The sequence below is a fragment of the Phaenicophaeus curvirostris genome, chromosome 1 (assembly GCF_032191515.1).
Source record: "Phaenicophaeus curvirostris isolate KB17595 chromosome 1, BPBGC_Pcur_1.0, whole genome shotgun sequence".
NCBI lineage: Eukaryota > Metazoa > Chordata > Aves > Cuculiformes > Cuculidae > Phaenicophaeus > Phaenicophaeus curvirostris.
This window is the reverse complement of record NC_091392.1, coordinates 47,947,205-48,068,131: the sequence shown is the minus strand read 5'-3', so window position 1 is coordinate 48,068,131 and position 120,927 is coordinate 47,947,205. Positions and strand designations below refer to the sequence as shown.

The 120,927-nt window shown below is 38.7% G+C and overlaps 1 protein-coding gene across 2 annotated transcripts; it reads right to left on the bottom strand.

Annotated features, from left to right (window-relative positions):
• Nucleotides 1-17,078: 17,078 nt before the first annotated feature.
• On the bottom strand, nucleotides 17,079-109,026 carry LGR5 (leucine rich repeat containing G protein-coupled receptor 5). Of its 2 annotated transcripts, XM_069857455.1 has the most exons (18): nucleotides 108,685-109,026; nucleotides 69,192-69,263; nucleotides 54,719-54,790; nucleotides 53,056-53,127; nucleotides 42,105-42,320; nucleotides 39,117-39,188; nucleotides 36,502-36,570; nucleotides 33,449-33,520; nucleotides 32,555-32,626; nucleotides 32,391-32,459; nucleotides 32,174-32,245; nucleotides 29,507-29,572; nucleotides 29,238-29,309; nucleotides 28,323-28,394; nucleotides 26,289-26,414; nucleotides 21,438-21,583; nucleotides 20,390-20,473; nucleotides 17,079-18,583 (listed from the first exon to the last, which is right to left on the bottom strand). In XM_069857455.1, the coding sequence occupies exons 1-18, from the start codon at nucleotides 108,879-108,881 to the stop codon at nucleotides 17,493-17,495; spliced, it is 2,712 nt and encodes a 903-aa protein (XP_069713556.1). In that variant the 5' UTR covers nucleotides 108,882-109,026; the 3' UTR covers nucleotides 17,079-17,492. The 2 variants fall into 2 exon arrangements, with proteins under 2 accessions (XP_069713556.1, XP_069713564.1); XM_069857463.1 differs by lacking the exon at nucleotides 32,174-32,245.
• Nucleotides 109,027-120,927: the final 11,901 nt, after the last annotated feature.

Here is a 120,927-nt window from a genome sequence, read left to right as displayed (position 1 = left end):
CAGAGTGCTAATTGCTTAAGGGGCAAGATATATTTAGCAGGCAAGGACAGTAATTTTTAACAAACCTTTGCTACTGCTTATTCTGTGCTCAGAATGGCTCCTTTCTGAATAGTAATCTGATTATTTGGCTTTTAGTTTTGAGTCCTGGAAACAAAGTCTAGGTATTTAACAGTACTGTACTGAACTACTACTACAGTTTTTTTCATTTCGTGGCCTTTGCAAAGATAGCAGCATGAACAAAACGTTCTCCTGCATTTATTAGGAAGAAAATTAAGTGGAATTATTGTTTGTTTTGTTTAGTACATTCAGTGAAGACATACATAAAGATAATCTGTTTCGTTATTAGTCATTTTAGTGCTCATTAAGACAATGATCAACTTTTGGGGTGGCAGGCTGTTTACTTTTCACAAAAGTTAAAGTTTAACCCAGCTTTGTGATATGTATGCTTTCCACAAATGCAAAGTGAAGGTATGCTGGGAAGTAAGTGCAGAGGGAAGCGATATGGGGATGCAAGCAGAGAGGTGGTTTTGGAATACGAAGTATTTTTCTGCAAGACACATCCTTTTTTTTCGCTAGGTTTAACAATGAATCTAGTCATTCATCTAGACTCACTGGTTAATTGCATTTTATAGCATTATTTGTTGGGGATTAGCAACTTTTAAAAGCAGATGTGGATTCTGTTTCATGTTTCGTAAGCCCTGTTTCAGGTAAAAGATATGAAGACTTGTACTGTGTGTTTTGTTTTCATACATAAATCTTAAAAGCAGTCCAGGAATGTTAGTGTCAAAGGAACATTACCTAAAATGAGTGAGTGAGCAGATTCACCTCATCTTGATAGTGGCAGGGGGTATGAACCTTGTAAGAGAGGTGTGAAGAGGTTGGACTAAAAAGATGCAGTGCAGGTATACAGAAAGCTGAGAACACAAACCCACAAAATAGGGAAGGGGAGTAGGGAAGAATTCCAAACTTGTCTGATAAGGTAAGTTTTTGGAAGGGACAACAGAAAGCCTAACTCTAGTACTGAGAGAAAAGCTGCAGCTGGCGCCTGTCCTGTTAAGATTGGGGAAGAGTTCAATCAGACAACAGCAGCAGGTAAATCTGAGCTGTACTGTAATAACAGTTTGCAGTCAGCATGCTATTAGATGTCTGCTGGGCACCTCTTGTTCTCCAGCAGAGCTTTTGGAAGCTCTTCGGAAAAGCAGTGTAGTCTTCCAAGAAGCTTCATGCACTGTCCAGCTTGTTACTGGCTTTAGTGCTTGCCAGCTGCCCTGCTACCTCCTGTGATCCTTTGTCCTCTCCTGATCAAGATTAACAGTTGGTGCTCTTAGGCTCTTATGGTTAGAGGTCACTGCCTGGGGGCCTGTTTGACCATCTCTAAATGAGGCAAAATAGAGTTCCAACACTGTGACTTAAAACTGTTCTTTCTGTGCTTCTAGAAATAATTTGTTTTCATTGGATTATATGAATTTCACTTTTATCATGCTTCTTGTGTTTGAAGGCCCTTGTGCCTACTGTTTTTCAAAGTGTAAAAGTGAGAAAAGCCTTGAACTGTTCTTCCTGCCTGAGACTGCGAGGCAGAGCCCTTCTATGTTCATTTGCCTTTCCTTATGTGATTCTCCAATTCATCTGCAAGTTTCTTAGTTTTTTTGTGAGGGAAAAGGAAGAAGGGAGCAGTGAGTAAGTCAAATTAAAAAAAGAGGAAAGGAAGAAAGATCCCACTATGAGTCATCTTCTTGTAAAGAATATAGAGAGCGTCTACTCCTTAACTATATCTAACATATAAGATACAAAACTTTTATCTCTAATCTGTAATGACAGTGTAATTGTAGATGTGGGGATGCTCCTAACTAGCTTGGATAGGGTACAGACAAAGAGGTAGAAGCATTGACTTGCATCTTTCAAGTCCTTTAGAAATTCCTAGCAGGCTACTGACGTTGTTACAGTGCACAGAAATAGATGGAGCTGTCTGTTACCCCAGGTATCTAGACTAAAACCAGCAGATGTCCTTACACGTCCTGCCGTTTCACCTGAGGCTGAGGGTCATCCTACCATCGGTTTTAGGGAGTGGTCAGGAATGAGATGAGGGTGGAAAAGAGCTGTTTCCCAGTGTATGCCAGTATTTTATGCCAGGGGGTATCTGTTATTCTGAAGAACAGATCAGGGGTGTTAGCTTATCCTTATCTATAAGGTGACTTAATGTTTGCAAGGAACACAAGATCAATATTCAGCTTAAAAGAGGATATAGATGCTAACTGCTACTTTTATTTTTTATAGCATACTACTATTTGTTGTTGTCCTATCTGAGTAGCAGATCATAAAGCAGAGTATGGCTTGTAACTGAAACTTAGCCTTGTAAAATTGTTGGCAATGAATTATCTACGTGTCTGTTTGCTCTCTGTTAATGGGAGCATAAAATCCAGCCATAAAGTTTGCGGTGCTGCACCTGTGGTACTGGCTGAAGTGACCGTATCACGGCTCAGTAAAACTGATAAAGAGTAAATGAGAGGAAGCCTTTTAGTGTGGAGAGCAGGGCCTGAGCTAGCAGAAAATAGCATAGAAAATAGTGATGCTGTCATGTAAGTGATTTGCTTCAAAGAGTCTGAGCTTAGGAACACTCTGTCTTTGAAAAGAGAATGATTTTTAATTAATTTCTGACTGCTATCACAGCATGTGATGGCCACAGGTGATCTGCAAGGAGCATTTGCTCTTTGAGATGAAAATCGTCATTGATTTCTATACCTGCTTTTTATTTTTGTGACGACTGTCGGTCTGGCTCTTGTTTGGGACCCTTTTAGTTCGGTCAGTCCCCTTCCTGCTCAGTTTAAGAAAACTGTGAGTCTTGGATGCTGTGGTTGGGAACTCCTCAGTACGGATCTTTCTATTGTATTGACTGGAGCTAATGCATCACAAGAAGGGAGGCAGGACTGCTCCTACAAGCTTGCATGAGGAAATTTTAGTCATGATGATGTGATGCAGGAATAGCCCATATTTTTCAGTCCCTGTCCCCATCATCTGCCTTTCCCATTATCTTTAACCTTTCTCTCCTGAAAGAGGGAAACCAACTTTGAGTAAAGCAGATTTGACTCAGTAAGTACGAAGTCCTGCTTCCCTGTGTTTTCAGGTTGCAAAGCCCCAGCATCATCTGAAGGATTGCCTGGAGAATAGTGCGGAAAGCAAAAGATATCGCACCATACATAATGTAAGTGGATCTATAATTGCATGATGAGAGGTAGAAAAATGACCAGTGGGGTTCATCTGTGAGGCAAAAAGTCAATGTTTTTGCCTGAAATTAGCACGTAAGTGGGTCAGTGTCTCTGAAGTGCCAATGAACACAAAGCCCGTGCTTTTATCACTTGTTCGGTGTAATCCTTCCAGAGTGCTACGTTAAATTGTTTTTGAAGGCCCTGTGCCAGGGCTTTATCAGATCAACCTAGATCAAAGGTTGTGCTTGATTACTATATTTGTATATCTTTCTGCCTTTCTTTTTCTGTCCACTTCTACTAGGCAGTCCAGAGGCTTGAAGTTATGAAAAGCCTTTGTTCCAATGGAGCTATGAAAACAGTTTCAGCCTTCTCTCACCCAACATGTGCATGGGTGGATGGAGGTACAATGCTGCGACCGGAGCTCACTCCCTGTACTGCACACATTCTGACTACTGATGTACCAGAAGTCCTTAACTGTAGCTGGGACAAATGGCTGCATAAAGAACCATCCATAGAAACTTGGAATCAAGAAGCCTTGATCCGGCCACAAAGCACTTGCTGATGGGCTACTGGACCTTATGCAAAATTGGGGTTTGTGTTTGCTAAATCACAGGCAATTGGACAATGGAGTGGGCTGAAAAGTCTCTAAGTCAAGTGAGAAATTGACCCCACTGCCTGTGATATAGTGCTTCCAGGTGTACTGAACACACTGATAGGATGCTAAGCCCAGACTTTGGACCCTATCCCTCTGAACCCTCTCATTTGTGCCAGAAACTCCAGAAACATTGGTTGTATTAGTGTGATTGGGCAAGATGGGGGTCAAGCACAGTCTAACAGTTCAATATGCTGTTAGCAGGCATGGTTTTGGCCTGTGCAGCATCTGTCACAGGTATTGTTTGGTGAATTAAAGTGGACAAGACACTGTTCCCAGTATGGTTTATGGATAAGATTATTCTATTTTGAGGGGAAAAGGGTTTGGAGGGGGTTTAAGTGTGTAGGTCTGGATTATGCTCTGAGGGTAGAGAATAGCCCTGGACTGTTTAGTTCACAGTACAGACATAGCCACTGCGTCTAGAGGCATGAGTCAGGTTGTGTGCTGGTGCTCTAGAGTCAAAGGAGCTCACAGAGCCAATCACACCAGCTGGAGCCTCCTGGCCTTTTCCTGGATGCAGTTGGGATCCTAGAAGTCCTGAGTGCCCAAACTTCCAAAACCAGGATCCTGACATCTTTTCCTGGAGACAGCAAGAGGTAGCCTGAGTGCCCTTCCACCTGAGGGCTTCCAGGATATCTCACATCTCTTTTCCTTCCTGCAGGGTCCCTGAGCCAGCAGGAAATGTCAAACTTCTCAAGGCTGTAATGATTAAAGAACTATGTAAATGGTTATGCAGGGTGAAAGAGAGGATACATTCCTAATAAAGTGATTATTTTCCCGCATGGCTTATCAAAACTGTGGTGGTGATGGCAATGAAGATCCTAGTCTGAGCAGTGAAATGTGCGTGGACTGTTCGCTTTTGAGGAGTGTAAGTCTCTCGTCATACATCCCTGCTGTAATTTGCCCATCTGTACACTAGCTGGCTGTGGTATTCAGGTTGTGCACATGGGCTGGGAGACTCCTGTTGAAGTGGGCTGCAGTATTGACCCTTTTCTTGACTTCTCCAGCACATTTTCCAATGTCCCACCTGCCTTAAGATTTTGGAATTGGGATCTGTAATGCTTCAATAGGTTCAGGACATCCCTGTACCATCTCCAGCCTCCTAAATTCTATGTGTTGAAAGCATATCCTTAGATAGCTGAAGCAAACAGGAACACGTTCTTTTTACAGAATAAGAAATGCATAGATATGAAGACAATTAAGTCCCATACACTTAGTTTCCTTGATTTCCTGAGCACTCTTCTGTACAGACATGAGAGTCCTCTGTGCATGATTTCCTAGTCCCTGTTTTCCCACAACTGCTTTTTTAGGGTCTCTTTTCTCTGCGTTTGGCTTTCCTGCTGTCACTTTCCTCAGCACGACTGATTTTCTTTTATAATGTAGGAGCAGTTTGTTCAGTTTTATCAGTTGATCTCTTAATCGATTATTTACTTTCTGCAGTTCAGAGTGTTTTGTCATGACAGGCAACCATCTTCCTGATCGAGGATGCCCTGTTTCAAATGGAAGCATAAGGGCTTTCATTGCTAGCTTTGTGCCCATTTCACCCCCCGTCAAAGTGGAGGAGCCTGCGAGCATCCCTTCTGCCAGAATTCCCAAAATCTGCACAGGGAGTTTTCTCAAATCATCCTTATGAGCTTTCCAGAAGAGGGATGGCTCACTGAACCAGAAACAGAAAAGGGAAATAAATATACCAGCCAGGCACATGTGGGCACGTGGTGGCACTAGGAAAGAAGACTGACTTTCTCCAGCTGCCTTAATTGCCTGCAACCTAAAATCTACATCTCTGATGGAAGAGACAAAAGCCTGAGTGTTGCATGGCAAGATAAAGTAAGAAATGTAGGTTTCCAATAGGATGTCTGGGAATACTCTCTTAAGAAGCATCTTCCTCCATCTGTCATCTGTTGTACAAATTCTGCTTTTAGTCATATTACACCCACAAATCCCTTGGGGTAAGCTTTTCCTGTAACACTTTCTCATGCCTTCCTTGCAAATAAAACCAGGGCACATTCCTGCTACCTTATTACAAGATCTATGATATAGTTATCTAAAATCATGCTCGCATTAAATAAAAAAAATATTAGTTTTTGAAAAGGTGATGGCTTAATTTCCAGTCTGGGTCCTTCAGAATCTTTTAATGGCTGGTTAACATCACATTGGCAGCTTAAACTTCTGAGCCGTAGATGTGAAACTTAAATTTTTTCCTTATGACAGAGGTATTTGGGGTAGAAAATCTAAATGACACGAAAAGAGAAATTTGTCAGGGAGCTCTAAGAGGTGAAGTAGAGCTGAACAATCTTTTTCTAATTATCCTAATAGAGTGCCATTATCAAGAATGCTCTGTGCTCCATTGGGAAAGAAAGTTATGTTAATAGGAAACAAAGATATTTGATCCTTTGTAGATCAAAGCACTTTTATGATGCTGCTGTCATTATGAAAGGTGCTTGGTGTAAGAATGGCACTTAGTGGACAATGGCTGTATTGTGTGTAATTTATTTACCTTCTAAAAAAAAGTCAGTCCAAGTGTTTCATTTATGAGGTCCCAGATTTGCTTCATTCTACCATAATGCAACAGTTTTTAGGACTATGCAATAGTTCGCTGCCTACAAATGTGAGAAGTTCCACTGTCCAAACAGGAATATTTGGTATGGAAATAAAAAATTGCTGATATCTCACTGAAGTGCAGAAGATCCTTGCAAAGGCTCTGAATTCAACACTGGAAAAGCCCATGAGCTTTACCCTGTTTCCCCCTTTCTCTTTGTAATTACTCACATTCAAAGTTTAGCTCTGAGAGCTTCCAAGCAGCCTTTTTCCCTTTGTATTTAGGCAGCACTTAGAGTGGTAGGATGCTGGTCCATAACCAAAGCTCCAAAGTGCTCTCCTAACACAGATAATATTAAGCATAGAGAGACACTGATACTGGGAACAGTTCACCTGTGGCTCACAAAATGGATTACTTACTGCTGTAAAAACCTCTGAGGAGGGAAGAAGTGCTTAAAGTTCTGGAAAGGCTTATGCACACCAGCAGTATTGTGTAAAGAATAGCGTCAAGAGTATGAGAAAAGGAGAGAGAATGTTTTTCAAGAGAAAGGCTATCAGTTCTTGTAGGCACAAAAGTAGTGTCTAGGGATAGAGCTAAATAATTAATGCTGGTAATTTACTTTGACCTGTATGTATGTTCCACACAAGCTAGTGTCACCGGTTCCTATTGAAGTAGAGTGAATAGAAGAAGTATTGGAAATCTGAATACTTGTCATGCTTGATGGACCCAATAAAACACAATGATTTACTGTTTCGTTTTTTTTTTTTCTACTAGCCTTGGTATAAAGGTGTTTTTTAAATGGTATTTTTTTTCCCATGGCAATGCTTTTTTTCTGCATGAGTATCTTCATCATCTTTCTGTGACTGATGCTCCACAAATATTCTCATACTGTGGATGCACATACATCACTTTATTTAAGACTGAAGATCTTTCTTCTTCCTTTTCCAATATCAATATCCCTTGTACCCAGAATATGAGTGCAAAATCAGTTTGCTCACTGCCATTTCAGTTTCTCTTTGCTGCCTTTGGCATGAGACACTTGGTGACTATGAGATTTTTCAGATGCTTTTGCTCCACCTTCTCAAAGTTTATCTTTTCTTATGTTCCTTCCAAATTCCACCTCTGAACCTCTATACAACATCGCTGCCGTCTTTAAGATGGGCAGATTTCTGTTAAGCACTCTGCTTGCAGTACTTTTAAGCCAAGAGCAAGAATAGTTCAGGACTTCCAGTTGCAAAGCTACTTGTTCAGGAAGCCACAGAGGCTGCATCTCGTTCCAGAGGTGGCATTTTCTGGGACAGACATTTTTGGCACCGCTCACTGCTCAGATAAAAGCCTCCAGCATGAGGGCATGGGCTGGAGACCTGCAACACGTTCTCGAAGAAGTGTACCAAGAAAAACTAAATCCCTGACCTCTAGTCTTCATTTTACCAAGGTAATTGCTCAACCTTTCTGATCCATAGCGACCGTACAGAGTTTCTAGTCTGTCCTGACTTTACCTCCTTGCTAACTACTAGTGAATGGTATTTTTTTCTCATATTGACTCTTTCTTTTTGTGATACTGAACACATGGCAGGCTCTGCTGTAGGCACTCCTAGCCATGCTTCTCTCCTTTGTGCTTTATTGCCTTCTTTCAGCTCAGCAAGGAGGTCATTGTCCCATAGAGACATATTCTCTCCCAATGTCTCAGGGTTTGGTGTCTTTAGCTCGACACATCCTCTGGAATAGGATACATCCCTCTGGATGGAGAGGCCCACTTGTGTGACCAGATGAGCAGGGCTGGGTCTCTAGGGAGCAGAAGCTTTGTTTCCATGTTAGACTTTCAGACTGTTCAAAATATAAGGCTGATAAATCTCACAGTGAATGCTTATGTGTCCAGGTGATGATGAACAGTGATGTACCACTCACTACATCAAAAAATGGCATACTAGGAGGGCCTTTATTTTCTTTTGGAAGAGAGTAGTTAGGAAGGGCAGGTACCTAGAGACTAGGGCGGTGTATGCCACTTTTCAGGTAAATAAAACGTGTATTTCTGTATCATACCTGAGATCAGATACTCACACATGGCCCTTCGGCAAGTAGGATCAACTTAATGCAGACCTCTTTGCTTTCCTCCTCAACAGGAAGACACGTTTCATTTTTTGACACAGGCATCATTGCCTCCAGCCACACATGCTTCCCTCGTACCACATCGGCACAACCTGATGGTTGTAGTTCCCTCAATGCCTTTGTTGAAAAATGCTCTGGTTAAACTAAGCAAGAGAAGATCCTGGTCATTGTCCACAGCTGAGGAAGTTTTGGTGTTAGATTTCTGTTCCTTGATAAGGTCTTCAAAATTGCTGTTATTTCCACACAAGTTATCTCACTCCCTCTGCTTTTTAAGTGCTTGGTTTCACAATGTAGGCTGGATGGCTCTCTTTCCTCATGTACTTCTCCATTAAGAGAGGAATAACTCCTCACAAAGGATAGAAATGCTGTATTAGTTGTAGTTACGCTATTATGAGCTTTAGCCCCTGGTCCTGAAAACCTATCACCCTTTCAAAGCAACCAGTTTTGCACACTGGAGTTATTTCCCAAATTAAACTTTATCCAGCCAGTTAAGATCAGTTTATCACTCAGTTTCATGATCACTCTGTAGATTAATTGTTTACTTTCTCCAGTCATGCAGTTTGCAGACTGTTTCAAGATGGGGAGTGTTAAACTCATGCAGGGGAATCCATGTTTTTACGAGGTTTGACCCTGTGCTGTGCGTCTGTGTGGATCCCTACTTGCTCACTTCATTTTCCTATTCAGATGGCTTACTTAAATATAATGGTCTTTGCTAGAAGAGTGAGAAGATTAAAGACATTATGACTGATCTTTACAGTTTGTTCTTCAAAACCAAGGTGGCCGAGAGATGCAGTTGTCACACTGCAGAGAGGCAAAATTAAAAATTCTTAAAATGAATACCGATTGAGAAAGGTCTTCATTTTCTTGGAGTAGACAGATCCCAGAAATGGCTTCAGATTGGCTTTGCAGTCTAAATATTTCTCAAGAGAAAGCCTATCAATTCTTGTAAGTAGAAAAGCCATAAAGCAATGCAAACTTGCCCACAAAAGCAGGTGAAAAAAATTCAGTTGACTGGACTGTGGCTGCAGTTCTTGTGTATGAGTGCAATGTATCATTGGGTTATTCCTGTCACTACATCTGCAGCTGCCTATTCAGATTTGATGGTACCACTTCCATGTGTGCAGGACATCAAGACTTACAGCCTATACCATCAACAGCTCTAGTAATTAATCTCATTATTCCGTAGTCGGGGAAGAAAATTACATGAAACTAGGAGGTGATGTAGAGTCCTCTCACTGGAATAAATGCAAGCAAAAGCACAGGTCCCAAAACTGCAAAGTTTTCTGGAATCTAAACTGATGAGCCAGAGGCACCCCTTGGGTATTACTTAACTAGAAACATGAAAGAAGTAGGACAGAGAAGCAGGTAGAGGTGGCAGTGAGGAGTCACCAGTGTCACCCAGAGACGCAGATTTTGTACAAGCAGGAAGTTGTTTGTGTGAACTGGGTCAGAATATAAACTGCTAGATTAATGACTGTTCCTGAAGTTGTGAACAGAGGTGCTTTCTTGCAGGGTAGGTCTTGCAAACTTTGACTTGCTATATTGTCTTGTATTTTGGGATAGGACCCAGAATGATGGACTTTAGAACTTCAAGTATGAATACAAGTGGCAACAATTCTGGCAGCTGGAGCATCTCAGGCCTACTTTCCACAGACTGTAGATAGATGTGGGCTGGTGTGAAATTTGTTTGCAAAATGGAGACAAGTCTGATGGAAATTTGATGTTTTATTGTTTTCTTCAAGCTTCCTAACCATTTTCAGGCAGCTGTAAGTGAAGCTTGAGGTAAGTGTATAAGCTCCATTTTTAAGGAAATGTCTTTCTGTCTCATTCAGTTCTACAACTGGCCTTCCACCTCATTCATCTATCACCCTGAATTTAACAAGTCTCGAATATACCATGTCATCACCAAACAACGGAGTAAATGTGTAGAACTATGGCTACCCTAGTAGCAAGCAATGGCCAGTTTCCTTGAATAGTCAGGTCAGAGATATCTGTGTATCAAAGTTATATGCAATTACACTTTAGTATTGAGGAATATGCTGAAATCTCACAAACTTCAAAATACCGCCTGTTGCCCAACTCTGTGAGAAAAAAACCCACAAACTCATGGGAAAATCTAATAAAATAAAAGAATGTCTGTATACCAGGACAAGTATATATCAAATAAAGCAAAACTCTTCATTCTTTGCATTCACAGTAGGGTCTTTCAGTTAAGCCAAGGAACTATTCTCCTACTTAATGAATCAGCATGCTGATGGGTGGCTCTTCCCCTTGGCTAGTTTGCCATGGTTTAAACATGTTCTCAACAATCAATTGTTCTATGAGCTTCCCTGGAATATTGGATCCTCTTTTGTTTGCTGATTGACAACGATGTTCAGGGAGAGAGGTGCTGAGGTGTTTGTTTACATTGCAGACTTATGACTGATTTCATATCCTCGAAGTCATTCCCTGGCCACATAAAACACTCTGGAGTTTTTTTTTCATAGTTAACCAGAAAAGAGGCATCGTAGCATTTCACAGAAGGCTGTGGTACTTTCTACAGGAGATGAAACCTCTGTTTCTAGTAGAACATTCTCCCCAATTACATTTTTTTCTTAGAAGGCCAGAAGAGGTCCTTCCTCCAGGAAAAGGTCAGTTCATAAACTGGAAATGCTGATAATATCTGCAGTGACATCTATAGTCCTGAGAAGCTCTTGTTATGCATGGAACCAAATTAATAACTGCAGACACCTGTTAAAACAGTGATTACATATAAAGAATGACACTAGATGAAAAAGGAGATGTTTGAAACTTCCTTCAAGCATCAGTTTTGGAGTCCTGAGACTTTCAAGGCCAGTTGGAGAAGACTTTTAGTACGTGCATGCATAATACTTAGTGGAAGTCCTTAGATTCACAGATGGACAGTTTTTTCCCTTGTTAATGAAGCATATTTTTTGCTTGACAAATGGAAACTGTTGCCACCTGTGAAAAGATTAAATAGGGATTTTGAGCTGACTCTCTGTCTGTGACTGAGCTTTTCAGAAATCCTGGCTGTGGGCCAGCTCTCAAGAGGAATATTCTTAATATTTGTTTTTTCCTATGACTGAGATAGGATCCTTAGAAAATTTTGACAATGCCACAACAAATTGTTTTACGGAGGGAACATACTTGTATTTCCTATGTCTCCAGAGTCACTGAAGCACAAGTCTGTGGTTCTCTTTATGTGAACAAGATGTTCTCAATGTTGGAACTTCCATTTTCTTTCCAGTACACTTTGCAATTGTTGGGTGTACACATAAAATTCCTTCTACTTTATTTATAGCATGAGTAAATTTATGTTTATCTTTAAAATTACTATTCTCACATAGCTGGGACCCTATTCAAGCAAAGACTGACAAAGAGTTCAATCAATTTCCTAGGCTTATTTTAGAAAATATATACCCACATTGTTCTTTACAATAACGTTATTGGAGAATGACGGATTTGTTCCTTGACTGACACATGTTCCTGAAAGAGAACACGAGGTGCTTATTGTATTTGGTGGAGATGCTGGCCCATCTTTTGCGGGGGAAGGAGTGCAGCTCTGCTGGAGTTTGAGAATCATGCTCTTCTGCAGCACCTGAGCATCTGCACAATCACTGTGCCTCATGGATCTGGAAAGGATTTTCTAACACTGTTGTAATTGCTGCTGGGATCCTAGTTCTGGTCTTTTATCGTTAGCCTTCCCACATTCATGTTTTTACTCTTCCATCTTCACTTCCTTGTCTTCCAGTGCTTTCCTGAAGGAAGAACATCAATTTTGCTGCAAAAATTTTTAGTTTTCTTAAGTGATTAAATAAGGAAGTTTCCAGCAAGACCTTAACTTTCATACAGCAATCTAAACTGATGACAGAGAAATGCCTGATTATGAAATTATTGTTCTAGTGTTTCATAAAACAGAGGAAATAAGTGGTGTAAAGCTGAAATTACTATCATAAATTATATGGATAGGAGATAGTTTAATACTTTGTCTGTCATCGGCTTTCTTGCTGTCTAGTATATGTAGACCACTAAGGCAGAAAGCAAACATCAAGCAGTGGCAATGGCAAGGACGGTGCCAAGTGGTTGGTCTCAATTTGAAATAAGTATGACTATTAGATTACCCAGGGATGTTCTCCCCCATTTTGGAACGAGGTCTGAAGCTGCATGCCCAGCTGATGCAGTTTCTCTTGCAGTGTCATTCTCTGTGCTTCTCTGTTAGTGCCTGGAAAGGCTTGGCCTTTATGTCCATCTATTTTTCTTACAGGTGATCCCATCTTCTTTATGGTTTTCACTTGTACCTCTGACTAGCTCTTTCTCCTTGGCCATTCCCATATGTGCAACTTCCCTGAGGACCAAGTGCTCAGATACAGCTCAGTAATGTTTCTACTATGCCAGAGTAGTGAGCTGGTGGTGTGCTTTGTCTGCTCTACCTAATTAACCTACTGCGTGAACCTGCAGTAAAATCTCCTTTGGCTTTTACCGCAGATAACACTTCACATCTGTGGCCTGAGTGCTTCAAGAAAGAAGTCACCTGTATTTACATGTGATAGTATATTGCGCAGAACACCAAAGTTGTAACCAGAGGCAGTCCTGCTCACTATTTGGTACATAAATGAATAAAAATCTTTCTTCCTTGTACCAAGATGTATAACCTTGGCTTTCACTAACCAGGCCATTCTTCCTTTGTAGCTATTCTCTTTCCTTTCTATGTTCAAGCCATAGCATTTCCCTCCTTAAATAACACTACTTAATTCTTCTCCCTTACGGCCCCCAGGTCTAACATTGCTTGTGCTGTCTAGTGCAAATAGGTGCACAAGAAAGCATCTTCACTGCCTGTCTTTTTTACCTTTTCAATCTCCTCAACCGTCACATTGCTTCCATCCTTTTGTACCCCCTCTGAGCTATTCATGTTTCACCAAATTCCACACCCTTCCTAACATCCCCTAAAACCCTACCTGTTTGGATGCTGTCAGCTGGAGCCCTCTCTCCCTTCTGGCTTGTGCACTCCCCTATGCTTGATGCCTTTTTCATCTCCACTCACTGCTGGTTCTGTCCCACCTCAGTAAGACCATTCTGAAACTCACCCACAAAATTACTTCCTCACTACTGGCCTTTCTGGCTGAGATGACCCCATCCACTCTAGCTTCCCAGTCTGCACTGAAAACTCCACACTCCCTGCTAGAATCAAGTTGCACCTAGGATAATTTTACTCTCTTCCCCGCCCCATCTTTGTAATTTGTTATTTACCATATGGAGTGAATTCTTGACTAAATAATTCCTTCTTCAGAGTTTTTACTTCATTGGTATTCTACCTCTTTCTTTCAGGTACTTCACCTACGCATCTCAATCTGAAAAACTACTCATACCAAACCCGATCAAACTGTTCTGTGCTGCAGTCCGTCCTAACAGGAAAGCATTCACTGTGTTGACTTTCCTTGATTCAACTGAGCTGCGGCTTCTAGGGCAAAAAGAGCAACCTGACTCTTGCAGAGTCCCATGTTTTGGGCCCCACCTTTCATTTGCCCTTAGCATCTGCATCCTATGCATTTCACATGTGACGGTGCTACTGCCTCTCTGCTGTGTATCAGATGTATTTTGTCAGCTGTTTGGTAATCCCCTGACCTGCTTCATCTGCCACATAAGGGATTGGAGAGACAATAAGGAAATATGTGGGAGAATTTGCTGTCTCACCAGATGCAGAAAATTAGTGCAGCAAAATCTCATCTCTTATGTGGTCCAATATGGTCTGAAGCACCTTCATCACCTGACTTGATGCATGCCCTTGTCACAAGGTCGGAGGTGCCAGTATCGCATGTGGTGATGACGAGAGGTTGTCACTGAGATACAGATTGTGTAGGAGTAGGATTTGTTCGTAAGCGTCTGGGAGTGAAGTTTTGGTAAAGGACTTTGTCTGTGTTGAAATGAAACACTATGATTCTTTTTTTTTTTTTTCTCTTTGGGCACCTAATGAAAGCATGCAACCCGTCATTCATACTTTGTCAGGAATTTTAGACATCTGGGGAGGTTAATGTAAGTCTTGCATTAACTTTGGAAGGATTAATTGAGGATGCATGTGATTTTGTGAGGTGTTATGTTCTGATTAAATGCTCTTTACTGTTTAGTCACATTTTATTACAACTTACATAGGTTTGGAACACTGATAGAAAAGAAAGCATGTCAGCTATTTACAATCGCTACACATTTACATTATATTATTTACAGATAATGAATTTAGTAATATATATGAGCAGAAAATATAGCAAATATCAATATGAAACTGTACAGGGCTTAATCTCACATCCTTTACTGTGGTTGCATTTCACTGTAATAATAAATACAGTTCTATATTTACACATTTTACTTTAAAAATCTATTAAATGAATTTTAACAATTTCAAGTTTAAAATATCTGATCAAAATATTTCAAACATGCTTATAAAAATAAGACACAGCCTTTAGGACTTCCTGCAAGCTAAAAAAGTTCTGATAAAAGAAGCTTTCTTTAACTAGTCTTTAGAATTATAGCATTATTTTGCTTCTCAAATCAATTTACAAACCTCTTAAATATAGTGAGCTGAAAGGAATTTCACTGACATTAAGCAGTGCAGCACAGATGGACTTCAGTTAAATTAAAGCTAAGTAAACATGGTAATAGGTATTGTGCAATGGCTGACTGATCCTCTGTTTAATCCAAAGTGGTTTCAGGCATCATTCTCCAGCTGTACGCTGCACTGCTTCAAAAGCCACAAGAGATAAAGGATTAAGATAAGTACTCAGCTGACTTTATCGTACATAATTTCGGCATTGGTTCATTTTCTTTTCCGAAGGATGAACATGTCAGCCCAAGTCAACTGATGCCATCTGTAACTACAAAACTAAAAATATGCCAGTGTGAATGGACAAGAAAATCAAGTCATATCCATTGTTGGCAACAAACTCTTCATTGTGAAAATCTGTCCTTTGAGTCCCAAGAAGTTTTACGTACAGTAATGGACGAACAACAGAGATCATCTGTAACTTATTACCTTAATTACTGGGCTAACCTAACCTTGGTAACATTAACAAATTAGTCTCACTCACCTGGAGATTGAGTGGCCATTAACTGAGCAGTGAGTACTGGGCTATTAAATGTTACTCCTCAGGGAGCTATTTTTAACAAACAACAAAAAGTAAATTTGTGCACTTCCGTGTCTTAAATAATCAGCTCACTTGAACAAAAGGTGCCAGCTCTGAGAAAAGAACCCCAGAATATCCCCTGGTGGCTTATCAAAGACTGATATTCCAGGGAAGTGAACGTGGCTCTGCCGTCTTATGAGATGTTTTGACAGTAAACTTGGCAAAGACATGAAATTTTTTCTCTCTGAGTTGCTTCTACTATGTAAACAGACATGCCTTGATTCATCAAAATATGAACATATTTTAAAACCAAAGAGGAACTCTTTGTTTATCAAATTAACCTTTTCCTAACCTAAAGCTGCCAGAATTCCAGTCTCTGGATTCCAGTAGTTGCTCCAATACCTTTTCTGGTAATATAATCAATTTGAATTTCGACTTTTTTAGTAACAGGCAATTCCACTAGCTAATGACCATCACTGTCAATAATTTGCACCTTTATTTTTATGCTGCATATCACTAATGTCAACTTCCAGTCAATATTACCAGATCCTTCTCTTGACTGAGTGGTCTCCTGCTCTCAAACTTCTGTTTCCCTTAAGTAACTACTCATGAACTGGGATCAAATAATTCCTTTCTTAAGCTGCTTTAAGTTTATCATATTCATACATTTTTCAATTTCATAATGTTCTTTATGGCGTGTGAATGCATGAACTGTTTGAAATATCCCACTAGTGCTTGAGCACCAGTGCTAAGAACACAGACTGTACAATCTCTTTGCTTCTACTTGGTATTGCCTTGGCTGGCTAGGGATATAGGCTGTCTTCAACCAAGAAGACAGTGGCCTCTATATCTACAGCTGACTAGTGACCATTAAGTAGAGGATTTATAGAATCACTGTTTCACAGGACAGAGACCATGCCATAAAAAGGACTACAGTTTTTGCTCCTAGACAACTGACCTTAAATGAATGTTTCTATGTGAGTGTCTTTGGTGTCCTTTAATTGACCTCAGCACACCAATATTTTTTTTGTATTGATGACGTAGTATTTTCCACTCTGAAATTCTATGAGTTATCTGTCATTTTCATCAGCAGTAATTCTAGGGGTAATTCTACTGGCATGGTAGCAATTCAGGACAAAACCATGCAGAACCTCACTAGAAAAATATCCACGTGACAATAGCTGCCATTTACAATTACATTTTAAATGCTTAACAGGTTCTTGATTAACTTCTTTCACACCTTGTTCATTCTGTAGGTTTAGAATTAAAAATTCTTTATCAAGTCAAGTGACTTCTAAAACCCAAACTCAATGCCAGCTAAAATATTAAATCAGTTTTATCAAACATGGAACTTCATCAAAGTCTATTCTGCAGAACTTTTAAAAAATTCAAGAGGACTACAATTCCACTTGGATACCTTGCTGAATGAGGGCCCTGCATAGATGCTTATAAAAAAAAGTCACAGCACTGAAAAACTTATTGTCACCAAATAACAGTAAATGGGAAAAAAAGAAACTCAATCCCTGAAAACAAACTGTACCAGGTGATGCTTTGGAAAAAAAAGCCTACTAATTTAACATGATACTTTTGCTCTTGACCAACTAATGCCTTTTATGAGTAGTGCTACTTTAAAAGAGAGCAGCTGATACAGATGTATAAACTGCAGCAGCTTTCAGTTTCTCTCTTCATCCCAGCATTTGGAAACAAGATGAGAAATTGTTTTTTTTCAGTCTGCTGCAAGTTTTGTCATTGTTTATTTTCTGATGTGTGTAAGGAATTCAGAGGCACTCCACCTCATATACACACACCCCTACTTACTTTCGGGATTAAGACATCTGTAAACATAGATTTTTTTCCCTATACTGCCACTGAAACTAGCGACATGGAACAAATGCTACTGATGAAAGATTGCAGCTTTCTGTCATTTGATAAGATGATGGCACTAGTGAATTGCTGGTAGGCATGTCATATGATATGCTGGCACTTGTGAAGGTCACCAATGCTTGTGTTGAGTCACATGATTGTTTTTCTATGTCTTCTGAATTCACGGAGATCAGACTAGCATGTTTTGACCTCCTCCATAACAAAGTTTGCTTTCGCAGGCTTCCCAAGTCCTCCTTAAAGTGTGGATTGAAAAGTATATAAAGGAGCGGGTTTAGACATGCAGGCAGTGGGACAATCACTAGTAGTATTGACTTAATAACTTCTGGACTGATAAAAGTGAGGTTTAGCAAGGAGGAAAATGATAAGAAGGCTACAGGGCAATAAAGAATGCAATTAGTAAAAAGTAGCAAGGCTATATGTTTGACCATAGAGCAATCCCAAATGTTGTCTAGTTCTCCCTTTTCTAAACTACAGTAGAGTTTTGTATAAGCAATCGTCATCACCAGAAAACAAAGGGAGTTCAGCAATACCAGTGCTACCATGTAGCCCATAGCAGTAGGTTCCCCAAATGGTAGTGGTAAACAAAGTGGAGAAACCCCATACTCACTCGCACTGAGGAGTGGTATCACTGCAATGAGCAGTGCCAACACAAAGCAAAAGAAAACGGCAATTTTTACACTAGCAATGGAAGATTTTGTTTCAAACTTTGTAGTGTGCTTTACAGAGAACACACGTTCAAGTGCAGCCAGGGTAAGGAGGAAAATGGAAGCCTCTGAAGCAAAAATGGAGAGAAGGCCAGTTGTTTGGCAACCAATTCCACTTTCCCACCTTGCTCCATACTGAGCAAAGCTACCAAAAGTTGATGCATCCACACTAGCCAGTACTCCACTGGCCAGGCCCATCAAGGCATTTACAATAGCTATCAAACCAATCAAAAGTTTTATGGAGGACATGTACAATGGAGATCTGAAAACTGTAGCAGACACCAGTGCATTGCAAATAAAGGTCAAACCCACTATGGTCCACACTCCAATTCTTATCACCCAGCTACCAAACAGATGGTCACATGGTTTGAAGGGACCTGAAATGACAAAACAAAAAGGGTAAGGGAAACTCACGTAAACTAAAAACTAATTTTGTGCTTTATAAGATATGAAATGTTATGCTTCTTGCGGGTTCTCAGCACAGCCAAACACTGAATTTCAGTCCAAAAGGAGAGCTGGAAATATGCTCCTCCTTTGGAGTGTTCCGAGACCTTGGTAACATGCTGCTCATTTGCATGTTGTGTTACTGGTGCACATGAATTTTTGTTCCTCGACCCAAAGAGTCTACAGATTTTTTTCCCAAGTACAAGTGGAATGTTCATGTCCAGTCTGTAGTTTCAAGAAATGCCGTGATGTTTGCCAGTGTGTGAGAAAGGCTGAAAAAGATACTTCTCTCTAAACTAGGACAGGTTGCTAATGAATCCTGGTGAAGTGTGACGTAAAGGATATAGACAGATTCACTTTGGCTGTCTGTAATGTGTCATTACACAGCCCAAGAAAACTGAACTGTTTTTGCATTTGGAACTGCTCCCTTTTTGGAGGGGCTTCTGATCACCTCTGGCTGAAATAAGTCTGCTGTATATTTTCATAGAACTGAGGTACATATGTTGTATGGTTGAAGCCGAATGCTCTGCCACTGGAGAAATGTTATTTATCTTGGTCTGAACTAGCGACAGTCTCTTGAAGCAAGTCTTTCACAGTGGTCTGTGCTTCTCCATGAAGACACAAACCCCACAGCTGAGACATGCTCCACGCGACCACAGCTGTCGCCATCAAGTAGGCATAAGCATCTATTATGTCAGCTTGCAAGTTACTCTAAGACACCATTTGAAAGATCAGCATGGAAGCTAAATTTTTTTCTTGGGTCTGGTCTTAACTTACCTTGAACACAGCAACATTTCTGTGAACTCGACAGTTATATTTAGGTCATAGGAGAGTATGTGATGGTCAAATGGTTCTAAATGCTTTGGCTTCCTGCCTTTTCTATTCCTCATTACATAACTTCAAAAAATGTATCGTTATTTGCTGTTATTAACAAGAATCTTGGCTTGGAATGAATGCAGAAGTACTAGTTGTCACTTGGGGTTTTTTTGTTCATGTTTCACAATGAAAGAATGGCTAGGGAAAATGTTTGCTGAATCAAGCAAAGCAAAAGTTACGACCACGGCTGCTAAAGTTAGAAGTGAGCTTCCAAGGACAACTTTCTTTCATTGCCTTTCAGGACACTTTCAGCGGAATTGGTGGCCTGTAGCTTTGCAGTGCAATCAATGTATTTATTTTTCCTTTCTGCCACAATGCAAAGCTGGGGATACACTAGTAAATATAGAAAATGACAGTGCTCAGTGTCCTTTATAATGGACTGTGTACATCAGCACTGCAGTGTTTGGTATTTCCTAGATATTGAACTAAACTGTGTGTTGTTCAAGAACCTCAAGTGTACAATAACTTTGTGAAGCTCAGAAGAATGTCTTTAACTTTGCAAAAGACTGAGCAATCGAAGATTCAGCTCCCTTTTATAATTTGTGCTTTGTTAGAACACAGTCTTTGCTCTCTCTCATTGCCTTGATAAGGGGAACAATTCCTGTGAAAAGGGGTCTGGCGTGAGGATCTGCCTGAGAACCAGGGAAAACATTTGTCACACTCATAGATGAATTTAGCAGCTGAATAGTCTTCTGGACTTCCATGCAAAATTTTATATTATTGTGCAATGTATCCATGTTAATGTCTTCAAACTATTGCAAAGAATCATGTTTATGTCCTAGTATCAGATTCAGAGTTTGTTCTGCATCTAGCGTATCTGCTAATACTGTGGCTGGATTCCTCTCTCTCTGGCAGTTTCATACCTGGGGAAGGTGAGCATTGCACTGAATGATGAGCTTTCAAATCCTCTTCAAAGTCAAGGAAAAAATCTTCAAAGTCACGCTCATCTGTGGGGGAGAAAATACCCAGCTTTGATACTGCAGTTTTCAGGAAAACTTCTTTTAGTAAAAATTACAAAAATGTCTTTGTTATTTTAGGCCTACTTTTGTCCCTTTGCCTGCCAAACCATGAGCAGAAGCAGACATATGCCTACTTGGTTTTGAATTACTTTACTCAGGATTACTTAAGAAGTTGGCACCACCACTCATCCAAAGATAATAGCTTACAGGTACATTCTCCATTACCTAATTTGCAGTGTGACAACTGCCCAGAGGGGTTTAAAATATGAATTCTACTGTTGTACTAGGGTAGTAAGAATTAACCCAAGTTTTTCTGTGTTTCTTAAGTCATCACTCTACCATGTAGCCTTGGCTCTGTTCTTGCTAGGGGTAGCCCTGAACTCTGACACTTACTGGTCTGCAGGAATGGAGATAGAACAGAGAGCAACAGGTTGGTGTATGTGTGTGCATGTACATAACAGGTCAAGTAACAGACCTCGTGCTGAAGGGGAAGAAGTTGCTGTGGTCTTCTGCCCCGGAGAGCCGATGAGCTTTCTGGTACCAAGGAACAGTCAGAAAAAATATCAGCCACTAAGCCTCATGACTCATCCTGAAGCATGAGAGCAGGAGTGGACAGCAGGAGAGCCAAGGATGCATTGCTGCTTCCAAGGCTGGCAAGCCACTGGATCTTTTCTGGCCTGCTCTTCTTCTATATCTCTCAAATAAAAGGAAGATTTCACTTCCCACATTATTTTAGTTATTATTTGGACAGAAACATGAGTGAGTGAGACTTTTGAAAAGCAGACCTGAAAAAAAATGAGTCTGCTAAGCATAACAATGCTTGGATAACATAATATTGGGCAAGACAGAGGGAGAGGCTGCCTCTGTGACTATAGAAGAGTACTGGATTTGTTGAACACTAGAGGCTGCTTACAGCCTTCAGGTAGGCTGAAAAGCCAAACACAAACATTACCTTGAATTTGTAACAACCCAGCATCCTTCCTGTGAAAATCGTCTATGCTGTTATTTTCATCTCTGTTCCACTGGCTGGAGATTTTGTAGTGACTCTCTGAAGCTCCAAAGGCACAGCACTGATAAGCATAAGGCATTTCTATGACCCTGTAGAAAATTATGGAAATATGCAATAATACTTGTTTAGCTCCAGAGTTACTGGACTGTATTGCTCCTCTGACAGTACAAAGGAACTTGTTGAAATAACCATGACTGAAAGTAAAAGTACCTATGGATAAAAATCAGTTATGATAATACAAAACAAAGACTCACAAATAAAATTCTACATCAGAAATGCAGATGATTTCTAGGCTAATTTTAGAAAAGACACAACAATGGAGATATTAAAGTGGAAGGTAAATGACTTGCAGCTGATTGAATGTTACTCTTAGAGATGTATTTCTGTTTTATGATTTTGAATGATGTTAGTGTAACTCAGCAGCTTCTTCATGTTTTTCTTAGCGGTTTCCTTTAAAAAGCAGATCCAAAGATCACAACTGCATCTACCCATCCAACAGGCAAAACCAAAACATCACTTCCCAAAGGAATTTCCCTAGTTTTGGGAGAATGAGACTTTTTGGAATTCAGACTTTATCCACCTCTTTCCATTTCAAACACTTTTCACAGTGAGATGGCAAAAAGAAGATTGTCTTTGGTACACAGATCAAGAGAGCAGTGTTCTAAACCAAAAAGGTGAGTGAATCAGAAAGTCAGTGTGTGAAAACAGATGTCACTGAGGAAAAGGTTTTACTTTATCAGTTGTCTTAGAAATGAGCACAGTCACTGCAGGACACTGGATGCTCATTCTTAAATCAAAATTTTAGGATCATTGATATTAGTAACATAACTTTCAAGTATTTCAGTTTCAATTATTCTGAGGGTTTCTTTTGGCAGAAAATTGATCATTTCTGGAGTGTTTTGAATTTAATTCTTTTCAGGATGTGCAGATTCTGGGGAAGCGTGGAAGAACTACATATATTCAAGTTCTATAGACTATTTCTTCTATTCCTTAGATACATTTTATGCCTTGGAAGCAGAGACATTTAATTTGCATGGTTCAACAATAGTAAATAGTAAATCCGAAAAACTCACCTTAATTCCAAAAACTCAATAAAACAAAAGTTTCAAAGATAAAGAGGCGATCAGAAGTTATTCTGACTTAACTTATAAGGAATAAAGTAGAATTATATCCTCCTATCAGATTACTTTCAACAAGTTAATCATGTAAATTAACATATTGAGCATTCCAAGTAACCTCTAACCTCATGGGAAATCTGCAAAGAAATCAGTCTGAACCAGGCCCAGTGCCAAAAGAACTTAAACCCGTGTGCCAGCCAAAAGCTTGGTACAAAGGGGAACAAACGGAACCCTGAACTCTAAAGTGATTTTTACATTATTGCATTTAGGGGAATTTAGATTCTATTTGCTTACATTTCTGTTCAGAATTAGCAATAATAATCTGTACCCTCATACACGATGCAAATAGCTACATAAGATATTTTTAAGGTACTCCAACAAAAATTGAAGGTATCCAATATTTAACTACCAAGGAATCTCATACTAGCAGGTTTAAATATTTAATTTCTAACTCATTTCTGTGCATCTCATCTTTTAAAATAAGGAGATTATCTCGATAAACATTTTTAACACATTTCTCAGAAGCCCTTCTTAAATAAACTCCTATTAAATCCACAGATTACTGGACTAACCCATACCTAGTCACCTGGGCTACAACCAATCCCAATCCGCAACTAGAAATGCCCCTTTTCTGACAGGAGTCCCCACAAATGACAGAAAAAAACCTTATCAAAATAAGCACTGGCAATTCTGCAAGATGATTGCTGCGACTTGTGGCTGCAGACCCTTTGGAAGACGTTGATACAGCTAAGGAAAGGAACAGCTAATAGATATTTTAGACTCAAGGAACTAATGGAAATGTATTCTCTGGTTATTCAAAGAGCTCTTTGTGCTTCATAATGACAGATTTCCAGATGCTGTTGTTCTTCTACCTATAGCCTGCTGGCCTGTCATACACGGGAAATGTGGACCTCTCACATTGTACTGGACCACTTTAATGTTATCTTTAAAGAGCAAGACCCTCATTTCTTATCCTCTCTGAACATCTTTCTAGCATCCTTTCTTTAACCTGAATGTTTTTTTTTTTCCCCTGGGTTACCAAGAATACATAAAGGCTTCATATGGGTGGATGCTTCTGACTCCGTGTACAAAGCATAATTGCACAGAATGCCTGGGACACAGAACACAGAGAACAAAGCATACTTTGTAATGCAGAGAAATTAGTATCAAGTCTTCTTGGTGATGGAGGAATTTACTTCTTGTCAAAGGTATATTTGAAAAAAAAAAAAAGTAGCAACTCTCAGTCGTACAGTTCTGCAATCAGTCCTTTTTATGGCTAGTGCTTATTTGATGTGGGTGATTAGATCTGGACTTTGTCAAATTAGCCTCTTTTAGAAACACCGGCTGAATTTATTTTTATACTGCTTATCTTAATGATGATATCTGTATCTTTGATATTTTTTCCTCCTGTATCTAGGAATGACTCTTTTTTCTGTTTTTAGATTAAGCAGCAGAGAACACAAGGTCATTTTCCACCTCACAAAAGTGTGGGATTGATGGTGGATGGGAAAGCAGAGTTATGATGGGCTGAGCAAACCACTAAGTTCTTTACAGAGCTGAATCAAAGCATCAGATAAAGAAGGAAGGAGTGGCTGTCTGTCTGAATTGACTTCCTCATAGCTTGCCATAGCAGGTTGGGCTTGGCTCTGTAGAGTGTTCTCGTGCCATTGCTGAAAGTGGGGCAGAGAGGATGCTCAGCTCTTTGATGTGTCTGTGTGTTAAACAGCAATGACCCATTTAGATGAGCAGGAAGCTTTTATACAGGAATTTGTCTTTAATGTTGTAACCAATGTCTAGTTCCAACAATTACAAAGGCTGAAATTTCATTTTGTTTCAGATCTCTGTTCAAGTTTGGTGCTTTATGCATTGTCTGTGCACGGATCCTGTGTGAAGTCCTGGCCTCGTTTTTATTCATAGTAAGAGGCCTGCAGACTCCAGGTCAAGTTTTTACCCCATTCTCTCCTGAGTGGATATTTGTTCTTATAGATGTTTACCAACTTTAGATGTATTAATTACACTTTTCATACCTTGTTTTAAGACATAATCTATTACCTGACACATCCTTGTTCACTAGTTACCCTAACCAAATACACTGTAGTTGCATAATTGTACTGATGTAAAAAACCATATGAAGTATAATTTTGACAAAAGAATTAAAAAATCTTAGTTGTACATAATTGAGTTGATTAGTGGATTATTCTACTAGAGCAGTAATCCATTTTCTTGCGTTTACATTCATTTAAAGAACCTTCAGATATTTTAGAATTGTTACCTGCCTGAACATATGGGCAGTCAGAGAAAGAAGAAATACTGTGGCAGAAGCTCAGCCTCAACCATTCACTATTTCTTATGGTACTTGCTTCTTGACCTCCAAGACCCTTGAAGGTCTCTAGTGCAAGAGAGGAGTAAGGCCTCTAGTACTTTGAATGTTTATGTTGTGTAGTTTCATACACTGAAGTCTCTGCCCAGTCTCCTCTGTGACAAACTACAACTACTGAGTCTTTTAAGGATTTTTTTTTCCTAACTTTGAACAGTTTTTGCATCTTTCTCTGTTTATAATAACATGCCATCATAGATGTGTTCTAGTATGGATCCTTTCACTCCTGTATGCAGAGGTTTAATCATCTCCACACTTCTACTCATGGTTCCCTTATTGAAAACTCCAAATATTCCAGTACTTTTCATTAGTAGTAACATCTCCTTGAGTTGTCTGCCTCCTATGACTCATGAGACTTTTCTCAGTGTAAAAGGCAAACATAGTGAAGACATTAAGGATGTAATCTCCATCCCTGGAGATATTCAAAAGCCATCTGGACATGGTCCTGTGCAATCGGCTCTAGGTGACCCTGCTTGAGCAGGAGGTGTCAGACAAGATGACCTCCAGAGGTCCCTTCCAATCTCAACCATTCTGTAATGCTGTAATTAAGTGCACACCATTTAATTGTTTCAAATTTTATGATATTGAACTTCTACAGTAAAAAATGGAAAAAATGCATGTTGCACTTGGCATTCTCTAATTAAAATATTAAAAAACCAAGGGAGAGTTAGGGGATACTTTCAAATACCCAGAAGTCAGAGGCAAAACTCTTTACGGTGATTTCTCTATGGTCACCCAGTGACTGTCAGGGCTACAAATGACCTCTAGAGAACATTTCCTTCCTGTATCAAAAAGCATCCAGCATAAAATTAGTAACATCACAATTTTTTAGCAATAATGGCAAAGCATTATCTGAATCTTAATCAAAAAAATTACAGAAAAAACACATCCAAATAAACAAGGCCAAATATTTTGGATCTTCAGGAATATATTCTTCTCTTGATACTTGCAATGTTCTCATTACATATAATGGAAGTTCTGTAAGCACAGTCCAGTAGAAGAAGCACATATCACTGACCTGCTAGCAATATTGTTTTAACAGCTTTTGAAACATATTGCCAGGAAGCAGATGTGGCTTGTATTAAGCAAGTACTGGAGTTAAGATTTCAAAACCCTTCATGGTTTCTTCAGTTAAAAGTGAACACAATAAAATAAGTCTATCATTTTTATCATATTTGATTTAGTTTTAATAGTACAGATCAAAGACTGACAATACGAAGTAACATGCATTACCCACTGACACACCTTCCATTGCACATGAACACAAATGTGGCTTATTAGTTTTAACAATATACTCACTTGAGATCTGGAAAATTTTCAGATGATATCAAACTTTGTAGAGCATGATTTCCTGTTAATTTTAAGTGAGTTAAACCATGTAGACCCGTCACAGGAAAAGAGGACAAAAGGTTGGATGACACATCCCTGCATAACAGCAAATAAAAATCAGCTTACAGGGTTTTTTTTTTTTTAATTCAGCACTGTAAGAATTACATTGGAGAAACTGTTTAGATTTTAATAACTCAATCAAAAATGACTGCATTAAACAGAGGCCCCAGTCAGCAGAGCAAAGCTACAGCACCACGCAGGAGTACACACCTACATGCCTAGCAGAAAACTAATAGTACTATCTAGCAGCTAGCTAAGTCTCTGTTGCCAAATTTAAACTTCAAACATACATAGTGCCAGTTTTAAGACTAGCATATTAATTTGAGATCATTATATTGTTTGAATCAAAGGCAGTAAGTATCAGAATGATTTCGCACAGTTCAAAAGATTCAGTGGGATGCTAGAGGGCACAGATGCCCTGCAAGCTCCACAGGGAGCATGTTAGGTGTATGGGGAAGATGTGTGTTTTAGGGGTAGGACAGGTCTGAGCTGAAGCAGATGAAGATGATAGCTCTAAGCTGAGGTTTGTCTGAGAAGCTGAGGGAAGACAGTGCAGGTGATCACGTACACATAACTTGGGGGAAGTAAAACAGTTGACTGAAGAGCAACAGTAATCAAGGAGCTATGGTGAAGTAATCAAAGACTGGGAAGTCCAGAAGTATTCTGTTCTCTATTTCTACTTCTTTCTTCCATTTATTCAATGAGCCTTTCCAGTTCTCTTCACAATTACCTGCACCGCAATGTATCGGATGGTCAACAGTCAAGAAAGTGGTAGAAGCGGGGTCTAATGCTGCTGAAATGCTTTTATGCCCACGGCTGAACAGCAAAATTCCTGGTTTTCGGACTATCTACCGAAATCTAATAAAATAAGGTATGTTGACAGACTGGTCTTCTACCTATCTGGTTTAGTGCACAACCTCTTGCTCACAACATGGTCAAATACCAAAGGTGAAATTCCGGTCCTACTGCAAATGACCACTGACTTCAGTCAGAGCAGGGTTAGAGACCAGCATTTCAGGAAACACTGGTACTCTGTGTCAGCGTGTGCATGTTGAAGAGGTTTTATTCTTTAACCTGCTCTGACTGTTCTATCCTATTGACCAAAGCTACAATTTATTGCTTACTTCACTAAGTAGTAAAGCTCTGCAAAGGGCCCCAAAAGGGATGTCATGGACAATATTGTCTTTAGGGTTTTTTTCCCAGCGCACATTCAGAAGGGAGGCTTTGCACATTGACAGAAATGAACACCCCTTTCCAAATAAAGGTTTCGCAGCAGCTACTGGATTCTTGGAGAGTAAATGCCCCACAGTGTATCTTTGTGACAATAATGCAGCAGAGTGAGTCCACAGGAATTTTTTTCATGTCTTCCCCATACACCCAGTGCCTCAGGGATTCACCTTCAAGAGTCATTATAATGACAGTGAGAAGTAGGAACAAGTTAGTAAGGACTGAGAAGCACTTATGAACAAGGCCTGCAAAATTGGCTGCTGATGTTTTGACCTCTAACTATGGCTGAATTTACTAAAGAAGAAAAACTATTCTGTCAAATGAGGAACAATGAAATAAAGATGTGTACTGGCAAATGTTTCTTATTTAATTTTTAATCCAGTTCCTTAAACCCAAAACAGAACTAACAGGAAATACTTTCTTCTGCCACAAGGCACTAAACTGATAAGAAATTGAATGAGGAAAGGTAAGATACACTGATATTCTTCATGGACCCCAAATCACTGTCTTTACACAGTGTCATAAGCACCTTTGCCATAATACCTATGGGAATTAGTGAAGTACAAGAAAGTAGGTTTTCAGATATGGATTCAACAGATAAGAAGATAAGAATAGAGACAGCCTCAAATCCTCCTGGGGCACCAAGTTATTGAATTTTTGTATGCTCTTGCAAGAAAAACATGAATATTCCAATGTAAAAAATATACAAATACTTACAGTTTGATCAGAGATGGTAAAGAGGAGAAGGCATTGGGATGAATAATTTTAATTTTATTCCAAGCTAAATCCCTACAAGAAAAGTGAGTAGAAAATTACATACCCACTGAGTGAATATGGAAGTTTTCATATACTTGATTAGGAGGCCTAAATATAAAAAATGTATTAATTGCATGCAAGTATCTTCAGTAAGCATCTGCATGTCTCCTAGTGCAAAATTTTTTTTACATTTTTCATTCAGATTGGTTAATGGTGTTAAGCTGAAAACTTTCTTAAAACATCTTAACGCCTTCCACAGTCTAAGGCAGTTATTTTCAGTCTGGTTCCTCAGGCTGCAGAGAGAAGGGTAGGGTATGTGGACTACTTCTACAGGTCCTCAAGACGTAACTAAGAACAGCAAATTCATTGTCAATAGGCTTAACTTGCTACTCTCAATCTCCACTGAGCCTGAAAAATCAAAAAGACTGAAAGTAACTCTTAAAAATTGTATTGGTTTGTTACTGCAAGAACTTAAATAAATGAGCAATTTCTGGACAAAATTACTCTGCTAGCACATGCATCTTTGTGAAAACTAGAAACCTGCACATGAATGGACTCTATTTCATGATGCCTAGGGCTGATTATTACATGAAACTGCCAACAGATATGATCTCTGGCTCAGTATCTCTCTCTAACTCCATCAGAAACATTCAGAAGTAACAGCTTTTATAGTTGTAAGTTTACATGTTTGAATTCATTGCTGCAGATGCTAAACTTCACAATGTTTGTTCTCCTTTCACAGTTATGACTTAATTGGTGAAAGATCAAAGTGAGGAAAAACAGAAACAAGGGTGTTTGGGGGCATATAGTGAGCAAACAGTATATACCCCATGTTTTTTGAGAACCTGGGTGAATGGCTGTTAGGGCTGTACTCACAGAGATCGAAGAGTAACCAGCTGTCGAAATGTGTCTGCTTTGATTTCACCAATTTCATTGTGATGCAAGTCACTGAAATAGCAATAAAAATCTCCTCAATTTCAAAGTCACTTGGAGGACATTTTGGGGTGTTTCAGATTGTGTTTATGATGCACTTCGACATATTTTAAGAGTATGTATTTGAGATGTGTCAAACTGGTGAGCAATAACCATACACATTTATATACTGATGCTTCTTTTTAGGCTTTTTATGGTAGTTCGATGCTTACATTTTTTGGAGTTTTTTACATGCAGTAAAACAGGGTAAATCTTCCAGCAGGTTATAAGACAGATCTCTGTAATACACAAGAAAAGAAAAGATTAACATCAAAGTAAGTTTAAAAGAAAAAGATCTTTCATTGTCTACCTTCACACTCAATTTAAAATAACCTGCTTTTATCCACACCCACAGAACAGAAATGTGCAAACTCACTTATCATTTCTCATCTGTTAGATTTTGATTTCTAACTAAGAGGAGAGAGGAAGGGAAAGGTAAAAGGTAGTAACTCAACATCCTACGTTTGCAAATTCCTTGCATTGTCTGAAGATTTCCTGCCTGAAGAGCAGGCTTCTGCTGAGTGTTCTACAGCAACAATACCAGCCATCTGCTCATAGGGACTATTGGATTTACATCATAGGCTTCATATTAGTCAGGTTTAAATTCTGACAAATATTTAAACCATTTAAAAGAATTTACTAAATATATATACTCGTATTTTTTTTTCTAAGAAGATCCTGTATTTTTCTGCTAAAACCACAATACACTGTAGTCAGCTTTTCATTCTACACTTCAACTTAGCACTACTGCCTCTGATTCTTAGACTATTATAACTGAGGGAAATGGTTAAAAATGTACTGGAACTAACTTTGAAATCAATCACTACATGGGGGGAAAAAAAACTTAAAAAGACTTGAGACAAAACTCAACAAATTACAGAATAACTGAAACATCTGGACTGATTTATAGTATAATATAGCTAATCAAAACCAAACCCAGGCAATTTGCAGAAATTGGAGGGGAACAAAAAGGAACCAAATATCCACCTCCACCACCCAGCAGTCTCATCCTATATATATACATGTTGCTTAGGGAAAACTGAATGGGAAATCTGCTAGTGAAAAGTATACAGCAAAAACTCTTATGTCTACATATAGCAAAAATGTCCTTTTCCACAATTATAGATATTATCACATAAACGAGTAATCTATCTTCACTCCTGTTTCAAATTCTTTAAAACTGCTTCATCTCTACCTATTTACTTTCTTAGTAAAATTTAATTTCTACTGTTACTATTCCAACAGGGGCATTTAGACTTTTCTATACTTGATTTGTGCAAGTGGTGGAAGTAATGACTGTGTGTGTTTTTAAGGTGTTTTGTTCTGCTTTTACCACGCACAAAGGCTACCATCAATATATGTATATTTTTTGATACAGCAGGGGAGATTATGGTTTCCATTTTTGTATTTTTCACAGATAGTCTGTGGCCCAAACAGACATGGCAGAGGGAAATTCAAGTGAGCTGGAGGCTTTTAGGCCAAGGTAGATGATGGATGGTGGCTATTCAGTCATGCACAGATTTGTGATTTAGGTCTTCTTAACATACATTACCGGCTTGAATTTAGTACATATTGACACTCCTTCACACACAGAAAAAAATAACCCAAACCTGGAAATCTTTTCCCCTCAATTTTTGTTAGAGCTTTGGGAAATATTTTACTTGTTTGTTATTAAGGACTTCTCCCCACTTTGTTAATACTTTGTTATACTTCACGGCACAGGCAAAACTAACATTGAAACCTAAAGATGCAGTTGCAGGATCATTCTGATTTGATGGGAATGGGGGAAGAGTAACTCTGAGTACATGAAATTGCTGTCACATTAGTTCCCCACCCTTCTAAATATCAGCTCTAATAATACATCTTGATGCTCAAAAGTAAAAACCATGGATTTCCAATTGAAAGTCCTATTCTACAATGAACTGTACAAGTTATTAATTGCCATAGTATTTATTTGCCTTCTGTTATGAAATTACTTATTGTTTTAAATAGCACAGGACATATTTAAACTTAAGTTTGTGTGCAGACTTTCTTCTGGCAACAGACTCTGTTTCAGTCTGTTATCATTGTGGAAACAATTATATTAAGTCCATCAACTAAAACTTTTTTTTCTGGAAATGTTCATGATATCCATGCTGGTATTCAAATAATGTGTTCTAATTAGTGCTATTTCATTGTTGGCCAGAGAACTAATACCAAATACATTCCCAGTGATGTAAGACATAGGAAAAAGTGCTGTTGGCTCATTCTCAAAGAAATGTACGCAATCATTACTTTCGCTAGTGATTAAGCAAACTCCAAGGAAATTTTCAAGCTAAAATAATATTGGATATTTAGTATAAAAATCCTGTGTGTCCACTATGCCAAAAAATAGTCTATTATAATTTCAGTCAGCTACTTACGTCTGGTTGGAAAAGGAATTAGAGCAGGAGCAGAACAATGACTCAAAACTACACTTTTTACTCAGTTATATTTTCCATGCACTTCACTGAATTATCTGCCTCAGTGAGGAAAAAAACCCCACATACTAATGCAGGAGAGACAGAATGAATGAAAATAAGGTAGCTCTGCTGTTTTTTAAACAAAATCAAGAACTGTTTTACGCTTTCCTGACAATATGCAAAGTAATTATCTTTTTAGCACTGTTTGGGAAATCCTGACTGATAACTGGGTTGTGAACTTTGGGAGTAACACGGGGGCCAGCTCCCTGAGCTGAATTCTTAAGAAGCAATGTGATATACAGAAATAGCAGTAATTGGGTAATTTTGAAATCATAATTATCTCATTTGTCCATCAATCTCGCGCATTTATGTAATGTTAATAATCTTACTGAAACGTACAGCACTTGGAGATTGGGTAACTGGTCACAAGCTGATTTGGGGAGAGAGGTGATCTGTGCTCCTGTGAGTGTCCTGTTGAAATTATTTATAAAACAAAAGGAAAAAAAATTGCTTTTTAAAGATTGTGTAAAAAATATACATATTTTAATAAATTCTTTAGAATATGTCATTATATAGAAAAATAAAACAAAGCAAAAAATTCTTCCCTAGCACTTACAGACTCTCCAGACTTGTAGTCCCTGTCAGATCAGGAAACTCTGTTATCTGTGAAGCTCCATTTAAAGTCCTAGAATTTAAAAGCATCATTACAATACAGTTGTGATGAGGGAATTGTGGGTCAACTCTAATATAGACAATTAAAATAAAAAAGTAAACACATACAGAGTTCTGAGTTCTGGTAAATGTTGAAAAGCAGATTTTCCAACAAGCTGGATAGGGTTATCATAAAAATGTCTGCAACAAGAAGATAAAAGAGACATTTTAATGAATAATATTTTAGAAGATTTAAATATATTACATGACTATACTATAAGCAAATGAGTAAACTCTATGACTCACAGACCATGCATCTCTGGTTGTAACAGATGTGCACCTCTGGGCTTTTCTTGCCCACTAATCTATCTCTATCAACCACATTTCACATTTTGAATATTCAAGGAATCATTGTTTTCTTGGTTTTAAAGCAAGAAGCCGGTCAACAAACTATTCTCTCTTCCTCTTGCATTTTCAAAGATGGAAATCCAAATATGAATAACTTTGTTAGGTCCTCAGACAAGTTTAAAGTTAGCAGGGGAAGAAGCCAGAACTTCACATACTCAGAAAAGGTTCCCTGGCACTTTTGAAGCCATGCTGCTTTTGCTTATAAAATAACATTGCTCAAGATAAGTCACTATTTTTCTTACATTTATTTCCCACTTTCTTATTTTGAGGTCTGTACGTTAAATGCATTCTCATGTAAGATAATGGGAATCAGACTGGAATCTGTCAAGATTTATTTTTCCTAAGTTCTACACTGCCAGTAATGCTAACAGACTTAGATGAAATAGTTAAAATAAAAGGTCAAAGGCCAGCGACCATTACTTGCTTCCCTTAAACAAGGCATGCAAACTGCCATTTTTTTCACGAAGTTGGGAAGACATGAGCTTCTTTGCTTCTATAATGATGTGCTACACAATATGCTTATAAAAAGACTCATTTGACAATTAGCCGCAAATACAGCACTCATTCCCACATTCTCAAACAAGAAGAGTAATTGATAAAACCATTATCACTTACATTGTAATAAGTGATGGGTTACCCACAAATGCACGCTCAGGTATTGACTTGATATTATTGCTATGAAATCCCCTACAAAAGGAAAATGGTTTACACAGTAAGAAAAGAAACCTGTGAAGGCACAATCTGTATTCACAATGCATGACAATTTTTTTTTTGTTCGTAATAAGAAAAGTATCTGTATACAAAGGTGTGAACTTGTTTTCTGTAATAAGACAGAACTGAAAAAAAGCAACAAAATAGCTGGAATTCTGCAGTTTTATAAATGAACAAGACCATTCAGTTGAAGTAAACTGAAAAACATAATTTTAAAATTCAGCTGGCCTCAGCAGGAAACTTCTATGACTGCATGTCATGTATTTACAACATTATGTGTGTATCTATATAGATCTAATGTAAATATGCACATACATATAAACCATTAACATTAATAGTTAGATAATAATAATAAAAATAAAACAAATAACAATAAGATTAAATATATATTTCTTGTTAAATTACAACTATTTCTTTTCCTTCAACAATAATGGATTGCAAAAATGTATCGAGTAAATTATTTTATACATTATATTGTAATATACTGAGCCTCCCACAATCACCTTTTTTAAAAAATATTTTAAATGTGGACATGAACCAAATGACCAGTGTAGCCGTGCCTGCTGGATAGTGGGCCAACTCTTTGTCTCATCATTAATTACTGGATTTTATTCATATGAGTAATTCTCCATTGTGAAAAACAAAAGAAACAACTAAGATTTCAAAAGAACAATGATGATTTGTGTGGGAAACTCCCATTAGTTCAGTCGGGTATAAAAAAGGCTTCCCAGCTTAAATTTATGCATTTAGAAAGCCTCAGATTGTTCACTGATGCAAGCACACTTGGCCTTTACTAGAGTGGGTCCCATGTTGTTGGTTTTACTTGTTTAGGCATTGTGCTACTGCTGATGAGCTACAGAGCAAGGCTCTGAATCCCTAGTTCTTTTGCATGAAATAAAAACTGCATCCATGTGGATGCAGACTAAGCAATATGAGGATCTCCTTTCATCTTGAACCAGTAAACAGACTGGTTTTGTGGCTGCACTGAGTGGGATTTTTTGCATGGAAGAAAAGCTGAGAAAATGGCATGGCTACTTCTACGGCAGGATCTGGTCCCTCATCACTATTCTGACTTGAGTTAGCATAAGGGAGCAGCTCCATCATCAGCATTTCTGTACAGAAGAGCTTGAAGCCAGCTGGAAGACAGCGTGCTCATGCCTTCAGCCTGTGTCCTGGAGCCCTTGCTCACGTGATTCACCCTGTCTGAAATGAAGGCACTTTACAGCCTGCCAGTTCACATACTGAGAAAAAGAACAGTAAAATCTATCTGCACCCCTGGGTGAAAAAACTATATGAAAGCTACAAGCGGAAAAATGTTTCTATGGGTATCTTCAAAACCCAGTCTGGAAAACACTACATATGCATCAACTTTGGATAACAGCTATACCCACTTATTTTTGAGTGTAATTACTCCTGCAAGTGACTTAGAAGTGCAGAGCATCTGGGACAATAGTCCCTGTAGCATCAAACAGATAAGACCCTGACATGCTGGCCACCTGGCAGCAGATCTCCAGCTCTGACCGGTTGCCTTGGATGCCGCCAACCTGTAAACAAAAATCTATAGTCTGTGTTTTCAGCCCATGCACAAATTCTGAGAGAAATGAGGTCCCACCCATAAACACCCTTACTAAGATTAACCTGCAATGAGGTGAGCGTCTGTAGACCTGGGCTCCCACTTGGGTGAGAATGGCAGGGTATGCATAGGCTCAATCCTCATGCTCATAGGATCAGCTTCCAGGGCCCAAATAATGCACTGGAGTACATGGTGCCATGGTACGCGCTGGATTTGGGATGTCAGGTTGCAATTTCACATGCCAAAGATTTCCTGCACCCTAGGAGCTTACCTGAAACTACAAGTTTGATATTTACAGGTGAAGTTCTACGGGGCCACTAAGTAACCTCAAGCACCTCAGGCAGTTTTTTGGACTGTGCGAGGTGCATTTACTGCAAACCTTGAGTCATCCCCGTCTGGCTACTGACTCCAGAGGTCAGCAAAAAAGGCAATACTTCGAGGCTACTGGATTTCATACCAATTATTTTAGCTGACAGATGATGTAACAGCAGCTGAGAATAGTTGTACTGAGAAACTCATCTTCCCCCTCCCTTCTCCAGAACAGCACTCTTTGCCAGCACTGAAGGTGCTGAGCTATAATCAACTTCCCTGCTTTGGAAAAAATCCCAGGTAGCTACTTAAAGTGGCTTTAATCTCAGTTTGCGATGTGGCAGGGGTACAACCATGTCCAACTACTACGTGATTACCTAGTTTTTTCAAAAATCTGTGCTGATGATACCAGTAACATGTCAAATAATTAAAACGAATGAATTCTGAACATATGCATCAATGTCTACATTGTGTGTAAAATGCTTGAATATAATTTCATTCTTATTTTTATAGTTTAGGGGGTTCTCATAATAAATTTGGCTGATTTTTTTTGTTGATTTTTTTAAATTGATTTTTTTTAATTCTTGATTTTTTTTGAAATGCAAACTATGCCTGTGCATTTGCAGCATTAAACAGGACTCCTTATATTGAAAAGAAACTGCTTTAATTTAATAGGGGGAAGGCAGGGCAGAAGATAAAGACATTTAAACCTGAGGGACTTATAAGGGTGCCACATTCTCTTAGACTATAACACTGCGATGCATAAGATTGCTTGCAAAATCCAACTGTTGTGTTTAGGACTCAAAGTGAATTAATTGTGTTTATCATTTACAGTGTTCCAAGTATGAAGTTGCTGGAAAAACCCACTGCATAATGCAGTATAAAAATAAAAGTTATCAGCACTTGACTGGTCTAAACTGAATACTGATAATGAGATTTGATGCATGTTGACATGTTTATTAGTTTTTTCCTAGGATATCAGTTTTTAAGGTTTACTGATAAAATCACCAGCATTAAAAAAATAAACACACACTAGACAAAACATCCTCCTTCCTAATACGGGCTCCATACTTACAGTTCCTTTAGGTTTGTTAGCGTCCTGATAGCAGTAGGGAACTCGTCCAGACTGTTGTAATTTAAATCTCTGTGTGAAAATAGATTTTATTATTTAGGTTATGCACTGCAAAAAGTATAACATCGAATTGTTGGCATTTGAAATGAAATATCATCTCTCATGCATGGAATAAAAACATACAGCCAAAAGCCAGGAAATCCTCAAAAGTGTATGTGTGTTTTCCAACAAGCTCTACTTAGGGCACATTATCATTTCTATTTTTTATTGGCATCCTAGTTTTAGTTATATCTTAGCTATTCTGCAGTAAAGAAAACATAAGTGGATTCAGATACTACTATGGGATTTGCTGTTTTGTAAATTGCCCATCTTTTTTTTGGTTTTAAAGTATTAATAGGAAAAAAATATACTTTCACACAGAATATTCAACAGTTTTGCATGATATCTTACATAGCTAACTAAAAAGGTTTCATTTGCCTCTGACTCACTGACTAGTTGTATTAGTTGGTTTTTTTATCAATGAAAAACTCTCCAAAGAGATTTTTCTAATTTTTAAGTGGTAAAAATAAGACCTACTGGAGTTTGGAGGGTAAAAATTACTTGGGGAAATCTTCTGGCTAAAACAAGTGGGATAACACACAGTAAGTTCAGTGTTACTATTATTTGTGTCGTTAAGTTTAAGATTTATCAATATTCATATGGAAAATGTTTCTAACCACACAAATTGTAAAAACAGTAGGCTAGCTGTGGTAGCGACCTCTGCTTTAAGAACTGCTGTGGTAAATAGACTTTATTCTGGTAGGCTGAATAGACTGTAAGCCTACTTCTTCCCTCAGCAAGACATACACATCCTTTGACATTCAGGACACACCTGAAACTAAAATGCTAGTTTACTGTGATGCTCTCTGGCGCTGCTTTGTGAAGAATACAGTCTGAAAAAACTTGAGCCTTTTCGAACAGGCAAACCATAGATTACAGTTTAGAATATATTGAAATAGAAATAGTATCAGGCTGAAGTAATGCAGGCAGGAAGCTGCTGTCTGAACTCAACAAGGCTTTCCTTCCTGCTTGTAAATCTCTCCCTCCTGCTTATTGACAAAAAGAGATTACAGGCATGTTTGGTTTGGTTTTGCCCTCCAGTGATATGTGATTTCCAGATCTATGCATCGATGCAAACAAATGACCTTAAAGCTGGTGTCCACTCTTTAGATTATCTGAAACTACCTGGAAACTAGTCTACAGAGTATGCAGTTACTGTGCTTGAGGCAAGTGCTACAATCTCCTATTGTGAATGAAGTGGCTGCACCTACACTTATTCCCAGGTTCATGACTGTCCTCTCTATATTCACCTCTCTCATGCCACGTGGCTGGGACTGGGTATGCAATTACTTATTCCATTGTTCTGTTTTTCCCCATTTTTGACCAAGTGCCATGTGAATCTCACTTAAAAAAACAAAACACATGATTACATTTTCCTTCTCCCTTTCCCGTCCCCCTTTCCGGTGCTACACTAAGGGACTTCCTTGCAACTCACAGCCGGCTAAATGTCAAAATTACAAAACTGCATTTCAGTGCCAGGGGATAAATGTAATCAAAACTAGTGATAGAAAAAAAAAAAAAGCCCCAAACTTCTTTGTTTGTGAGCTTAATGAAACATGAAAGTGGGCAGTACATAGTTCTGTGGCTGAGAAAGCAAATACTCACCTTTAGACTAACATTATTCATATTTGAACCTTTGTCCATTTGTTTCTCATAAAAGGCCTCTTAGCCTCTGTCCTGGTTGAGTGAAATATCTAAAATCTCTGAAAATGATGAAGCTGATTCTGGCAGGTGCCAAGGGGAAGGATATGCAAGAGTCTACTGTCCCTGTAGCATTTTTGGGGTCTGCGGTCTACTCTTGCAGACAACATCTTTATTTGATTAACTCTGTAGTGGAATACTTTGTGCTAACCATCAGCACTGTGTTCCTGTTTGCTTTTCCTCAGAGAACTATTTTTTGTTAGAATACTCAAGAAAATCGATTTGGTCTTAACAGAACTACTGTGAAAGTTTGAGGAAATTCCAATCTTTACCAGTGCTATTCTTTATCAGAGTGCTTTAAAGATAAAAACTTCGATATTACTGAAACATTCCTCTTCCCCCTTGTAAAACACATGCATAATCTGGCTACCTTGCACTTTTGCTTTTTCCAGAGATAATAAAATAAAACCATCTAATTTTATAAACCTCCTCTATGGCAAGACAGTTTCTTAATATTAAAGGTTCTCATTGCAACAATTTCCCAATCTAGCTGTTAGCTTTATTGATTAAACAAGACAAATAAATAGTACTAAGCTAGGCAAACGTAACTGCTTGTAAATAGCCACTTCTTTTTCAAAGCTTAGTACAGTTTCCAACTGTCCTTCAAACAATTTATCAATTGACAATGCTTATTAAAAAGGCAAACTAATTTTATAGTCAAAAATAGGATTTGCTACATGGAGTCATTGTAAACTGTCACTTAGATCCTGTAGCGATTAGGCAAGCCAAACCCCACATTTGGCTTTTAGGCTATTTTTATTCTTTCAGAATATTAATGAAAACACTGAAAAAAGGAAACAAATAAGAGGTCAACTCACAAAGTCTCTAGGCTGTGGAGCCCATCAAAGCATTTCTTTCCCAGGGAGTAGATTCTATTGTTATGGAGATGTCTGCAGGGGGACATTAAGCACACAGTCAGGAAAGCACACTGCACCCAGCAGACTTAAGCAAAACATTTTGATGGTTAAATCCAAAGAAACTTATTTTCAGGCATACACTAATTATATGCAAGTCATGCTTTTGCCAGAGCATCTATAGGAGGCGCCTTCATCACCCTCCTCCCTTTTTCCCCAATATCTCCCCACTCACACAGTCTTCCATTTGGTTTCAGAGAAGAGATTTGCTTTAAAATCACCTAGATTGTTAACAAAGGGTATATCCTGGAGTTCCCGGTTGGGATTTGCGTTATTGAATACTGGGAAATTGTAGACATATTCTCAGTGGTGATTAATTATCAAATTGCCTTAAAAAAACTGTGTGTGGGGTGTGAGGTGCACATTTGGAAGATGTAGACTCAGAGGGTGTTAGAGGGTATGGCACAGAACAGGAGCAGGTGAGGAGATGGATAATACGGCAGACAGGCAAGGGACATTGGGCTGGTAGAATGAAAGAGCACACAAAGTCATAGGACTAAAAAGTGATAGCTTCCCTGAGATGAGTAAATAAACCAATCTTAAAAGTGCTGAGATTTACCTTTCCTTGAAACTATAAAAAACAACAACTACTTTCTCAAATGTTTATCGATTGAAAGTAACCATTTAATATATTTCAACCAACTGCTCTGCATGAAGGCTGAGTCCTTTCCATTTCTAAGTCTTTTAGACTGATAAGGAAAAAAACTCTCTCTGTGTGAAGCTCATTAATGTGAGTAGATAACCACTTCAAGTTGTTTTTTTAAAAAAGATACCTTTCCCCCAAATTTCTCCTTTACCTTTTTATCCTTGACACTCTACCTTTACAGTGGAGGGAAACTACAGAAGTAGCATTTTAAAAGATAAGGAGGGCTGTGCATGAGGGGCTGCCAGGCACTTCCTCTTCAATGCTTTGTTCTGCTCTGAAAACAATGTTAAAGACCAGAGGCCCTCTGAATTTTCTGCAGAACCTACAGAAATTGAGTCAATCTGTCCATAAAAAGCAGGGATTCTGATGGCAAAATGCAAATGTTCTGAAGGAACGAATCTAATCAACTTTCTTTTAATGACTACACTGACCTTTAATGCTTTAGTTAGCATGGTGAGTCCATTCAAATTTTAATTATGTTTAATCTTTAAAGATAGATCTTCAAACCTGCTCCAGCTGATGATCTAATTTTGCACTAAGTTGAAGATTTCCCAGACTGAATAGAGTAGCAAAGAGAAGAAAACCAAAACACACACAAAGATTTTGATGAGCCAAAATTATCAGATGTTGTCGATCATGATGAATGACTCAATTATTAATCAATATGAAGCCCAGCTGATGATCTAATTTTGCACTAAGTTGAAGATTTCCCAGACTGAATAGAGTAGCAAAGAGAAGAAAACCAAAACACACACAAAGATTTTGATGAGCCAAAATTATCAGATGTTGTCGATCATGATGAATGACTCAATTATTAATCAATATGAAGCCCAGAAGACTAGAAATAAGCAAGGTGGATGTAAAATAAGGAAACCTAACTAAGTATGAGCAATCAGGCCATGAAAAGAAATAATTTTCTCTTTTATTTCTTAACTGCCCTGCTATATTTCTGCTGGGGATCTAGAGAATGACATTCAAGTCAGTCTTCTGTCTTTAGCGTTACAGAGATAAGCTTAAAAGCTCAGTCAAATAACAAGTACATCCACTCTTAAACTTGAATGGGACTGATACTTAATGTAAACAGAAGGCAAAGATTCAGAGGCATAAAGCAGCTGTTACCCTCCATTTTTGGTGCCCTATATGCTTATATGAATATATTAAGCGCTAGACAGAGATGGTGATTATAGATGTCAACGGAGAACCCTGGCGTGTGCCAATTTTGGTGCTTACACTGGGCCTAGAGTATGCTAGAATATCCAAAGTGTAGATTCAGACTGCTTAGAAAGCTTGAATATATTACTTTTTCTTTAATAATGCTAACATTTTCTGAAGTATCCTGAAATAAATTTTCCATCTCAGTTCTCCTCCCTAGTTTCTCCATCCAGTCTAGAATTTTTTCCACTTGGTACATTACCAGAACATAAAGAGCTGAAACTATTCTCCACTGTATTTCTTTGAGATTTTGGTGTGAGCTATGCGTATTTTGTTTAGTTGAACTGGTATGAAAAAATAGCGAAACACAAAACTACACACACTTTCTATGAAAGGAAATGCATTCTTTTTCTACTGGACAGCATTCTTTTGAAGACACCCAGAAAGCTTTCAGTTAATTTCCTTTTTAAAAAGCTTTCAGTTCATTTTCTTTTTTTAATCTTCCTTCATTCAGTACACACTGACTTACAGATTTTTAGGGCACACAATTCATCTCTTCCTGTTTGTTTTGCTGAACAGATAGGGTGATTTTTAAAACTTCCTTACATAGTTCATTACTGGAGATGGAAACTTTTAAGGTTACCTCAAAACAAGCGATTTAGCAAATGTAGTTTGACTGTAGGAAGATGTAAAAAACTTGTTTATCCAAGATAATTTTTAATTTATTTTTTTTGTAGTGCATGTGCAATCCAGAACATTAAGTTTTGAAAAAGAAAATTTTCTGCAACAAATGGAATTGGCGTCTTGGTAAAGGAATATTGCTAAGCCTAGTGCAAATTTAGAAGGGAAACCACAGATTTGTGGTTAATATCAATTTAATACTAAGAACGTAATACAAACCAGGAATTTAATTATCCGATGTATATATCTACCTCTCATTTACCAACTGAAGAGGCAATAGGGGAATATTTAATTATTAAAGGTTATCTCAGGCAACATCTAAATTCAACGTTGTATCTTCAAGTAATTTAACACAAAACGGTCAAAGTCCTGCAAACAGAGATTGTGGCTAAACAATAATCAATAAAACTTACAGAACTACCAGACTAGAGAGGTTTCCAAAAGCATAGTCTGGTATGTAGTGAATTTTATTCAGTGCCAATGTCATTGCCTGAAGTGCTGGTAAACTTCTAAAAGCTTGGACAGGAATTTCTGTCAAAGAATTATCATCTAGCCACAGGTGTCTGAGGGAGACCAAGCCATTGAAACAGTTGGGGGGCACATAGTTGATGTGGTTGGCATCCAGACGCCTAGGAGAAAAAGAAAAGAAAAGAAAATTGACTCTGAGAAAAGAACAGCGAATTTACACAATGGATATCGGAAATCATCATAAAAAAGACAACCTCAAAGGATGGACACGGGTTGCCACATCCATTTTTCATTTCCAGGAGAGACTACATTTCCAACTTGTTTGCAGCCACACCTCTGTGACCTCAGATTGCGCTAGCAAGTCTCCTTGTCAGCTAGCTCTCCATAGACAGCTTTCCTTTTGGAGCCATCAGCTCACTGAGAGCACACACTGATCAGTTTTGAGCAGTGCCACTCTACAGACCAGGTATGAACGTGTTTCCTTTCCCTATTATTTGAAAGCATGGAATAAAAGATTGTAAGAAACTCAGCCACAGATTCTCTTTCGGAGCCAATAAATCACCAAGCTGCAAGCTGCTTGGGGTTTCCAGACTCTAGACACCCACTCTAAGAGCCAAAAATAAAACTCACTTCTGAGTCTCTGTTCCTGTTTAATCTTCTTACATATTGTTTATTCCAATGATTCCAGTGAGCACTGAAGTTCACATTTTTTAGTAGTGGCGCAAAATGTTTTTTAGCTAGAGATTAGCGTGGCTAATGCATTGTATTTATTTTGAAAGAGAAGTTATTAAATACACTTCAGTTGCTGCAGTGCCAACAGAGGGAGCTCAGCTGCACATGGTACCTCTTCAGAGCCTGCAGGTGATATCTCACTCTCACACTTGTGTAAATAAGGATTAAATCTACCAAACCTTTTGCAAATGTGGCGCTAGAAATATTATGTCATATATTCATTGGTTTTTATTTTTGCTCTGTTTCTCTTTCTCATTGTGATGCTTTCAGGGAAATATTTAAAAAGGTGCTGCAGATTTCTGAAATGTTGTGAAACATCCAGACAGTGATCTGTACTCTGATATACTTTTTCTGCTTTTAATGTGTTTTAGTGACTTGTATGTCATTTGGAGCATGAAAGCCATCCTCTAAAACTTTTCCTGAAGATGGCTGTACAGAGGAGTAATTGAGTCAATGGTGAAATAGAAATAAATTTAAATATATGTTTGAAAACATTACAAAAACCTGACACATTCAGGGTGCAAATAAGTAATCCAGTGCAACCTAAATTTGGTCTATTTGAGAAAAATGCAATACTCCTTATGACAGGCATATTAATCTTTTTATTTAAAGCTGCTTCTTCATTTACAGTCATGTAAAATGTCAGGTCTGTTCTATCTCCTGCTCCATGCTGCTCCTACCTACTCCATGAGAACACATAATGATTGCTAAGGCTCCGTGCCAGGCTGGCAAATAACTGAGACAAGGTCAGTTGGAACAAATTTATAAAGTTCAGTGTCAAAGCCCTTGTACAATTAGATTTTCAATATAATAACTGACATGGCAGGCAGCAGAAACAGAGCTTCCAAAATAACTCAAGGGTCTGTCAACAAATGGCTGAGGCTGGAAATGTTTAGAAATACCCAGGCTGTATCGCCCCCATTCTCCGGGCAACAACCATGTTATGCCTGTGTTTTCAAATAAGGTATAATTTGAATGAGTAGATGAGATTTCTTTGCATTCAGTCAGAAGCAAATTTCTTCCCTGGGTGATGCTGGTATGTAAACTAAGAAATTACAGCTGCCTTAGCTTGACAGTTACACTGATTAAAGAATGGAGGCTTTATTCATACTAAATGTTCTACTGTGTTACAGTTAACATGTTGTTCAATAGGAAGCCTGCCTGTGCACCTCCGATGTCCCCGTTGACTCCATAGGAGTTACTCACAGGATGCCCAGCTGTGTGGCAAACCCAACAGTCAGTTGTTTGTATGTGATCCTGTGGCTGAAATGGAAATACTGCTTCAGTCGTCATTGAGACCAGGATTTTTATCTTACCACTATTTGTTAGCAAGAAATGGAATTGATACTTTTTGTAGCTGAAGTTTCCAAATATAAACCCACCACTGGCTATGTTAACAAAATACACAATGTAGAAAGAAAAATACGACTGTTATCATATATGTGAAATTCTAGGTGGTTGAATTGTTGTTTAAATAAAGCGTATCCTGCAAGCGCTCCTAAGAAGTCTGCCTCAAGTGCTCTTTTGTTATCTAATCTTTTTGAAATTTCCATGTACCATTTTTCCTCTCTCGGATACTAAAAGGTTTCAGCAGTGGCTATGTTTCCTGTCATGTTGTAGTAATGCACATTGATGTATAAAGCATTGATCAAAATTGCTGTTTTCAGCCAATTGTTTTACATGTGTTGATCAAAGTTTTGGCACTTCCAGAACTAAACCCATTAACTCACAAATGTGACCCTATAACTGAAAATATATAGATAACATGTGGTGAGTTTGAAAGCTGCTATTATATTCCAGAGGGAGCTAATTTAGCGAAACAGAAATGCTTGATCTCTTCTGATAGGCAGCGTGTAAATAAAGCAGCCAGTATAAAATTCACCATGAGCTCACTTGAAATGTCCAAACCTTTCCAAGCAAATGCTTGAGCTATGTGGACTGTACCCCACTGGTGTCTCCTGTGACAAACCATGAATGCTACGTCCACGTGTATAAACTATGAAAAGATATCATTTATATAGAATTGCAAATGACACTCATTTATTGGTACTCTAAAATGAGTCAAAGCAGATATTTGAAAAATATTTGATTCACATTTTTTGATTAATTCAATATGGCTGAATATGTAGTTTTACACCACTGGTAGGTTTTTAAGGGAATATGCATTTTTTTCCTTTTCCTGAGTTTTCTCCCAAGAGCAAGCCCAGCTAGGACCTGCATGTACCTTGTGATCAAGAAATTCCTTGATATCTGGTTGGACAGTCTTGATCATTCATTCAGGATTAAACCAAATGCTGGATGGGGCATCATAAGGAGATTTCTCTCAGGTCATTCTCTCCTCTGAATTAAACAGCTATTACATGGATTGCCTCTTCTTGCAATGGATGAGGGCCTGAATACAATGAATGGACTGGAGAAGAGGAGAGCCACAAAGACAGATAAAGTAGTCAAGGTCAAAAAAATTTCTCTGATATTTAAGTTTAAAGTAGGAGAGGAAAAACCCAAATGAAAAGGGACTATATGTAAAAGATGGGGGAGGTAGAGAAGTGAGAACACATGAGGACTGATTTTGGGTATCATGGATTAAAGAAGGGGCATGCTCCTCCCTCTCTTACCACCTTCCTTTTCTCCTGATAAGGCTCTTTAATGCAAGGAGCTGCAGCCAAGTCTTATCACCAGATATGGGGGCAATGATGGACAGGGGTTGGGGACAGGGTCTGTATGGGGAAGTTATAATGGGCAGGAGGGGGGTCACCTGCAACCCTATCCCTTTGCTAGCACGTAGTGACATACCCCCCTCAAGGAGCCAAGAGTTTGAATAAGGCCTCATTTAAGTAACGGCAAGCGACATCAAAACTCGTTCTGAAAAGTGGAGGTAAGGAAAACACAGCTGGCTACCACGAGCCATGTTTTTCAAACATGGCCCTTCATGCTGGATAGCCCTTTCAATCCACAGGGGAAAATGCCAGGACTATTGTAAAAGCTTAATTACAACACACCAGCACAGCAGCACCCACAGCTCACTTTCAGCTTTGACCTTGTGTGGGCTTCTACAGGACTGAGACAGAGAAACCTGTGTGGTGACAGCAAGACCAAAAAGTAGAAGTCACAAGCCACAGTTTAGGAACATTTGTTTCTGTCCCTCTGCTCTGATTGATCTGCAGCTCTGAGAGTTTCAATACTTAGTGTTCCTCTTAACAGCCAAACACACTGCTGAGGTGTTTTGGTAAACCTGCATTCAAGTTGGTGGGGCAGGATGCTAGCCCTTTGCATAAAGCACAAACAGCCAGTTGCAATGCAGTTTTTATACAAAGACTGGCTCTGATACCACGTACCCTCAATTCTCACAGGTGGGAAAAAGTGAGGGCCATCAGGAGCTGTTGGGTTATCCCAGGAATCTGGCTGCAGACTCAGATCTGGTGTGTTTGGTGTGGCTGGGATTGGTCTCAGGTCCTGCAGCCAACTGGCTTGGAGTGGCCTGTGCTATGCTAGTGACCTCTCCTGGCCTTCCAAACAAAGTGGCTGTATCCAGAGGGCTTACTGGGGAAGGTCCCAGTGCTGTGCAAACTGCCAGATGGCCCCGGCGACCAGTTCAGGCAAATGTTAATTGGCGCAGGTCAAAAGTGTGCCAAGGACCCTGTCAACAGTGCAATAGGACAGTCCATGGCCAGTGCCTGGGAGCATTCTGAAGCACTGTTTGCTTTGCTAGGCTGGCTGTAGCAACAGTGTGGCTGTATGGTGCCCAAGAAGACCTCCTCAGATATCTAGCGTGAGCCTCCACACTACTAACCATTCCAACAGTGGCTTCTTGTCTTCCTCTTGCACATGGTGAATGTCCTGATGGTCTTCTGCCACACATGATGATTTTTGGCTAGGAGTTCTGAGGCTGAGAAATTTGTCCCTTAAAAATGTGATTAAAATCTCTCTTCTGAGGTTGCTCAGAAGACAGGAAAGAGTCAGATTCTTTGTAGCTTCTACTCGATGAAAGGAAACCTCACCCAGTGGCCTGGAAATGCTGAACCAATTCAGCCTATTTACACTCCACTTTGAAACCAACTGGCCCTACAGCTGGTTGAGTTAGAGACTGCAGACAAATACAATAGTAACACATACATTTTAGGGAACCTTGGATCTCTGTCTTCCTGATTGAGCAAAAGTGTCTGTGACTGAGAGGGGTGGTTTGATATTGTACTAATGTTCCTTATTTCAGTTATTCTTCTGTTACCTAGCGTGCTCCAGGGCTCTAGTAGCTTGGATGGTTAGGACATGCAATAAAATGAGGGGATTGCGATGGTGACTTTTGAGACATCTTTGCATATGTGTACAGACACCTGCCTGAGTACACACAACTTCGATTTAAGCTGTGGGAAATTCATCCTCAGAGAGTCAGTGGGTACCTCTTAAAGTACTGGGTTTACTGAGATGGATAATGCCTTCTGTAGGCTTCATAATCATGGGGTGTGACACGGGAAACTACAAGTAAAGCTCCCGTCTTTTCATAAAAACGTGATTTCATCAAAGTTATTTTGTCTTTTAACTAAAAATCAGGATTATTAGCACAAGCATCAAATCAGAAAAAAATTATTTAAAGTTGACATTTCTGGGAAAAAAAGAGCTTTTTAATTTCAAGCCTGAACTGCAAGCATCTAAGAACAGTGCTTTCAAAGTATGCAATTCTTTGTTTGGATTAAGAACAGAAATATCCCTTGAAATGCTAAATACTTGGAGGTATACCGGGAAGATAAAAAATCCATTTACTGACCTGTTCCAGACAGGCAATTATTAAGAATATCCACGATGATTTCTAGATAATCTTTTATGTAAAACCCAGTGTCACCATCAGGCTCCCAAAAAATACTGAAATCTCTTAAAATAAAATTTAAGTGATTTACAAATTCTGTTTGGAAATTTTAAACAAATTGCATTGATTGTATTTTCTTATCTTGTTACTTGTAAATTCAAACTAATTTGCCTCACTAAATTCCAACTTTGTAGCTTGCCAAGGGAAAAAAGATTTTTTAAATTTTCCTCTCTACCAAGTCTTTCCAGTGCTTTGGAAGATGGGATATTCTGGATTCTGCCCTATTTTCTAATATTAAGGTGAAAGTTCTCTTAAATTTTACAGGAATGAAAGCAGGTGATACAGTTTAAAATGCTTGTTTTTAAACATCCTTCATGACCAGTTTGGCACAGTAGTGAGGTACCACCTGAGCTGTTCTTGATTTTGACTGTTCCTGTGTCTGATAACACAGTGGAAAAGAACTGCTCATAATAATGGTATCTAAACAAGAAAATAAATAAGGAAGGAAGTTTCACCTGTTGGGTTCACTGCAAAGTGTTGTATTACAATAGTCCCAATAAAAGAACAGCAGAGGCTTCGCTTTTCTGCCAGCAATGCCAATTCCTCTTTTCTCCTTTACTTAGCAACATTTGCAAATTGAGATCTGTAACTTATTGGTTGCTAGTAATAGAAAATTTGTCTTAATGTGTTCGGTGAAAAAAAAAAAGCCTGCTTTGCTAATCCCTTCTTGTTCAAAAATATTTAAATCATATGCCACTCTGATACATGAGGGATGTCATTAGAAATGACAAGAGAATTACACTAGAGAAAAAAGATATCTCTTTAAACAAATACATACATTAAGAGAAAAAAGTTGAACACAAAGCAAGCTGCTAGTTAATAACGATATTTGAAAAAACAAATCAACATACATATGTAAAAGGTTTTTGGACTAGACAAGAATTTTCAAAATCACTAATAGACTTTTTGATTTAAAAGGAAATATTGATGCTGTGGGAAACACAAAATCCAGATACCATCTGTGTATAGTCAGTTCAAAAGAAATACATTTGCTCAAGGTGAGTAACAGGGAAGACAGCATTCAAGTGACACTGCACATCCTGCTGCCCTGTTGTGACATAACAGTGATTGTATTCCCCCCTTTCAAACATGGTACCTGTGAACACATTTTGCTCTTTTTGGCTTAACAGAAATAAATGCCATTTGAATTATTAGGACTAGTAATCTAGGTAATTTGTACTCACACTAGATCTCAGAGGAAAATTATAGCCCATACAATAAGTTGAAGTTATCCAAGTTCTGCTATACTTGGAGATCAAAACCACATCTCAAAATCAACGTGTTCTGGTTACTTCATTAAATCCTCCTGCCACAAAGGGAAAAGGCATCCTACCTAATGACTGTCCACACTCTGGCAGCTGAACTCATTTATTAATCAAAGTAGCACATTGCTGTTGTCGACTACTGAACTACAAAGACTGTTACAAAATTTGAGAAAATTTAATATTCTTTATCTTACTTTTTTGATCCAGTGACAGAGAAAAATATACTGTTGTTTGTTTTCTTTGAGGCAACACTATAAATGTTTCCTCACAAATTTTTCCTGTTGAAGATGAAGTTCACAAATGTTAGGAGTTTTGGTTAATTTTTGCTCCGATTTTACAGTATTTATTGAATAATACCTGCTGTCTAAAGAAGACTGATCTGTTCTACAGGTAGTTCAAACCCTAAGAAATTTATGAATATTTATCCTGGCATTCCATATGCCAGCAATATTACAAACTGAACAAGAAACTAGAAGAAATTGTTGCTCATTCCTACAACACATCAGTTCTTGTTGTGTGTGCCACAGGCCACTTAACATCAATCAATGTATCTATCATTATTGATACCTATACTGTCATTTTTCAATATGAAACTAGATAATAAGGAGACCATATAATCCAGAAATACCTTTTTGTGTAGAAATTTGTAATGAATTTGCATTACGAGTGAACATGGAAAACTTGTGTTTACATATATAAACCCATATATTGTGCATATACACGCACACAGAATTATCTATGTGAACTTTTATAAAAACAATTCTGATATAATCCATTTCACACTGATTGAGGTAACAAAGCAGTTAGTACAGCTTGACCCTGTACATGACTGCTTTTCTTGAGCAAAACCACCAAAGGCAGAGATGTGAGTCTTGTCACCAGTTTTCAGTTTTTTACATCTGCACTAACCTAAAGCAAAGGGTTAATGGGGGTTCAAGAAATCTTACCACCTGCATAGTTAAACATAATAAATACAAGAAGTTGCTATCTTACAGGAACTGCCTCTGTAAAAGCTTTTAACCTCTTAATTACACCCTTGAAAAGGCTCCTGTTATTTCAAAGGTTAAATAATTCTTATTGTAAATTGGAAACCAGTGCAGGAATCACCTTGCCACGAGAAAACTCCTAGATTGTATGAAACAAGAAATTGAATCTGTGCACACCTTTATCTGGCAGGCACAACCTTGTTAAAGCAAACAAAAGAATAATAGTTTTCTTTTCCTCAAAGAGTCTCTTTTGCTGGTGATCATCTTTCAGGCGTTAGTAGCTTTTCTGTACAAACCCATATAATTCCATCTTGGGTCTGCTACACAGCTGTCTGAAGGTTTCCACTAACCTCTCCTATTCTCCCTCTGTTTTAATTCTGTCACAAAGTATTGGTCTTTTACATAGACTAGACAAACTATGTTTGGTTTACTTCTTCAACTTCTTCACCAAAGGTAAAAAAATATTTGCAACAAAGCCTGACTGAGACTGTCATTTTGTTTAGAAACAGTGCTGAAAATTCAGCAGTCTCTTTCAGAGCAACAAAGGAACTCTTGTTTGCTTGGCTTATCGTATTTTGGTCCAGAATGTGTATAGAGTGATGTGATCTTAGCAAGATTTTTTTTTGTTTGTTTAGCAGAAAGAAAATCTAATATAGTCAATAGACTAGCATTTTCTCATGAATTTTTCAAAGATCAAAGGAAAGAACTGTAACCTCAAAAATACATGGCTGAGGTATTTCAGTCTGTGTCTGGTCAATAAAGAAAAAAGGCACTGACCAAATAGCAATTAAAAGATAATTAATTCTTAGGGCTGTTTCACCTTTAGAAAGCTTAACGAATTCTTTGTGTATTAAGGAGGTAAATGTTCAAGATGGACATAAGAAACTGGGAGCTAATACAGTATAATGTGTGTCTATGCAGTGGTAAGTTACACACAGATGACATAATTTTGCTGAAAATTTTTTAATTTGATGAATTCTGTCCTTCAGATTTTGGCTGAATTGAATATCTGCAAAAGATGTTAACCTTCTGGTGGAACTTTATACAGGAAAAAAGAATACCATGTTCCACACAGTACATTTCTCAACCAATACATTTTAACTCTAACCAGAGTGGATGGCTTGGTACAGATGCTCACTCTAGCCTTGTCATCATTAGGCTTTTACCAGTGGTGCTGGTGATCAGTGCTCACTGTAGTGACATTTTTTTGTGATAGTCACTTGAACTTCCAGATTGACTTCCACATTTGGATTTTGGGACTTTTTAAGAAAATAATTTTACTTCAAAGTAATTTTAAGTAATTATAAGGTGGTCAAATAAAGCACAGAGAAGACTCAGTTGACATTTTCCTCTGTCCAAAGAACCTGCCTGCCTATCTTCAATCATCTACATATTTTATGCTGCACATTCAAGATCAGAAGATAATTTAGAAAATTTAGTCATCTTTTTTTTTGTATCAGGTGACAATGGAATTTGGAAACATGCTGTTTACTGTGTCCTGCATTGATTCAGCAAGAGTGGCTTTGTTGTTGCAAAATATGAACTGCAAGTGCAGCAGAAGGAACTCCTGATACTTAATTGAGTGAAAAAGAGCACAGCAGATGAAGCTTGGTATAGACAGGTGTCAAGTGAGGCACTTAATGAAAAAGGTAATCCAAACATGACGTAACAAACTCTGGAGTAGTTATTGACATGCTCAAAAGAAATCCTGCAGTTGTAATAATCATGAAAATAACGGCTCAGCGTTCAGTAAAATTTTAAAAAATTAAGCAAAAGAAAGTTTGAGGAGTTAGTAGGAAAGTGAACAAAGAAGCATCCATAATTCCCCTCTAGAAATCTGTAGTGTGAAAACACTTCAAACATGCTGTTCAGGTCTGATCCCTCCTTGACTTCTCTCAGAACAAATATATGAGAACTGAAAAATGTTCAGTAAAAATTGCAAGGATGACCAGAGGAAGGGAATAGCTACCACATGAGAAACAATCCTAACAGCGTACAATTGAAAAACATGACTAATGGATATATGACAGAGGTCTATAAAATCTGGCATACATCAATGATGAACTGCTTTTTGTGGTAGGAAGTTCCAAGTAAATAACCGGAGGTACCTCACTGTGCTACACAGAGCTGGTTGTTCAGCAGATATGTTGCCACAAAAAATCAAGAGTGTTACATCTTCTCCAAAAGCAATCACACAAACTCATAGAAGAAAATTCTTTAACAGCTATTAAATTCAAAGAAGCCAAAAGAGGCTCAATGAGTGCCTGAGTGCAAACCTGCAGCAGCTGGGACAGTTTACCAAAGGAGTGTCATTATATTCTTTCCCTGACCTTCTAGTTTTCCTTTGGCATCTTCTGTTGAAGACTGGATACTGGGATAGGTCAGCTTTTAGCGTGATCTGGTACAACCATCCTTATGTTATAAGGTAGAAGCACAACAAAATAATTTCATTCATACCACGAAGCAGCCAATCCTCAATCCTGGTCTACCAATTCTGGCAGGAGTTCTGTTAAAACTGAAGTTTGTGGACTGAGTCAGCATGGCACAGTCAAGAACTATAAATAAGGAGACCTGCCTGAAGCACAAAATATAATTAAGCGTCCTCTAGCACACTTTGTTTCATGAGTTAATAGTGTTTTCCATACTGCTTAAGAAGAAAAAAAGTACACCAAATGAAAAAAATCAAGGGCATTATTTGGAATCCTTTCTTCTTGCCTGTAAAGGATCTTAACAAGGAACCATGGGAAAGACCAGTATTTAAGGGATCATATCCTTCTGGACAAAAAGCATTGCAGGGCAATGAGTGTCTTCTTAGATGGTGATCCAGTTTGTAATGCTGCAAAGAAGGTGCTGGTGACATGAAATTACTGGAATGAAATCAGCCACTTTTGATGTTCAATTGAGAATATAATACTCTTGAATAGCACCTCAAAGAGAGTCAAAACAAAAAGCTGATTCAGCACGTTATTAAGTGATATTAACAGGTAATTAATAGGTAATCATACAGTACTCTTCATGCAAGGTTACAAGTTGATTTATCAAGTATACTCACAGAGACTGCAGGCTGCGTAAGTTCTGGAGTGCTTCAGTAGGAACCTGGCGTAGTTGGTTATTCTGCAGCATCCTACAGTTTGAGTAGCACAAAACCCAGAATCAACAGAGTAAAGATAATTTCTTTCTATTATTAATTTTCTTCCAAGTTTACCTTCTTTGTACTGGTTCTACTTAAAGATTGCAAACAAAGGAAAAGTACACAAATATTCTGTTCCCTTGCCCCTGTAAAATGCTAGTTCTCTTCAAAGCAAACAAATACCTGTAGCGTATTAGCTTTGTTAACAGCTACATACCAGCTTTAAGCAGGATTTTCAAAGCAGCTGAGGAAGCTGAAGGAATAAAACCAATTTGCTTTCAATAGGGCTTGAACTCCTAATTGCCTTCAATGATTCTGAAATGGTCATCCTCATGTACTGATTTTGACTGCCTTCTGAAGTGCTTCAGTTTCTTATTCTGCTAAAGCTATGAAGGACTGACTTTTGAAATTCTTGCTCAGAAATTCTTGCTCAGAAAAATGCTACAATGGCAAACATAAACTACTGTACAAGTAGTTTATGATTTGGTTTGAATGAAATTTTATCTCTGCAAAAACTGCTGAATTTTTCCCAGTGAAATCAATTTTCTCAAATGGAAGGTATCTAGCAATGACCCAACAAATCTCTTTTCTGAAATAACATATTATTTAGCTTGCAAAGATTGAAAAATTACTTTTCATTCCAAAAGAATCTTTTCTTCCCTTTGAATACAGCCTAATATCCTTGTTTGGACAAACTTCTACATATATAAAAGGATTCTATGCGGGCACAACTGAAGCAGTACATTCTGCCTTCAAAATGAAGCATACTGAGATGGACATTGAAAATAAAATCATTTTTGGCAGGCCTGAATCTCCTTAGGCCAACATGATCTACAGCTGGCCAGCTTGAGTGGATGGAGTGGGAAATTCTTTATATTTCTTTTGCATTTATGTATATTTTCAGTAGAGCTTTGTATGCTCTTACAGTAGCATATGGCTTGGCTTGAAGCTGCCTAGGAAGTTGGCATTCTTACTAATAACACAGTTTCTGTGAACTTTACATATGCATGTGACTTGTGGCCTGCTACAAATTTTAGTAACTATATGTACTGTCTTATTCCTACAAATAATGCAGGGGCTTTTCATATTTTTTTATAATTTTTCTTATGGAAATTACATTGCAAAGAACAAGATATGAAATTTTAAATTCATTTTAAATTACATGGTGTTCTGCAATAATGGATTTCCCTCCCAGCTCTCAAGAGAAGGAAAAGGCAATTTACCATTGGTTTTGTGTGATCACAAAAAGTCCACTAAAAGCTTCAGACTTGAAATCAGAACTTTTCAGGCAATTAAAGAAACTATTAACTGAACTATTTTTGGCCTTTGATATTCTACAGCGACATCTACTTGATGAGCAAATTATTTTTAGAATGGCATTCATGTTTTCCAAACTTTGAGTTTAGGATATTTTCTATCTGAAAAAATATTTAATGATGTTCATATGCATCTTCACTTCAGTTGAACTGCTCAAAATGGGCTGATCAAAATATGTAATTTACTTGATCAAAACTTCACTGGTTAATTAGTTCCCTGGAGCATTTAGGAAATCAGAAATATATCAAACAACACACAGTTTACTTACAGCACTTTAAGACTGAAAAGGCCAGCAAATGCTCCCTTAGGAATGTATGTCAAGCCATTTCCTGCAAGACGTCTGCAAAGTTTGAAAAAGGAAAAGAAAGAGAGTGAATACTTTTCTCTTCATGTGGAATTAATTTTGTTGTTAAAAAGCGCAATACAGCTCTGTTTGAGCGACTGATGCCAGAGGCAGTAGTTTAAGAGCCTTATTTTGTCATTAATAGACTTTTAAAAGAAAAAAAAGAAAAGAGAAGCCCTTAACTGTACAGTTGATTTACTGACAGCTGGACTGCAGAGACAAAAATGTGATTTCAGTGCAAACTGAGCTTTTGGTTTTGAATGCACATGTAATTCTTCACATTGCACTTCTAAAGAATTAGAACAATTCCAGCAACTAAAATACAGATATACTGACAAAATTTAGAATAATTGGATTTACAGGCATGCACTTTTGGAATTATGCATACATGATGTCTGTGCACATTTATCTCATTTGCATTAATATCAAAATATCTCTACATAGTAATGACCACAATTTATTTTAAAATAACTAGAAATGAAACTGCTATACTGGCTAAAACAGAGTTTTCCCTGTGAACAGATGTGTAATAGGTTGAGATAAAACATATTTGCTAAAAATTGTAGGACTTTTTTCCTACTTCTACTGCATCTTGCTTCCCAGAATGCCTGAAAGTATCTTGCAGACCTAGGTAAGTACAGCAAATATCTTTGTAAGTGTGTTATACTTAAAAAAAAAATGCATTTTATAAGGTTTGTGCCCAGGAAAAGGTGAAATAATGAAATAATGGAATTTCTATGTTCCCCATCAATGCAACTCCAGAGCATCTTGCATTAAGCCTCCTGACATCTCAGTTCAACATGAATGTGCTATGATACCTAGCTGGAAAACTGACTGGTAGGGGTCAGATTCCCAGAAAAGTTACTAGAGCTAGTAGAGCTAGTAGAGTCATAGTGTCTGCTCTTAGCTGGCAACAAATGTGGACTGATGATATAACCCCCTTCTATTTGCAGACCAAGTTAAGCAAATTGGAATTGCTATTTCCCATCAGCTAAGATATTGCACACCAAAATTGCAGACAGTTACCACAGACCAGCTGATTTGACAACAGATTTAACATTTGATTTGGCCTCTGGGCCCTTAGTAAAGATCAAAGGACTGATCCAGAAAATGCCTTAGGTACCAAGCTGCCAGAGAGAGGAACACATAGCACTGAAGTAGGGACCAGAGTTAGCATACTATTCATGGAAAATGCCAGGTGCTTATGACTGCAGCCCCAAAGATCCAGCACTGACTGGCCCTTAAACATCATATTCCTTCGGTGTTGGCAGCCTCAAGCCAACTATAGGATCCTCAGCATACCCTCTCTTGAGACAACTGTTTCATATAGAAAATAAAAACAAAAATTGGGCCATAAAAAAAGAAAACATGATTCTTGATCCCCGCTCCAAAGGCTTTTCAAGCATTTTCAATTTGTGGAAAAGGCTCTTCCCTCTACACACACACCTGCTGAGCAATGTGACCTGTGTATGACTCCACGTATCTCTCTCTCTCTCACTCTCTCTCTCTCTTTGATGAATATAATTGTGCTCTGCTGCCACTCTTAACTTCGGACAGAGCTGTTGAGCTTGTTTCTCACTTTGGAGTCTGGAAATCAGGTGCATCCACCTGAATTCCTGCAGGTGGATGAGTGAGCCAAACCTGGCTCAGTCGTGCTCCAAGGTGAAGCCCTCATAGGTCCAGCCTATTTTCTTTTTCAGATGTGTGAGGGGCTTCTCCAGCTTCAGTTTTCATTCTGAATGAAAGCAGCAATGATTTTTGTGTTGTTGCAGTTTACGCACACCAAAGTGGGTCCCTGAAAGTAAATGCCATTTGTGGATCACTGATGAGTAGAGGCTCAGGACCTATCTAACGCTAACCTCAGATTATATCATTTTTTGGAAAGACTAAAGACAGCTTCACTCCCACAGTACTCTTTTGCTCTGCTACTCTAATGACAAGACTGGATGTGACTCTGGACACAAAATTTTAATTGAAAAAAATAAGGTATGGGTACTGAGGTTTTCACTTACACTTATAAGTTGCTGCTTTGACTGTCATATGGAAAGCCTGATAAAGAGCAGAGAATTAAACCCACATGTCTAAAGATTCCATCTGGTGCTCTTTCAGGCCACCATCCCTTCTTAAGAATGTCTGTGTTGTGGAAATTTTCATAATTGTCGCAATGCAAACTGCCAAACTACATGTTCACACTGCTTGTTTGAACTGGAATACTCTTCATAAAATGGGTGAGCTGAGAAAATCATACCTATTTAAGAGCTCCTGAGAAGGGCTCTGGCAATTACCAAGCATGCTCCTCCCTGCTACAAATGCAGGACTGCGGCAGTTTAATTGGGACACCATGCAGCTTTAAAGTTTTGTTTCAATGTGTAATAATCCCTTTTCCCAGCTTCAGAGTGTCATCATGGCTTTCTGTGGTAAGCGTTAATGTTTGGCATTTTTTTGAAAATGGACTATTGTAATTTTAAGACATTTTTATGGTACTTGTAATATATATCTAATATATTTAGAAAGAAATACCTGAATATAGAAATGCACCAACATATGTACATGCTACATGGCTCACTGACAATTCAGAGTGATTTTAGTGAGAATGCACTGCATTGTGCTGTCTTTGAGCCATTCTCTAATGGCTAAAAATTTTTCCTCTGTTTCCTTCTGCGGCCAGGTTTTCCGTCAAACTGTCTTAAGGAGAAGACCTGCCAAATTAAACTGTTGTCATTCTGTCTCTAATGCCCATTTGGATCATCTGGCCACCCACAATATACCACCCTGAGAGCCTGATCCCTCCGCATGGCCCCAGCTCCAACAGCTTTTAGAATAATATCTGAAACCGCAAGTTAGTTGTAAGCAAGGAATGCTGAGCCATGTTCCTGAGCTCTTCTGAGTGACAGTTAGCTGCACTGTTAAACTGTGACGTAATTTCTTCCACTTTTTTTTTGTTTGTTTCAGATGCCAATCCTTGTTTTATATTTTTTAGATCACAACTTCTCAATTATTAAATATGTCCTGTAAAAAACCCTTTAGACAGATGAAACCACATGTTAATCTTACTTTTGGTAGACATAGCTTCTGCATTTACTCCTCATGAGTTTTTCAAACCTCAAGTCATTTTTGAAGTTCTGCTTTGAATATGTTTTCAGTTTGGAAAGGGCTCTGACTAATTTTGCAGACAATGATTAATACTAGCTTAAATGATACTCCTCTGCTAATGCAGCAGAAGGTCGTGCTCATCATGTATAGCCCTACGTATTTCAGTAGAGAGCTACATTAAATGTATCACAAATGCCAAATTGCATGTAGTCCATATAGTCCTCTCACCAACCAAACTGACAATGTCAAAAAAGGTAGAAATCTGGCAACAATTATTTTCTATGTAAACATATTTTCTGAACTTCAGTTCCCATATTAAATTCTTTATCATTATGCCCTTTTCATTATTTTCTGTGGAACCACCTATCTATTCCTAACATGCTCCATGAGATCACTTCTGAACACTGGCACAAGAGTACAATCTTCTCAGCCCTTTGGAATACCCCAGCATTGTGGTATTTCGTAAAAATCAGCACAAACGATGCTTTGAGATTGTTGTCTAATTCTTTCAACATTCTTGGATGAAAGTTAGCACACCAGTTAATTAATGCATGCTGCAAAGCTGATTAAGTTAGGCTTATTTGTTCCTAACCATTTTTAATGCCTTCCTTGCAGGTTTTTCTTGCTATTACTGTGTTTCTATCCTCAGTCTAGGCATAGGGGAAAAATTTATCCCCTTGTTGGCACTACAGTGCCTATCAAGTATCTATCAGGGTTCAGGGATCTTGTTTTCCATTACCTTAAATTATTTGAGAGAAGCAGCCCTGTATTTTACTGAACTTTAAATGGGCTTTGGCTAGTGAAATCAATCTGGCTGGGTAAATACTGCTTTCCCATAACATATGAAGATGGACATACGCTTTATAGTTCATCATTTAATTAATGATTTCTGAGAGCAGGAATGAACTAGCTTGTTTATGGTGCTTACGTAACGAAATGACTGGCTTAATTTATTTGAACAACTTCAAATTTCATTTTCTAAATGTTATTTTTTCTGTTTCCAGCATTTCTGTCATTGTTTTAGAAATATCTTATTAAGCACATGCAGGCTCAAATATATCACATCTCTTTAATGAAAAAGTAACCAAAAGTACACAGCATTACTGGTTTTGGATCATATTTTTGAAGCTTTATTATTTTAGAACTAGATTTTACCTATGCTGCTTCACATAATCTTGCAAATTAATGGAGGCTGGAAAAGTTTACAGGGAAGTGATACCAAATTGCTTCCCTCAGTACCTGCTACTCGCCACTGCTGGAGTTAAGATACCAGGACACTTCTGGCTTTTAGAATAGGCCAAGTTTTTATATACGCATGTTTCTTTCTAAAAGATGTAAAATAAACAAGCTGAGAGAAAAACATGTTGCCTCCATTCTTTCAAATGGAAGCAATTTGTGAAATACATTTTAAGGCAGTTCAGCCCAGCTGGCAATCTCTGCTCACTGCTGGAATATAGCTCAGTGCTGCAAGTCAGGTTCACAGCCTATGGTCAGATCTAAGTTAAGGTGTATCTGGGCTCCCCTTTGAGTGCTCTCCATTTGTTTACCCCTTTGGTGTATTCTGACCTCTCCTGCAGTGTCACAGTTCTGAGAAATGGTAGTCACCAAGTCAAGAGAACATTTCCAAAGACAACACAACTAAAGGGACACCACAGAAAGTTCTGAAAACCATCAGAAACGTTTTTATTTTTGCTTTCCTTTGATTGTTGCTCCTGTCTGAAAAGAAAAACTTCATTCCTCAGAAAGAAGCAAATAAACATGAAGTTGTGACTGAGCACAGTTAACTATTCCCTTTATGTTTCCAGTACAATTTTTCTTTACCAACTCAAAACTACTTTTTGCATAGATGTTTTCTGCATCAAGACAAGCCTTGCCTCGCACCAAGTGTCTCATTACCTGCTGGGATGGAAGGTAAACTTGAAAACACTAAAAAGACTCTCTCTATAGCTAAAAAACTGTGTCATTTAATAAAGCACCTCTCCACTAACTGCGGAAAGAAGCTGTGGCAAAGCTAACCCAGCTACTACTCATTGTTTGCAGCAGACAGAGGCAGTAAAATACAGGTAGTGGTTGCTTTTCTTCTTTGCTTGAGTAAGATCTAGTCCAGCAAATGCTGAACAAGCACCTGTAAAGTTTATTTTAAATTTAGTAGTATCAAACCTACAGGAAAGATATGAAAGGAAGACAATAGTATCCTTGGGAAAAAGTAAAAGTTTACATTTATTACTATTCATGCCACGTTCTAACAGGATTAGCACAATGGGATTTTCTGTAACAAGTTACTGAGCAAATCTTGCAAGGTACTGAAATACAGGAGAACAGATGGCACTCCGGATCTTGGTGTGGCTCAACACATGACAGGAGTAAGCAGTGTAAAAGGAGTAAAGCTCCACTATTAAGTAAAAATCCAGTGAAATCTGTTTTAATTCTATTTCAGAACAGATACAGTTAAGTAGAATTTCATTACACTCAAATTTATGATAAATATATTGGATCCTTTACTATTACCAATGAACTGTAATAGCAATACCAGACTGAGTCAACGTCTCTAGACGAATGCCAGTGCATGCCCTTTAATACGGATCAGGTTATACACCATTGTACCACATGTGTTGCATTATAGCTAATCAGAGTCGTTGTACTGCAATATCCTATACAGTATATAACTGTGAGAGCAATCCAAAATCATCCATCAGCTGTGCAAAGATATTGGGCTATTTCTAGAAAAATGATTCTGTGAACTACTATCTTGCCTTGATGTCCCTTTGAGTCTGCACTTCACTTCTTTTCACTAATTGGTTATCTGATTTTATTTAAGTAATGAGAGAATACTATCATGAATTTGGTTATATATATATGTGTGTGTGTGTGTGTGTTTAAACATGAGTAGGTTAACATTAATAATGTCACAATTTTGTCAGTTTTATATTTGTCTGTTTTCTTGGAACAGTTAACAAACTCTCCAACAGAAAATTGAAGAGGAATTTTATAGAAGAACCTAGAGAATGGTGAAAAAAATCTTCACTTCTGTGAATAGAAGTTGAAAGTACAGAAGGCTTGAGACAGTGAAAACCCCCAACAGTGGGCACAGTTCTGCTATGTGATACAAATCTTCCTGGATTTGGTGCTTATCACTAGTACGCCATGTACAAAATTCCATTAAAATACATATTATCAAGGATTGTGTCTTTTATACCTTGAGTACAGGTAAGAAATTCTCTTTTGCAATATGAAACTTCTTTCTTAAATGCATGATCTGCCTCTCCAGCTGCCATAATTGTCTGAATAACTGATAAAGATCCATGGTGAAATCTCATTGATTTCTGTGGAAAATTTTGTGCTGACTCAAATAGAAATAGCACTCTCATTTGCATCCTACCTTAGCAACATATTTGCCAGTAAATTAATCCTCTCTGAGATGTACCAATAGCAACAGGAATACCAATCCTAAAACTATTATCTCAATTTCTAATAAAGTAAATGGTTGTTTGTGGAGGAACAATGTGGAACAGCAACAGGAAAATACCAATTTTCAATTTTTTTTTTCTAAAACAAATTGTTCTGGATTTAAAAAATTGCCCCTTCAAGGAAGAATTACCTATCTTCAACCTTTTGCTTCATTTTTTTTCCTATCAAACTTAAACAAAGACACGCAAGCACATAACTACACATATACTTAGTCAAATTATATAAATATATAGCCAATATATAATATATATTTCTATGATCATAATTTTCTTCAGCTTACTTACACATCTATGAAAGCTAAGTTACATCAAAAAGGTTTTGACAATATTGTATACTGATCAAGCAATCACCCAAAGTCAACCACAATTTTGACATAAGATTTTAATTTTATATTTATTAGGGATTATTGCCAATGAAATAGAAATTTAGGAATTAATGGGTGATTAATTACTAATGATTCATTAAGTAATGGATGACATCAACATAAATATTTCACAATGCTTTGAAAAATTACTTTGTTAGACTAGGAACTTAAATGCTACTCTGTATTTTAATTATCTTTTTATATTTCAATCTGTCATATTAATTAAAATTGTAATGATTATAGTATTATAAAAATAAACGTGTGTCAACTGATATATTAAGAAAATCTGATGCTTAGAGAGCTCAAAGCAGAAAATGTGAAGATATTCTCCTTTTTTTAAAAAGAGAAGGGGAGCCTGCAAGTCGTAATCATGCCGTACGTTATATTTATTGCCACTTACAGTTTAGTTGGAAAGTCAAATATAACACAGACTACTCTTGCTTTAGGGCCTAATTGCCTTTTAAAATGCATGTGCCAAATTCTCATAGAGCGTAAACTGGAATAACTCCATCTGACCTCAAGCAGTTGGAATGAAATCAGTGTGTACTTGATTTTGAGCTGGCTTTGATAAAACAGATCATAGATTTTTGTCAGTTAAGGATATGGTCTAAAACGTACTATTTCTTTCTCCACTTATAAAAGGCAGAGACTCTTTCTGCACCTGGCATGAGTATAATGCAATAATTGCTAAAGAAATTGATATCTCCTTTTGTGAAGCTGGCCACAGCCAGCACTGAGAACAAGCTGTTTTGCTCTCAGAACTGCAGAAGGCAGCGTTCATCTACAGGGCTCCAACAGAAGCCTTCTGCTAAACAGGCAGCCAGGTAACCTGCCTTCTGATTGCAGCAAGGCCAACTGTTGGGGAGTACTTGTACTTCAGTCAGGAAATCCCATGTTAATTCCCAGCAGTGGATCTCAAGAATACAGTCAACAGGAGACATAACTTCAGCGTTTGACGAATGCTGTCATCAAATCACTACTCCCAGAACAATCTTACATTTGTTAAAATTCCTTTCTGAGTGTTTAAAAGTTACAGCAAGATGGTGGAACATGTACATTACATTTTTCTAGGCTGGGTCTTCCAAGTGTCCTTTACACTTCTGATAGTGGTTTTGGTTTTTTCCCAGTACTGCCAGTATTACCAGAAAAGTTAAGAACTAATAATAATGACCACTAATAACAGGAACTGGATGAAGTGTACTGCAGTACAACACACCATGGTCAAACTATCGGTAATAAAAACCGTGTTAGTTGTTTCATCATTCCTGTGTGATACGTAAAGGACATAAATTGTGTAGATCCAAGTTTCAAGGTTACTACCATTCTCCAAGTGGTACAATGAAGCAACAGCAAAGAATTACTGGAGACATTACTGCTACTCCTGTTCGGAAACCAAAAAAAGCAACTTAAGAGAGAAGAAGTTGTCTTTACTGTGCTTGCGAATCTATTGGATATAAATGTGATATCTGCTGATTTCATTACCGATAATCCTCAGCAAGTGGAAAAATCTACCAATGTAGGTAACAGAAGTGTGCACTGAAATCATGTAGCCTACGAACAGGCTGAACTTCCATTTACAAAAAAGGGAATTATTTCTGCCTACTTGCTACTGCAGTACACATAGTATATGTAAGACTTAAATTAAAATCCTGCCTCGGGATCTACAGATATATAGTACATTTAGTAAAGCATTATTTCAGCATAGTTTAATTAAGTATAATTTCACTATCTGTATTGATCGCAAAGCGAAAAAAAAAAGCTCTCCCTATGATTTTTGTTTTGTATTCTAAAGCAGTTCCTAATGAATATTGCTGGGTAATAAACTACAATTTCCAGAAAGCATTTACAAGCTGTAAGCCAAAAATAAACCTGAACATGTACTCAGTAAAAGCAGCAAAGCAGCACTGATGAGGTTCCTTGGATATCAACCTAGAACATTTGTTGTTTCTGCATGCATGCACATCTTAATAATTTTATCTTCTTCCTTCCCCCATCTTCTCCCCTCCTGTCTTTTACACCACAGATGCAGTTCCAGTGTCAGGGCTGCTCCATGCAATTTGCATTAACAATTCCCAAATAACTGTCTGACAGCACAAGCTATTCAACAAGCAATGCAAGCAGCTCTAATTTAGTAAGGCATTTCCACTGTTGTTCCTCTTTTCTTTTCATTCCTCATCTTGTCATTCTTGATAAGACAGCAAAAAGGGCAGTTTGGAGGGTGCCAGGCTAACATAGCCATCTAGGAGACTTCTTTGTTTTCACTTGTTTTTGTGGCCTCAAAGGAACAGCGATAGAACATCAGGGCCCTTGTTACGTGAATGTAAAAGTTACAAGTTGGTATCTTGTATAGTAGAAATATTCTGTGTTTGAGTTTGTTCTTTTTCTTGTAAATCAAACTGTGTATGCAAAGACTAGGGCAGAAAACTCCCAAATTGCTTCCAAATGATTAACTAGACAAACAGCTTCTCACTATTTTCACAGACGTATGATTAATTTTAAGATTACCAGTGCACTTCCTTCTGTCAGGACTTTCAATGCTTCCCTGGCTGAATTAAAGCGAAATTGGAGAGTCATAGCCCTGAGTTATCAAAAAAGTCTGTCTTACAGCAACACAATCTACGATATGCCATAGGCCACTTGTCTGCTTGGTGACAGGCACCTCTCACTAACAAACATATATTGCACAGTGGCATAGTCTGAACACATCGCCTCTTCATGCATGCATGAAGCGAAGAAAGCAAATTCAGAATTTATGTAAAGAAATCAAATTCACAACATATGTGTAACATTGCACGCAGCTCTTGAAATTACCTATGGGATCATAAGTCATGTAACAGTGGAAGTTCTTGAAACTTTAGCCGACAGAGGTGCACAAGGCAATTTCCACCAGGAACAGCTCCACTAAAACCTGCTGTGCAGGAACTGTTGGAAGGAAGTATGTGTGAACAGTTTGAGACCACTAGATGATAGCCTATTTTTACTTTTGTTGTGCATGCAGATATTTTTACTTTTGTGCCTTGGGGGGTTTTAAATCTATGCAGATTAACCTTTGGGAAAGATTTTAGCATTTAAGCATCCTGTCCGAAGATTGTTAAAGTAAATTGCAAGATTCCTTCACTTTCTCCAAAAAGTGCTGGACTACACAACTGGCTTACACTACTGTAAAATGTAAAGAATCAGTTTTCAGTTTTTGCCACAGTGTGCCTGCACCAGCACAAAAATTGACTGCACAAGACCGCAGGAGCTAATGCTCTCAGTTTTCAAAGACATAAATAACCAGAGAGCTCAGTCCCACTGCTCTAAGACAGTGGGGAAAAGAACACCTAATACCCATTAACAGCTTTGAAAACCTCTTTGTAGGAAAAAGAGCAGACACAGAGAGAAATAAGGGGAAAACAATAAATAGGAACAGATGGTAATGGATTGTGCGTTGTAATTTAGAACTTTGTTTTCACACATACAGTGGCCTCTTGACCACTTCTGCAGTGTAAAGGGATTTGCACGCAAATCACAATGAGATTCAGGTAATATGTCTTTTCTGTATTACATGTGTAATCCTGCACTTCAGTATTGCAGCAAAATATGCTTTTAAAGGCACTTCTGCTCGAGTAATGAGTGTGTTAATACCGTGATCAATCTGAAAATCTTTGTACATATATTTAATTCCCTTCAAAGGTCTTCAAGAAAGAACATTAGTGTCAGTTAACTTTCTTGCACCTGCACGTAGGTTGCAATTAAGTTAAGGTGGCTTTGTTGCATGATTTTGTGAAATGGGAACTATTTGGAATTTTCTTAGACTGCAGGTAAACTAATTGTAATAAAATAGTCCTTTGTCGGTGTTCTACTAAAACACCTGTTCTAAGTCACTGAAAACCAGCAATGTACTAACAATCACTTGAAATTTTGCTTATCTGTGGAATGTTCCTGTGATTAAAAATAAAATAAAAGCCTTATATATGTGCACATGTAGGAGTGTGTGCATATATTTATGCATATGCATATGTATGTATCCATGTATGTATGGAGATATATCTAGTTGGAGATATTTGTAGATAGATCTGATTCAAATAGGTTTAAATCATTATTGGCTTTCTTCCTCGCTCTTCAGGAGACATTAATTTATAAAATAAAACAGTTCCAGGCAGTGCTTTGAAGTGCTAGTAATCACAAAATGATATGTCTACACTCAGATGTAGTTGCCCCTTAAACTTTTAAAGAGTCACACCCTAGATGATTCTTTACACTTCTTAAAAAAACTTGTTTTCATGCATTTCTCTAACTTACTGCTTTATTAATATGGACATTTAATACATGTTGTAGAATGACATGTCTAGAAACATTCCACGTGAGATCAAGCCTTGGACTCAGTCATACTGATAAATATCTGCAGTTATTTTGAATTTATAATGAAGAATTTGACTTAATGGTGTTATACAAGTTCATGCAGAGCAACTTGCTGATGATCAAGCAGCTGAAGAATATTTCTTTCTAGGTGGTAATTTCACCATGTGCACTTTAAGAGAAAATTAGTCCTGAAAGGCCCATTTGTAAGTGCTAGAAGAGTTCGGTTTTCAAAGTAACACAACATTTTCCAAAATTGCTAGAGGAACATGCACCTCAAAAATACAGCACAGTTTCAGTATGCTGTACTTCAGTGATCGAAGTCTTTGGTTAAGGATAAATGCCAGGCATGATCATTGGGATTGGAAGAATGCTGCTTGCAGAGGTCTCTAACCTCTGCTGGAAGAGTGCATCAGATTCAGCCTAGAAGGTCAGAACTGGCTGAACAGACCTGGCTTATACATTCTTGCTTTGGAGTCAGAACAATTGATTTAACTGCCTTAATAAATTCCCATTTCTTCTGGGGTAATGACTTATCAGTATTGCCAAACCACACACCTATGACATAATATCTAAGCTAAAACTCAGTGGATTGATTGCTAGCTTTTATCAGATTTTGAACCATCTAATAAAGGGATTAGTAACACTTTTTTCAACACTACAAAACGCTACAAAACGCATTTTGTGCTCCTGCTGTTGTTGTAGTTCAGTGAGCAGACAGACATTTCTTAGACGGATTTTAATTTCATGGAAACATTACTTTGGTCTAAAGAGCTCATAAAAGTTTATGTTTACAGTGTCTGCATTATGGACCAACTTATATTTTGCAATGGTTGGCACATAACAAAAACACAGAATTCCCAGGTAAGCTGGGAATATAAATCATGTGGCAATGCCTGGATGGACAAAACAATTTTCAAATGTACAATTGCTGCTCAAAAATGAGCGTGAGGGGAGCATGGGAACTACAACGGCTGTTTCATCTGCTTCAAAACTTAACAGTCAGTTCCTTTTCCATTGTCTAGACCTTTTTTTCTACGTAATACTAGACTGAATTGTATCACATGCCTCTGAACATCGAATCAGCACAATGGGTTTGAATCTGCATTAAGAAGAAGCAATCAGTTGCCTCAACTCTTCACAGGCTTCTGTTTTCTGTTTATTTGAACAGTGAATACAAACTGGAAGAGTTTCACAAAACAGCATCAGAATTAATGAGAAATGGAAATGACTGGCCTGAAACAAATGGAGGACCTGAATGTATATATGTAACCAAAACATAATAAAGAAACAAATATTTTTCTACCAGCAATGAAGGATTTGAATTATTTAACATGCAACAAAGTGTTATAAGGATAATGGTTTAATATTTCTGATGGAAAAAAAAGTAGGCCAAACCAAGAATAAGGCAAGAATACTTTCAAGGGTCTTGATCAGGAAGACAAAACAGATTGCTGAAGAGTTACTCAGCAGTGACATGTCTTACTATTCAGGTCATCTAAATTTGGACTGTAATATATATTACAATAATACCAAGTAACAGTAACTTGGCTTAATGCATTAGAACTTCCTTCCACAAAACCCCCAAACTTCTGTTTTTCTTCTTTTCTTCAATGGCTGGAGAGAAATTGAGTTGGATACTTTTATTAAGGTTATTATGGCTGACAGGAGATTGGACAGGCAAACATGAAAAAATACACAAGTGGGGTCTTTGTGGCATCATTAACTTCATACACACTTGATACTGTTAACATGTGGTGTGCTGCAAGTCTACTTATTTGGGTCATGGTTTAGTAGGCATGGTGGTGTTGGGTTGATGGTTGGATTTGATCTTAGAGTTCTTTTCCACCTTAATGATTCTATGATTGTTATGTCCGTATCTGTATGTTATTTGAAAGTTGCATCAACAGCAATACAGATAATGATAACTAAGGAAAAGAAGTAAGTAAAGGAAAACAGAGAAAAATAGAGTATTGCTCAAAGTTAGCATTACCAAAATTGTTTTAAATTATTTTTTTTTTTATAGATGCCAGCTGGAAATACCATGTGGCAAAATTGAAATGAGCATTAGCAAGGACACCAAAAGTAGTCAGTACAATACCCACCTAAACTGTGGAGAACTATATGATTTTGGAGCTTAAAGTAGACCGTGTCTGTGCAAGAAGGGCAGCACCATGACTTTGCATATCTTACATGGGTTTTATGGTGTGTTAGCAGCTAAACTTGCAATAAAAAACGGAGGCTTTCACTTTTAATAGCTTATAAATCGTGTTTCATAAGAGGCTGGGTGCCTAGACAATTACTTTAATCAACTCTTAGAGTTACTCATGCAAATGCAGATGCCAGCTTTTTTCCCACAAGACCTATGGTGCATCAGTTACAGAGTCTCCATCACTCCTTAGGAACCTAAATTTTCTTTTAAGCCTGGGCCATTATAACTAGGGTCACCGCCAAATCCAGGTCTCATGAATGCACAATACTTTTCACTTTTGGTTAGTCACCATCACTTCAAACCGACATTCCTCTTTTGATGTTGTGCGTGATTAGCTAGTTCTTGCATTATACTTTTTCCCTTCAGTGAACACACTAGATAGCTTAACTAAGGGTTTTGCAGGATTCTACATTTTACAGCCAGCCTTCAGGGATGCTAAATTTAAGAGTAAGTGAACAGTAATTAAAAGTTATTTGGACAAGAAGTCTTGATACTATGAAATGTGGACTCAATTGTCCTTGACACAGGCAGAACGAGGCAGCAGGTTTTGGTTTTGATTATAGCTTTACTTGCAATTTTAATAAACATGAGCCAGTGTTCAAACTTCTAATATCCTGCTGCTTAACTATTTCCAAAGAGCAATCCAGCTCTTTTAAACAGCACTTGTTTAAAAATTTTGATTTGTTTGGCTCTGTCTCTGTTTAGAGAAGTTGTAGCCTCATGATAACTCTTTTATAAGTTCATTTCCAGAATCACAATCCATTGTTTTTTTCTCAACTAAGTGATTCCGCATGTGCCAAAAGTGTCAGGCTGACAGCTTTCCTGCACCGTTTTATCTGGTTCCCACAGTAAGTATGAAAGACAAACACAGGAATGTGTCCGGTGCTGACTATGCCCGTCAAGGATACAATGATACTTACAGCTCTTCCAGGAAGCGGAGATTGTGAACGGGGTTTGAGGGCAGCTTAGTAATGTTGTTCATACTGAGATCACTGTAGGGGAAAACAGACAGAGACTTAGTATACCATGCCACAACTATGGTATCCAGCTGTTCATTCCACACATTTTTAAGTACTACATTAATAAAAATTAGTTCCTCTGCCAGAATTAATGTATCATTATCTAGTTAACACGTTAAACATTCTTCTTTCGTATGAACACAGCTTTGTCAAACCAAATACAGGCTGTAGCATGTTCCTGGTTTCCAAAGATTTTGGCATGTTTTATCATACTCTATAAATCAACTGGAATACTAAACAACTCTTTTAGCCTGCGTAATTTTAATAAACCACTGTACTGTATTAAAATTTACTTGAAGTAGTAAAGGAAAACTACTTCAATTTTCATTGTTGTAGCGCTGTAGCAGACTTGGTTTACTAAAGTAAACAGGTAAAATTGTACATATATAAACTATCTGCATCATTCATGACAATTCATGAATATGGAAACATCTTGGTTTTTGCTGTACAACCCACGGCACGGTCATACTGATTTGCCTTGCCTTACATTAGGCACATTAGGTGTCCCCAAAGCCAACTTACTTGAGTCAAAGAAATGACATATTTTCAAATAATAAACATCCCCTTTTTGGAGTGCTCTCTTTTTGCAGGTTCTTAAATTGCATTAAATAAGTGAAATGAACCATAAAACAAGGGTGTAATGTGATCCTGCTCTGCAGCACACTTCCTGGTGGGGTTCCACAGTAGTTCCTGGCACAGGAAACAACCAGCCATATCAGCTCTGCTAGAGCTCATTCAAGTTATGTTTTAAACTAAATTTCATATAATACTTTTTTATTCTTAACATCCTTTTCATTGTTTTCCATTGTCTTTACCATGCCCCCTAATATCATTATAATTGCTTTGCATTTCATATAAAAAGTGCAAACAGACTGAATATTAAAGCTCCATGTGGAAGAAATGACTTGCACAACAAAATTCCTGTCAACTATTAAAATAAAAATATCAGAGACCTGCATATTTTATGCAAAAGTTATGTGATAATTTAAAATTTCTATCTATCTAAATGCATATGTATTTGTAGCAGTGCTTATAGTTTCTACCTGCTTTGTCTAGTATTGAGATAACTTTATTTCTTCCAGCTGTTGAGACCTTACAAGGTAAATAAGTTATCTGTACTTTGTTTGGTAGACACACTGTTCCTATTCCATCTAGTTCTTATTACTCATAGTCTGTTTCACATTACAGAATATATGTTCTTAGTCAGCATAGTTAATTCTGATGTTTGATTTTTTGCTGAATTTTAAAATGTATAATTTAAAAACATAATTCAAGTAGAGATTTTGAAATAAAGAAAATGTGTTAATACTTTACAACAATTATTGAATCACTGTTGGGTAAGGTTTCTCTGCATTCACTTCAAAATGAAGGTATAGTTTGAGTACTGTGTTCTTATTAAATTCATTCTTTACTGTAATACTTTATCACCTAATTCTTTCGTACAATTTAGAAGGTTATTACCCTTTCACTTTGATAATGGCTCAAAGGATTTGTTCTGGCAAAGGGGCAAAAAAGTGGATTTATTTGGCAAAAGAAAAACTCATCCAGGTAGTGATTCATATATTACTGAATATTAAGATAAACCAAATATTTTAACAATGTAATTTTGATCATAAGACTTTCAACACATGTCTAAATAGGTTTTCTCAGACATACCAGATCACATTTTAGACTTATAAAGCCAGCTTTGGTGGAACATGGGAGTGACTCATCTTCAGACAGACACATATTTAGGGCATTTACAAAACCAGCATTAACCAGTGCTCTGTCTGACCAGGGAAACCCGAAGCTTGTTTTTCTAGCATATTAATTTCTACGAGTAGTAGACAGTACTTGTCTGCTTTTACCACCCACAGGACCCTCTGATGAAACCAGTCACAATCAGTCTCCTGACCAGACCCTAATATCTTAGGATAATCAAAATAAGAGAAGGTGGCTCTCATTAAGTGTTTTGATGCACAATGAAAACATCAACAATACATGCACTTTTCTTAAAAACATCCTTAGACCCCAAAAGTGGATTTACCAACAGTGAACTCCAATGTCTCCTTTTAGGACCCTTCTTATGTGGTAAAGTATGTGCTCCAGGTCATACAATGAAGGAGAACCTCCTCTTTTTCCCAGTCTACACTGCAGCAATTGGCAGCTCTTTTGAAGCCTACCAGTTAAATGATATAATTATTTAGATAGTCTCCTTGTTTCCAAGATTATTCTTTCCTTGGAACACAAAGTACAAAGATGTTTTTGTTCAACAGAACTACTAAGCATTACCTATACATGTTTCATGTAAAAGACCCTTAAGACAATTAAGTGCAGACATTAACCTAACACTACAAAGTCCATCTCTAAACCATGTCCCTAAATGCCTTGTCTACACATCTTCTAAATATGTCCAAGTATGGTGGCAGTAACAGAAATTATTTCCAAATTTGCTCAGTAACATGTTTCCAAACTAATTTTTAACATACTAGTAACTAATACACAGGTCATTCAAGCCTTTGTTGGCAATTTGTTATGGTTGTAGGTATAAGCATTTAAGAATATAAGGGACAGTACTGTAGAGAGAGGTAATATCTTTGATTATACTAGCTGATACAGTTGGAAAAAAATAAGAAACTACCAGGCACTAAAATAAAGAAAAACTCTGCTTCTTCCAGCTGTAACTGTTGGTTAAATAGGTAACATTATTTCTCCCTAAAACCCTCATGTCCTTTACACTGGCAAAGCAATTAGTTTGTGCTTGCATTTTTTAGATTCAGAATATTCTTTTGGGTCAGAATCGCCATAGATGCATTTCAGTCAATTTTAGTTCACTGAAGTAACTCGGGGACTTGTGACATGACCCAGAGCTACTTCTGGGGGGAGGTTCAGATAAGTGAGACAAACAAAAAGAGTTAATGCAATGCAGTCGGTCTCTGGGTCTCATGTGAGCAATACTTCAGAGTTTGAGCTGCTGACTAGAAATTCCTCATAGTGCTCAAGATACAAATAAAAGAGATTCTCAGCAGACCTGCCAGCCTCTGGACCATATTGTCAAGAAGACACAGGTAAGATGAGATTCATGGCCATTAGCTAGATCCAGCACAGCTAACAGCCCAAAAGAGCTAGTTGGTAAACCGTAGCCTTAGATATTACTACATAAACCAGTAACAATCACAATGGGCATTTCTTATGTCCTGCACCTGCAAGTATTTTTGTCCACACAGTGCATCAAATAGGTTTTCTGATTTCTCCTTTCAGTTCTAGCCTGCCAAAATCAGCAATTTGCTCTAGAAAAGAGAAGATGATGAAACGTAGCTTGCACATGAGGATTTGCTTTGATTTTGTATCAGATTGATTCCCCAATTTCCTTTCTGTGCCTATGCAGGTATACTCATAACCAAAGCAGCTGAAACTGCAAACATTCCTTGTCAAACTTGGTAGACTCTTACAAGCTATGGTGATGAAAACCTTACAATTATTACAATATTGAAAATCTTTAAACTACTCCTATATTCCACCACCATAGCACATACAAACCTTACTCATGTCAGTAGGGCCTGCATTGTAAGAGTATACTCTGAGTTTTAAAACGCTCCTAATGCAAACAAATCTACCTTTATGAATACTACCTGATTATGAGATGACATACTGTACTGGAAAGGCAATAGGTTATTCTGAACAGTAAGATGAACGCATCGTCTGTTCTCCCATCAACATTCCTGCAGCCCGTTTCCAATTCCTGACTACAAAAGCAACATACCAGCAAACTAAACTTTTATCTTTTCAAAAGATAAAAAGATTTGCTTCAATGACTGCATTGGCAACATGGCTCACTCTATTGTCATCTTAATTATACCTTATGCCAATCAATCACCATGCTGTGTCTCCGGTGACTTGCAAAAGGAATCCTACATATGATGAAATTTTATAAGAATACAAAATATTGCACATGGCACCATGCATCTATTTGTTTTTTTCTTGGTGACTCTATGGGCAAATTCTAAGCATTTGCAAAACAGAGCCCAGGAAGGTAAATATAAGAGGCCTTTTTTTCCTTCTGGTTTTGTTGTCCATGCACACACATGCTGAAAAAATATCCATTTATGGTCTTAAAAGTGAGTAGTTCACAATGAATCCCCAAAAGCCAGTAAAACAAGTTAAGTGAACTAGTTCTTGACTTACAATAGATGAGTCTGGAGGCCAAGTTACTAACATGTTATTAGCTGTTATTACAAGAGACATTTCGGTGTCTGTTCAACCTGGAAGATCAGTTTTCTACATTACATTTATGTCTTTTAAAGGAGAACAAAAATTTGTCATGGGATATTTACAAAGCTTCTATTGGCTTTCACCAACATTTTAATCTACTACTAGGCTAAACTTCTATTATACTGAATGGTACAAACTTGTCTACCTGTTACAGGACTAATACAACAATCCAATATTAAAGACAATGAATTTTGTAGCCTCTTATTCTTAACAGTTGCAACCTGGTTGGTTTTTAGAAAATTACCAGGACTTATTATTACAATTAATAGTAATGTTTCCTCTAGGCCTGCCCTAGCTCAATAAGATATATAAATGATCATTTTTGTGGAAGCCTTTGAATGATAAAGTACTCATATAAAAATACTGACACTAGACTTAATGTACTCCCTGAGTTCCTATCTGCTGAGAACACCTCCTGAATTAAGACAACTTCCTTAATGCATTTGCAGCAAAATTAGACACTATCTTATATGCAGCAATACCAAATAATGAAACGGGGTAAGAATTACTACTTCTCTTCCCTTGTTATGCCTATCTTTTTAACACAGCACTTTTGTTTCTACTCTTGGCAGAATACTTTACTAGCTCCACTGCATGATGGAACAATATGTTAGCTTTTAAGTGCACTTCATTTATTAATGCAAATGCTTCACTACGGATATTAAAAATAACTTCATCTGCTACAGCTACTTAAAGTAGATACACCAATTTGCCAACACTGTAGTAGTAGCAGTTCCTGTTTCTTACAAATAAATTCCTTCAGCATATTTTCATTCAAGGGTCTCAATAAATAAATAGAACAGTAATTGCCGTTATTTTACAGAAGGGAAGCTAAGACACTTAAAAGTGTCTTAGAAATGCCACTCTTACAGTCACACAGCAGGTTATATCCCACAGAGGAAGCAAACAGTTATGATGATTTCTCCAGTGTTCTTTTCATTAGATCACACTGTCCACGCCATGACATTCACACCCTTTTTCAAAATGGTGATGCTGTCAATACCCTCAGAAAACAGTGACCATATTTTCATTCTAATGGTCCTTGATTATATTACCTTCCAAAATAAATATGAAAATTGCTAGTCATGTACTGCATGTTTAATACACCCATGCAGACCAGCACAGGGCAGAGTATGAACATGCATAAATAAGCATTGTAAGCAGTTCCTGACAATTAAATGATGGCATTTCTTCTCACAACTAGCTCCAAACTTCTGTCATCCTTTGAAGGACTCTGTAGTAAACTATGTTTAAGATGTGTATTTCCACTAAATGATTCACATTTGAAGCAGAACATCTTCATTTTAGTGAAAATCTTCAGGAGCAAAAAAGTGGTAGAGTTGCAGGAAGAAGCAGCAAAGAGAGAGAGTTACAACAGACAATACATAGAGCAGGTAATCTCCATATTAGGGCATTCACAATAAATAACAAGTGGCAACAGCATGGATATTTCTGTCCTTCTGCACGTTGATAATGACAAATGATAAAATTAAATATTTAATAATTAGTTATGCCACATAATATTTTTTGTAAGAGCAAATTACCAGCAACTGATCCCATTCTATGCTTCCAAAAATTAACCTAGAAGTGATGCAAGGCTAAAACAGGATTGTTTGTTACTCATTTTTTAAAGAGAATTTCTGTTACTTGACATTGAAGTTCATTGATCCCAGAGACACAAGACCTTTATACTAAAACATGCCCTGCAAAAAGCAAATGATATTATCTGGTCATATGAGAATAGGCCCTGCAGTGAGAATATGTGTGCCTATGCACCATAAAAAGTGCTTTATGTAATTTAAGGGAAAATACTCCCACCGTCTTGCTTGCACTGTCCTTCCCTTCCTTGGCACACCAGAGGTGCTTGTTCCAGCAATGCATTTTACTTACAGAAGACATGGGACTCCCAGTACAAGAAGGATGTTGAGGTGCTGGAGAGTGTATAGAGAAGGGCAACAAAGCTGTTGAAGGCCTAGAGCACAAGTCTTATGACGAGCAGCTGAGAGAACTGGGGTTGTTTTGTCTGGAATACATGGGGCTGAGGGGAGACCTTATTGCCCTCTACAACCACTTTAAAGCTTGTTATAGTGAGGTGAGTGTTGATGTCTTCTCCCAAGTAACAAACGATAGGATGAGAGGAAATGGCCTCAAGTTGCAACACGGGAGGTTTAGATTGGACCTTAGGAAAAGATCTTTTACAGAAAAAGTGGAGAAGTATTGGAACAGGCTGCCCAGGGAAGTGATAGATTCTCCATCCCTGGAAGTGTTAAAAATATGTGTGGATGTGGCACTTAAGGACATGGTTTAGTAGGCATGGTGGTATTGAGCTGACAGTTGGACTTGATCTCAGAGATCTTTTCCAGCCTTAATGATTCTAGTATTCTATATAACTACTGCAATTGTAAATAGGTATCTATGGGAAAGATCATTCACCTCAAAATTAGGCAAGCCTCAAAGGTGATCCACCACGTTCAGGAGTGCTCTGTCTACACCTGTTCTCTGCTGTTTGTGTATTGGCCCATAACCCATTGGGTGAATAGTAAGCACTAGATCCCAGCAAACCAGGCTGATAGGCCACATCTGTATACAACACAAAATGTTCTGGCTGAGATCCTGCCCTCCCAGCACCTGTCAGTGGGTTCTTCTAATGTCACAAACAGCTAAATTTGGCTTATTACTGCAGAAGCTCTGCAACACAGTTGTTTTAAACAGCATGCATTATTCCTGAACACAGTAGGAAATTCTGTCACATAAACAGTCATCAAAGACTTAAGTAAGTCTTGACTGCAAAACATTTGTAAAGCAAACAGTACATGCATGATTAATCTTTTCAGGAAACAATTTTGCCATTCAGTTTATCCAAAACTCCAGCAGAGGGAGCAGAGCAGAGCAAACAATTAGGGTCAGAAAGAAAGTAAAGATCAAAGATCAGATTAAACACACACTGCTGAATTAATCTGACAAGTATCTGACATTTCATTTTACGTCCAAAGCTTCTGTCTCTCTGCTCTTTCTGTATATCAAATCCATGATGGTCCTTAGATGGAATTATCCGTTTACCTTCGAAGCTGACTCATTGCTGCTCATTTGGCGCTGAAGACTCAGTTTGCCAAGTAATAATTACCAGGGTAAGTTACAAAAACGTTCCAACATGTCAATCATTTTCTGTACTTAACTCATACATTTTAAGGCTTAAATAACCAAAGGAATATTTTATAACAGCAAAGCCAGCAAGAACAATTAAAAGACTGAATGGAATTGCTCTTTCTCCAATGCCAACATATTGTGTTAGTATTATTTTACTTTGTGAGTTATTACTTGCTTCTGCGGCACTAATTCAAGTAGATTATACCAGTACTGCACACATGACTCATCTTGTTCAAATACTGAAACAATATGCAGCAGGAAAATGTATCACTTTTTTCTGTAACTTATGAGGACAACTACTGGAATGTTTGTTCTGTTTTTCATACAAGCTGTTGTTTATCTTATTTATGATAAAGAACAGTACAGTTAAATTGAGAAAAGACATTTATTAGAAGGGACAAAGTCTGGGAAAAAAAAACAAGCTTGGTCCTTCTCGGTTTCAGAATATTTTCTGTAACTCTAGAAGTTGCTTATTTTTACAACTATTCATCACAAAAAAATGACAAAAATATAAGAAAACATACTTTTTATTTTTTTCCTGAATGAAAACTGGGGGTCCAATTTCCTTCTGATTCCAGGTCTATAATTTCATCCCTCTAATTCAGTGAAGCTGTTCCTACATCATGGTTATTTATATGAGGGGAGAGCATCTACAAAAAGCACAGCATAGTTTGCTTATTAGTGTACTACACAGTGACTACAGCAGAAACTAATTTGAAATATTTCTGAGTGTAGACAAAGACTCAAAGACAAGCCTAAAGTCATAAAGTACAAATCCTAGATCAAGTATTATGGGCTACACAGCCAAGGGGGCTGAATACCCAACTGGAAATTATGCACAGGATAAACTCATCTCCACTAAAATATCCAGTGTTACTTCAGTGAGGCTGATGAGGGTGGAAATGAAGCAGGATTAGCCTGGTTTCATTCATAACAAGACACATTGTAAATTATTTATTTTTCTGGCCTTAATTTGCTCAACTCAATTTCACAGCACCTGCTACAAACACACTCTAACAGCGATGGTGTAAGTCTGGCTTGGTGAAGAAAAGGACAAAAATGTCCACCTCTTTGATCCCAATTTATCTTTTTATCTCAATAGTTTTCAGTAAAATTCTGGTTAGCTTCCTCACTACTTGTACACTGTACATTCTCATTTTCCGATGCATTGGTGCTGAATGATTGGACCTGTTTTAAAACAGAACTGTCACTTCTGCTTTTATTACAGTTTAGTTGCACCTTGCATTGTTGAAGAGTAATTGAAGAGTTTCAGAAGAGAAAAGAGTTCTAGTCTGAATTATTCATTTTATCATTTTTGTATTGCTGCTTAGCTGAAGTAATTCTTTACAGAATCTTCTCTTTAGTGCGTGGACAACCCAACTGATGTTGTATTACCAGCAGATCCAGTTTAATACAACGTTGCTACCAAAAGACTTATTCCTGATCTCCCCCCAGCCCCACCCAGCACTGCCCATTCCTTCTGAGGATGCTGTTGAACGAGAGTTGGCAACTGATCTGAATTAAAACAAGTCCAGCAGGAAAACAACAAAAAAATAAAATTTAATCCAAGTCAATTCCCTGAGCTGGTTCATCCATTAGTGTTTGTGCCACCACAAGCTAAAGCATAAAGGAGAAACAAATGAGGAAGGTGAAGCAGAACTGTTTTTTTCAGTTGGCAGTGCTGGCAGGGTGATCCTACACCTAGGACATAAATATTTTAAATCTTCCTCAGAGATACAAAGTTGTGGAATTTTTTGGACACACACATGTCTGACAGAGCTTGTTCTCAGAAATACAATGGACCTCCAGATCTGCCAGCTTCTAGCTGGCTGACAGCCTCTTCCAACATCTCCTGTGGAACAGAGAGGATGGACAGAGCTGTCAGATTTTTCACTAGCAGTGTGAATAACTGAATTGCCGCTATAGTAAGTGCCAGGAAATATGTATATATTAATTCTTACAAAGATAATGCCCTTAAAACTACTGTATTTCTCCACCGGGTAAAAATTGTTTTGCTTAAATGTTCAAAATTCACTTTCATCATGAGATCTCTTCATACAGGCTGGTATAAAATAGTTTGTATATACATAAACACCAGGTCCTTAATCTTATACTGACATCACGTATACCCATTTTCCACATATTTTGTTTGCTTGCAACTGAACAGCTGCCTTTCGGCTAGGCAGAGTACTGAAACACCTGAACTAATTTTAAACAATTCAAGTCAAAGAGCAGGGCTGAGATGCCCTAACTTACCCTACCAAGGAGAAATCCCTGGTAGAGACCTCACAAGTTTGATCAGTCTGCCATATAGTTTTCATCTGCTTACATCTGCACAGCCTTCAAGAAAAGGGAAAGTGTTCCTTCTAGTATAGAAGTGTCTTCCCCTTGGATAAAATATTTCCTTTTCCAATGACTTAATTGACTGGGATCAGAGCTATGCAATTAATATGTGGAGGCAAAATAGTTCGGGAATATTTCTACTGAGATCAGCCAGGCTGTTCAGAGGATAGCTAGTATTTAGTCTGAGGAGAGGCTGTAGACACTGATCCAGAATAAATGGTCCCCGTTTCCTTCCTTTTATTCACACTGTTTACATAGTCCACTGTTTGGTAACCTCATTTTGAGGCCAGTGACCCACCACTTCTTGTGATTGTTATGATGATCAACAGTCAATCTCTTCAGGGAAAACAATTAAATGGTTCTATTCAGTCAAATCCACTGCTGTGTCTCAGTTTCAGGTCTCAAATATCAGTTTGGGTCTTCCTGGATACAATACTGAAAATTATTAAAAAACATCAGTAGCCAAAACAAACCTTTAACAAATGTCAACTATTGTTGCCAACTCTATTGCACCTCTGTGTATATGTGAAATAAATGTGTCCCCTATACTGCACCTGTCTGCTCTGCTTTTTGCACATGGACTAAACTTTCCAAGATCTCTTTTCTTTAGCTATTCCAAATGCTGTAAAAATGCTGGAAAGAGTCAGTCACCCTGTTATTTACATGTCTTAAAACTTGTAGCATGGCAAGTCAATGTCAGCACTAGAAAAATGCCCGAGGGTAAACACCTGGCTCCACTGATGCTGGTAGCAAAACTCTCATTGACTCTCATGGGAGGAGGATGTCATCCCAGGCCTCTAAGTGCTTAATGCCAGGTTGCACTCAATAGACAGTATTTCACAGTTGTGGAAACCATGCAACAGCACATCACTTTGCCTGGAGTAGTGAATGTAGTACCACTGGGTTCTCATGGAAGATTTTGACATTTTTTTCCAGTCTTTTTATCGTTTCTAAAATCTGCTGAGTTAAAGGCAGGATGCCATTGGTTTGTGCTACTAAGGAGCAGAAAGTGTGCCTTTTTCCGCTGACAAAATCATCCTTATGTCTTTTTTTGCAAGTGAGTAGGTGCAAAAATTTAAGGAAATGGTTTATTTCAGTTTCTTTTACTTCTGTGTTGTTCACTGTTAAAGCCTTCCTTTCTCTTCTGATTGGCTGCTCCACTTATTTGGGTACTTAACTTTTCATTCCCCGTGTTCTGCTTCCAAAGTGATGTGCTGATTCTGCTAATTTTTCCTTCCTCATCCTCTCTTTTCCACAGCCTTTGCTTGATTCTTCTTTCACATGAAGTTCAGCTTTCCAGTCAGCTCCATCAGGAAACCAGAAGAATTACTCAGAATAATTTGCAATGTGATGGTTCTTTCTGGGCAGAGATGAATCAACAGTTTAAGACAAGAAGGATTTAGGACACTCTGGGAGATCTCTTGTAGTCTTAACTTGGCTTGTGATGAACAAGTAGCACAAATGAATGAAGCAACACCCACCTCCCACATGACAGCAACTGCTGATGACCACTGATCTCACCTTGCACAAGAGTGCATAAAGTATTACTACCTGCCATATGCTGCTGTTGCTACACTTCTCCCCTAAATGGTGACAGAACAGATGAGAGCTTGAAAATTGTGCAGGTAGAAATGAAATATAGAACAGAAATAAAGTCAGGGCAGAAGCAGGTCCTCTGCTGAGAGGTGTCATCCTGTTTTCCACACTCCGCAGAATCCAGTCAGCCTTACAACACCTTCATTAGGGTGTTGGATTTGGTGGGATGCAGACTCTTCACACCACACACAGGGTATATAGAGACTACCTCAGCACACACGCTAGCTTCATTCTCCCAGCTCATGTGGAGAGTGGTGTGAAGATTAGAGAGGTGAAGGATGCCTCTCTCAGTCATGGTCTTGGCATATGGATCTGAACTTTCACATACTTGTGGCAGACTGAAGAAGATGGCACTGCGTGGCTCTGCATGAATATCCTTGCTATGAAAAGAACCACAAAGATGGTTTTGTGGGCATCAGTTCTGCCTGAAAAACACAAACCCATTAGGAATTCCCTAAAAAGAGCCCCAGTACATCCTTGCATGATCCACCAGATATTCCAGAGAGATCCTTTCTCCAGAATTGTTCAGCAAGTTCTGCCACTTTTTTGTCCATGCAGTTTTATTAAGCTCTACAGAATTTTCATCTTGAATCCTGCATATTCAGCACAGCACAGGAAAAAACAAGGACTTCAAGCCATCCTGCTCCTAAATTAAAACCGCTTTAACAAAAACATGATTACCTAAGTGTCTTTTTTCCTAAACTAATCCCATAACAGACATTTTTTAATAAAGACATGTGGTTTCAAAATGAGCTTTTAAATAACCAGAGAAAAGAAAGAACATAGAAACAGGTTTTTAAAATGTCTGTGTAAAAAAAAGACAGGGCATTACTTTAAATAATTAAAGTCAAAGCTCAGGTGATTTGTCTTGTCATATGTATAATGTATGAGGTTACTTTTCTTTAAAAGCCAGTGTTAAAGAAGGAAATAGTAGCACCATTAACAAATGCCATAGGGCAGAGAGCCTTTCTGGGCAATTTTTCAATTCAATAAAATTTTCAAACTTGGATTTCACCATTTCCAGCTCCCATATTAAAAATCTATTAGCAGAAAGCCTATTGAAAAGCCGACCATGAGCACAAGAGACTTTTTCTGGAAACACTTCTTTTCAGTTCTCATGCCTGAACAAAAGCAGATTGGCACATTCAGTTATATACAAATGCCTTTGAAAAGGACTCCCCCCTCCCTTTCCCATAGCCACGCGTTTCAGGGCTCTATATGCTGAAGGAAACCAGTGAAAGGTTTGAAGGGGTGGGGAGACCAAGGGCTTCCACTGAGGTCCTTCAAAGTCCTCATCTTCTATAGTGGGAGGATTTCCCTCTAAATCTCTTTCAATAGCATATTGATGGCTTTGAAAGCTTAAATGGCATTTGTCAACCATCAGTAAATCTTGAAAACTGTTTCTGCAAATAGCCCAACTCTGAGTCTCAGCTTTTCCCATTAATCTGTACGTAAGGCCACTGAAGACTTTTTCAGAGCCCAGATAATGCCTGGATTAAAAGGTCCATTCAGAAGGGAAAACTTTAGCATTCACCTTGTGTACATAGCCATTTCACCAGTGGTATTCATGGCTTGTTATTTCAACTCTGCATTTGTCCTGCAAACAAGACATTTTGCCACAAAGACTTGGTAGAGACATTCTTCAGTGAATTACTGAAACCTAGCCCCACCATTTGTCATGGCTTGTTATTTTTATCAAGTGTAATCAGTTCAAATAGGAACTCTAGACTGACAACTTTACATTTACATTACTATTTTAAGAGTGGAAGGTACGTTTCTTCTAATTCAACAACTGATTAAAGCACTACCTGATTTTTTTATCTAATGAAACAGTCTAAACTTTCCCTTAATCAGATGTCAGAAGACTTTTTGCTTTATATTTCAAGAAAAGACAAGAACTGTGCAAAATTCATTATTCAACATTTTTACTTTATCATATTTTATAAGAACTTCATATATTTACAAAGTGTAATAATTTATAATACATTACCTACTGCCTTGTGTTCATGTTGTCTTGCAAAGCTATATTAATTTACCTTTTTCCAAATAAAAAAATGGACAGACTCTAAATCCTCAGAACCTCTGCCCCTTACTCACACGTACACTTTTTTAAGGTGTTTATACATCCTAATGATATCTGTGTTCTCTCCTTTCTGATTTTTTTTTTTTGCATTCAATTAGTTCTATCAAAGCAAATGACAAAATGAGGTCACAAGGGAAGGGAAGGGAAGGGAAGGGAAGGGAAGGGAAGGGAAGGGAAGGGAAGGGAAGGGAAGGGAAGGGAAGGGAAGGGAAGGGAAGGGAAGGGAAGGGAAGGGAAGGGAAGGGAAGGGAAGGGAAGGGAAGGGAAGGGAAGGGAAGGGAAGGGAAGGGAAGGGAAGGGAAGGGAAGGGAAGGGAAGGGAAGGGAAGGGAAGGGAAGGGAAGGGAAGGGAAGGGAAGGGAAGGGAAGGGAAGGGAAGGGAAGGGAAGGGAAGGGAAGGGAAGGGAAGGGAAGGGAAGGGAAGGGAAGGGAAGGGAAGGGAAGGGAAGGGAAGGGAAGGGAAGGGAAGGGAAGGGAAGGGAAGGGGAATCACACACTGGAGACTCCAGGCAAATTGTGAGGTGACAGTGATGTAATGCTAGGAAATTTTTTTAATATTAAAAAAAGAAACAGATCCCTGTCAAACTTACCCAGATCCAGGCAGTTCTAATTGTTTACTGTTTGAACAAACTGACCTTAATCATACTGGACAAGTTACTGTGAATGTCAAGATCACCCAGCCTGGGGATCAATGAGTTCACTGGACATCCTTCACAAGGATACACAGAGATTATCCTTCCCAATATTACTACCTAAAGGGAGAAACTTAGTCAAGGACTCATATATGTGAAATTACATGAACTGTGATTGAAGGCTACATTGTGCATCTGCTTCTTTAATTTGCCTTATTGTCCACCTATATGGACATGTCTCACCCATTTTTTGCTATGACTGGAAAAGACCTCATAATTTAAATGTGAAAAGTCTCTGCAGCTTGTATATGGAATAACAGATCATTCATGCTCAGCCCAACTCACTGTAAAACTAATACGAAGCTTACCATGCAAGTTAAATAGAAGGGTTTTTCTGCTCCGAACCTGCCCTGTCCCTCACCCTAAGTTCCTCTGTTAACAATACTGGAATTCTCCATTTGTCTGGAAGAAATGTAGGGACATGATGCCATAAGTCTCATCACTGATTAAAAATAAACTAGGCCAGATCTTTTAATTTGTAGGTCACTTCTTGAGATGACTTAGGGTGTCCTGCCTGGCTTCCAACCAACACTCTCCATACAGTTGGGGATGCACTTCCTATAGAGGCCATATCATATGTATCCCATGGAGAAACCTCCAATAACCTGGAGAATCTTAAATAATGTAAGACAGGTATGTGTGAGCATCTAAATGATGCTCCAGCTGCATTAATTTAGCTTGCTAAATATAGACATCTAGAGTTATTCAAACATCTTTATTATCTGAGACATCCACATAGCCCTTGCAAATATAATATTATGAGCCATGACATGACCTGTTGCCTTCAGAAATGAGAACTGAAGGCCAGTTGAGATACGCTAAGGCAAATCAAGTGCACTAGATAGATACCTGTGTTTACCAAACTGCATTGACCTCTGAGACTGGGATTAACCTCCTAACAGCACAAAGTTATCTTCTGGGTTCCTAGATTTACCTCATCTTCAGATAAGTGACTTTTTTGGTGAATGCTCTCCAATGACTAGGACTACACTGAGAGTGAGACACTGGTTACTTCAGACAGTTGCATTTTAGATCAGCATCTGAATCTGGAGCTGAATAACAGTTCCATTGACTTCAGGAGCAAATAAATGACAAGATAAAATGTGTGCACTATATTTATACTAGTGGTGATGCAAGAAAACTAGATAAATAAATCTTGATTCTACATGTAGAGTGAAAGCTTATAGGTAAGAATCAGAGACTGAGACAACAAAGGGAACCTTGTGGCTCGTGTCTACTATAGGCTGTCTGATCAGAGGAAGCCTGTTGATGAAGCCTTCTAACTCCAGTTACAGGAAGCATTGTTCTCGCAGGCTCTTGTCCTGCTGGGGAACTTCAACCACCCTGACATCTGCTGGAAAAGTAGCACAGTGAGCTGTATACAGTCCAGGAGACTCCGGGAGTGCACTGAGGATAACTTATCAAAACAGGTAATAGATAGCCCTAACAGGGGAATGTGATACTGAACCTGATGGTCATCAATGCAAGTGAGATAATCAGTAACATCAAAACTGGATGCAGACTGGGCTGCAGTGATCACGCACTGGTGGAGTTCACAGTCCTGAGGGACATGGGTCAGGCAAAAAGTAAAGTCAGGACCCTGAATTTTAGGTAGGCAAATTTTCACCTGTTCAAAGAGTTAGTCAACAGGATCTCCTGGGAAAGGGCCTTCAGGGGCAAGGGAGAAGAAAGAGATGGCAGATATTTAAGGACACTTTCCACAGAGTGCAAAAGCTCTTGATTCCCAAATGTAAGAAATCAGGAAAGGTAGGCAAGAGACTGGCACAGCTGAGTCAAGACCTGCTGGTCAAACTCAAGGGCAAGTATGAAATGCATGGGCAGTGGAAGCAGGGACAAGTATTCTGGGTAGAGTATAGGGACACTGCCAGGTTGTGTAGAGACGGGGTCTAGAAGGCTGAGGAATGGCTGGAGTTGAACTTGGCAAGGGATGCAAAGAATAAGAAGGGCTTCTACAGGTATGTCAGCCAGAAAACGAAGGTAAAAGAAAGCATAGTACATGTAGTACTCCCTGATGAGCAAGGCTGGTGAACTGGTAACAACAGATGAGAAGAAGGATGAAGTACTCAACAGATTTTTCACCTCAGTCTTCACTGGCAATCTCTCTTCCCACACCTCTCAAGTGGATGTACAGAAAGACAGGGAGTTGGGAAGCACACTGCCTCCCAGTGCAAGAGACCAGGTTCAGAACCACGTGAGGAACCTGAACATACATAAATCTATGGAACCTGATGAGATGAATCCTGGAGTCCTGAGGAAACTGGCTGATGTAGCTGCCAAGCTACTCTCAGTGATATCTGAAAAGTCATGGCAGTCAGGTGACTGGAAAAAGGGAAACACCACATCCATTTTTAAAAAGGGTAGAAAGGAGGACCCTGGGAACTACTGACATGTCAGCTTCACCTCTGTGGCTAGGAAGATCATGAAACAGATCTTCCTAGAAGCTATGCTCAAGGCACATGGAGGACAGGGAGGTAATTTGAGACAGCCAGCATGGCTTCACCAAGGGCAAGTCCTGCCTGACCAACCTAGCAGCCTTCTATGATGGAGTGACTACATCAGTAGACAAGGGAAGAGTATGGATATCTTTTATATGGACTTCTGTAAGACCTTTGACACATCCCCCAACAACATTCTTCTCTCTATGCTGGAGACATACAAATTTGATGGGTGGACTATTTGGTGGATCAGGAATTGGCTGCATGGTCATATCCAGAGGGTAGTGGTCAATGGCTCAATGTCCAAATGGAAAATGGTGACAAGTGGTGTCCCTCAGGGGTTCATATTGAGACCAGTAGCGTGTAATATCTTCATCAATGACACAGACAGTGGGATCTTGTGTACTGTAGTGGGTTATCAGACAACACCAAGCTGAGTGGTCAGTTGATATGCCTGAAGAATGGAATGCCATCCAGAAGGACCTGGGCAAGCTCGAGAAATGGGCCCACTCAAACTTCATTAGACTTAACAAGGCCAAGTGCAAGGTCCTGCACCTGGGTCAGGTCAACCTTCAGTATCAATACAGGCTAGGGGATGAAGGGATTGAGGGCAGCCCTGCTGAGAAGGACTTGGGGTTACTGCTGGATGAAAAGCTAGACATAAGCCAAAAATGTGCGCTTGCACTCTAGAAAGCCAAATATATCCCAGGCTGCATCAAAAGAAGAATGGACAGCAGGTCAAGGGGGGTGATTCTGCCCCTATGCTCCAGTCTGGTGAGACCCACTGTGTCTAGCTCTGGAGCCCTCAGCACAGGAAAGACACGGACCTGTTGGAGTAGGTCTAGAGGAGGGCCACAAAAACAATCAGAAGGTTGGAGCACCTCTCTTATGAAGAAAGGCTGATAGAGTTGGGATTGCTCAGCGTTGAGAAAAGAAGTCTCCATGGAAGCTCTACTGAGGCCTTTCAGTACTTAAAAGGGGCTTATAAGAAAGATCAGGATAAATTTTTTAGCAAGACTTGTTGTGATAGGACAAGGGGTAATGGTTTTAAACTAAAAGAGGGTTGATTTAGACTAGATATAAAGAAGAAATTCTTTACGACGATGACACTGAAACACTGGAACAGGTTGCCCAGAGACAGGGGTCATTGCCCTGTCCCTGGAAACATTCTCTTGAATGTTTCAGGTTGGACAGGGGTCTGAGCAACCCAATCCGGTTAAAGATGCCCTGGCTCATTGCAGGGGGTTGGACTAGATGACCCTTAAGCGTCCCTTCCAACACAAAACATTCTCTGATTCCTTCTCTGCATCAATGCAGCTTAAGTTTTCTGACATCAGAAGCATGATGTAATGACTGTTTTCTTACTCAAGCTTTTCTTTCAATGAAAGAAACTACTTTTCTTTATGTGGGAAAGTGAGAAGTTATCTTTACATTCATCATTTTATGTTAAGGCTTGTGTCTTGATTTTTGGGCTTTCTTTTATAAAAATATAAACAGGTAGGTCTTCCTAGAAATATAAAATACTTAGTAAAGATGATTTAATAAAAATTAGTAAAACCCTAACAAAAGTGAATGCAAGTTAGGCTGTAGCATCACTTACAATACTTTTGAAACCTTTCTTCTCTAAATCAGAATGTATTTCATGAAAGTACAGCTTAGGGAGCACAGCTTCATGAGTTTCTATGTTGTAGTCAGACTCCTCTAGGTTCAATGAGATGTAGTAGATTTTTCTCCCATGCAGATTTTTAGGTGTCTCTAGATAAAAAAAACCATCCCTTTTGGTAAGGTTTTTGCTCAGGTAAGGTCAGTCTCTGTGCTTTGCTGATGGTTTCCAGATGGGGCTCAGAACATGGATAGAATTCACACATATCTTCCTAAAAAATCCACATAGATGTGACTTCATATGTGTGTTGAATCCTTTGGGAATAGAAATGAGTGATATCACAAAAGTGTAAAGTCATCCTTGTAAAACATTTTCTGCATCATTTTGAGAATTGTGTATTTCTGTATTACCACAAGAATGTCACTTAAAAAACTCTTAGCCTTGTAACGAACAGAACACAATGGTAGAAAGAAAACTTTCAGTGTTTTTCTCCTGTAAGAGTCACAGATCCTCTGATCTCCTCACAGTGTTTATTCTGAAAAACTCCAAGGATTTAGGAAACTAATTTCTCTGCAATTTGAAAAGAAGATCAAAAGCAATCTTTTGTCCTTCCTCAGGTTGTGAATAACTACTGTAGGAATCTGCATTCTAGCTCACATCCTACAGAAAATGTGATGTAATTCAAAGGTCTGACTCAAAATTTTTATCTCTTCTCTTGGGAGTGCCAAGGAGCAACTTCTGCCCACCTATACCCAAGAAGGATGTGTATTGGCAATGGGTGTGGGGAGAATTTTCTGGGCTGAAGTAATTATGTGCTTGCTGGATTTTCCCTCCTTCATTTTCTTATACAGCAAAATTCAATTATGTAATGTTTTTCAAAGAACAACATAAAGAAAGAGTTAACTAGAAGTTGAGGAGAATGTAGACTGGGAGAGGAACTTACTTTGCTGTGGCGCTAAGCAATGCAATAAGGAAATGGAAGAAAATACAGGTCTGCATCTCAGATCAATGCTTTATCTATGAGGTGGTGCTGCCTACTTAAGCAAAGCCAATAAATATTCCCAGGCTAACCGCAACTCTCAGTGGTATTTCAATGACTGCTTCTACTTTTCTTTATAATTCTTCCATCAATTTTTAGTTTTGTGGCCATGTTCTCACATTCAAACTAACATAGCTTTTGCAGCGGACATCACACGGGCTGGAATACAAATACTGCAGATGTTCACAATGCCAACATAATTCAGGACATAGAAAGACAACTGAAAAATCTGTTATCTACTTCAGTTTAAGAGTGCTATCATGCAGGAACACAGGTTCCACCCCCCCCCCCCCAAATACTATTCAATTATTCAATGCATCTTGCTGGCAGGGGAAATTAATTTTCCAAACTCAGTCTTTAAAGGATATTATTTTTTTTAATAGGAGTGTCTTTGAGACAGAACATATGCCCCTGTTTCTCTATCCACACCATAAAATGGTTTTCCCATTCATTGCAAATAGCTGGGTTTTTTTTTCCTATGAAAGTTTTTATAGAGCCTGCCTCTGTATTTTAACTGTTCCTGACACAGTGGATGCACAATCCCAGTAATGTCTGTAGATCGCAATATAACCATAATACAAATGATAAATAGAATCCTTATGCTTATCTGACTTTTAAAGTATAACTTTCGGAATACAAAGAGTTAGGTGGACAGAATTTAAGAAGGTCGACACCAACTGCCTCCTGAACTACTCAGTTCATACAAAAGATGGGGAAGCATGGGGGAAGATGTAACCCTTAACCTCCATTTAGTACAGCCTTAGGTTATGTGATTCTTCTTGGCATTATTATTGCATAGCACAGAAGTATGTACAAATGGGAGGCCCCGATGCTTATGGAAAGTCTGTATTGCCCCCGTTCTAGGTGATCTAGGCCCTTCATGCCCCTGCAAAACACCTTCTATACCCTTAACAAGTCAAGTTTGTGAAAGTGAGATAGCTAAAAGCTGAATGATGCAGTTCAGTAATTTCTTCTAAGGTATGCATAACGGGCAATTTAGAGATTTATTTATGATAATAGGCATGTTACTGACAGAGCTGCTGATGAGCAGCAGTCAAACATAAAAAAATAGGAAGACATACTCTTTGAAAGCTTCTTAGTTCAATACTAGTTAAGATGGCTAATAAACATTTCCAAAGCAATCTTCATTTCGATGACAGGGATTAAGAACAGAGGATTTTGCAGCCTATGGACTTCAGTAATACTACCTGAATGGATACCTTTTGCCTGGGTAAAGATGTCAATTCTGTGTCCTGGCATTTCATTATGTCGGCATGTTAGGGGCTTTATAGTGAAACTTAACATCTTTCAAGGCATCTTGATTTATACTTAAATGGAACGGCCAAAACCAAACAGGAGTAACAGCTCCCCGAAACCTTAGCTGAGGCTCACCATGAGTACATTGTAGTGCACGTGTCAGGCTAACAGTCACAGCTCAGCCCCACAGACCTGCACAGTTGTCACCTAAAAGCATCAGGAGACAGGCATATCTAGTATTCTGGCTGTGGTTATGGTGTTTTTGATTTCACTACGCGGCCTTAGAAACTCTCATCTTAAAGCCTTACAGTAGCAGCAGATCCAGACTTTAATTAACCACTGAATTATTCTGATGCGATTGTGAAGAAAGGTATCAGAATACCTTGCGAAATCAAACAGCATCCTCAGACAAAAGCTGACATACTGTTTCCATGGGGTATGCTTTTTCCGTATAAGAGAACAGAACTTAAATATACTAAAATTCATGTGAAATTAAGCTTCGGAAATGTTTAGCTGTGTATCATTATAGATCATGGTGTTCAATGACATCCCAGCCCATAAAGCCACCTTAATCAGGGCCTCTTTCCTATGGCACCATCCTATTTTCCACTAACAATGCTTTCAGATGAGCCGAGAAGGGGTACTTTGCTCCCACCATTACAATTTCTGCTCTTCTTTTCTTTACCCTTTTCAAAAACATGAAAGCATTGGATTGCTAATTACTTTTATCCAGCCTATAGGAAAATTAGTTTATCTTCCTGATCAAAGCAAATTAGGCAGATCATGGCTGATTAGAATGCAACAGTAAAATCTCCATACTTTCTATTCCACCCCCTTTTCTCTCAGAAATGGGGCCTGTGTCAAATATGTAGGTATTTCCCACGGCCAGTCTGGACTCCGTTTCCAACAAGCTCTGGGGCTGGGACAATGGTTCTTACACAGACACTGAAGTTCTTTAGTTCAGTCATTGTGCAAGGAAAGAACTGGTAACCCCTTAGCTAGCATTTGATGAAACATCTAGATTTACATATTTCCCTAATTGCATTTTTTGAATGTGAGTGAGATTTATCTGACCAGAGTTAAATGCTTCCTTTATTCTACTATTACAAATACAAACCTATGTTCTCCAGGCAGAGTTGCATTTGGTTCTGATCCCAGCATTAAAATTTTCACTATAGTGGGACAAAGCAATGTCTACCTTTACTCCTCAAAGCACGATCTAAAGAGAGGCTTGGCTAGTTGCTTCCAAGGTAGCTGCTGCATTACATTGCAAAACTGAATACCATTACTCCCTCTAAGTAACTGCTTCAAGCAGCATTTTCTTGCAGTCTAGTATTTTACTATTCACTTTTTACCCTCCATAACTCATTTCCCTTCAAATTGCGCTCTATGGCTTTAATAGATGAAAGTTGAGCTACACTGCTACTTTATTTATAACCAATTACTATAAATTAACAGTAAATCTCACATTTAGCTCCATTTAAACATCACTATGCAGCTGCCCATTTGAAAATAAAATGGTTGCCTTCTTTCACTTCAGTGGGCACAATACAAAACATCCATTGAGCGTCTCCTTTATTGCAGCTGCCAATGCCCAGCCGACTTTTAACAAACCAACCAAGCGGAATAACAATGCAGCTGCAACATTTTATGGTATTTCTGTTAGTTCTCTTTTGAGACTGAAGGTGTTAATTAGGAATCAAAGAATACAACCCTGCCAGCTTTCTTTCACAAACTATACACTGGCCACTGCACTTTTCAGAAGAAAAATAAATCTAATAAAGGGACAAAAATGCTGTTTGTCACACCAGTAACGTGTATTTAAGACCCTTTGATCAAGAGCTTTTCATGTAGTCTTGTCAGACAGGCTGAAAATATTTTTTCCTCTCTTTTTTTCCTTTCTTTAGGCTTTTCTGAATACTGATTCTAGTTTTGTCTGGAAAGGTGAAAAACCCGATAGTAACTGGAATGCTTTACAGGTTAAAATGTCTTTCCTAAGCTAGGCAGCTTTAAATCAACTCAAATCGAATCAAATCAAATCACAATTGTTCACTTTTCTGATTCAAGTCTAAGTTGTTTTGAAATACAAAGGATCTGTTCCTGTTATGGAGTTTACTAATTCTATGTATCATTCAATATTTCAAGCATTTAAATATATGCAGGTGTTTTAATATTAATACATCAATTGTTTTGTGGAATCTTATTTTAAATCATAAAAATGACAGTTTATAGGCTGTTGTAAAATACCCATGCATATATATTTTCACATGTGTACCATACAATATATATTTGATATTTTATTTACACTTATCAGCCATAATCGTATTAGAGTATCACATATTCAAGGTAGCAGCGTGAAGTCATTACCTTTAATCTTTAGCCAAAGTTAAAACCTTAAAATAGGTTTATGAAGTTAGCACAACTGAGAATTAGTCAAGCTTGCTAGCTCACCCAGCAAGAGCTTTCACTGTTAAATGCACAAATCATGCCAAAATCCATTAATCCTGCCAGAGAATGGTAGAAAGAAGCTCTGGTTGTTGATTTAATGATAATGAATTGAACAGACTCTTAAGGCTACCTGCAGAGCTCTCTAAACTGTGAAACAAATTCTAAACCTCATTTTTTACAGAAGTATACGTAAAAGTTTTCTTTGCCTTCAGCACTGTATAGAAGCAAGGTTTTAAAATACAATTCTACTTATCTTGTTACACATTTAATATAATTTCTTATAGTGTTATTCATATAGAATGTGGTTATAAAACATATTCGGGGTGTTTGCTCTATGGTAATCAAGAAATACAGACCTAGCTTGAAAATGTTAAAACACAAATCTTAGTAACAAAAACACCATCTGATGAATGTTGTCTTACGTAAAGTACAGTTTCTGGCTGCTGTAACAGATGCACAATGAGATGATTCATAGATATAAAGGCACATTTTCTTTAGTGCCCCAGGTGTACCATTCTTACATCCCTGGATTTTCAAGAAGTGAAACAAAATTGGAGAATAGTGTAAGTTTTTAGAAACACAACCATGCCTATCTTTTGGGGTTTTTGTTTGTTTGTTTGTTTGTTTTTTGTAAAGTGATATGCAAGATGATAACCTATTTTTATGTTTTACTTGTTGAGCATTGGTTGGGGACACAGATTTTGGCTTGATTTTCAAAGCAAGCAACAGCAGCTGGGAGGCGGAAGTGAATATTCCCTTTCTGCATATGGAATAAGGTAAAATCAGCAAATATATTTGAAATTGGCTTCTGCATTTCTTGTTACAAGGCTTTTTTTTTTCTGTTATTGCATCATAATAATGCCACAGCGTCTAAAGGAATGCAAAGGGATCTGAACAGGCTGGACCGCTGGGCAGAGTCCAATGGCATGAGGTTTAACAAGGCCAAATGCCGGGTCCTGCACTTGGGGCACAACAACCCCATGCAGTGCTACAGACTGGGAGAAGTCTGTCTAGAAAGCTGCCTGGAGGAGAGGGACCTGGGGGTGTTGGTTGACAGCCGACTGAATATGAGCCAGCAGTGTGCCCAGGTGGCCAAGAAGGCCAATGGCATCTTGGCTTGTATCAGAAACGGCGTGACCAGCAGGTCCAGGGAGGTTATCCTCCCTCTGTACTCGGCACTGGTGAGACCGCTCCTCGAATACTGTGTTCAGTTCTGGGCCCCTCACCACAAGAAGGATGTTGAGGCTCTGGAGAGAGTACAGAGAAGAGCAACAAAGCTGGTGAAAGGGCTGGAGAACAGGCCTTATGAGGAGCGGCTGAGAGAGCTGGGGTTGTTTAGCCTGGAGAAGAGGAGGCTGAGGGGTGACCTCATTGCTCTCTACAACTACCTGAAAGGACGTTGTAGAGAGGAGGGTGCTGGCCTCTTCTCCCAAGTGACAGGGGACAGGACAAGAGGGAATGGCCTCAAGCTCCGACAGGGGAGGTTTAGGCTAGACGTTAGGAAAAAATTCTTTACAGAAAGGGTCATTGGGCACTGGAACAGGCTGCCCAGGGAGGTGGTTGAGTCACCTTCCCTGGAGGTGTTTAAGGCACGGGTGGACGAGGTGCTGAGGGATATGGTTTAGTGTTTGGTAGGAACGGTTGGACTCGGTGATCCGGTGGGTCTCTTCCAACCTGGTTATTCTGTGATTCTGTGAAATTATTCACGTAGAAAGATATCAAGTATATACACACAAGCCGTACAGCTCTCCATAGGCTTAATAACAACTCTTAGAGTCTTGTTGCAAATAATTTATTGAATTTCTGCTCTGAATTATATATTTCATAGTTATTTCAGAGTAAAGTGCCATTTTCAACTGTAAGCTCGTATCTAATGAGTCTTCTTTCACTTGTGTGGTCTGTAGGTTAGGTATATTTATCTTGGATGAAGTTTGCTGTTAAGCAGACAAAATCTATCTGTGAGTACTTCCATGTAGAGGGGATATTTTTTCTAATGTTGGAAGAGTTTATTACCCAATCATTTAAAAATTATTTGAATACCATATTTATTTTATTCATAAATTCAAGAACTGTTCTGTGTGATTATTTTTATAGATCTATGTCTGTGAGAAAAAATTTCTCAGTTGAGTACTAAATTGAACAACTATAAATGAACTCAAGTTCTCTGAGAATATTTACCTGCTCAGTTTTCTTAATTCTAGACTTATCTGGAATAGGCTGAAGAATTCATATTGTGCCTATTCTAAGCACATCCAATGGAATTTGTACAAAATGCTGTGTTTATTAACTATGCACAATTAATCAAGGCAAAAGACTTCTGCTAATGAACACATGACTCCAACTAAATCAAAGATAAGAAAATCCAATCACTATGGTTTTCTGTATGTTCAATCTTGCGTTTGAAAATGCAATGGTACAAGGGTACTTGAAGAGTTTTCCTCTCCCCTTCAGCTGCTTACTGTACTCCTTATCAGTTGTCCCTGTCCTTTCAGCTGCACTGATTTGGCTGTTTCTATGGCTACATTCTAAAACCCATCAGTGAAATGAGTTATATATTTTTCAAAGACCAGAAATGTGTTTCTTTTTAAACTAGATTTTTTCACCAATCTGCTTAGGAGCATAGACCAACAAACAGCTGAGTCAGCACAGCCAAAAGAGATTAAGCTAGAGCAGGAGGATGGGAACAACTAGCTTTCAAAGGGGGAAAGCCAACATGAACATCTTAAACTGTCCCTTGTTGTGAAGGGACTCCTAACACGGAAGCACATTTCTTCTAAGTTTCCTGTTCCAAATCCAATCTTCCAGTAAATTCTGAGCACTATCTTCTTTGAATTCTGTAATTGCCAAAACGTGACTAGCAAAGATGAGCAGCGTCCACTCAAGGAATGCAGCTGCAGAAAGCAAGTTCTTTTCCCAGTGCCCTGCCTTGCTAAACGCCCATGAACATAGTATGCCTTGGTATCCTAAGAAAAATGTAATGTATAACCCAACTCCAAAAGTATTTCCACTTTGACAGAATGAAAGATTCAGATACTAAAAAAAAATACACTATTTTCTATATCTTCATATATTTTACACTTCAAGGGTAAGACTTAATTAGCATATGGAGATTCTGCATTATATAGAAGCACTGCAGCCAGAATCATTAGCCTGAAAATACACACGTCTGCTTTAGCTTGTGTTTGGTTATGTTTCAATAAAATGTAAAATATATAAATCAAAGAATTTTACCAGACACTTTTACCTAGAACTAGCAAAGCTTGTAGTTATATTGTCAGGTCTTCTAACTGTGAAAGTTTAAGAACATAAATATAAGTTTTATAAGATTAAAAAAAAAAGCCAACAATTTCCACTACTGAACTAAATTGGTAGCTCTCACAGATCATCATAATTTTTCATGGAACTGGGGAACGGTGCTTCAATGGATCAGCTGTGGATCAGTCTGAATGGGGCTCACTTGCCTCCAAGTAGCCATCTCAGAATGAGGCAGACAATTGTATATGGCAAACCTCCTCAGAAGCCAGAGAAGGACACTTAACATTCTTTGCTTGACAGTTCTCAGGACAGCTGTGAGCTGTCTGCTTTTCTAAAAAGTGGCCTTAGGACTTTGCTACTTTATGAGCTGTGCTGCTGTCCTATGTAACCTACAAAGGAAAACATTTTAAAATGGCAAAAGGTACCTTCAGCCACCCTCCCATGCTTGGAATTTAGGAGCAGCATAAACTCTGCTCCAGTATCCGCTACTGAATTCTTCATCAGTGTCTTTCAAAGTCAACTGCATCATGCATTTTGTGAAATACTGGAAGAGTAGCATGAAGTACAGAACTGGTACTAAAATCAACTGTTTATTCATTTTAGTATCACTCAGCCTTATGTATATTTATATAGTGACACCTCAAACTTGTTTATCTACAGTGGGAAGCTGAAGTGTTATTAATTTATTAATTTGTTTAGAGAAAACTGTAGGTCTATTCCATTTTATATGTTTGAAGACATTATTTCATGGTCTAATGTATATTTTCATTTGTATAGTTTGAACTTTTATCCATCAATATTGCATCTTACGTTAATATGTTAATGTTCAATATCTTACATTCATGCAATCTGTGCACTAAGTGCTTTACAACAATTTTACAGTTAGTTCATGATCTCACGCCAGCAGTAAACCTAACTGCCATCCTGCCTTTTAGAATATTTAATTAAGTATTTTTACTACATTGGCAATCAGAGACAACCCTGTCAACAAGATTATCATGACTATGAAAGAAATAAAAAAAATACATTCATATATTTCCCTCTTGTGAGACCTCATCTGGAGTATTGTGTCCAGTTCTGGAGTCCTCAACATAAGAAGGATATGGAGCTGTTGGAATGGGTCTGGAGGAGGGCTACAAAGATAATCAGAGGGCTGGAGCACCTCCCATATGAGGACAGGCTGAGAGAGTTGGACTTGTTCAGCCTGGAGAAAAGAAGACCTTAGATGAGCTTCCAGTACCTGAAGGGGCTACAAGAAAGCCAGGGAAGAGGCTGTTGACAAAAGGCTTGTAGTGATAGGACTAGGGGCAATGGGTATAAACTGGAGCAGGGCAGATTTAGACTATACACAAAGAAGAATTTCTTCACCATGAGAGTGGTGAGGCACTGGCACACATTGCCAAGGGAAGCTGTGGCTGCCTCATCCCTGGACGTGTTCAAAGCCAGGTTGGATGAGGCCTTGGGCAGCCTGACGTAGTGGGATGTTCCTGCCCATGGCAGGGGGGTTGGAACTAGATGATATTTAAGGTCCCTTCCAACCCTAACTATTCTATGATTCTATGAAATAAAACTTGATTTTACATGAGCTGCATTATCTATTCTGCTGGATGATGACATATAAGGAAAGACGTATCTGAATACTGTTGGGGTTTCTTTCTCAGCATTTGAATCCCTGTGCACTGCGATCAGTCTCTGTGTGCAGTTATTTATACTTGCCCTGACAAATGACAAAATATTCAAAACTCATCTTTTTTAACTATAAGTGAAAACACATACACATACCGCATCATTTAAATAGTTACTCAAAAATAATATGCTCTGAAACAGCACTGTAGAATCATCCTAGTATGTAACTTCAAAGTCTCTTATACTGGACTACTGAGAAATTCTACCTCATATGTCATCTTGAACAATAATGGTGCCAGACTGCATAAAGAAAAATTTCGAGCTCCCTTTGTTCTGTGTCATCCTTCCCACCTGCTGCAGCCCTGGGCTGTTTCTTTCAGGGCAGCTTACATAGTCTTAAACCCTGCATTCCCAAAGTGCACCCAAGGTCACTGCAGAAGCAACAGGCCTGCTATAATTTTACTGAAGTGCTTGGGGTTTTTTTGCCTGTCACGCTGAAGAACTCAGTTTGCCTAATAAGCCAGGAGCTGCTCCATGAGTTAAACAGCTTACAAATGCAATAGTTGCTTTGTCAGTTCTCTAGACCCCCTTTCTGAAGACTCACATAGGCTACTACTGGTCCAAGGCATTTCATTGTGAATGGATTCGATAGCACAGATTAGTGTCTAAACCTGCTACTAAATGTTAGATTACCAAATGTTTTAATTGCTGGAATTGTTTCTGATAAACAACACCTTTTTACAGATAGAGAACAAATAGAAGGCTTATTTCACGTCTGATTTTGTTTCACGCTGTTATAACTTGATACATATTTATTTATCTTTAATGCTAGTAGTGATATTACTGACTGAAAGAATATAGATATAATGCTTTGCTCCTAAAGTTTATTATTTTTTCCTTTATGTCTTTCTGTTGTTATTTTGCTGTGGTTAGGACATCAATCCATTTATCAAATTCATATTGTTAAATGATGATACACAGAATGCTTATTTTCATTTGATCTAATCTTGATCAGTACATATTTATTGAACAACCACCGTAATGCTACTTTATAAAAGCTGTGAACACTTCAGTGGAAGCCCTCTATGCTGAGATAATCAAAACCACTAAGGAATGTCCTTTACAATTAATTGCTATCATTATGTACTTAAGTAATTATTCATTCACCAAGTATGAAAGCCAAATGTTTCCGTACTCATCATAGGATGATACTTGGATACAGAGTAAGTAATTTGCCTTAAATTAGACTCTCCGTGATCCAACAGAACCCTCTACAATAAAACTGTGACATACCAGGAGCTCAACCCATATAATCAAAAGGAGTTTCAGTTCTATCTTAACTGGGAACCAAACTAGATTATAATTAATTTTCACAAACCTTTATCAGAATAGATTAAACTAGCAGCATGTTGTGAGCATGCAGCATTTCCCTATATACTTCCCACACAGAGGTACAATGCTGTAAATAATACCATCCAGTGAATCTGGATATTACAAATTCCTTGTGAAATCTGATGCTATTACAATACGGGTCTATGGTCAGATAGGCAGGAACACAGAGCTACATGACAGCAAGATGCTGTATCCATGATTGATGATAATTGTAGAAAACAGACCACATCTGGCTTCAGGTTTACAAGATTCTTCACAGATTGACTCGAGACAGACACTGAAGGCAGAATGGCTGAGGCACCAATGTGTACAGAAATGTGATTTTGATAACTCTATTTGGTGTGATGGTTCTGTCTTTGATAAATGGCATGAATGTATCACAGCACTGTGCAAGCACCCTCAAAAAAATTCTGTTGCCCTTTTCACTGAATGCTATCAACAACGATGAGAAGACTGAAAAACAAAAGGAAACCCTCCTTCCTCAAACTGCTGGAAAGTCTGTACAGTTGACCACAACTCCTTGACACAACACAACTCTCCTGCCTGAGTCTACATACTGACACAAACAAGGCAATAATGATCACCTGGCTATATACTTAAAATTTTTATTTCTAAAAAAAATTCTGACTTTTATTTATTTCAGAAGGGTAGACACTGTGCACAGTAATTGTATATTAGAAGATTTTCTGTCAAGAGTTGGTACATAAAAATGGAAGTTTATGCTTCATTTTAATTAGATTAATTAATGCTTTTCCAAAATCTCCAAATTTTTCCTATCAAATTTATTTCAGCAGTACCAATTCCACAGAATTAGTTAATTCCATTAGTATAAGCAGAGCAAAAACTACCTGAAGTCTTTCTTGGCATGTTGATTAAATTACACACATGGCATGACCTGTAGAGATAAATCTGGTGCTAGGTCATTTTTTCAACGGCTTATAATGATTTATTTTAAATATTACATCCAAATAACCTAAGAAATACTCCTTATATTCTTCCACATATATCTGTTTATAGACAATGGCTTTTTCTATTCCAGATGAAAGGTTTTCACCTTATCAGTATTCATTTGTTTATTCTAAAAACATGTACTTCAAGGTTTCAAGAATCTGTTCAGCTGTGTTCCGTGCTCTCTCTGGCCTTCGGGCAGCTAGGATGTTCCAAGATGCTTGTCCTGCTCTTCCTTTTCACATCTTCTGTCATGGACAGAAAGAAGTAATGTTCCATCCCTCAGCAGTTCACACTACTCTGCGCATGTACAGGCAACAGGTAAGATGCAACATGAAGCCTCCATATGCTGAGGAATTTAACAGCCTTCCCAGATGCTATCTTCAGATTATGAGCTTTCAACATCATTGTTTTTCAGTTCTAGGCCTAAATTATGCCATGGGAACTCCTTATTCTGCTCCTATCCTCCTCCACAGTGCCCCACAATCAGTTTTTAAAAACATCCAGCAGCAGTCCCGCACACTCTTAACTCTTCACCCCGCTACTTAAGTGCTATCTCCACCAGGGCCAGTTAGGCACAAGTGTTTCTGATACTAACTATGCCAAGGTAGCTTTACCCTGCAAAGTCTTATTGCAGACACATGGCACAAATATAAACTGTGATATGTACTACTGCCACTTCTCCTGATGGTTTAAAATTGGTTGAGCTTCCTAATGAGAGTCACATTTCACTACTCTATAGCACCCAATACAGGTTGATTCCTAGGCTACCTGCTGTCTCTTTCTTCACAATGCACTTTTTGCTTCTCTGTTAAATCTTCCTGTAATCGTGCGTGCCTGTTGCAGATTAAAGTCAATAAAGTGAGTCTTTATGCAGAGACACTGTAGGGCTGCAATTTACTTCCTGAGACCCTTGTCAGCTCACAAGGTTGAACCTGCACTTTTTTTGGCCCTTTTCCAAATCCTTGTCTTTGCGTAACTTCAGGATGAGTGCAGGCAACACTTCCATATTGCACCATACAGATCCTGTACTTTCTTGTTAGCAAGTCAAATATTGCTTTCAGACACATGCATTGACTTCACATGTTCCAATAAGAATCTTGCGTATCACAGAGTTCAACCCATACAGCCAACCATGAGCAAAACTGAAAGGCAGACAAACACCCTTACCGTGAGAAGAAAATCCTTTGGGATTTCACCTTGTTTTACCATGTCATATTCATAATTAACACCTCATTAATTGTTTTTAATCTACAGATCTCCATTATTTATCAGCCACGAACAACTTAGTCAAACTCATGTAGTAGGTAGTTGTCCCAGCCGTCACATACATAGCGTAAGAGTAGGAAAAGTTGTATGATTTGTAAGGTACTTCATTACTGTATCCATGAGCAGAACTCAACAGTTGCATTAACTAGATCCCACCTATAGCCATCTGATCACATTCCTTGTTCACAGAAGAAGTTCCTCCCCCTTCCTCATGCTTAAAAAATGGCAAATCTCAGTGAACCGGGGAGTTAAAGAAACTTTAGTTTCTATGCCTTCATAAGGGTGAATCTAATTAATGGACACTGGACAACTTGGTCTCCTCCCCACCACAAACCTAATTGCAACCTCATCATGTGTGAAACCAACAGGAGAAAGATTTAATTTCTGAGGCAGCCTCTGCGACAAACTGATCAGGGATAAAAGACCCAAAGGCAAGTTACTCATCAAGGTGGTTCAGAACAGGTAACTATCAATGATGGGTGAGAGTGAGCTTTGTCTTATCTTCCTTGCTTCCTTTGCCAGCTATGACCTACTTCTCCCCTCAGGGTACACAGAGACTCATTTACAAACTCAGTGAATGCCAAATCAGTGCAGTTACACTTCACTTAATGCTGACATCATCTCACATCTGCTCTCTCATTCACTTAGACTAGCATTTATATTATCACAGGATCCAGAAGATATGGTATAACTGGCATCATAAGATGCCTACTGCTGCAGAAACAAGGGCTAGGAAAGTTTTATTTCCATGTAATACCAGTGCTGTAACTATTCCATCCACAAGCAAAGCAGATTGAAGGGTTTGGTAAAGGAACTGACAGCAAAAATTTGGAAGAAAATAGCAAAGTAGTAGGACAAAACACCAACTTTACTTTTCTACCTCCTACCTCCCCTTCAAAAATACCAACATCACATTATTGTACACTTCCCATGGGAAAAGTTGTATGACACAAGCACAAAAATATCATAACGCTTAAAGGGTTATGTTTAGACACAATCATTGTACAAATTAAGTCCCAATACTGCAAACACTTCTGCATTACTTAAGTACTTAAAGCTGAAGTTTGGTAACATTAGTAAGCATGGTTACTCTCACTAAAAAAAGAAAGCATTTACTCAAGTGTCTGCAAAACAGGTGAGAGATTTTGCACGGTCGGAGCTATAGTTGTTTCTACTGCTTTAGGCTGATAGATACATTGTTTAACTTGCCCAAAGCCTATCCATACACACACACTCAATATCACATCTCCTCTATAAAAAGACTATATTTTTATACAATAATGAAAAAAAGATTTACCAATGTTTTATCAAAACTATGTACTTAAAATTACTTAACTGCAATTACATAATTTAATACTGTTGAAAGTGTGTTCCAGATTAAACTAAATATTCACTTTACATAAGATTTTGAAAAATTTTTAAAGGCTTTCAAATGTTTTATGACATATACAATGCTTTAGGCTGCATAATGAGACAGTGTACCAGAACACCTTAGTCAAACTATTCTACACAAATGAGTTGATAATTGGGGAAGGGTATAATTATCTTAGAATTATTTAAGGCCTTGATCCAACAAACATTTGCACATGTGATTTCAGTGGAACTATTCCTGACACTAAAGTTAAGTATCTGGATAAGTATTTGCAGGACTGGAGCCAAATCATACAATTGGGCCCAAACTAAGAGCCTGTTTGTTACCAATAAAATCTTAATTTGGGGGTGGCTGATTACCATAATTATCACTGTCGGATAACACTACATTTCAGAATAATCGTTTTTTGCAGTAGCATCTAGCCATGAAAATACAACTTGTCCTTTCTGGGAAGAACCTTAGTGCTGTGGCCACTGCCCCTCAAACGCAAATCTCATAGCTAAAACTTCCTAAAAGACAGCAAAATAGTAAAACTTGAAGGTGATACAGAATGCACGGTCTTGGCACAAGTCTTATCAAGCTGTGGGCATACTGTATCAGCTCCTGGGGATCTGCACTGCTATCCAATTACATTCCTGCTTGGAGTTCCAGGTATTGCTGGTGCCTGGTATAATACTAGCTAGCTTGTGGTCACAGTTTGAGTGATCCCACTTCTCTGCGGAGCTTATGGGGGTCTTTTTCAGCTAAATGGAATAGATACTCCAGGATGATCTACTTGGTTCTACTTGGGTGCTGCTGCTTTCATATTCATTCCAAGGTCTCTAATTAAAATATTCCAAGCTGTTGTCACTAAGCGTTTAGAAAAAACCAAACATTATTCTTGAGACTAAAGGCAGGTGAACCATGAGGTGCTGTCATATATAGTCAAAGCTGTTCATTGTCTTAATTTTGTCCATTTTTCATTTAAACCTCAATTCCAAGAGACAGAGGAGGGTAGCACTCCCTCAACAAGTAACAGTAACATAATTTAAGGCTCTACCTCTCCCTAGCTCCATTTTTTTTTTTTTAAATAATTCTCCAGGCATGAAATTTCTCACATCTGATGAGGAAAATTGTACAGAAGTTTATCAGGTCTTCTCAGTAAACCATACAGAGCATGGAGCATAAGGATTTGCCACACAAATTGCTAAATCTCTGAGAAGTAAGCATGCTTTGATCACATCTCATTATTTTTAAAGATGTTAGGCTCTTTTCTTCTAACTGACATCTAAAGCTGTTTTGGTATGTCAAAAACACCACATCATGTTCTGCCCTCAGTCAGTTTACTTGGAGCCAAAGCAACCACACCTTATTTACCGTGATTTTTACTGGGAAAAGAATCAGATCTGCTGGACAGTTCAAGGAAGTAAGTCAGGGAAAGTATCATAAATTGCATTTAAGTAATCAATACAGAATTAAGAAGCGGTGCATGCAAATGGAATAGTATCTAGGCCAACAAAAAGAACAAAAGAAAGTGATCTGCTGCAAAACTGCTAGCAATTTTAAGCATTTTAAAGACAAATTACATTGGAGAAAAGACTGGGTTAACAAGGGAGCACTTGAGGAAAGTCTAATCTCCACTGGCATGCTGACTGGGAAGGTCAGCCCAGTGCACGCGTTCTCAGCTGGAGTCAGGCTCCCTCTGCCCGGCCAATTGTCCTATGCACTTCAGATACCAAACCACATTGAAGGTGTCTTCAACCTCCCAGTTCTTTATATTCTACCAGCCTAAAGACAGCTTCCTTTTCCCTGACAATTTATGCAGCTTTTCTACAGAGCAAATGCTACAAAGGAAAGGTAGCGTGTGAGTGCCTTTTCCCCCTCTTCTGAGCAGCACAAGGCTCTTTAGGAAGCAGTGCAAAGGGTTATTTTTAGCACTGTATTCTCAAGTGGAGAGACTGATATTCTATTCTAAAATATGCTTTTAATCCAAATTTTTCCGAAATAAAATAACATTGCATTAACACATTATTTTGAAATTTAAAGCAAATGACTTGAAAACTGGCAAACACAAACTTTAGTTTATTAGATCCTCAGTTTTTATGTATCTCTAATTTATCAACGGGTACACTTCATTTCTACATACCTATTATTGCCATAAGCAGAAAGGAAGTGCTCTGTATTCTTTTCAAAAGGGTGAATAACACTAAATTCTAAATCCAGAATCTGGATTCTCCTTCATCCTCAACTGGGACAAGACTCAGATTATTAACTGAAACCACATGGCAATTGTTTAATTTATTTCAACCAGAAAGGTGCAAGACTGGTTTATAAAGTTTGCAGCTATGTAAAGAAGCACTTTCTCAGAAAAGACAGACATTTTACTAACTACCTAACACCTAAATCTTGTTGAGGGATTTGGAAGTCATAAGAGACTTTTTAAAGCTTTCTTCTTCATAAGAAAATACCTTGTTGCTTGAGCTCTCTGAGAAAATGTGGTGATTCCCAAGATACCTTACACGAAGATGCAGACAAGACTGGAGTTTGTACTGTGAGATCAGAATGAATAAAACAGTGCAAATTTTACCTCAAAGGATTGGCCTTAATATTTTTGAGTATTCCTTACACAGAAAATTTTCCTTATTTCAGAAGTGTAGCTGATTTCTGGGAATATACTTTCTAACGTTCAAAAAAAATATTTTTTTTTCCCTCCCAAATTCTTTGTAATTTTATTTTTCTGTTTAGTAGTTTTAAACACTTCCAGATACACTATAGAGTTTTGACCACGCTCTACAGGAATATTTATCATCAAATACAATATTATGGTAATGAAAAAAGCAGAAGGCCAAGATTTATTTGAATATGTTAGGAACTTCATAATATGCATTGATCTCTTCTTCACAAATTTCACTGCAATGCTATTAATGTTATCATATTTTTCAAAAATAATTTTTCTTAACGAATTATTCCATGAAGATCTGAAACTTACATGAATCATATTTTCCCAAATGTTACTATGTGTATTTACAATATAATAGAAATGAAATATTTTAATACAAATAATGCATATTCATCCCAAAATAACTCATTAAGTAAACTAAAATGGAAAAGAAAACATACCACATGCTGCAATATTTATACATTTATGCATGCATGTCTATGTGAATCTAAGATGGTAACATTATGAAAATACTCCACTTTAATATTAATTTAGGATATTGACTTAGAATATTCCACTAAGTTTATAATTGAAAGTTTTTGATCACAAAGAACACAGCATCTAAACTGATAGACAGCCCTGACATTTATAATCAATTCACTTTTCTGTGCTCTCAAGGTACATAACAGAGACTCTTGAAATCTCCAAAGGCTATCTTCCACACTGTCATCACATGAGATATGAAAACAGATTTTATTTTTCTTTATACTCATCATACTAAATGTTCTTGAACAGGAGTTGCCAAATTTTACACTGTTTTTAGTGAGTAATTATTTAGGAGAAGTAGGGTGAGCCTGTGGTTGAAGAATGCAGTTAGGATAAGGCATTCTGGCTTTAATTACTGGCTTCATCATAAACTTTACCTCTACCTTTGAGCAAGCACTTCTTTGCCTCGGTTTTCCATATCACAGTAAATGGTAACAATATCTCACTAAGTCACAAGCTTGGTTTGAGAGTTAATGAGGGTCCCATGTGCAAAAGACCTGCAGATCCTGGCTTCTTCTTTTCACCGTGCACTGATAGGAAAGTGACATGTTCTTAATTTGAAACAGACTGAGCGCTACCCTTCATCAGCACATGGAATTCACATTTACGTCAACAGGAATTGCATTAAATACACTGAGTACCTTATTTAGTCGAAAAGTAAATGAATAAAAAGGAATGGAAAGAAACTCCTGGATTCTCCTTGTCGGCTCTTACAAAGTCTCAGTGAATGGCAGCAGACCCATAATTATAAATAAAATTTTTTTAACGGGAGGCAAGAGTTGCTGCCTGGGGACATAAATGAGAATGCAGAAATGTGTAGCAGGTCCATCTGTAGACTACATTTAGCTCTGCTGTAAGAGCACCATCATAAAAAACACGTGAAATTAAGTCCACAGAATAAATCATGCTCTGCACACATTTGTCCTAACATAAAACGTTAATGGCCTCAGCATGTCAACTTCTCACACAATTTCCAGTGCACACCAAGAAAAACTTTATGGTTTTTTTTTAGGTAAGTGTCCATATAAGATAAAAAGTGACAGAGATTTAGAAAAATAACTTTAAAAGCCCAAACTTAACACAAGGTAGTACCATAAACCACTTTTGGCCAGATATGTCTACTGTACAAGAACAGAATCAACTAAAGATGATGGCATTTTTTGCTGGAAAGAGATTTGATATAAGTACATAGTTTTAACCTCCCACTTTGATCTAAAGAAAATTTGTCACAGCACATTAAGACACTTCTGGTTTTCTGGGGGAAAAAGAACCCAAAAAATAAAAATCAAGGAGCATTTGGCTGGCCACTACCAAGCTCAGGGAGGCAAACATCTCTATAACAAGCAGGCATGCTTTAAAATTTGCCATTGCCTAGCCATCTGCAGAAAATGAGACTTGACAGTTCTTTACGGAAGGCAAGCAGGAGATACAACTCTGCATAATTAGGCAATAATTAATCAATCCAAGGATAACAGTCTGGTAAATTTGGAAAAGGGTAAGTGTAGCTACTGATGTGTATGACTCAGTCTTTTACACTGTTATACTGCCTGTGTGCAGCCTTGGTCATTTAAAAGTCTGCCTGTCCAACAGTGCTGTTTTGGGGTTTTTTTTTAACTTCAGGGTATACACTGCTGAGCAGCAAAGAATTCTTGACTGGAGAAAGAAATTCCCCTGCCGAAGGACAAGAGGATTTAAAAACAAAAGTGCGGACTAGACCACAATCCTATTGAGAAGTAGGTTATTGGAGGTATGTATCTTTTCAACAGCAGAAGACCACAGCAATGGTATTTTGACATCATCATGCATATTTATGTTCTCTTTTTCTTCACAAAACAGTCAAACAGTGGGTTGTCTAAAGTTTTTCCAGTTGTTGCATTCCTCCAAGCAACCATGAGTTTGGGGCATCTATTTCTTGTCACAGGGTATGTACAGCTTGACTACGCCTTTACACCTCCAGTATCTGTCACTCTGCGTATAATTTCCTAAAGCACCAGAAAACACTCTGTCTTGAGTATACCCCAAATCCTAACCTGCTGCTTTTGAAACCAGTGGCGGACTTCATATGTATATTAAAGACTGTGTCTTTACTATGTATAGATAAAGTTCTGCTCTACTGTAAAAGGTCTTTCAGTAAGGCTGACTCCTGCCTCAGTGTTACTACTAGCTTTGAATTTGAAACATTTATGATAAAATAAGCTAAAACTGATCTTATTAAGATAAATTTTGGAACGGTACTTACACATGTAATATTTAGAAAAGTCTTTCAGCTGCACATCTTCTTTCTAAACCAATGCTATTTCGACTAAATCAAGCTATCTCCTAACATACATTTAGTACTTTGGTTTTATTGCTTGCGCTTCACTTCTACCTTGCCTACGCTGTCATGTTTCTGCTTCTCTTAGAAAGGCTGTTTCTAGTTTAGTTTCATCTACTTTCTCAGATGCAACATATGTTTTATGTCCTTTGAAGTACAGTATGAACAGAGAAGTGAGTTCAGAATTATTGCTTCAGTGCCCCAGACACACCATACTGTGAAATCATCTTTACAGTAACCACAACAGCCATCATGTCAGCAGCGTATCAAAATATACAGACGGACAAACACCTCCAGAAACCGACATGGTGTGTGCTGGATATGGAGGATAAGGATTACAACAACAAGCTACTGGACACACGAATTGTACAAAATCAGTAAGGAGGGCACTAAAATACCACTTCCAGCGCATCAACACCTCCAACACACAAACTCGAGAGAGGCCAAACGATGCCCCTTCAGCCAAACAGAAGGAAACGAAGAAGTCTGCCCTCAGTCTGGGGTGTTCTTTTTGTCAGCACAAACATCCCCAGGCACTGGAATCCGGTCGGGGGCTCCGGCTCCGGCACCTGCCGGGACCCCGCACCCAGCGCCGCCTGCGTTAATTGCTTTTCCTCAAGCCGGGGTGTGTGTGTGTGTGTGTGTGTCTGTTAAAGATTAAATCGGCAGCAACCGCGCAGTTCAAAGCCCCGTCCCGGGACGTAAAAGTGAAGATAACGTCCCTGCGGATCTAATCGGGTTTCTGTTGTTGCAATCGCGTTTAATAACCCTCCGACACGGCACATCACACGGCCACCCTCCCGCCGCCGGACCGGGCACCGAAGGAGCGAGACACCTACAAACGCTTTTACAGCCCGCCCGCTGATTAAAAAGCGATTAGCGATGCTTATTTGAAGTCGGCGGGTTCGCCTCCGCAGGCAGCGGCGTGGAAACGCACCGACCCCTCCCGCACCTCCTCGTCACCGCCGGTGCCGGCCCGGGCTCTCCCTCCTCTCCTCGATGCTCCCTCCCCGGCCCGGTCTCTCCCCGCCTCGATGCTCCCTCCCCGGTCCAATCTCCCTCCCCCAATGCCCCCTCCCCGGTCCGGTCCCCCCCCCCACCTCTCGCCACCCGCACTCACAGGTAGGAGGTGAAGATGCTGAGGTCGGCGGGCACAGCCGTGAGCCCGCGGTCGGAGCAGTCTGCGCGGAGGAGCGCGCCCTCCTGCTCGCAGCGGCAGGGAGCGGGGCAGCCCCGCGGCCGCTGCCCGCCGCCCCGCGCCCCGCGCCGCAGGCAGAGCAGGAGGAGCGGGAGGAGGAGAGCGCGGCACGTCGCCATGGGACCCCGGGGGTGCCGCCTTCACGCCCCGCGGCGCCCGCCTGGGCTCGGGGAAGCTGCTGCGGCCGCCGCTGCGCCGCTGTCTGTGGTAGCATCTCAGCTTACACGCTGCTTTAAAGCCCCGGAGCCGGCACTGCGCGCCCGCTGACGCCGCCCCAGCCTTGCCCGCCGCGGGGCGGACAGCCCTGCCCGCGCCGCCGACAGCGGGCGGGGAGAGGAGGAGGAGGAGGAGGAGGAGGAAGGGGGGCTCCCCCGCCTCCCCGCCGGGCTCGGGGCAGCAGCGCCTCGGGGCTCGCCTTAGGGCGGTGATCTCCCCTCAGGAGTCGTAGAATCGCTGCGGTGGAAAAGACCTTGTCCTCGACTCGGGGCACAACAGCCCCATGCAGCGCTACAGACGGGGAAGAGTGGCTGGAAAGCTGCCTGGAGGAGAGGGACCTGGGGGTGTTGGTTGACAGCGACTGAACATGAGCCAGCAGTGTGCCCAGGTGGCCAAGAAGGCCAATGGCATCTTGGCTTGTATCAGAAACGGTGTGACCAGCAGGTCCAGGGAGGTTATTCTCCCTCTGTACTCGGCACTGGTGAGACCGCTCCTCGAATACTGTGTTCAGTTCTGGGCCCCTCACCACAAGAAGGATGTTGAGGCTCTGGAGCGAGTCCAGAGAAGAGCAACAAAGCTGGTGAAGGGGCTGGAGAACAGGCCTTATGAGGAACGGCTGAGAGAGCTGGGGTTGTTTAGCCTGGAGAAGAGGAGGCTGAGGGGAGACCTCATTGCTCTCTACAACTACCTGAAAGGAGGTTGTGGAGAGGAGGGTGCTGGCCTCTTCTCCCAAGTGACAGGGGACAGGACAAGAGGGAATGGCCTCAAGCTCCGCCAGGGGAGGTTGAGGGTGGACATTAGGAAAACATTTTTCACAGAAAGGGTCATTGGGCACTGGAACAGGCTGCCCAGGGAGGTGGTTGATTCACCTTCCCTGGAGGTGTTTAAGGCACGGGTGGACGAGGCGCTGAGGGACATGGCTTAGTGGCAAATAGGAATGGTTGGACTCGATCCAAGAGGTCTTTTCCAACCTGGTGATTCTAAGATTCTATGATTTTGAGATCATCAAGCCTAACTGTACCTGTCCACTACTAAATCACATCCCTAAGCTCTTCATCTGCTCATCTTTTACATACCTCCAGGGATGGTGGCTCAGTCACCTCCTCAGGCAGCCTCTGACAGTGGGCGGTTGGGACGCAGGGGTTTGGTCCTGAGGCAGAGCGTGTGTGGGTCTTTGGTGTGGTGGGACAGAGGCTGCCATGTTCTGAAAGGGAGGTCTAAGCCAGGTCACAGGCAGGAAACTCACTTTCCATGGTCAGGAAACCTGCTTTCCTCATTCAGGAAACCCACTACAGGCTGAGCGATGGTCCTGTTCAGAGATGGGGATCCACTCGCTTCCCTGGCTCCCACTCTGTTAAATCACAGGGTTTGCAGCAGGCAGCAGTTTTCTAAAGGGGAGCAGCTGCCAAGGGAAACTGAGTTTGCAGCAAGGCTGCAGTTGAAAGTTCTTGAGCTGTCCCCCATCCAGCTTCTTAACAGTGGTTTCCACTCCTCAGGTTGTGCTGGAAGCAGCCTTCATGCTACTCTTCTGTGATTTTGTATGCCAAAGCCATTGGGGAGGGAAAGTGAGAACAGCAATTTTTTTTTTTCAAACCCTTTTTTTCCTCCAGATCGTTTCTCAGTGTGAACAAAGTTGACCACAAGCTCCAGACTTGAGACTAGCTACCAGTTTAATAACCCAGTCTCAGCCCAATTCCTGTTTAGACCAGTGACTGAGTTGGTCAGGCAACTCAGTTTGCCTTGGAGATTATTAGTTAAAGGTTTTCTGCCTCACTGTCTTTGAATCTACAATTAAGTCTGAAATGAAAGCCTAATGAAAAGGCCAGCGAAATACATGCTTTTATATTCTATCCCATTTACAATCCCTGTTCCCACCTGTGGACCATCATTTAGTGTAATATGAGGTGCAGAAAGATCTTGTACTGGAGCTCAAATTCTTTATTGAAAATAGCGAAAAAAGAATCTGCTGTATGGCTGGTTAAACAGGCCAGAATGTTTTGTAAATCTAGGGCTATGGGGCTGCTGTAAAGCTTTCCCCCAAGCATCACCTTATCCTAAGCTAATAAAACCAATGGTTGAAAGCATAGATTGTCTGGAAGAAATGACTGAGGAGAAAAATTCTGTAGGAAGCAGAGTTTTCATTATGTACCACGATACCTGTCCAGGAGACCTGTTACCCCCAAACCTCTGCTTGTTTCTCACCCATGCCTAATATCACTGCAATACTGCAGACACTGCCTTACTTTCATCACTGAATTTCATGGATTTTAAGAAGTTTCACACTATGCTGAATACATACATGCTAATAGTTTGATAAACTGCGAATACTTTCTTCTAGGGTGAAATAGTTTCTATTAGGCATGTGTACTGCATCATATTAAAGTCCTTAACATGTGCTGCAAAAAGACATCAGAATAGCTGTAGTTAACAACTAAGTAAATATTTTTCATAACCATAGTGAAATAGTATTTATATAACCTGAGGATATTGCACACATATTTTGTTTGCTCTAGAAAGCAAAGTGTATACTTTTTGTTCATTTTCTCTTGAGGATTTATCTGCTTGCACAAGATATCTGAAGTTAGACATAGATTAATTAGTAGTGAGGGTTTAACTGTAAAAATCCTCTTTTGAATGTTGTTTATTTTACATTAATACATTTGTTCAGCTAGTGACTTTCTTTGAAATATTTAATGTATTTCTGTTCAACTTTACTTACAGATTTTTTGAAAGAAGAGTAGCTTGAAGATTAAAAAAAGGATTAAAAGATAGGAATGGATATGGATAATGCCAACCTTTGTATATTTAAATTAAGCTGTACAGTTATTTCCTTTACATGTTTTTCATAGGTCTCTGATTCTCTATAAAGAGAACAGGAAAAACATCTGGCTGTCTGGTAACATCTCTGGGAGGTACTGTTACTGTTCCAAAAGGCCATTGGGGCTGTAACATTTCCTGCAGGTTTGGAGTATAATGTTCTGGTCACTTGGAGTGACATCCATGGTACAGCCATTGGTGATCTTTGGCTTTCATCAAGGTAGTAAAGAAACCACGTAGACACCTCAGTAGAGTGCTGTTTTGAATCTCTTCATGTCTTCCTGATACTCAGGCAAAAATACCTGTCTTCTGAATGTGACATATACTGTGATGACACTCCAGCCTAAGGTTTAGCGGTATAAAAATATCTTTATGGAACGTTAGGTATGAATAAACAAAATGATACATTGTGTTATATATTATTAGTACAAAAAAAAGCATATCAGTGCATATGTCAAGAATGCACAGCAGGAATATATTTACTATGCATCTTACTTACAATCTTACTTACAGCCTGTTAGATTTTAGACTTCATGTGAAATCTCATTTTAAAATACAGGACTGTAAAAAGAAAATCAGGTATGAAAAATATTCATGGCTGTTTCTGTTTTGTAAGCTTAAACTGGAATAATTATTTTTGAAATAGTGTGGCTGAAGAGTTTAACAGTGAAAATTCATGCTAATTCCTTAAATGTTCAGTTCTCCCAGCCAAAATGGAGTTTAAAGCAGAAAAGTTAACAGATCCTGCACTAGCAAAGGTAGCAGTTAGTGCTTAAATATTAATGCAAGTCCAGTACAGCATCAAAGTGAAAAGCACGGCAGCAAAGGACAAGTTTACAGCTGAATGTAGCTTGTTTTTCCCTTTCCTGTCTATCGATGAAGACATGTTCCTTCATATCGATGAAGGGTAAGTTCCTGGAAACAGTACATCTGTGTGGCTAGGGTGTGAAGAAAATAAAGCTCTCGTGCATGGTGGGATTTCTTTTTCTGCCCATTGGGAAAAGAAATTCTTCATTGGATGTGTTGAAGTCATTACATTGAAAGGGTTCATCAGGTCCATATGAAGCTCCGTTAGCCCTTAGGCTGTGCTGCTGTAAAGCAGTGCTGCAACTGTCCAGTGGTCTGTGCAGAAGGATCCTTTTCTCTTTGCAGGACACCTGGTCTGTCCTTTTATTCTGGCTGGTCCTCGAGAAGGGTGCATGTTTTTTAAGATTTATTGTTATATAGGGGTTTTATACATACAGAAGAAAGCTATTTTTACACTGTGTTCTTTTAATAGCGTATTTACCTATTGGTATATAGTCACATTCATTTGCAACACACATCTATCATATTTCGCTGAAGATCTTAAGCTAACCCATTTATTTGCATTACTTTATTAAGCCATGCAATGTTCTTCAGACCAAGGCAGACAGCACCATTTACATTTCACATAGTGATAAATAATGTTACCTGAAATGTAGGATGGACAGGTCAGAGACACGCCTAGAACCAGAAAGAAATACAGGAGTTTTAATTGCCCTGGCCCAAGTTACTACATGGCTACAGACTGTCAATCACAATAATATTCTGGATTATATGACATCGGCTTGGTTTTGTCCACATTTTCGTGGTTTTAAGGCAAGCTATGCCGTACATCTTTATAAATCGACTTTTGATGTTCATTCTTTTGCTCGGCACACTGCCACCTAGCTGCACCACTCTCTCAACGTTTTCGTAGTTAGTGTGAAGGTAGGACCAAGATGGGAGTTTTGACATATTAAATACTTGGGTTCACGTGAAAAATTATTTGGTAATGAAGTTGCTGTTGGAAAGAAGGGGCAAAGCCAGAAAAACAGTATTATTATTAAGGTTACAATCCATACAGTGACAGTGGATTTATCCATATAATTTTGAAGCAAATGCTAACGTGAACATTATTTATAGTCTGAAAATATCTGATTGTAAAGCATTAAACATTAGTGGTAGGATTATCCAGGCACATTTTAATAGCTAGGCATTTAGGAAAGGAGACAAGGAAAAAACATAAATACATAGGATGAGGATTTACTGAATGTTTCTTTGGAAGGAATGAAAGCTGCTCATTACAGTAATTCTCCGTTTAAGAAATAAAATCCATGTGCTAGAATGAAGATATGGAAATAAGTTATATGAAGACAATCTTTTACCATTTTGAGTTGAGGTGGATGTGACATCATTTAGGGAATTACGGCCAGGTTATAAAAGCATTAAGTGGATATTTCACCAACAAAGGAACAATGTGCTTTAAATAATACTTTGAATGATACTTTCAAACTCATAACATTTTCTGGTCTGTTGCCATTGTCCTTGTACGTCTCACATAAAGTCAAAAGAAGAAAGAGATGAACATGTAAGCTATGTGTAAAGATATACAAAGAATGGTAAGGCATTAGATGAGGAGTAATACCTTTTATCAGAACAACTTATATTTGAAGACAGACAGGAGCTCTCCTTTTGGCTTATCAGTCTTTTTTCTCAAGCTATGTCAAACTGCCCACTCAAAGCTTCTCTCACTTGTAGCCCTGGAGAATTATATCAACAGCTATGATGCGGTTTCTTAATAACATTGAGACATGGTAGTGTGGCAGCAAGGCAAGTCGCTTCTTCTAGTCAAGTGTTCATGTCATGTTCTTAACTGTGCTTTCTGATAAACAGTGAAACATTGCAATGGGTCTCTGAACTGTTTTGCTCTGGTTTTATATGCATGAAAAAATATACAGTAGGTTTGAACCCAAATGGCAAGTGGGATCAAATGCTTCTCAAAAATGACTAAAAGAAGGCTGTGAATTTTGGAAGGATGTGTTGTGATGGATGAACCCCTGCAACTGTTTCCTGAATTGCACAGTCTTGGGAATCTACTTTCTCATCCCACCAAAGTAATCAATAGCTATTTGTTCCATATAACAGCAGGCATCTAAGGCAAACATCTAAAATGCATTACAGTGCATTACAGCACATTAGTAAGTCCAAAGACTGCTGCATTCTGTAGTACTTGTCAGTGGGACTTTGAGGAAGGGCTCGGAATTATTGTTCACTTAATGCAACAGAAGTTCAGCACTCCTGTGGAAAGTCAATACCACCACATCTGTGAGGAAGTTAACTCCAGTTCATAGAGGGTCACAACACTTTTTTTCTTTCACACTTGTAAAACAAAAAACATTTGAATACGTGTGAGTGTGGAGAGGCATGATGTGTTTCTGTATCTTCTATGTGCCATGACGATCTGCATTCTTCTCTGGGTGAAAGGCAAGAGTTGATACATACCATGTGCAAGTGTAGAGTCATTTCTTAATTTAGCAGCTCATATAGAAATTCTGTGCAGTTCTTTTCATCCCTGCTTCTCTCACTGTGTCTGTGTGGCAAACACCCTGGGGTGTCTGTGGTTTTTGAAGTGTATTTGCATGGTACTGTATAATGAGCAATTACATTGTTTTGTAGTTGGTTGAAGGAGGTCACAATAATGTGTTTTTTTTTCCTTTTTAGTCTCCTTTGTGGTGGTTGTAATAATTTTAGTCATTTTGGGATCAGTTGCCATGCGAAAGGAAGAAATGTATCTAAGAAAGAAACACCTAATTGTGACAAATTATCAGAAGGCTTTAGATGTGGTGGAATGCCTTGTTTTTGGGTAAATTTCTCTCTAGAAGAGGTGAGAGGCCTGTATTTTTATCTATGTCTATGTATTTGGTTTCTGAGGTGTAAGCACAGAAAAAGCAGGTTTCTTTGTAGAGAGGGAAGTTAAGAATTTTTCATTTGTAAGACCAAAAGATTTCAAACATCTCTATCATCTTGGTAGCAGTGCTTTTTCTATTCTTCAGGAAATTTCAACATTTTTGGAAAATACTTGCGTATCGACCAGTACAAAGTTAACCAACAAACCTTGTTAGCACATGCTTAATCAGAACAGATGTTGAAGTGTCCAACTTTTTGTGGTTCGTGTGTACCTCATATCCTCACTTTGTACCATGGCGATAAACTGGCAGGATGAATTACCCACCTCTGTTGACTCTTTGAAGTTGATGCAGTCCCGTCTGCGGAAATGCAAAATGACACAAAGGGAGGGAAGGAGCAAAATTTGGGTCTGTGCTCTTCAACACATGCACAAGCCTCCACCAGAGCCTGCCAGTGACACAGGTGATGTAGAATGCTTACATGTGTGTACAAGAAATGCTACTTCTGCATGGCTGACAGTCACGCAGGGCCCCTTTTGTAGGGGTAGGAAGGGAACTGGCTAAGAATTTGCATAGAGCAACCATCAGGAAGGAAAAATCATACTGTGTGCCTACAGCTGAAGCTAGAAAGAGCCTTATGCAGGGAGACATGGAGCAAAGGGATGAAGAATGATTGTAGCACAGGTGCTTGTAGGAAGATGAGAGTGGGTGGGTTGGAGGAGCTCTTGTGTTTGAAGAAGAAAATGGGGGCTCTCAGAACTAACAGGAGCTATAGACTAGGGGAATGACAGGGATGTCTTTACAGAGAAGAGGTCGGAAGGTGGCCCACAAAAAAACTTGCAAGAGAAAGAGGCATGAAGTCTTCATGCCTGCAATAAACTCAGCCAGCTGAAATAGACAACTCTGAAGTTTCTATATCCTTTCTTCTACAAACACTGCCCCGATACTGTTGATAGTCTGTGAATCACTATGTATTTGCATTAAATTTTTTTGAAAGATATAAAGATATGTTTCTGGCCTAAATTGTCAGAATTGGAGCCTTATATAACATTAACACGTTTGTAACATGCATTCAATTGCTCTTCTGTTCCTTGGCAAGGCTGGTTAACTGACTTCAAGGCAGGTGCGTTTATTTTGGAATAAGTTTGCCTTTGAGGCAACCCGCTTACTTGAAAGAGTTTTATATTTATAAATCTCACCTTAACAGAGTGTCAACGTGGACTGATAGCATATATCAACTTTATAAAAGCAGTGAGCAGGCTGTTGCATCATTTAGCTTAATCTGTCATCATTGATGACAAAAATCTAGGTACCTGCAGAAGACACTTGCTGGCCCCTGGTTTCAAGCTGAGACAAATATCTCTGTCCATTGGGATCATACAAGGAACCTTAGAGCCTCTTACAAAGCTAACACAGTTTGCCATGCTGGATAGTTTGAGTATCCTTCCAACTGCCATCCTAAGTACTGAAATTTCCAAAAGCATGGCTGCTGCAGCACCTTCTTTATAGAAGAGTGTCTGAAAGAAGTTCAAATTTACAGATTATAGACCTTATTCATATCTATTAAACTTTTGTAAATCCAGGTAAGGTTCATTTTGATGTAGTAGCTGAAAAGGCAAGATTCTCAGAAATACAAAATAGGTACAGCTTCCAAGAAGCCAATGTATTTATTTCTATTAATAATGCAGGCTCCTGAGGGTTTGCCTACTTTTCTTTAGTGATTAGCGGAGACAGTAGGAGATGAGGTTCATACCACCCAAATTTAATCTTCCAGGCATATCTCTGAAGCTGATTAGGAGTAATAGATCCCTCCAGAAGGTGGTTCAAAGCACCTCTATTAATTATATTATATATTTATGTATAGTTAAATCAAGGTTGCTATGCAAAAGTATCCTTGCATTGGTTATGATTAGAGTTGCTGCTACAATAGAGCAGAGCCCTGAGAAGTTATATGCAGGAAAGAGGAAACTTTGGCAACCAAGGACTAGTATGAAAAGCCCAGGCTTACTATATTTTGTTTATGTACTTTTTCTTTTTTTGGTCTGGATTTGACTCAATGTATGAGCCCCTGAGATAGGTGAAATAGAAGGTTGAAATAAATTTTACTCTAATGCCACTTGGAATCTGTTAGAAGCAGCAGTGGTACAGTAAAGAGCATTTAGCAAAGTTTAATTTTTCTCTGAAATATTTCTGTGAATGATGGTAAAAACAGATGGAATTTAAAATATACAAAAAGAGAAAAATGCCAAGATGAGAGAGAAAGCAATGCATTGTATGGAAAAATAATTACTTTTACGTTTGACCACTTAGAATGGGTTTCAAAAGCACCAAGCGAAAAGCAGTATATTTATCCTCTTTTAACTTTAATTTCCATTATAGTTTTTCAGGGAACACATCTTCATCTGTAAAATAAATATGCACTTAATGTGCTTAATATTAAGGATAATAATGATTAATTTAGAATTTTAGAAAATGTTATTATGGAAAGAAGTCACAAGTGTCAGGTCTGTTGGTTGATTTTAGGGAGTATTTATTTGAACACCGGAATTAAACATAATTTAAATGCTCTGGGGAGAGAGGAAGACTTCATAAGGGATGCTGTATAGCTTGTGGGTAGATATGCAGAATTCTGTTGCCCTCTTATTTTACTTCAGACTTCTGTTCTCTCAACAACTTGCAGCTTGACCAGTTTGTAACAGAGAGCAAAATCTGCCCCTTTCACGTAGTGTCAGAGTTTTAGGATAAATTGTGAGATTATGCATCATGTTATGTATTTGTATGTATATATTAGCATCATATTCAACTTTTTTTTTAGGGCAGGACATATTATTCAGAGGTGAATTTGAGTCAGATCAGATACTACTTTTTAGTAATGCTCATTTGTGCTCAGAAATCTTCAGAATGGAGTACTTCTATTTATTTACATTTTCAAGGGGCAACTGCTAATTTTGAGGCACAGGTAGTTTTTACTGTCTTGATATTGGGTAACTTAATTACAAATTGAGAACAACTTCAAAACAGTTTGAAAAGTGAGACTAAGTAAGCTATTTTGAAATCCTAAATTCAGATTTACTGTGGTGATTGAAGACTATTTATGGTACTTCGGAGCATTAATGTTTAGAATTTCCTCCGTTTTACAGTTGTCCAGCAGTATATCCCACAGCATTTTTCCAGAGAACTATTTCCATGCAGTATGAGCTCATAGTTTATGTTTCTTGAGAATGCATATCTGAGAGACAGCATCAAATTGAACATTAAGTTAATTTTATCATTAAATTATTTCAAGGTCAGAAATTCAGAGTGACCTGGTGAGGTTAAATTATTTCGACTCTTTCTGTTGGTGTGAGTTGATATTATCAGGTGCATAGATGTGTCTCAAACACAGCTTATTATTTAGTGTGATCTGTCCAAATAGGAGAGGCTTTTGTGGTAGTCCCACTGCATTTCACATGCAAGACTTTCCTTCTCATTTCTATCTCAGTGCCTTGCCAGGATAAAGCCTAACAAGTTTGGAATTGCATTCAGGTGAATTGCAACTGTTCAGAGAAATTTCTGTAAAACCATATTTATAACGCATGAAAATGCATTTATTGTTTTCACATAGTAGCAGTGTGCCCAGGTGGCCAAGAAGGCCAATGGCATCTTGGCTTGTATCAGAAACGGTGTGACCAGCAGGTCCAGGGAGGTTATTCTCCCTCTGTACTCGGCACTGGTGAGACCACTCCTCGAATCCTGTGTTCAGTTCTGGGCCCCTCACCACAAGAAGGATGTTGAGGCTCTGGAGCGAGTCCAGAGAAGAGCAACAAAGCTGGTGAAGGGGCTGGAGAACAGGCCTTATGAGGAGCGGCTGAGAGAGCTGGGGTTGTTTAGCCTGGAGAAGAGGAGGCTGAGGGGAGACCTCATTGCTCTCTATAACTACCTGAAAGGAGGTTGTGGAGAGGAGGGTGCTGTCCTCTTCTCCCAAGTGACAGGGGACAGGACAAAAGGGAATGGCCTCAAGCTCTGCCAGGGGAGGTTGAGGGTGGACATTAGGAAGATATTTTTCACAGAACGGGTCATTGGGCACTGGAACAGGCTGCCCAGGGAGGTGGTTGATTCACCTTCCCTGGAGGTGTTTAAGGCATGGGTGGATGAGGTGCTGAGGGGCATGGTTTAGTGTTTGATAGGAACGGTTGGACTCGATGATCTGGTGGGTCTCTTCCAACCTGGTTATTCTATGATTCTATGGTTCTATAAAGAGTAATTAGCTTGAGAACTGCTTCAAAGGAAAAAAAAGACCGACCCAAGAAGTTAGATTCCAATAAGGCATTGAAAGGGCAAACTATTCTTTGTAAACCCAACATGTGCATTTCTACATTGCACAACTTCTTTGGGACTCTTCATATAGAAAAAGTAATTGGTTGCAAGGCTGCAGTCTCAAGCAGTGGTTGAACTGACGAAGATGAAGCAATATATGAAGACATTATTTTGACTTTCGAAAAAGAACTGACAGAAAAAAAGGCTTATCAGGCCAAGAGTTAATTAAAAGATTCCAACCGTATCTGCAAGCTGATCTGTGAAGAAGTTGAACGGATTCCCATGCATTTGGGTATTTGCAGCAAATCATTTTTTTTAACTGCTTATTACGGAAAGGTGTGGATTTTATTTGTTGTTTTGCCAAAGCACACACCTCCAAGAGATAGGTACTTCTGCTTGAATTAAAAAGTGACTTCGCTATCAGCTGTTATCAGCTCTTGAGTTTATCTGTACGGAAGCTGTAGGCTTCGTGTTGCCTTTTTGCGTTGGGCAAACGCAAAGCTGCCCAAGAGCAGACCAAGCTAAAAGCGTGGGCTCCCTCTGCTGGCGGCTGATGCTGCTCTGAGTCCGTCCCAGGACAGTCAGCAGGCACCCCAGGCGATTAGGATTGAGAAGGCACAAGTTGAAGCTTATTTTAAACAATTATACTTTAAGCAGAAATAAAACCAAGTGGCTAATAAAGCAGATTTAATCTCTCCTTTAAAATGCACAGCAATGTAAAACCTGCGTTTGAAATGACCAGGCACTCTGAAGTGATAGTGATCTTTTGAGTTCCTTTTGCATCTCAACTGGATAAGGTTTTGAGCAACCTAATCTAAAATTGGTCACAGAGATGGAGGTTGAACCAGATAACCTCTTTGAGTTCCTTCCAATATACTTTGTTCTAGATTTCTGTCCCAAGTGTGAGAGAAAGGTTAAACTCCTGAAAAAGACTTTGTATAATATAGCCTTTTACTCCATGTTCATCTTGAAAGGCCTTTTATATTTCAGAAAATGGAATTCTACCTGTGTAAAGAGAGGGGCCTGGAAGTGAACTCTCATCCTTCCTCAAAATACCGAACAGCAGTACGTAGTTATATGAGAAAGAAGTCTACAGTGACAGAGGAAAGCAGGGGAACCTAGGATATTCACAAGAGAGAGAGGCTTC

Bases quoted from the DNA above. Each gene is read 5' to 3' on its own strand.
- LGR5 (XM_069857455.1), bottom strand. From the start codon at position 108,881: ATGGCGACGTGCCGCGCTCTCCTCCTCCCGCTCCTCCTGCTCTGCCTG. The intron at 39,189-42,104 runs GTAAGTTTTATT...GTCCCCCTGCAG, and splicing joins CTCTCTAGTCTGGTAGTTCT to ACATCTCCATAACAATAGAA. The intron at 32,246-32,390 runs GTAAGTGCTAGG...TAATTTCAACAG, and splicing joins ACTACAAGTCTGGAGAGTCT to GACACTCACAGGAGCACAGA.